The 144179-nt window shown below is 31.3% G+C and overlaps 3 protein-coding genes and 1 long non-coding RNA gene across 9 annotated transcripts; 2 read left to right on the forward strand and 2 right to left on the reverse strand.

The window, feature by feature from the left end:
• The first annotated feature begins 4313 nt into the window (after positions 1-4313).
• LOC130451330 (uncharacterized) lies at positions 4314-54171 on the forward strand. Of its 3 annotated transcripts, none has more exons than XM_056790285.1 (9): positions 4314-4512; positions 30473-31265; positions 31338-31500; positions 31826-32141; positions 33403-33549; positions 33784-34077; positions 34688-34822; positions 36705-36875; positions 48341-48508. In XM_056790285.1, the coding sequence occupies exons 6-9, from the start codon at positions 33934-33936 to the stop codon at positions 48380-48382; spliced, it is 492 nt and encodes a 163-aa protein (XP_056646263.1). In that variant the 5' UTR covers positions 4314-4512; positions 30473-31265; positions 31338-31500; positions 31826-32141; positions 33403-33549; positions 33784-33933; the 3' UTR covers positions 48383-48508. The 3 variants fall into 3 exon arrangements, with proteins under 3 accessions (XP_056646263.1, XP_056646264.1, XP_056646262.1); XM_056790286.1 differs by lacking the exons at positions 4314-4512; positions 48341-48508 and adding exons at positions 32707-32755; positions 54067-54171 and having other exon boundaries at positions 31081-31265; positions 33249-33549; XM_056790284.1 differs by lacking the exon at positions 4314-4512 and having other exon boundaries at positions 31081-31265; positions 32707-34077; positions 48351-48508.
• LOC130451329 (HEAT repeat-containing protein 1 homolog) lies at positions 53298-57694 on the reverse strand. 2 transcript variants are annotated; one of them, XM_056790283.1, is made up of 3 exons: positions 57477-57694; positions 56106-57427; positions 53298-54703 (listed from the first exon to the last, which is right to left on the reverse strand). In XM_056790283.1, exons 2-3 carry the CDS (start codon positions 57218-57220, stop codon positions 54631-54633), a joined length of 1188 nt encoding a protein of 395 aa, XP_056646261.1. In that variant the 5' UTR covers positions 57221-57427; positions 57477-57694; the 3' UTR covers positions 53298-54630. The 2 variants fall into 2 exon arrangements, with proteins under 2 accessions (XP_056646261.1, XP_056646260.1); XM_056790282.1 differs by having other exon boundaries at positions 56106-57523.
• A 3040-nt stretch (positions 57695-60734) lies between these two features.
• On the forward strand, positions 60735-87235 carry LOC130451335 (palmitoyltransferase ZDHHC15B). 3 transcript variants are annotated; one of them, XM_056790289.1, is made up of 9 exons: positions 60789-60873; positions 60930-61161; positions 61476-61597; positions 61835-62182; positions 62252-62381; positions 62472-62601; positions 77839-77919; positions 82060-82088; positions 86672-86860. In XM_056790289.1, the coding sequence occupies exons 2-8, from the start codon at positions 61029-61031 to the stop codon at positions 82085-82087; spliced, it is 972 nt and encodes a 323-aa protein (XP_056646267.1). In that variant the 5' UTR covers positions 60789-60873; positions 60930-61028; the 3' UTR covers position 82088; positions 86672-86860. The 3 variants fall into 3 exon arrangements, with proteins under 3 accessions (XP_056646269.1, XP_056646266.1, XP_056646267.1); XM_056790288.1 differs by lacking the exon at positions 82060-82088 and having other exon boundaries at positions 60760-60873; positions 86672-87235; XM_056790291.1 differs by lacking the exons at positions 77839-77919; positions 82060-82088 and having other exon boundaries at positions 60735-60873; positions 86672-87235.
• Positions 87236-109400: 22165 nt separating this feature from the next.
• On the reverse strand, positions 109401-109949 carry LOC130451661 (uncharacterized). The gene is made up of 3 exons (XR_008910774.1): positions 109883-109949; positions 109471-109542; positions 109401-109411 (listed from the first exon to the last, which is right to left on the reverse strand). It is a non-coding gene; the product is annotated as an uncharacterized LOC130451661 (long non-coding RNA).
• Positions 109950-144179: the final 34230 nt, after the last annotated feature.

Here is a 144179-nt window from a genome sequence, read left to right on the forward strand (position 1 = left end):
ATAGACAAAAAATAGTTATGTAAAAGAATAAATAACTTATGTAGATAAAATGAAATTATAATTACAAATCACAGCTCCAACAAAAAATGATTCATAAAATAGAGAAGGAATTAAAACAATGAACAGAGAGGAGTACACAGAAGAAAAACAGCAAATGAGAAAAACAAAACAATATATCAAGAAATGAAAAAATCATACTAAACAAAATAGACACAGGAAAAGTACCAAGAAGATTGGCAAGTGGGTATAATTACACCAATATATAAGAAAGGGGACACTGAAGATCATTTATAAAAAAATCGTATCACTTAGTACGGTCACCAAGAGCAAATAATGTGAGAATTACATATATATAGAGATATTGACAAAGACAAAAGAGCTAAAGAAGAAGGAGGGATACTAATTCATAAAAAATATGAAAACAACATCACAACTTGCTAATGTATCAGAAAGGTTAATATGTGTACAAAACACGCTAGATTATCTACCTGCCGAGAAATCCACTACTAGTATTAGGAGATTTCACCGTCCGCACAGGCTTACAGGTAATACCCTATGTTAAATAATGCTTCAACAAGGAAAATGTCAATGCAAGCAGAAAGTTAATAGTCAAGTATTATGCCTATAACGAACTAAAAATAAATAATACATTTTCCTAGCACCAACAAATATACATGCACAAACACGAGAGGACACAAATTTATAATCGACTGCCCTTATACTAATACAATAAGTGATCACATATTTGTATTGGCGAAAATACGAATGCAAATGTCACCGAGGAAGGAACGAGGAACATAACAATAGAAAAAATCAATATAGATTCCCTGTTGCATACATCAACAACAAATTTATATCAAAAAGACAAGTGAAAAAAATAGAAGAAAGGCCAAAAAACGTAGAGGACGACACAAACAAGAACTGGAAAAAAATCAAAAAAACATAGAAGGCGTTGCTAAGAAGGCGATAAGTGCACACATAGCGTAATCTACAGCAAAAACACTAACACAACTCTATGTTTCTTTTATTAGAAGACAGATGGATAAACTACATAAGAGAACTATTTAAAGAAGAAGATAATACTAAGAAAACCAACATACCACATATAACGAATAACGTGACAAATCAAGAAGTCGACGAAGGTCTAAAGACCTTGAAAAACAGAAATTGCCGGACAGGATTGACTCCCCAATAAACTATTGGAGTACGGTCGCCAAAATCGCACTCTAGAACTTGAAAAATCTTACCACTACAATTATACTCAAGTCGAAAAGAGGAGATAAACAAAAACTGTCAAATTACAGGGGTATAAATCTGCTGGATGCAACAGTGAAACTTGTTACAAAAATTATTTCCAACAAAATCAACGCGATCACAACTCTAAGCAGCAAGGAATCAGATCAGGAAGAGATCCTACGTAGATGAAGTATTTATCCTTTGATAACTGGTTGAGAAATACATAAAATATAACAAACCAATACTCATATACTTCATTGACCTCCAAAAGCGCTTGACAATATTAGACTGGATGATGTTATACATCCGTTGTACAATAGAAACCTATCTACCAATATAATTTAATCACAAATACAGGGTGTTTCTAAGTTCATGGAACAAAACTCATTTTAGTCACCAACTTTTAAAGGTGATACCTCGAAAAAGGGTAAGTTCAGGAAATTTTATTATGGAAAAAACCTATCTTAATCTCATAGGAGCAATCACCTGCTGAATTTTGTCGCATGAATTGAGAAACACCCTGTAGACAATAAAGTCTCAATAGTAAACAAACAAAACCCATAACATACACTTTTAGTACCATGATATTCAACATAATAATGGATGGAATCATGAAGGCAACGGTTACAGAATGGATGACAAACAAAAATCCTGTGCTTTACTAAATACTACTACTACTGAATACCTGTAAGCTCACAGGAAACCAGTATAATATGACTATCTTGGAATTGATTTAACTAGTTATTGTGACGTAGATAACGAGGCAAGAGGACAAAGAGCCAGAACAAATGAAGTCACGGGATGTTAAGAATGTAGTAAGGCTAAACAAATACCGAAGACAAGAAAGAAAGGCACGAATTGACAAAGCAACAATGAGACCTATAACGAAGCAACTCTTGGATACCACAGAAATGAAAATTCTCAGGCGGATCTCGGGAAAAATACTATAGACCAAGAAAGAAGCAAAAATATCAGATGAACATGTAACGTAGATAACATTAATGGTAAAAATAGCAAGGAAGAAATATTCAATTTAAACACAAGTAGGGATCGATCACGAAGAGATGGAGTGACAACCTGGAGCCAAAATGAGGAAATATATTGAAGAAGGAACAGATGAGAGTTTTCAGTAAAGAAACAAGAAGAGAAGAAGATAATTAAGAGACGACCTAGAAGAAAACATAGAATATTCAGAACAAGAATTTACAAGAAACAGAAAAACAGAGATGCAAACAAATTTCATAGTGAGACAACTAAAAAAGCAATGAGAGAAAACAGTTAAATACAAATGTGTTTCATAGGTCTTAAAACAGCAATTGAAAAAGTAAATAGAAATATCGTATAAAAAATCCTAGAATATTGAGAAATAGAAGAAAAACGAATTAACGGAGTAAGAGTATTATATAAACAGATAAAAAATTATGTCAGAGCTAGGTAAGAGGTATCAAATAAATTCGTAAAAACAAAAGGAATTAATCATAGATGAGTTTTATAGATCCTGAAAAAGCATTTGAAAAGTGAATAGAAATCTCATACTGAAAACTCTATAATATTGAGGAATGAAAAAGAAGCTAATTAACGGAGTAAGAGCATTATGTAAACAGACAAAAAATTATGTCAGAGAAGGCAAGAAATATCGTATAAAATCGAAAAAACTGAAGGAATTAAGTATGGATGTATAGTAAGCGGATTATTATTTACCATACTGCAAGAGAGACCGATAAAACGGTATTCTATCGGACACTGGAAAGTGAAAGGCATTGAAATATGGGAGATACTATATGCAGATTATATGGTAATAATGGCAAAAAATTAGAAAACCTTGAACTCAAATATAAAGATACAATGACACTATACAGATAATGAATATGAAGATAAACCAACATAAGCCTAATACGATGATAATAAGTCGAAAGAAGAGAACACATGGAATAAAGTCAGAAAAATCGAAAATAGAGCAAGTCAAAATCTTGAAATACATCGGCATGACACCAACACAAGAGCGAAGACTAGAATAAAAGATAAACGATGAACGAAATGAAGCAGCAGATTCGATGCAATCAAGACACAGATTCAAGCCAAAAAGAAATACCGAAACATACCAAACTCATACTGACTTACTGATCAGAGACGTGGACACTTACACAGAAACAAATAAGCAGTTTATAAGTACAGAAAGAAAAATAGACAATAAACCAATTCACGACAAAATGGAATGACATTATAAGAGAAAAGGACAATTAAAATGGCTTGCTCTTATCATGAATATGAAATGAAATCGAGAAATAAGATGGTAAAAAATAAAACAAAGTCACAGGATTTGAAAGGTTAAAACAGCTTTGATGAAGTCAGTTCACGTAATGCCTTAAGTCAAACAAACCTCACACCTGAAAAGTTAGAAAGGCATCAGAAGCAATTAAGGAAGTATAGATTTTATTAAATTGGATTGTGTGCGATATAAGCTCGATGTTGGGCAGGAGTAAGAGAAATATCAGAATTTGTAAGAGACACTAAATGTTTCCTTGTCTTGAGGGTTTATGTCGGTTAATTCAACCTATGTAGGAAATGAGGAAGCAAGTAAATCATAGACTCCTTGCTATTTGCTGGTTATATATTCTTGATAGATCTGATCAAGTGAAAGAGTTTTTAATATGTGCACAATATACGAAAATTCATTCTAAAAAATGTTTTTGAATATATTTTGATGTATATTCACAGATAGTCGCTTGCAATAATATCTAATTGCTTAATCCAGTTCAGCAGAAAAATTTGTAATTTCTCTAAATAAACCAGGATTCAGAAAATTTTTTTTGTTCATCATGTCCCCTCAGAACAAAATCAAAATTTTCAGCAGTTATCAATTATAGAGAAGATGTACATATCATTCTTTACTTGGTCGTTATATTTTCGGATACTTGATCAAAAATCACTATTTAATTATTGTAGAATAACTTGTTTGCCTAATTAATTGATTCCTAAATAAGCAAATAAGTTTCTATTTTGAAAGTACGTTTATTTGGTTATAGACCTAAAGGAAGGAGAGAAAATTAATTCCACGCTATTGTCCATCAGTTTATCTATCAAAATTTCTATGTTCATACTGATATAACCTTGGCGAGCTACAAGTGAAATAATTTAATGTGCATACGGACAGTCTCAACATCGAACGTTGCTCTAGACTGCGGTAGTGAGATACGTTGGGATTTGACTAATTAGTTCTAATATTCCGATTTGCAGTGCACAAAGATATCGCGACAGGTGCCTGGCAAAGCAAACGTATGTATTTCGCATGTTACGCACACTCAGCGATTTGCAGTTATATACGAAATAATTTATTGATTTTATGATAAAAATAATCATTGATGTAATGAGGACACTATTTAATTTTTTTTTTTTTTTTTCAAAAGCAGTCATTGAATTTGACGGTACACGTCTGTTGTACGTATCTGTGACACACTAGACAATCGATTTTTCATTTTACAAAATATGCGATAATTGTGCAGAGCAGTATATAAAACTTAACACATCAAAAACGAACGCTTCACAATTACATTAACTGATGTGGGTTTCGATAACTGAGTTATCATCTTCAGAAACTTTATTCATATTATTCCAAACGTTGTGTGTTCATATCCATCTTAAACACTTTTTTCTAAGCTTGATATCAGTTGCCTTGTCCTTTCACATTCAAATCGCGAATTGCTTCTTATATACCGATAGGCTCAACTCAATATTCACATTTTGAATTTGAGTTATTTTCATTGTGTCGCTGAAATTTCTCAACATCTAGCATTGAAGCTATAGGTATTGTTATTTCCATTTTCAAATCCCCTCTTTTTAGCATCTTATTTGCTATTCATCCTCAACAACACTATTTTTAGAATATCTTACTATCTCGATCGATGCATTATATTTCTAGCCACCATTTCACCCACACTTTTCTGCAACGTAATCTCTGTTTCTATTTCTCTTAAGATGTTTTTATACTAAAACAACAAACTCGGCAAAAGCTAAAGCCGCCGATATTTTGCTCATTCTACAAGACCAGGGATACGCGCAGCTAGTTCACTGTGCTACTATCTGCCAGCAGTTCGCTTCTGTTAGCCAACATGTTACACTGAGAAAAATTCATATGAAATAGTACGTTTGACTGCTAGTAGATATTCAACCCGTTTAATGTTTATTATTTTAATTCATTTTGCTAATTATGAGTTGAATATTCAAAATAATTTCAAATCACTCTTCTGTAGATTGTTCTACTGATGTCACGAACTGTTTTTGGCACACGTGAGTAGGTATATTACATATTATTATACTTTACACTGAAATGTGGTTATCAATTGAGCATTCAGATAATTAAGATATGATATTCTTACAATGGTTTTTGCACAATAATAATAAAAATATAATAACAATTTTAAATCTAATACGAATGTAAACTATTTCAAGAAAATGTTAAGAATAGCGTTGCTCTGTAGGCGTGCTAAAGATATGATGGAATTATATATCGAAAATGAGGTAGCTAGAAAACCGTGTGAATTTACTTCATGATACATAACACAATATTAGAGGTACTGAGAGAGAATCACAATTACAAATACTATGATAAAGCGTTTGAATTCCTACGTCAACATGTTTGTTTACACATTACAATTTCTCACGGTAATTTTGAAACTTGATAATTATGAAGTGAATTCTAAATAGTAACACTGTAATGAATCAGTTGACGTAATTAAAACATAAACAGATGGTAGCTACAGACGCTACCTCAAATATGTATTTAAATCAGCATTCATTTTAAAATCTGAGTTTTGTAGATTCATATTGAGTAATTTGAATCATCATTAAATTCAAATTCTCTCCTAAATGCCATGATAAAACAATAAGAATAATATGTAATACTTCATATTTTTTCATTTATTGAAATATTTTCTCAAAGCAATATGATATTTAAGAAAACAGAAGTATATTGAAATATACGATATGACATCTTGGACGCAATATATGTGATTGTGATTATTTGACCTTATTATGTATTACATATTGATCATCAGAAAAAACGGAGTGAATTACAGATATTTCTTGAATTTAAACCAGATTCGAAGTTTATAATTACAAATACTAAATAAATCATTTTACCAGGAACATATTTAGTTGTTCAAGTGGAAATGTTTCCTACGTATCTCACCCAGTCTATTAGTATATATTAGTCTATTTTCTTACCCCTATCAGAATATGAGTGTCGTTCTTCATTTATCAAATACACTCAAAAATATAATGTTTTCGGTGTCTATGAAAATAAAGCAGTATCGGTCGAGACATATCTTGAAGTTTTATATTATAAAAATGTTGCCTTTCACGAAATAAGACAATTTCAAAAATACTTCAAATGATTATGATGAACATTACTCATTTTGTCATGACAAGTGATTAACTCTGCTACATTCATAAATGAGTGTAATGATTAGGAAGAATCAAGAATATAGTCCTGAAGACGCAGTGTGACGAATATCACCATACTAAAGATATTAAGAAGTACCGAACTGAACGAAACTAGCTAACTAACTTCTCTCTTTTGAGTGAATTGCAGTCATCATTGTCCTATAATTATAACCGTCCCAAATACAAACTATACTATAGGGCTTTTCTACTTTTCTCACTAAGCCTTTAGTATCCTGAAGCTTGCTTTGTCAAATAAAATTCAGAATGTTTATCAATATTATTGAAGAAGTACTTATTTATTCAAAAAATCCATCAATTATAGATCAAATTCAATTTAAAAAAATAGTTTGTATTTTGAAAGTAGGAAAATTCAACAGGTTAACAGGAAGTTCAATTTCTAAATGTATGAACTGTTTTATACAATTGAAAATTAAAAAATTCAGGACTATCAACATAAATGAAAGCTAATCAACTTTCATAACCAGCTTCTTGACAGATTATGAATTACTTCTACTACTAGTTATCAGTTGTATATATTACTGTGACTTCATTCAAAAATCAACTCATTCGTTTAATTAGTTACGATAATTAATCACTTCGTTTTAATATTACCATCATATAGAAAAGTTATGCATACAACGTGTATGGCAAAAGTAACTGGATTATATGGACTTTTCCTAATTAATGAATAATTTATGAAAACTCATCCACTATCTTCTCGAAGAAATAAGATGAATAGTCTATAAAATGAGATCTTATGAACAATATTTGAAAAAATCTCTTGACACATTATGAAGATTTGGAAAAATTAACAATATTCTGCAATCGCACATTTTTCTTTAGTTCCCAATTGATCATAAGCGTATTTGTAATGTATTCATAAATAATAATCTTATATTTCAAATTCTATAGAAATTTCTATTGATAAAACTGCAAATATTGACCTAAATTAGTTTCTATTTACTTAACCGAATGGTAAATGTCAAAACATCATATACGGTTTCTATCTAATTACATATACAATTTTCTGCGAATTGCTCAGTTGAATTCCTCAACTACGACATTAAGTAGCTGCACCTCTCTTCACTCAAAACTATACATCATACCATCGTGAGAGCTATTGGAGAGAGGATATATGGAAGTTTAAAATGTTATGCAGAATTTTTAAATCCAAAAAGCATAGGTCTTGACTGCTTAAAATATATTGCAGGATATGTCGCATATAAATTTAAATATAAATATTCTCTAGGTATTAGCACAAAAACAAATGAGACATCTGAGGAACCTGACTGGCTGAGAACGGTTTTCAGAGAAAATATCCGAATGAAGAATTATGGCAGGTTCATATATTAGAATCAGAATTTTTTAAGATGCTTGGGGCCTCTTGGAGCAGAGAAAATGGATTTTTTCATGAATGTGTTTATTACTAAACACATCAGTGCCATTTGAGGTGACGGATATATATGAGGCTGAGGGATCGTAACCAAAAAATTAGTTTCAATAACTGCCAAAGAAGACTTAAGACGAGAATAACAAAATTTACAAATGCTAAAAATAAACATCCTTGGATTATTTTCTGATTCTTGCAATTTTTTTGCTAGTATTATACTTTCCTGAATCTATAAGTTTTAATATTTGATTTAATTGGATGCCCAATAATTTTTTTGGTATTTTTTTTCCAATTTATAATCTGTTATATAACTCTAGTATCTAGAATTAATTAATTAGGTGTACACCACTAGTGTACCAATCGCAATTGAGGAACCGAAAGCGGAAGCATGTCGAAGCTCTTCAAGAGTACAAGGTAAATATTGCCGTCTTGTCCGGTTTGCTTATCCATCAGCACCAGAGAACATGAGGGAATATTTGGACATTCAGTCATTCATTGATGGCCTGCGCGACCATGATATGCAGAGGACGCTGCTCTGGAATATGTAGTAGCCACGATGGCTACCATATAACAAGATCAGAACCATACACAAAGAAGGTAACGAGAGCAAACTTGACCAAATCGTCAACATGTTAAAAGGTAGTGTTACGAGGAAGCCAAAGAAGTTAAGATGCTAGAATTTTGGAGTACTAGGGCATGTACGGTGTTCGTGTACGCGTTCCAGGACTCCCGCAAATGAAGAACCACAGGCGCAGAACAACTAGAACGGGCGGCTACGAGCGGGCAGCAGCCAAGATCGTTTCAAAGACCCTCTTATATTAATAGCTTCAGCCATGAAACGATACTGGCGATACCAAGTCAATCAGCTCGCAGACTACCAAGAGCAAAGAGAGAGGAAGCTCAAAGAATAATTCGCGAGATTAAATAGGAGAAAGTAATATAACCACCTACTTGGCCATGGGTGTCTGTCTCCATTAGTGTCTGTCATGAGAAAGGATGGAACTACGAGACTCTTTGTGGACTATCGTCAGTTAAACAACGTCATGAAGAATGACAGCTATCCTCTCCCCAAATTGACGAAACACTGGATACTTTACCTGGCAGTGAGCTGTTTTCTACTTTGGACTTATGCAAAATTTCTTGAAATAGTTATCTTGGTAAACATGCTTAGCATATTTGAATCTTAGTATTATCAAAGACATGTGACGAACATCTGAGGAATTTAGGAGGCGTATTCAATCGATTTTAAGCTGCCCGCTGATGCTAAACCCAAACAAGTTCCGTTATTTCAAAACCATGGCCATATTGTTAGCATTGAAAGTGTGGTGGTGATCCAGAAAAAAAATTGCTTCCATACATTGTAATTGCCCTAACCAACAGATAAAAACGAAGTTGGGAGTTTTCTTGACTTTGCGCGTATTAACGAAGTTTCATGAGAAAATTTGGAGATATCGCCAATCCACTAACTTAACTCACAGTGACCAAGCTCTCTAGGGCCTCAGGATTACAAATCTGAGATCAGAGCCAATCAACGAGCTGACCAAACATTATTCCCTTCTACTAACTCACTCTATGAAACACATCTAAATAATTCAGGACATGACAACAATTTTATCCATGTATGTACATTTCCAAGGAGTATATCAAACATATCACATATTGAGTTATTTATTCAAATCATTCCTAAATGTATACAAACTCATGTGTTATGATAGTAACATAATATGCAGAGTGGTTAGACTTGATTCTAAAAATAAAGATAATATACCTATTGGCCAATACATCCAAATTTAAAAAACCTCACCATGCAAACTGTCGACACAATTGATATAACAAATAAATCAATTAAACTGCTATTCATGCGCGTACAAAATGTTACAGAAATTACCTGTATTTTTCATAAAATTATTACTAGAAAGAGCAAAATTGAGGATGCATATGACATTTCGAAAAAGAATCACTAACTGCTCTTGAATTACCGTTATCAACACTTTTATATAACGATACGCATAATTTGATTGAAATTGCGTCAACTTTTTTTGTTGATCGATTTATTCCAACACAGCAGCAAAAACAGCACAATATGAATAAATTCCTTTCTAAAAGATTGAACTAGTTATCGTCATTCTGTTAATTTTTTATAGCAATTATCAAATGATTTACAATTTTCAAGATACATATTTATATATTTTTTATTCACAACTTACTCTTGTTACACTCACATTTCAACCAGTAGGTCGTCTATGCGTTTAATTTATATCACGTATATGGAAACAGTATATTGTTTAACGAGCAAGAAATTATAGTCATTTCCCATGAGCATACGAGTGAAAAGTTTGCATCCCATGCGAGTTAGATACCATACTTTTTCTATGGCTTTGCCTGTTTTGGTTATAATTCTATAAATTTCTCCGGAAATGTGTTTTTATATGTAGTAGTTTTTTGATAGTAATTGTTAATACCTGCGAACTAGCGATATGGCTGTTTCTCTTAATTTTAATTATTTCCTGCTTAATTTTGAAAGAGTGGTATTGTACGATCACCATACCGGTGGCATTTATGTTTTTGGTCCCGATTCATTGAGAATCATGGGGCCCCATCTCAGTGTAGTGTGCTTGGAATTGACATTCTTAATCCATTTTGGAGATTATAAGAAGCTCTTATACAGCTTTGCTGTAACTGGTTTATGTGATTGGGCCTTTGTAGCTGTGGATTAAATTTTGGGATCGGTACCATTACCTTCAACATCAGGCATTAAACACCACTTAGAGATTGGTGAGCCCATTTTTCTATATATCCTGGACTTTATTTTCACTCACTTCAACATTTTGTACCTATTTGGAAGTAACTTTTATGTGCAGAACTATACAAATTTGGGTAACAAGAATCCTAGTGGTAGTTAGAGCAATAGTTTTGAGTCCGTGAGGAAGAATTAAATGACCCTTAGGACTGAGTGATCAACTAAGAGCCGATGGTTGATATGTTGTTCAAGTGCAGATAAAGGTTAAAAATATTTTTGTGTTTTTACACATATTATTTACCATACATTTTTGCTTGACACACAAGTTGATTTTATTTGCGTATTAAAGCAAGTTACAACTACCTACGCTGTAAACTCGTGTACACATTGGGAAATCTGGGTAGATATCACTTACTAGTTGAAATTTAATAGTTATACATTCATATATAGTTAACGTAACGGATAAAGTGTAGCTTTAAAGTATTAGTATTATGAATCAAAAGATGTTATTTAGTACAGGGAAACAGTTTGGTAAGATTCTGACTTGAAGTCATATTTAGTTTTTTTTGTAAAGTATATGCATCACTCGGATTTGAAGTAATATTTAGTTGAATATTGAGTAAAGCTTTTTTGTAAAGTATATGTATCGCCCTGATTTAAAGTCACATTTAGTTTTGGTATAAAGTGTATGTATCATTCCGATTTGAAGTTGTATTTTGTGTTTTTTATTTCTCATTCGTAAAGTATCTGGGTTCTTTGAAATTAGACAGGGGCATTGGTAGGAGTAACCAGTTTTGATTTTGAGATAGCGTGTTTGGGATGGGTACAACGTATGGGGCTGTAAATAGCCTTTGACAGTGTTCCTATCTACTTTTTTTTCTATTGCAAATCGCTATATTATCTTAACGTTTGTATCTTGTTTTTCTTAAATTGATTTATCTTCGTAACCTCATCTAGGTACCTCTTACTTCTCCAGTCAATTCTACAATATTCATTAAACTGTAATTAACTCTGATATTATCTCTTATAATGAAACTTGTATATTTTTATGTAGTTGTTTGAGCTTGAGAGATAATTACCCCAGTTTGGTAAAATATGTACATGGTGAAGGATGAAGACTCATTATTTTATTGATTAAAACTAACTTATTTGGCTCTTCAAGTTTCTGCTCATACAACTGTGTCAAGCAGTGAGAATTCTTCAGTATAAGTATTTGTGAACCTCCCTGTCTAAAAGTTAGTTACGGGGCACGACCTACACATTTTTTTGATATCAAACAGATAATTATAGTCTTTAGGAAACTGGTATTCATGATCAATTGAATTATTATTAGTGTATAATAGATTGACTTGTTTATTTGATATTTTGCGGCCATATTTTTGGCATCCAATTTGATTTCTTGATATATTTGTGTTGAATTTAGCCCGAAATATGTATATATGTAGCTCCACTATATGGTCTTTTTCTAACAGCCATTTATTTTACATCATTTCTTTCCTTTCTTCTTGTTAGGGGCTGTTTTGTGCCTTTATGTATTCACAATGAAGATTATCAGTCTATGTTCTGAAAACGAAACGTGTGCTTTACTGTTACAATAGGTTATAGGACAAGGCTCGCCAAATTCGTTAATCGACCCATCCTTGTATATTCATATCAAGGATGCTGCTACAACAGTGGGGTTGTGGAGTAAACTTAAGTCAATTTTCGATTATGAAGAGTTTTCTACAAAAAGTGGGTTGTTGCGTAATTTAATTTTGACGCGATTAGACAATTGTGATTCGATGGCTAATTACGTGAACTAAATTGTGAAAATTAAACAAAAATTGAACATTCTGGTATAGCTATAAAAACAGACTCTGTAAAGACAAAAGTATTGGACAAGCAAATTGAGTCTAATGATAGCGGTAGTGTATTTCGTGGTAACCAGGACATTTTTAGAACAAGTGTACATATGTGAAAAATAAAGCAAAAACGTCGAATGACTTTAGTGCGGTATTTAACACAGGTATAATGTATTGAAAACTGCAGCAGTGAAACTACTATCCAAGAAGTTATGGTTGCTTATCAAAAAAAGCTTTCAGTATCATGTTCTGGGTATCAACACAGATTACCTTTTAAGACTAGTAATACGCACGCTAAAGAATTATTGGAGATTATCCACAGTGGCGTGTGTGGTCCAATGGAAAATATTTCTCCTAGTGGTGCACAGTATTTTATTGCTTTTGAAGATGGTTTCAGCAAAATGGCATTTGTATATTTGTAACAAATCAGGAAATTTTTGATTGTTTCAAAAGATTTTAGAATATGGTCAAAAACCAGACAAACAATAGAATAAAAATGCTCAGATCGGATAATGGAGGTGGATATTGTTCAGAACAATTGAAAAAATTTTCATATATACCCAAGCAATAGGTCATTAGTTGCTGGTTTACATAAAACTTCATACGAAACTTGGAATGGAAGTAAACCTAATATAAGTTATCTAAGAATATTCTAAAGACCTGTAATGTTCCAAATTAGAAGAGACTTAAGTGGGACAAAAAGTCAACAAAATGAATTTAAGTTGGTTATAGTGACACTGTTAAGGGCTACAGAGTTTATGATTCTAAGAAAAATACCGTGTCCACTAGCAGATATATTGTTGTGATGGAAAATGTAAGTAATCACATAAAAGTTATAGTAAACAACAAAGTAGATACAGACGAGATCAGTAACTTAAGACCATCAGTTTCAGTAGCAGGACATGACAAGGAAACTGATTGATCTGGAAAGTCAACTAGCTCAGGTGAAGTTTATGAAATGTCTGAGAATGATGACAGTTAAGAAGCCCCTGTTACATTGCGAAGATCTGAAAGAGTTCCTGAACCAAGGACCATCGATGGTGCTGTCAGTTATCTTTGTTTTGAAGACTCCTGTTTTCCTTGCATCATGACTCCCTTTTCTTCTTGTTAGGGGTTGCCTTCATGTATTCACAATGAAGAGTCAGTCTATGTTTAGAAATCGAAATGTGTGTTTTACTGTTACAAAAATTTCATATTTAAATTTTATCCTCCTTTCTGGGCCACATAGTTCACCACTCTCTATCTCTCTTCACACCACTCTAAAATAAAAACTTGTTATTCTTCTCCTTAGCCATGTCCACTACTCGAAACTCCTTGGTCATGGCGATCTAATTGTTCTTTCTCTCTATGTCAGCCGTTGCAGCCTACTTAAACAAGTTTTCATTCCTCTCTCTCTCTCTCTCTCTCTCTCTCTCTCTCTCTCTCTCTCTCTTTATCTTCAATATCAATTTTGTGATAGGTCCGACATAAAATTTTAGAAAAATTGAATATACATAATATTAGAACTCATTTCAAGGCACATTTATACAGTCCTATCTCAGTTTGTAGTAGTGTATCGAGATTTTTTATTTATCCTCATTTGGCAGAAATCATTGTATTTTTCAGTTCAACAATGAATGATTACTCTGTCACAGTTGGGGACAAAATATAAATAAATTGTATAATAAAATATGTATGTCGTATTTTATGGAGATTTAAAAAGACGATGTTGAAATTCCATTTTAGTTTTTGAGGCTTCGAAGCGCATCATAAATTGTCTTTAAACCTACTATTCTACAGTGATAATAAATATGAATTCACAGTTAATGGAAACGTCTATCTATCTAAAAGTGAATGTGAACACATCGTAAGCACCAAAAAATTCTGTGAACAAGGACGCGACGTAATCCTCTGACAAGAAATTTTTCTAAATGTTTGTAAAATATACCTCTGCATGTTTGATAGTAATAATTTAAAATTTTCCATTTGTAAGCAGATTATTTTGCGTCTTGTTAATTTTTTTTTATTTTAAACTTTTTTTCTTTGTGTGCTGAAATTTTTGGGAATGTATTATTTTAAATTGCTACATGTATCAATAAATATCGTTTTTCTCTTATCCTTTATTATAAGTCTAGTCTGGTTTGATTCCTAGTATCTTTCTGTCTATGTATTCTTCTTATTTATTAGACCTTTTGATATGTTTGGGTTTATGAATTTTCTTCTTGATTTTAGGTCTCTTTTATTTCGAAATTAGTCTTCTTAATAATTCTAAAAAGATAGAAAAACTTGACGTTTCGACTTTTCTCTAAGTTTTGATCAAAATATTAAAATTATTTATTTATATTTATTGCAGCTTAAAAACTTGCCGCAGGGGTGAAAATCTTTTGAAGTAACAATTATTGCATTGCTGTTAATAAAAATCTTCATACCATAGGAGATGATCTTGCTTATGTAATGCAGTATTGATTGTAGTTGGTGAACAGCATGTGGTCAAGATAAAGTAGATCTCACTCTTCAATACTACATTTCAAAGTCGTATTTCATAGATGAGTAGTGACATTGTAGAAACTGTAATTTTGTCATATCATTGCTAGATAAATCGCTACGATTTAGCTGCCAAGATGCTTTCTATTGATTTATTAGATACGTTCAATACTATTGTGAAAATTGTAAATCAATGGGGGCGCTACCAATTCTAGATTGTCTTGCGATGATGTTGGCACTAAATTTATTTTTTCCATCATACAGTGGTTTGCTGGCTATCAAGGAGAAAAGTGTTGAATAGAGTTTCCGATCTTCGCGAAGAATTAAGATTATTTATGGAAAATCAAAGATCAAAAAAAGAAACACATAAAATATTCGTCCAAATGCTGGAGTGTCCTGCTGATTTTTTGTGTGATATCAATAGCCCGAATATTTCGTTACAGGAAAATATGACCAATATTCTGATATTGCAAGACAAACTAGCAAGATTTATTCTCAAATTGTAATTATACAATCGTAGAGTTGGTGACATGACCAAGTTTTCACAAGTGTGTGAGCAACTGGAAAACGATAAAGCTGACAAGATTACGTTTCAAGATTCCATGGTACAGCATTGGTCATCAGTAATAAGCTCACTGCAACAATATTTCCTGGACATGGATAACAGTTTGACAAACTCTTGGGTTTTAGACTATTTTTGACTGATGATAATATTTCTAAGGATGAAGATGTATCAGCTAAAGTAGAATTTTTTGGGCTATGTGAGGAGTTGCATTTCAAAAGTCAAATTGCAAAAGTATTACCTATATACATTTTGGAAAAAAGCAGATGCTGAATATCCTATCATAGCAGACAGAGTTTTAACAATATTGGTACCGTTTGATACTACAGGTGTGAGAGTGATTTGTCAAAAAGAGAGAGTCTATAGCTGCTTGTAAATCTCAGGAGAGAGAAAGGTCTAATATGATTAGCATATTGGCAAGGCTGAGGGATCCCACAATCTATAAATCACTTAGACTATTACTTGATTATCTCTACGACCAACCATCCAGCGTGTACTTCGAAGGGCACACGAATATCAGCATCAAATTAACGCTAGTATCAGAGGGACTCCCTAGCTACGTGGATTCCTTACGTAAGTTATATTATCGCTTCCACAACGCGTATGGTATAGGTTCAGTTGAAGCTGAAGCAGGTCTTTCAGCCTTCAGGTCTTTCTTTTCAACGGAGAAACGTCTACAGCTTCAAAATATTAGGGAAAACAATAGCAAATATTATTACAGTAGATTTCTATGTGAAAATAAAAAATTTTAGTTGAAGTGACGTGATCAGAGAAGTAAGCACCCTCTGAAAGACTGAACGATAGCATGCTTGGCCTGTTTCTTATTAATAACCAATCCCTAAAATACAAAACAGATAAACCGTATCTTTTATTAGAGGACTCTGAATCTCTGAACTATATATATATATATATATATATATATATATATATATATATATATATATATAATATATATAATATAGTTTTTTGGGAACGTGGCAAGGAAACACCAAAGTGAGTGGACTAACTTCAATATATTTTCCGAGCTTTCGAATACTTATGTATTCGGAGGTTTTGCAGCACTTCTCACACTTAGCGGTAGGTGTACTGATCTTGTAATTCGTTTTTGTTCAGCAGGTAGAAGAAGGTGCATTCTTGGTACTGGAAGGTATGTTTCATGTCACTGAATAATCTTCCGGCAAAGTAAACAAATCTTGTCTTTACTCTGTAGTGACACCATGTCTAGCTTGTCCAGTACCTCTCTTGAAACCCATAAACTTTTCGAAGGCAGAGTCCAACGCTTCTCGGATATAGTTCACTCCTCCCTCCAGGTCATATTGTCGTTCGACTGATTAAACGCCTCATTTTGTCGATTTTATTTTCCAAAAATATTATTAATCTTTTATTATTTTTGTAGAAGAGTTGTTTTTTATTTACTAATTATCATGATTAATCACTAAAAACTCAAAGCCATCCGATTTATTCTTAGTGGAAACAAGCCTATTGTTCTGGTCATCACTCGTATTAAGGATTAAGTTCAAATTAAGGGAAGGTCAATTAATAGGCATTTGAGTACTCATTTTCAGAAAACAAAAAAAAACTGATTGCTACTGATCTGATACTATATACTTTAATTTGTATATATGACTCTAGTTTTTTTTATTTAAATATCAAGAAGTAGTAGTTGACAGTAATGGTACAAAAAAGAATTTTGAGAAATTTACCACATTTGTTGAAGGCTTTTTTCGAAATGGCCCTAATTTTAAGCTAAATGTACCTATTTTACCAAAACTTGCGTGATTATCTAAGAAATCAAAAAACTAGATAAAAATATACAAGTTTTGTTATAAAATAAAAACTCGAGTGTTAATGATAATTTACTAAATATTGTATATGAATTGACTAAAAAACTGAGTGTTAAGATGGGGTTACCCAGATAAATTAATTGGAGAGAATAATGTATGGATTTTAAACTCAACTAATGGTTTGTAACATAAGTAGAAGTAGGTAGAAACGTTTTCATGGTCTATCTAGAAACCACACGCTGTGACCACTCCACTCAAGATCACAATTGGTTACCTGCAATCAACGCTCTTGTCTAATTTTCAACAACCAAGATGCTTCGCAAAGAAAATAAAGTACACTAAATATGACATTTACAGAAAAAACTAAATATGACCTTGAATCAGAGTGAAATACTGAACTATTTAGTATCAACAAAATACTTTGTAACTATACTTTATCCGTAATGTTGAGAATATGTGAGTATATATTCAATAAATGAATTTCAACTAGTAAGTAATACCTACCTAAATTCTCCGATATATATCTGTGTGTCAAGCACAAATATGTAAATTATTCAACCATAGTTAAAGTATATGCAACGGGTACTTCCTTTGCCATTACGCCTCGTGTTTCTCGGTACCTTAAATACCATATCATTGGTATTGTTATATTTTGTGTTGCTAAATATTTGACAAAAAATTAATCTAACAATGAATAGTGACCTTTGAATGATTAAAGGAACTTGAGGAGGTTAAAAGTGATAATGATGGGGATAAAATGGACAATGTCTATGAAATAAGTGAACACGATACGAATTCTGAGGTTGATGACAACAATCATGACGAAGAATAGCATTCAATGCCCAACAAAGAAATCTAAAAATTTTTGTATAGAAGAATTAAAAGAGATAATTTTCAGGCCAATGGAAATAAAAATGTTGGTAAATCTAGAATATTATTTGGTTTTACAAATGAACGCACTCTGGTTTCATACGTTCCTACAAAAAAAGTCATATATACTTTTCTTGTCCATGGATCACCCTCATTCAATGAAGAGTTTAACAAGCCTGACATAGAGAAAGAGGGAAATGCTATATTGTTAAAAAATCGTTACGATTCATAGATAAAAGCTTGTAAAAACAAACATAACATAAAAATAACTAAATAAAGATGAAAATACAATAAAATTTCAAAATGCAGAAGGAAAACACAAGAAGTGACTAAATTATAGGTAGTAGTAATAGGTACTAATTAGTAAATAAGTCCAAAGCAAAATTAAACCAGTATGCAGCATGCCCAGAATTGAATGTTATTATTAGAATAGTCTTTTACAAAGTAGAAGACACTTTCCACTAAATCTGCCCTCAAATTATTGCGGGAATGCGGTAAAAGATGATATCGATGTGATTACAATTGGCAGGTGATTGTTCATGTTTTGCATTGTAAAATATTGAACCCTTAACTAATTCTGAACGTGGAGTAGGTAGGTAAAGGTCATGCTTCGCATTCCTAAGTGGATAGCCACGCAACGACCTGTCTAAAATTGAAGAAGCGAGCTTACGAATGAGGTAAAGGGATTCAAAGATGAATAAGGAGGAAGACTCAGAATTTTCAATATTTTAAAGAAGTCCCTGATTGGGCCCTGCTGTTTAGTCCGGGAAAATATTAACAGCTCTATTCTGTAATTTGAAGATTCGCTCAAATTGAGTCGCACAACACGTACCTCAGAAGGGAGGGGCATATCGGAGATGCGACTCAATAAGGACGAAATAAACTGTTGAGGTGGTGGCTGAGTTCAGTTCTTTTGAAACTGATCTCAGCGCAAAACAGGAGGAGTTTCATTTTTTAGGTGAGGGTGCAATATATAAGTCCGATATCAAGAAATTGTCCACTACAAATTGTTGCCTTAAAAAAATCATAAAAAGTTTTGCAGTGGAGTGATGGCTGCTTAGGCTAAAAAAGACATTATTAAGTAGAGAGAATCATCAGGCATCATTTGTACATTTGTTACTCAAAAACCCAAATTGATGGGTATTGAGTATTTCAAATTTAAACAGAAATGATAAAAGCCTCTTTTTGACTAATCTTTCTATGATATTGAGTAACGTGTGAAAAAGTGCATAAGGCGATATTTCGATGCTTGATTTTTATCTCCTCCTTTATACAGAGGTATAATTTTAGCCGACTTATGAGAATTGGGAAAAGTGCAATTTTGAAATGAAACGTTAATTGAAGTGGTAAGGTGATTTATTGTGCATTCGACAGACTCGAAATCATTTTTTATGTAAGATCTATAGTTCCAGATTATTCCAGAGTATTTATTTTTGATGTCATTAATTGTACTGTGAAGCTCTGCTAAAACTATGGGCATAAAGAAGTAACTGTGTAAGTTAGGTTAGGGGAAATAATTCGAGATTAAACACTTATTTAATATAAAAGATATATGCAACTTCCATCGTTTTGTATATCGGTCATTAACTCTCAAACTAGTAGACGGATTTCCACATCGTTTTAACCAATCGAAAGATTGAAATAAAAGGAATATTTTGATTCATCATATGTTGAGGTTAGGTGGAATATTTCGAGATTTAACATGTATACAATATCAAAGATATATCGACGAATAACTCTGATGGATAACTGATGGACGGATTTCGCATGACTTAAACCAATCGTAAGATTGAATCAAAAGGCAGATTTTCATATATCATATGTTGAGATTAGGTGGGATAATTCAAGATTTAACACAAATTTAACATAAAAGATAAAGGCTACTTCTGCCGTTTTGTATATCGGTGATTAACTCGCAAACTAGTAGACTGATTCCCACACGATTTAAAACAATCGAAAGAAGATTTTTATATATCATATGTTGAGGTTAGGTAGGGGATTTCGAGATACAACACATTTTTAATATGGAAGATATATGCTACTTCTGCGATTTTGTATATAGGTGAATTACTCGCAGACTAATGGACGCAATTCCATACTATCTAAACCAATCGAAAGATTGATTTGGAAGAATGATTTTGATATATCATATGTTGAGGTTGGGTGGAATATTTCGAAATTCATTATATATACAAAATCAAAGATATATCGGCAAGTAAGTCGGGAACTAATGAACGGATTATCACACGATTTGAACCAATCGAAAGATTGACTAAGAGGAAGATTTTGATTTATCATATGTTGAAGTTAGGTGGAATATTTCGAGATTCAACAAATATTAAATATAAAAGATATATGCTACTTCTGCCATTTTATATATCGGTTATTAACTCGCAAACTAGTAGACGAATTTCCACACCGTTTGAGCCAATCGAAAAATTGAAACAGAAGGAAGATATTGATATATCATATGTTGAGGTTGGTTGGAATATTTCGAGATTCAACACATATTTGATACATAGGATACATGCTACTTCTGCCGTTTTGTATATCGGTTATTAACTCGCAAACTAGTAGACGGATCTCCACACCGTTTGAACCAATCGAAAGATTGATATAAAAGGAAGATATTGATATATCATTCAGGTTTGGTGGAATATTTCGAGATTCAACATATATACAATATCAAAGATATATCGGCGAATAACTCGGAAACTAATGGACGGATTTCGCATGATTTAAACCAATCGAAAGACTGAATCAAAAGGGAGATTTTCATATATCATATGTTGAGGTTAGGTGGAAAATTTCGAGATTCAGCACATATTTAATATATAAGATATCTGCTACTTCTGCCGTTTTGTATATAGGTGAATTACTCGCAAACTAATGGACGCAATTCCACACGATCTAAACCAATCGAAAGATTGAATTGGAAGGAAGGTATTGATATATCATATGTTGAGGTTGGGTTGAATATTTTGAGATTCATTATGTATACAAAACCAAAGATATATGGGCAAGTATATCGGGAACTAATGGACGAAGAAAGAAGGAAGATTTTGATATATCATTTGTTGAAGTTAAGTGGAATATTTCGAGAATCGACAAATATTTAATTTGAAAGATACATGCTACTTCTTCCGTTTTGTATATCGGTGATTAACTCGAAAACTAGTAGACGGATTCCCCACGTTTTAAACCAATCGAAAGGTTGAATCAGAAGAAGATTTTTATATATCATATGTTGAGGTTAGGTAGGGGATTTCGAGATACAACACATTTTTAATATGGAAGATATATGCTACTTCTGCGATTTTGTATATAGGTGAATTACTCGCAGACTAATGGACGCAATTCCATACTATCTAAACCAATCGAAAGATTGATTTGGAAGAATGATTTTGATATATCATATGTTGAGGTTGGGTGGAATATTTCGAAATTCATTATATATACAAAATCAAAGATATATCGGCAAGTAAGTCGGGAACTAATGAACGGATTATCACACGATTTGAACCAATCGAAAGATTGACTAAGAGGAAGATTTTGATTTATCATATGTTGAAGTTAGGTGGAATATTTCGAGATTCAACAAATATTAAATATAAAAGATATATGCTACTTCTGCCATTTTATATATCGGTTATTAACTCGCAAACTAGTAGACGAATTTCCACACCGTTTGAGCCAATCGAAAAATTGAAACAGAAGGAAGATATTGATATATCATATGTTGAGGTTGGTTGGAATATTTCGAGATTCAACACATATTTGATACATAGGATACATGCTACTTCTGCCGTTTTGTATATCGGTTATTAACTCGCAAACTAGTAGACGGATCTCCACACCGTTTGAACCAATCGAAAGATTGATATAAAAGGAAGATATTGATATATCATTCAGGTTTGGTGGAATATTTCGAGATTCAACATATATACAATATCAAAGATATATCGGCGAATAACTCGGAAACTAATGGACGGATTTCGCATGATTTAAACCAATCGAAAGACTGAATCAAAAGGGAGATTTTCATATATCATATGTTGAGGTTAGGTGGAAAATTTCGAGATTCAGCACATATTTAATATATAAGATATCTGCTAATTCCTGCCGTTTTGTATATAGGTGAATTACTCGCAAACTAATGGACGCAATTCCACACGATCTAAACCAATCGAAAGATTGAATTGGAAGGAAGGTATTGATATATCATATGTTGAGGTTGGGTTGAATATTTTGAGATTCATTATGTATACAAAACCAAAGATATATGGGCAAGTATATCGGGAACTAATGGACGAAGAAAGAAGGAAGATTTTGATATATCATTTGTTGAAGTTAGGTGGAATATTTCGAGAATCGACAAATATTTAATTTGAAAGATACATGCTACTTCTTCCGTTTTGTATATCGGTGATTAACTCGAAAACTAGTAGACGGATTCCCCACGTTTTAAACCAATCGAAAGGTTGAATCAGAAGAAGATTTTTATATATCATATGTTGAGGTTAGGTGAAAAATTTCGAGATTCAACACATATTTATTACAAAAGATACATGCTACTTCTTCCGTTTTGTATATCGGTGATTAACTCGCAAACTAGTAGACGGATTCCCCACGATTTAAACCAATCGAAAGGTTGAATCAAAAGAAGATTTTTATATGTATATCATATGTTGAGGTTGGGTGGAATATTTCGAGATTCAACACATATTTATAACAAAAGATATATCCTACTTCTGCCGTTTTCTATATCGGTGATTAACTCGCAAACTAGTAGACGGATTCCCCACGATTTGAACCAATCGAAAGTTTGAATCAAAAGAAGATTTTTATATATCATATGTTGAGGTTATGTGGAATATTTCGAGATTCAAAACATATATATCACAAAAGATATATGCTACTTTTGCCGTTTTGTAAATCGTCGACTAACTCGCAAACTAGTAGACGGATTCCCACACGCTTTAAAGCAATCGAAAGATTGAATCCAAGGAGGATTTTTATATATCATATGTTGAGGTTAGGTGGAAAATTTCGAGATTCATCACATATTTAATATGAAAGATATATGCTACTTCTGCCGTTTTGTATATCGGTGAATTACTCGCAAGCTAATGGACGCATTTCCACACGATCGAAACCGTACGAAAGATTGAATTGGAAGGAAGATTTTGATATATCATATGCTGAAGTTGGTTTGAATATTTCGAGATTCAACACATATTTAATATGAAAGATATATGCTACTTCTGCCGTTTTGTATATAGGTGAATTACTCGCAAACTAATGGACGCATTTCCACACGATCTAAACCAATCGAAAAATTGAAATGGAAAGATTTTGATATATCATATGCTGAGGTTGGGTGAAATATTTCGAGATTCATTATTTATACAACATCAAAGATATATCGGCAAGAAAATCGGGATTTGATGCACGGATTTTCTCACGGTTTAAACCAATCGAAGAATTGATTCAAAAAAAGATTTTTATATATCATATGTTGAGGTTAGGTGTAATATTCCGAGATTCAACACATATTTAATACAAAAGAAATATGCTACTTCTGCCGTTTTGTATATCGGTGATTGACTCGCAAACTAGTAGATGGATTCCCACACGATTTAAACCAATCGAAAGATTAAATCAAAAGAAGATTTTTATATACCATATGATTAGGTTAGGTGGAAAATTTCGAGATTCAGCACATATTTAATATATAAGATATCTGCTACTTCTGCCGTTTTGTATATAGGTGAATTACTCGCAAACTAATGGACGCAATTCCACACGATCTAAACCAATCGAAAGATTGAATTGGAAGGAAGATATTGATATATCATATGTTGAGGTTGGGTTGAATATTTTGAGATTCATTATGTATACAAAACCAAAGATATATCGGCAAGTATATCGGGAACTAATGGACGAAGGAAGAAGGAAGATTTTGATACATCATTTGTTGAAGTTAGGTGGAATATTTCGAGAATCGACAAATATTCAATTTGAAAGATACATGCTACTTCTTCCGTTTTGTATATCGGTGATTAACTCGCAAACTAGTAGACGGATTCCCCACGATTTAAACCAATCGAAAGGTTGAATCAGAAGAAGATTTTTATATATCATATGTTGAGGTTAGGAGAAAAATTTCGAGATTCAACACATATTTATTACAAAAGATATATGCTACTTTTGCCGTTTTGTATATCGTCGACTAACTCGCAAAATAGTAGACGGATTCCCCCACGATTTAAAGCAATCGAAAGGTTGAATCCAAAAAGGATTTTTATATATCATATGTTGAGGTTAGGTGGAAAATTTCTAGATTCAACACATATTTGCTATGAAAGATATATGCTACTTCTGCCGTTTTGTATATCGGTGAATTACTCGCAAACTAATGAACGCATTTCCACACGATCTAAACCAATCGAAAGATTGAATTGGAAGAAAGATATTGGTATATCATATGTTGAGGTTGGGTTAAATATTTTGATATTCAACACATATTCAATATGAAAGATATATGCTACTTCTGCCGTTTTGTATATCGGTGAATTACTCGCAAACTAATGGACACATTTCCACACGATCTAAACCAATCGAAAGATTGAATTGGAAGCAAAATTTTGATATATATATCATTCGTTGAAGTTAGGTGGAATATTTCAGTATTCGACAAATATTTAATATGAAAGATATATGCTACTTCTGCCGTTTTGTATATCGGTGAATTACTCGCAAACTAATGGACGCATTTCCACACGATCTAAACCATTCGAAATATTGAATTGGAAGGAAGATTTTGATATATCATTTGTTGAAGTTAGGTGGAATATTTCGAGATTAAACACATATTTAATATAAAAGACATATGCTACTTCTGCCGTTTTATATATCGGTGACTAACTCGCAAACTAGTAGAAAGATTCCCACCCGATTGAAAGCAATTGAAAGCTTGAATAAAAAGAGGATTTTTATATATCATATGTTGAGGTTAGGTGAAAAATTTCGAGATTTAACACATATTTAATATGAAAGATATATGCTACTTCTGCCATTTTGTATATAGATGAATTTTTTTTTATTTCATTTTAACGTGCCTCGGCAGCGCTGGTCATTGGCACATAAAACAATCATAAGTTAAATACATTTGATTTAAATAAAAATAAAATTACAGTTAAATACAGTTACACACAAAATATAAAATCTATTACAATGTATAAATTAACGTATATTTTCTTGTACAGCTTGGTGGCTTTAAGGAACTGCACGATTTTCGTTATTTCCGTCGGTCAGTTAAGTGTCTCCTTGAGGTTGGTTTTCATATCAAACTATTGTTATGCGGTAGAATATTCTCTGCAGTCGATGATGATGTGCTTAACAGTCACAGGAACTTGACAACTTCGGCAGACAGGACGACTTTCTGACGACATCAAATAGCCGTGAGTCATTTTCGTGTGGTTGATGCTAAGTCTTCTTATTGTCACAGCTTCTCTCCTATTTAAAAAGTTTAGGGAAATGTGAGAAGTAGTTGGGTGGATTTGATGGAGTGCTGTAGTACTCTTGCTCCATGTATCGTGCCAAGATTTTTTAATGAGGTGTTTGAAGTTAATCTTGAGATCATTGGCCAGCTGTACTGGGATTTCAAGATGATTTTTTGTGGCTTCTTTGGCATGGCGATCGGCACATTCGTTTCCAGCAATTCCAGTGTGCGATGGAAGCCAGATGAGAGAGACTGTTATATCAAGAGCAATGAGAGTTTGGTAGGTGTCATGAATGTTTTGGACTATTGGATGGTCGGTGAATATGGTTGTGATTGACTGTATGGATGAAAGAGAGTCAGTACATATGGCGATATGTTTATGGGGAGAAGAAATATATTTGAAAGCTTGAAGGATACTGTATAGTTCACCTGTGTAAACACTACACGCCGAGGGTAAGCGGAAAGAAATTATGAGTTCGTGGTTTGTAGTGACTGCGCAACCTACACCGGATTCAGCTTTGGAGGCATCCGTATAGAGAATTAGGTCGAAGGATTTTTTATGCAGAATTTCCAAGAATGCTTTCTCTACCAGAACGCTAGGGGATTCGTGTTTATTGTAGATGGTTAGTGAGGTATCTACTATGGGAATATTTTTTATCTAAGGGGAGAAGAAGGCAAAGAAAGTAAAGTGGAAAGGTCAACGAGAGGTTGGTATTTTGGAGTAGAGGTGTGAGCATTTGAAAATTCTATCAGTTAGGAAATTATGGATGAATGATAATATGTTACCATGTAGATTGTATTGAGTGAGTTTATTCAGTATTGCACTTCTGGATATAGAGTCAAAAGCGCCTTCAATGTCGAGAATAGTTGCAATGACGTCCTGATGGTTATTTAATGCATAAGAGATATTTGTTTGCAAGGGAACAAGGTTGTCGTATGTCGATCGATTACGTCGAAAACCCGATTGTGCGTCGGGAATAAGGTTGTATTCTTCAAGAAACCATAGAAGTCTTCCATTGATTATTTTTTCAAGGAGTTTGCAAGTAGTGCAAGTGAGATTGGACGGAAAGACTTAGGGGATGATGTGGATTTACCTGCTCTTGGAATGATTATAGAGTTGCGCCATGCATCAGGGAACTGGTGAGTATTCCAAATAATGTTATAGATGTCAAGGAGCTTGGAGAGGGACGAGTCGGATAGTTTTTTGAGAAATATATACAGGACATCATCAGGACCGGCAGCCGAATTTTTGCAGGACGATAGCGCGAATTTTATTCCATTTAAATTAATAGGAGCATTGACAGACGCAATATCGAGAGGATTTAGCTATAGTGTGGAGGAGGGCTGAATATGTGAATTATGAAAATCGGATGCCGGATTATGGATGCTAAAATTTTCTTTAAAATGTTGTGCGAGTGTGTCAGAGATTTTTTGGCTGTCGATGATAAGCAGATCGTTAGATAATAAAGAAGGAATTTTGATATTAGTTTTTTTGCCTTGGATTTGTGCAATTTTTCTCTATACTTGACTGGGGTCTGTATTGTGGGTAAGGGATGAAGTATAACTTTACCAAGTAGATTTCTTACTTTGCTTGACAATAAATTTAGCTTTAGCTTTAAGCCTTTTATGTACAATAAGGTTTTTTTGTATTTTGTGACGTCTAAACCTATTAAGAGCATATTTTGATTCACGTATGGCATTCGCACAATCCGGACTCCACCATGGAACAGCCCTACATGCCGAGGAAAAGACCGTTTTACCAATGTGAACCTCGGCAGCCGCAAGTATGCTCTTAGTGAACATATCTAGCGTATCGTTTATATTCGTAGAAATGATCAAAGATGATAAGTATGCTTCGGAGAGAGAGGTAAACTCAGGCCAGTTTGCATTTTTTATTTGCCAGAAGCTTTTGGCAACAGTTTCTTTATTATAGGGATTTGATATAATAATACGAAAGTGGTCGCTATCATGTAGGTCATAGGAGACTTGCCAAGAAAGAGAAAGTGCAGTTTTAGGGTCACAGAAGCTGAGGTCAATAGCAGAAAAAGAACCTGAGGAGATGTTAAAGTGAATTTTGGATCCAGTATTTAACAGACAGATACCAGTTGAATTTATGACTTTTTCTATAGTGTTGCCTCTAGTGCGAGTTTGGTTGGCGCCCCACATAGTGTGATGTGCATTAAAGTCTCCAACAAGAATGTATGGTTGGGGACGCTGACGAATTAGGTCTGTTAACTCTTTTTCATCAAGTGGGTGGTCCGGTGGAATGTATATACTGCAAATGATAAGTTTATTGGGGAACCAAGTAGTTATAGCTACTACTTCAAGGTTTGTTGATAATGGGAGGTGGGATGAGTATATGTCGCTGGATACAAATATTGAAGTACCGCCACTGGCTCTTATGCAGTTGGTACGGATGTAATGATATCCTTCAAAGTTTCTCAAATTGCGTTTATGATCAATTTTGAAGTTGGTTTCTTGGAGACAAAGGAAGTAAGGTTTATGGAAGGAAATGATTTTCTGAATTCTTTCTAGTCTAGGATAAAATCCATCGCAGTCCCACTGTATCAGGGAGAATGTACTTGTTTAGGAAGAAGGGAGAGAATATTTTCTGAGATAATGTCGAGGAGTCAGTGGTATTCCCATCATCAGTAATAGACATTTCTGGAGGAGTTTTTTGTTAGGGGTGAAGTTTAAAGTTAATTCTATTGATTAGACGTGTAATACGGTTTTTTAAAGATCTTTCTTTTATATTAGGATAAATTATGGACAAATCCTTTAGAAGAAGGGTTGTGTCGGAAATAAATTTGTTGGCCTCGGGGAGGGGGTCATTGATGCCATAGGTGTTTTCAAGAAACGCAATAAATTGGATGCCTGTAAGGGAAAATGATTCAGGAGAATCGTTGAATTGTTTATGTATAACGGAGCGTGATTCAAGGGTTATGAAGTGACAATAGTTTTTAGTCAGGTTAGATTTTTTGGTCTTATTTTTCGCAGGGTTTCTGGAGCTGGATGTTGAAAATTCGGGGGGAGGCATTGGATCTGGATGAAGATCAGTAGGAGATCTAGACTGTGGTGAGTCAAGGCTGCTGTCATTTGAACGGGGACATTTTTCGCTAGTTTTTGATAAGGAAATTAGAGAGGGAAAATGAGAAAGGGTGTCCTCCGAGGATACTACGGGAATAACCGAAATATTAGTAGTGACAGTAGGGTCAGCACAGGAGGTGGGGATCAGATTGACCGAATCATTTGATTTGGGAGAGGGATCTTAAGGAATGGAAGTGTTGGGGCATGAATCAGCAGTGTGCCCAGCCCAGAGAAAGCATTCAAGTTTGTCGGTAGAAATGAATATTCTGTGTGTTATATTTTCATGACTAATGACAGTCGAAGTTTGAAGAGAAAAATCATTATTGGTTGGTAATACGTAAGTTACTCGGCGGAAGCTGAGCACATGTGCGTATTCGTCATCAGGTGAGCCACATTTGACGTATGATATAGGAGAGGTGAGTGGTAACCCTAGGTCTTGCATTGCTTTCTCGATGACGGATTGGGGAATGGATGGACAAACATTGGAAATGAGTATTCTTTTGGTTGGAGATATAAGCCGACGTATAGGGATTAAATTGGAATTAACTAGGATACTTTGTTTGGTTTTTAGAAGTTCGTCGACTTGAGTCGTCGATGATAAATAAATGCATATGCGTCCGTGTGATATTCTGGATGCGATAATGACATTTTTAGGAGAGACGATGCTACCTATTGATTTAATGTAGTCAAATAGTACAGTGTTGGGGATAGAAGGCATAATGATGGCCTGATTTCGTGAGGGCACAGAAGGGGGTGGGGATTTTGCTGAGGTAGCTGCAGCATATGATAAAGGTGGAGAGTTAATATTTGGTTTTTGGTAGTGAGGGAAGGTTAGATATATTGCTGTGATCTTGGTTGCCAAAATCACAATCAATAGTTGAAAAAAAAATAAAAAAAACGGATCAAATATATAAATAAATCTCAGCTCGAGAAAAACCTAACAGTCTGTGTCTCAATGATTGGCCTATTGATATCTGGATACGTAAATAATTTTAAAGTATATTTACCAAATTCTATGATAAAAAAGCTGCTTCAACAATTTGTGGTATCACATTTTAATTATAACAAAAAGCGAAGAACTTATTTTTGTTGGGATTTAACTTAACGATCTGAACCTAACGAGGTATACAGAAAGAATGAATACATATATAGTTGATGTAACTTTGTTATAAATTATTACTGTTTTATTTAACAATTCATTGTTGAAAATGCCATCTTCACTCATTCAACATAGGAAAAAACAATCACAACAAAAATTTTGCTTTTAACCAGTTATTTCGATTTTCGACAATCTCCAAAAAAATCTTTTAGTAGTATTGAGAAATAATATTTGATTAAAAAAACTAGATAGTTTTATTTCTGGATAATAATAATTTTAGAAATTATAGATTCATGCCAAAGTACTGAAACTTCACTATCATATGTAAATATACTTAGTGTTCGACGAATTTTCATTTCTTTTTATTGAAAATCGATAAAAGCTTATTTAAATCATGTACCTAATAATTTAGTTTAGTTTATTCCAATTAAGAATTTCATATTCACTGTTTTAGACCTCTAAGTAAACAAGAGGAGGAACAAAAGGTTAAAAGTATTGTTACCAGTCACACACATAGAGAATTGATTTTAAAAGATAAGGAATACAGCTTTGAAAGAGTTTTTAAACCTAGTGTTACCCAAATTGAACTATATGTAAATGTGATAGCTCCTATGATACTTGATGTAGTTGATGGATATGTTACGTCCCAAGCACGATCTTGTACGGAGTCGAGCTTCGTACAATGAATTTGTACGAAGTCCGATCTGTACAAGCCATTTTGTACGAAGCCGAGATTGGCGGACTTCGGACAGAGATGATTGTACGAAGTCGACTCTGTACAACGCTGGTTGTACGGAGTCGCAGCATCGATATTCACTCGGTAATGAGCGCGCTATTAAGATGTTAGTAAACACAAACGTAGTTATTGTGATTGAAAGTATGTTCTCCGGCTAGTTGGCTACCATCTATTGTTAGGTTAGGTTAGGTTAGGTTGCGTGTACTACTTCGGAATAACGCGCTCATTACCGAGTGAGTATCGATGCTCCGACTACGTACAACCAGCGTTGTACAGAGTCGACTTCGTACAATCATCTCTGTCCGCAGTCCGCCAATCTCGGCTTCATACAAAATGGCTTGTACAGATCGGACTTCGTACAAATTCATTGTACGAAGCTCGACTCCGTACAATATCGGGCTTGGGACGTAACAGATATAATTGCACAGCTTTTGCTTATGGACAAACAGGAACTGGAAAAACTTTCACCATGATGGGGGAGAAATGTAATCTTGTGAGTAACTGGAAACAGGTACGTTTCTTTGATATCAACATTTTATTAACCCATTGTTCATTGATATTATTTTTATTTAAATTTATTTAGGATCCCGATGCTGGGTTGATACCAAGAGCAGCATTTCACATTTTTGATGAACTTAGTAAATTATCAAATACAGATATAAATGTTAAAGTGGCATTCATTGAATTATATCATGAGAAAATTAGAGATTTGTTAAGTGACGATGAAAATACATTACAGTAAGTCAGTAAGTATGTTCTTTTTTTAAATATATATAATTTAAAAGTCCTAAAAGTATTTTGTCCTGTTTTTTGCAACTATTGTAACTCGTCGCAATATATATATATATATATATATATATATATATATATATATATATATATATATATATATATATATAAGATAAGATATAAGATAAAGACTTAAAGAAAAGTCAAAACGTCAAAATTTATCTTTCTTTTAAAAACTATCAAAAAAAACTAATTTTGAAACAGTTAAGAACATTTAGATGCATTATATATATTTATTCAGTTATATATGTATTTATTTTTAATATTTACTCTATTTTTAAGAATATATAGGGCTCCCAAAGGCTCAGTTTCCATCCAAGGATTGACAGAAATTTCAGTACATGGTGATGAAGCTATTTGTAAGTTATTACAAAGAGGAATTATGAAAAGACAGATAGTTCCTACACTAAAGAATCATCAAAGTTCCCGGTCACACTCAGTTTTTTTTTATTGTTATCAATACCAGGGAAACTACAATATCATGTGATAATATCCTTAAAACTGGTAAAATAAATTTGGTGGACTTGGCCGGTAGTGAAAATATTGCTAGATCTGACTGTAAGGACATTAGGGCAATGGAGCTGGCAAATATTAACAAGTAAGTTATTAGTCCAACACAGCTTATATTTATTCTATTCAAATTGCAATCCAACTGGAGTAGCTAAAGGTTTGCAAAGTGGGCCCTCACTCATGGGTTTCCCTATGGACAAGTCATGCCAGTGAGATTTAAATCTTGTGTACCAAACTCTTTGTTAGAGTGTAGCCGAAACTTGTATACAACATGGCATAATTGCATATAGTAGTTACCCCACTAATTATTTACATTTGTGGGAGCTCAGCTTTGAAAATGGGAAGTTTATAATAAAATTTAAAAATATTATTACATTAAAGGCGTTTTTTCATCATTCTGTGGATTGTGTTTTTAATGTTGAATTGACATACTTAACCTGAGTACAATGTTTTCAATATAGTGTCATCAAAATGCCACATTATTGCAATTTGTTGAATTAACATTAGATGTAGACCTCAAACTTACTCTGGTTGTTTATTTGTAAATTTATGATTTTTTGTGCTGCACTTGTTGTTTTTAAGTGCTAATATGTCTCAAGCTCCTCCTCTCCTAACAACTTCTAATACTAAGTCATTGACCTTCAACTTTTTAGTTGCGACAAGCCATTCAGGTCTTTGCTGAAGGAGCATATTTTCCAAAAGGTTTGTTGTATTCAGGAAAATTGTTGTCAAAATATTAACTTGGTAACTGGCAAATATTTTTTGGCATATTGGTTAACCGAGGTCAAGTATGAGTGGATTTAAGTTAGTTTCATTTTATTTAAAAATTATTGAGTACTAAAATGTGAGAGATACTGATTATAAATCCTTCTACTTCCACCTTCATAACAACTAATAAAATATGTTTTTTGTGATTTTTCTAGTTCTACTTTTTCAAATTACTCTCAATATTATTTTACATTGTAAATTGTCTTAGATCTCTTTTGACACTTGGTAGAGTTATTCTAGCTTTAGTTGACAAATCACAAAAACATGTACCATACAGAGATTCGAAACTTGCAATGCAATAATTATTGTCTTTGTATGTCCTCCAAGATTCTTTAGGGGGATATACAAAGACAGTAATTATTGCGTCCATTTCACCTGCCAGTAATTCATATGAACTGACTGCTAGTACTTTAGAATACGCTTGTAGAGCTAGAGATATAAAGAGTACCCCTACAGTTAATGAAAAAATGACAAAACATGAAAACATTGATAGTTTAGTTGAAGAAATTGACAGATAAAGTATTTCTCACTTTTTACTCAATATATTGAACATTCAAAATATCTTATTGGGTTACAAAAAGATTTAGATGCAACTAGATCAGGTACAGGATTTTACGTTGATAAGGATAACTATCAAAAGATGTTGGATGCAATTATAGCTGTAACTGGAGAAAATATTACAGCAGAAGAATTAACTGAAAAGGAAGCAGAGAGAATTAAACAGTTAGGTATGTATTTTTTATTAAATTTGAGTTTTTCAGAAGATGATTTATTAGAATTGAATAAGGACTAAGTATTTGTTTGTCTTTTGTAAACAGATTTAAAGTAAGTGAAGGTGCTGAGTTTGGTTTTAATCACTTTGATTCAAATTTTATTACTATATCTCCTAGGTTGTTTTGTTGCAAACACTAATTTCTGGATCTTTCCTTTTCATAATTGTTAACAAATCATTTATATTTCAGAGGATCGATTGTATTGCAAAGTCAGAGAATTTGAAGAGACTGTTGTGCAATGTATGAAACAACGAGGGGAATTAGAAGCTGCAAAAGCTACCATAAAGGAACAGGATGAGTACTTAGAATAAGAGAAATTTCTTTCAAAATGGTACGAAAATGAAACCAGTGAAAAACTTGAAGAAGCAAAAAAAATTATTGGCAGCTACAAAAAAATTACATAGTGAAAAAGAAATCCTATTAGCCAAATTGGAACATCAGTTCACAATAAACGTTTCCAAAGAACAAATAACACAGAAGGCGGTAAGAAACGTTTTAAAAATGTTGGATCAATTTGGAAACGAAGAAACTGAAAAATTTATGTGCAGTGAAAACAAAATCAAAAACAAGATTAGTGAAAGGATATTTGAATTTAAGGAGAATTTTCAGAAGACTTCAGATACTTTCAAAAATATTTCAATTGAATTTGAATCAATAGTTAAAGATAAAAAAAGCATAAAAATAATATTTTATCTGAATCAAAATATTACATTAATAAAATTATTGAAAAAACAAAAATTATTGGAGACATCTTTAATCAACATGAAAAACTAATTGATGTACTGAATTTCGAGGTACCCAAAACTGTTGAATTTTATAAAAAAAATTCAGAAAGGATAAGTTCATTGTTATGAGATTGTTTCATTATCTAAAGTGTTAACAAGATGTTGTTTTGTAATAAAACATTCCCTAGTAGATCAGTAAATTAAGTTGATAAAATAATATTAATATTAATTAAAATGTTTACTTACCAATTTTTTCAAATACATCCTAAAGTAATGGTTTGGCAGTTATATATTTTCAATATAAATGTCACTTCATCAATTAATGTTCAGTTACTGTAGATGTTTTAAAAAGCCTTTTTACATTCTAGATGCAATATTGTATGCAACTTCCCATTTTATGTAAACAACAAGGAAACCAAGTGCCAGAATTGTTAACTTATTTGAAAGATTTTGATAAAAAGTTGAAAGATGTTACTTCGGATTTGGAAAACAAATATGATGAGGTTAGTTTTATCACACAATTTAGATATACGCATGAATATAATTTATATCTAGTATCCATTACAAAAAAAATTATCATATAAATCTCAATTTTTGATATTGTTTATTGATGTTGAATATAGTTCAAACAAAAATTATTTTTTCTTGAAAATATTTTACCAATAACTAATCCATATTAATTATTAATAATTAGAGATGGCATATCTTGAGGAAAATTTACCCCTATAAAATTGGCTGGCCCAAGTAAAAAAAAATATCGTAAATAAGGGGCTTTTTAGGTGCACTAATCAAATATTAGGTGCTTTTATAGTTTTTGAATAATTCAAAAAATTTAAATGAAAATAATTTTGTGCCTCTTTTTCACACAAGAATTAAGTGCTTATTAAGTGCAAGAGATTAATTTCAAAAATTTTTCATTCAACTTTTAACTATCAAAAATTCCTTGAATGACTTTTTTTCGACGACCTCACTAGAAGTGGTGTATCTTGATGAGACAGGAGCTTGTACCAATATCAATGATCGTATTTAGGTTGGTCTGCCAGCTTTTGATATTTCTTCGAGCATACTCTCATCTAATGGTCTCAGTAATAATACATTCAAACAGTGCAAGAAATTCCTGTCAAGAATTTTAAATTCAACTTGTAACCATCAACAATTTCTTGAATGATTTTTTTTTTCGATAACCTCACTAGAAGTTGTGGATCTTGATGAGACTGGTGGATGTTTCAAGGTCAAATCTTATTTAAAATCGATTTGATATTGGAACAAGCATCCCTCTCATCAAGATCCACCACTTTAGAAAACTCATGGTAACAAAAGTCATTCAAGGAATTTCTGAAGGTGAAAAGTTGAATATAAAATTGTTCTTGACAGAAATCGATTGCTGCTTGCTTAGATCTAACCTAACCTAAACAAGTTATTAGTTGAAGAACAAAATAAAAATGGAATCGATTTTAAATACGATTTGATATTGGATCAAGCACCCGTCTCAACAAGATCCACCGTTTCTGGTGAGGTCATCAAAACAAAAGTCATTCAAAGAATTTTTGATATTTGAATGTTGAATATGGAATACTTTTTGTGAAGAATCTGTTGCACTTAATTCACAAACAAATGGTACAAAATTTTTATTTAAATAGGTATCACCAAGTTTTAAAAACCTGACAGACCTGTTTTATTTTTGAATTATTCAAAAACTATAAATGCACCTAATATTTGATTTGTGTACCTAAAATGCCTCTTATTTATATTTATTATTTTTAGTCTATTTTTTTCACTTGAGCCAGCCAATTTTACGGTGGTACATTTTCCTCAAGATATTCCATGTCTAATTATGAAAAAAAATAATTCAAAGAATTTTTGATGACTCATCTTTTTTTTTAAATTTTTCAAAACCTATTAATGCACCTAATATTTACTATAAATTATGTCAAGATATCATAATTCAACCAATGGTATGGTTAATTAGCAGCCTTGACTTTAATCTAATTTGGAATGTAATTGATAGTTGCTTACAAGCTTTATTATATCACCTTCATGGTTTTCATGAGTTGTCTCTTTGAAACCCATTAAAATATGAATTGCAATTGACCAAAATGAGGTTGGAAGTTACTTAGATTTTGTTTCAAGCTCTTTTATGTTCATTTTTATTTGCTGTATTTGATATAATAATGATAAATGTTTATGGTCAAATACATTTTATTAACACAAGGAAAGAAACAGTGGTAACAATTATCACTATAGATCGATAATAGTTGTATGCAGAAACCGAATTAAACATTCAAATATATTAATATTATTCAAAACCAATTGTAAAACAGGCATGGTATCAAATGGATGGATGGATAGAATAATTATAAAACTAAAAAAAAAAAATTTTTTCAGATAACAGTACATACTCTAGAAAATTATAAGAAATGTATTTTGAACACCTGCGAGGATGTGGATAAAACGTTGGTTGAAAAAGTTAATGTATTATTAGAAAACATTGAGATCATGATGGGAAAATCAGAAACATTAGATTCGTTCAGAAATTTTATTAGTAAAGTTAAGGAGGTAATTAAAAAGAAATATTAAATTACTTTTTGGAATGTATTTTAATATAATTATATTTTTTCTTTGGATGTTCATATTAAAATATGATTTTTTAAATTCATTTTCAAATTTTGATTTCTTCATTTGTTTTATAGTAATCAAAACATTAGCTTTAAAGTATTTATGTTGAATAAACATTTTTAGATTCTTAATCAACAAGTAGTAGAAAAACAAAACGCCTTGTATAAATTCTACATCTTATCCTACCAAAATAAAAAAGGTCACGCCAAGGGAATTTTTAAAAATTTTACTTTGTCATTTTATAATTTCAAATACGCCCTCTAGTGGTGGACTTTCTGAAAATAATTCCCGTGTATCTCGGGGCTACTGTACTATTTTTTTTTTTGATGCTATAATATAATCCCTTCTTGAGATATGGCAGACGGTCGTTCTTAGTTTCCAATTCGGTGCATATGGTAAGGGAAACGTTTTATGTTTATATTATTTTCTTTCAATGCAGTTTTTACTTTTTGATTCTGAATCTGGATAGATAGATTCTTCATGAATCACTTTATTTCTTAGTGAAATCCGCATAAAAATCGGTTTAGTTGTGTTTTGTGGATTCTACTATGCAACTAAGATACTCAATAAAATTTAAGGACCAGGAATATTGCCGCATACAGACATTTGTTGTGCTTTTTGGAAAATAATTTCATTAAGTGTATATTTTGGGAGACTTATTTTTGGGAACACGTTCTACTGTGATACTGGTACTAATTTTTGAATTGAAATAACTGACAATAATTGGAATTTTGGACTGATAGAAAGCAATTAATGTAATTGATTGTATACTCAAGACAAACAATGAAAAATATATGTACATTTATTTGAAATAACTAAACTAAAAATATTTTTGTAACGATTCCCCTAAAACAGCTTCCACATCCCGTACTGCTTTCTGGCAGTTTTTCTCGATATCTTCTTCTTCATCTTCGAGTAATTCCGCTAAGAAAGGAATAGTTTCCGGTAACAACGGAAGGAAATCTTCACCGAGCTTCTTTACTATTTCCGTAAGGCAATGAAACGCTATTAATCTAATTTTAGCTGTATTATTTCTCCTTTTTAATAAAATTTGATAATTGATTGGATATTGAATCTATCTCTATTTATAAACTTCTGATTGTCGTACAAAAATACAGAGTTTGGAGTTTTTAATATGTTCTCTATTAAAATCGCGTTTTTTTCTTCATCAGTAAAGTAAAGATCTTCAGTTTTACTTAAATTACAAGCGTCTAATATTTGTGCAGAATTATTGATAAAATGACTTGCAAATAAAACAAATAAATTTTTAAGAGATTCCGCGATTCAGTTAGAAAGACTGTAGAACGTTATTAATCTCTAATCTTTAATTTCGGATCTTACAGCCCAATCATATAGTTTGTAGTATAAGGACCGGAAAGTATTTTCTGATAATTTCAATATAAGTACTGTGAAGGCATTTATAATGTGAGTTTCCAAATCTTCGATATCTTCGGCAGAACACAGATTTTCAGTACGAAATTTAAGTATCGAGAAAAAGAGGTTTGTTAGTTCATTCAAGTTACTATTTAGATCAGAAGTGGTAGTATTAGAAATAGTTTCCGCTTGTATATCCAAGAGAACAGTAATGGCCTTAAAACATTTGTTCTCCAACAAAACGTTGTAAGATGTTTGTACGGTAGGTAGCAGTATCCTAAGTGGTATTGAATGTCCTATTTTTTGTTTTACGCTGCTCAATTTCGTGGAGAATGCTTGTGACTAAAATAAAACAAAATTTTATTAAAAAATGGATCCACTTACATGTTACAAGGTGTTGGATATATATTTTTTGATATATAACATTGAAAATGTAATCAACATTGATGAATAATGTTCAGGTTATTGAAAAATTCCTTTTTTTATATATATTATTCACACTACCGGTAAAAAGTTTTTGTGAAGTGGGAATCTAGTGAATTAATTATACGTTGGTTAAGATTACAATGATATTCCTGATTCACAAAATATTCTCGAAATTCATGAATAAGAAGGACTATTTTGAAGGCATGAAATATCTGACTTTAATACTTATGGATTATTGAATAAGGATCTATGGGGCCATCCTGTGGTGGCCCTATACAAAGAAAGCGAAAACAAAAGTACGACTGCGTACGGCCCCAACTAGGGCTCTTGAAGTCCTACTGGACGTCCACCCTTGGATACAATTCGAAGCCATTTGGACAGCCTACAGGCTGAACATCCACAAAGAACTGCAGGCGGATCAACTGACAATGCAAGAATCAGGACGCAGGCCACAGGTGAATGCCCAATCGACAGCGACCAAATGACGCCTACGACCGTGGATAATAAGGGTTTGGAGGCATACACCACTGAGCGGAAGCAGTGAAATGGTGACCCCATGCCCGCTATTTTGAATAATGGAGCCGCCTGGTACACAGATGGCTCCAGGAGAAATGGCTTGGCCGCAGCAGGCTTCTGCGGAAGACATCCCAAAATAAGCGAACGCGCGATACTCAATCGACGCCGCGGGAACACATTAATCTCAATCTGCTTTGACAGTAGAGCTGGCATACAAGCTATAACGGCTGAAAAGGTGTGCTCTAGGCTAGTGCTGGAGAGTCCCACAGAATTTGGTGAGTGATGACTGCAGATTCTAGCTCGTTTGTGTGCCCGGTCACTCGAGAAACAAAGGCAACGACGAAGCGGACTCACTCTCCAGACTGGGATCGGCGAATCCACCGATGAGTCCAGAACCCATACTTGGTGTGGCATCGCGTCTCTGAACGTTCTACTCGCAAGGCGGGCTTGGCAGTGATGGATAGAGACACCATTGCATGAGACAAGCGAAGGTCAATATAGTGCGTCTCACACCAAACAAATGCTCCAATTAAACAGGCGCGAAATCTGACTAGTGCTCGGACTTCTAACCAGACACTACCATCTCTACATAATGGGCATCACGAACGACCAGAAGTGCTGTTTGTGCATGGAGGAGAATGAACACCGCAACATCATTCGAAATGACATACTAGAAAGGACAGTGACATTCTCCAAATTCTAATATTAGTTCTTGATGAGGAAGAGGTAACAAAAACTGAATTCATATCCTTCAAAGTCTCTCTGTGCTATCCTTTTTCTCAGATGATTAATGAGGTGGGATAATTTGAGACGATAACAGATATTCAATAATTTAATTAGGTTTTTAGGATTTTAATTATATGCTTACCTTGTGTTATTCATTATTAGTGCAAGTGGATATCAATTGAGTTATTTCTGTTAACAATTTCTCTAAATAGGGACTTAGAAACAACGGCATACTATCCAAAAGCTTTTCGATAGTAGTAATTAAACTTCTTATCAACATATCGCTTGTCCAGTTCAAGACTGGTTTATTTCAAAAAAACCGATTTCTCAGGAGAGCTGATTAAAGTTTATGCTTTTCTCTTCAATTGATATCCGATGGTTGCATTATGCGAATTTTTTAAATTTTGCACGAATCATTACAATAAAAGTACTCTATAGATTTACAGAGGTTTTTCCCTCTCTCTATACCATTATTATTTTTTATAAGTAATTATGAGCAAAACTCCAAGATGATCCTATCTTGCACCGAAATATTTCAGGTTTTTATAGATAACTCCAGTTATTAATCATTCAAAATCTCTTTATTTTTTATAAAACAAGTACAAAAATAAGAACAAAAGTGTAAAACATAACATATATCTGCATGAATTAAAAAATCCTTGAGACTACTGAGACATTTTTAGTGAAGAAAAGTCATGAGTCTTTATTCTCAGTGGTAACTACATCTTTCTTCGGACTTGGTAGGCAGTTTTATCACAAATTGTAGATAAAATAAGCATTTTCATTATTATAAGATAATCACAGCTTATTACAAAATATGACTTTGTACAATAAATGCATGTAAAACTTTTATATCTACATACTACAAAAAGAAAAAAAAAATATTGAGCCAATTCGTTTCCTACTGTAGGAACTCAACAATATAATTACTTGGGAAAAAAATGCATGTAAATACTTTTACACCAAGACACTTAAAAAAAGAGTGAAAAAAATACTGGGCTAATTCGTTTACTATTGTAAGAAATCAACAATACAATTACTTTGGAAATATATGAAAATATTAAGAGCAGTATAAAATAACAAACACTGTGGGAAAACCAGGGAAGCGATTAGTTTGCATCTTTTATAAATTTTTGTAAAACTCTTTGTAACACAGAGGCGTGACAGCTACACCATTGGTTTTTTCAGGAAAAGAGAAAGTAATGCTTCTTTTTTTTATTAGTGATACTAGACTTTTTCTTGTATAGGCCTTGGAGAGTGTTACAGTTGGAGTGAAACTGAAACTGCAAGAAGCAGATGAACTGCTTCGACGTTTCTTGTTCTGGTTTGCTATGTTTATAGATTTGAAATATTGCTGAGAGAATGATGTTTTATATCGAAAAAATCCAGGCCCATCTTTATGGGTCTTAATCACACAGATATCAGCGATTGGTACCTTAACACTGTCTTCATTGAACAAAGCGTCGTTTATTGTCAAGTCAGCTGTCAGCTTTTTCAAATCGATGATTTCGGAGAAATCTATTTGCTTGACAGCGTATGCTGGAGGTGTCTTCTTTGCTTGTGAGATGATAGAAATATAATTTTCTGAGATATAAATGGATGATGCTTTTCTACATTTCTTTAAAGCCCGTTCTATAACAGAGTGAACGTTGTCGCCCTCGTTTTGAGTGTGTCCAGTTACTAAGAATAGAGCCATTATCATAATAGTATAGTTTTGGACTAAAGAGTGATACGAAAAAGTTACTTACTGTTGGTTTATCACATAATAACCCACTATTGCACAATAGAACTCCACTGTCTCTATGTATGGATCAAAACTGAAATGATTCACTCTTGCACGGCCCACCCTCCACAAATCAAACATGGCCCACTTACGTGCACTCCATCTAGGGGTGATCCACTAAGTTCTTTAACAAACGGTCTTGCACAGAGTTAGAAGTGGCAACTTGAAGATAATTTATGCAAAAAACTGAAAATCGCTTTATTTTGAATTAGGCCAGTCTTGAACTGGACAAGCGATATTGTGGGTTTCGCAGTGTTTTTGTCTTTTTAAAATCTTAATGAGAGCGGGCATAAAATCCGGTAAACTGCCAATAGCAAAACCTTTTAAACTGACACATAATTCGGCCAAACAAAGTACTACCGATGCTTGGATATTACTTTGGGTTTTTTCAGACATCAATAATCCTGTTACGAAATCTAGAATTGGTTAATTGAAAACTTTAATATAATGAAAATAAATTTTATGTAAAAGATCTAATAAGAACAACAGAAGCAGTGGAAAGAATCAAATGACTAGGAGAAAGATAATTTTGAATATGAGGATTAAAAACTGAAATGACCTAAATATAGGTAATATAAGACAATATGCATTCAAGTGTATCTTACAATTTAAAAAATTGATTTAAATTTACACTATTCAAAAAAAAATTGAGATCAAACACTTATTTCCATATAAACTCATTGATCGAATCATCACTATGAAATTTTTCTAAAATTTCAACTTTCTATTTTTATCTCATCTTTTACATTTAATCTGGTTTTTGCAAATATTCTCATGCTCGTATGTTCTTCGGATGCAGTATTCGAACACTTTTAATATGTTTGATAACAGAATAATTAAACTTGACTTATGACAACATTTACTGATTTTACTGCCATGTAATTCAATAGAATATTTGATAACTGATGAATAATATAGACAAAAACTACTATATTAGTTAAAACAATTCTAGAATACCAGAATATTCTGGATAATCATTTAGACGAAGGACAAGTTATAGGGGAAAGAAGAATATATTTACTTGCTACAGTATTAACGCAAAAACTTATAATAACGTTTGCTGATTATACTACCGTTATGTATAAAGTTTACCTTCTATAATAGATGTAATAGGATGAATTAATGAATACAAATCTCCGTTTTTTCTTCATGGTAGAAAAATTCCTTATTATATTGCAATTTATTAATCAACAATTCTAATATTCTCTTCTTCACTGTCGGTAATTTATGGACTAATAACCCTTTAGTAATTAACAGAAACATTTGTGGTGTTACAAGTGCATTAACGCTATCTAAAATATCGTAATTCAAATGCAATAGTACTTTCCAATATTGCACTTGCGGTGTATTGGAAAATCAGTCACTTGTTTCACGAAACTGTGAGATCCTAGAAGATTGGCTGTAAACTTGACGATTAGGTATTTGTAGTGACGAAAATCTTTGGGAGAGAAAGAAGATAAATGGGGGGTTGTTTCGGCTAAAAAATACACAAAATCCTCATTTAATTACTATATAACGGTATTGTTAACAAACATAATGTATCAATATATTAATCATAGAGTAAAGTAAGGTCCGATATCATATGTTTCTTTGGAGTAATTTTGTTTATTTCATCATATATAAATGCAACTCTAAGTTACAAATTCATTACTTCATGAACTAAATTTACAGAAAAAAGGTTTTCTTTTAATAAACTATTGTTATGAACTCGTCTACTGACGTAGATTGTGAAGCCGGCCCTGTTTTATTATGCTAATAGAATCTTAAGTTGCGGCTTGTAGCCCCCATTTTTCATATACGACGGTTTTTATAAAAACAATTTCTAGGAAGGCCTTTTTGTTTGATTACTTTCTAGAACCTGAATTATCGAGAAATCTGATTTGTATAAATAGGCATTTATTTATCAATCAATCAATAAATAATTTGATGTTATCCCGAACAAATCTGGATAAACAAGTAAACCAAACGGTGATTCAAATAAATTATGTGTTTAGTTGTAAGTATGTGCATAGTTTAGTGAATAGTTAAATCTTAACGAGTAGTTTAGTGTTTAGTATAAGTGTGTAGATAAATTGGGTAAGTAAGAAGCACCGTGTGTATAAATTAACCCCACCATTAAAACAGTTTAAATAAATTTGAAAAACATTACAGTATGTCTTTAATGGATATACAAGATACATACTTAGTAAACTATAGGAATACCTTGCTGAATATACTTTTTACTACCACTACACCAACACAATTACAATTTCTGACACGCGCTCCTATAATCAAGTTATTGTCTTCATTGAGCAAAGATAGACTCTGAAGACTATCACTTGGTTATAGAAACGTTGTAATAGTAGCATCATGGCCAATGGTTCCATAAAATCAAAGTTAGTTACAGAAATGTTTAGATTTATCATTTTATTGGAAATTTAGAGCATAATTTGTTTGAGAACGCCTAGACAAGCTAGGAATGAAAAATACAAGTTAGATTCCAGGAAACACTGGAGCGTAGGGGAAGAAAATAGCTGACAGCTAAAGTAGGGGCAGCAAAAACTTTATAGAATCTGAAAGCTTCTGTGGTATTAGTTACAAAACAATAAACAAAGCACTGAAGAAGAGGGTAGAATCAGTTATTAGGACATTCTACAGTAATTGAGACAAGCAAAGACACCCCTGGGAAGCTATAACTAGAGAAGATCTGCTGAATGTGTCAACCTATGCAAGAGAAGATTTGGAAAGATGGTGAAGGTTAATTATCGAAGCTGACAACGCGTTGTAGTGCCAATTGGTAAAGTGGTTGTTTGTACAAAGGAATTCTTCTATGTTCTGGTACATCTAGTATCACATATTACGAATATTCTTAAAATTTTTGTTACATTATGTACTGGAATATCTAAAACAAAATAAGAGATGTGAAAAAGTGGAAATTTCATTTTAAAATCTATGTAATGAAAAAATATATCATATTTAAAAATTAACTAGTTACCCTTTCCCAAAAAAATATTATATTCTGTACAACTATATTCAGAAACTAAAAAAATTGTTTTGATATAAATTTTTTTATCTAAAAATATTCTCACATATCAATAATCTTTTGTGACAAGCAATTAAAATAATTTATTGTTTTTTGGACACTTTTAAATAAAATTCAATGGAAATTGTTTCAGTTGCATAGTCATTGTCATTTGGTTTTCCCATCTCTACAAAAACAATACCCTAATATTTTTTTTTAATAGTAAAAATTCAAAATAATCATAATTCATTCATCTATTCGAACATGAAATATGAGAATCTTTTACTACATTATATATGAGGTGTGACAAAAAAATTTGATTCATTTTATTGAAAACAGAGTAAAAAAATAACAAAATTGGAATTAATCTTCTTCACAGTACTGTTCTTATCTAGCAAATTATTTACAAACACCTATGGCTTTCATCTGCTATGTTGTTGCCTTCTCAATATCAGGAGTCAAAATAACACCAATAGTTGCACGGAATTAAATCTAGTTATTAAGATAGATATGGCGAGGTAGGAAAATTGAAAATACCCAGAAATTGGCTAATCAAAAGAGACACATTGCATTTTCATGGATAAGAAGAAAGTTGTTTGCCCATTTCTCGTTCTTTTCATATCCATTCGGAAACGTTTCAGTCTCTCCTTGGAGAGTTGTTCAACTTGACAATGACAGTCACAGGTTTTCCATTGAAAATTTTAGTTACTGAGGAATAAGTTTTAAACTTCATAGCTAAGACTATTTTCTGGAAAATTTTGAAATTATGACTTCAAAGTATTTCCCCTGTGCAGTTTATTTATAATACAAATTCTACAATACAATTATTGTTGATCACTAGAATCACATTCATCCTCATTCCTCAGAAAAACAGTCGTTTAAATCAATTACAAGTTTATCTAAAACTGGTACATATTGCAGATATTTGTTTTCAATTATTTTTACGTGATGTATGACATTTTCGATGCTAATGTTTGAACATTTTTTTATTATCAGTTTCTCAACGGTTATTAGTATTAGTTCTTATCCGTTTTTTTTTTTAGTTGGACCATAATAATCCGATTGAACTTTAAACACTTCTGCTTCTTTGTATATGAATCTCGTTCAAGGAGAAACTCCTATGTGTCTTCTTTGGAAGAATTTGTCTTGAATGATGAACGAGGTTTTATCTAACACAATTACGCTGTTTGCATGTAGTGCTGGTACCAAGAATCGAAATTTCAATATTCTGGTGGTAATCATTTTACATTTGCAACTATCATTTGTACAGGCTTTACGACCAGTTCTGTCGCTATCAAACCATGTTTCATCCAAGTAATAAATTTGTCTTTCTTCATTACAATGCTTCCGAATTTTTGTTCCAAAGAATTAATTTTTTGTGTAATATTGTTGTTTATCTATCTTTTTAATGATTCACTGATTCTGAGAATTGAATCTTGTACCTAATGAGGATCTGGACAAGTGTCTTTAGGCAAGAAATGTTATTCATCAGTAACAGTTTTTATACAACTTAAATAAATCAAATTATCGTATTACTGGCAAATAAACGGGACTTTTCATAAACCGACGGGACAATCCCATAAGCCTAAATTAACGGGACGTATGGCCCGCCTAAGCATAGCGTATCCATGTGCCCAAATTGTGTAATTTTAAAGCAACTAATATCACCAACGGTTCCAAAAATTTCTAGTTAACCATTACAACTAATGACTAAAATTACCTTTTTTCATTCAAAAGTATCCAAAATACCAACTGTGGGTACAATACCAATTCTTCTTTTCTTTTTATTTTCGTCAATCTTTGACGACTGTACATCCCTCATGCTGATTAAATGCTCTTTAATCCATTCAGCGTTTAGATCTATATGCTTGAAAATTCTACTAATAAGAAAAACTACTTCTGAATCCTGAGTGGTGATAGTTCTATTATTATTTTTAGAATTGATTTAACAACAACTTCATCTTCGAGAGAAGAAAATGTATCACTATTCAATTGGTTTAATGTAAGCGAGGAAAGAGATAATGTATCTTCACTATCTTTAATAATTGTTTTATCGCTGTTGATAAAAGTTTCCAGTAGTCTCCAAGTTTTAGAATCCATATTCAATCGACCGATAACTTGAGAATTTATTTTTGAAACTACCAATTTGATTATTCTCGCATTGAAAAAATTCAATTGAATTATTTTTTAATATGTTAAGAGCCATATCGGTTGTTTCTACTAGAGACTCAAATGTATCTATCAATGAAAATGCCCATAAGATTGTAGCCTTTAAATAAGCTGGAGTATCATTCAGACAGGATAAACTAAATAAATCGTTTCTAATAAAACTCAAATCCTTCGAATTTCTTTTACCCTTCGTGTTTGAAGGATCTAAAGTATTAAAAATTATTGATGGTATCTGTTGATTATCAATTATGATTTCCTCTTTATGTTTGATTAAACTGTTGATTAATGGATTGTATCGGTTTTCCTCTTTTGGGTAGACATCGTAGTTAACATAGTGAGAATATGTATGACTGTTTTACGAAGATTCTCCTATGAATCTGCCATCAAAGCTAATAATAAAACTATTAAATAATTGTTTATAGTGATGGTATCTTCAGTTTCTAAACTATGTTTTAATATACTTTCAATATATTTCAGAATTGTTGATTTGAAATTGGTAAATAAATGACTATTGCCACTTACGGAAACGTTGAGGAAAAATTCCATTTCTTCGTTGAAATTTTGAAAATTTGCTTTCAAAAATTTCTCTGATATTTTTCTTCATCCAATAACAAGCATGTGATGTTAATATAATAATCATTTTCATGATTGTTTATTGAAAAATCTTTCTGCTTCAAATCGATGTCTGGTTTTTTAATTTTATTTATAAATTTTTCAAGACACTAAAAATCCTTGCACAGGAAACTTTCCTGCAATTGCTTTCTCTATATATGCAATAACAGATGCCTTTTTTTCAAAATTTTCACTCGAAGAATAATAGTGTGGAGAAAATGTTTAAAACTTGACCAGCAATTTCTAAATTGGAATCTTGTGGTAAAATTTTACTAAATAATAGGATTAAAATATATTTATGAAATGGAAAATTTATTGTTTTATTTTTCTTTACGACATCTATTAGAGATTTGATAATTTCAGCATCAGTATTCTTAGATAAAGTGTTAAGCAACAATGTAACAAAACTTTCTTCTTCGTCAAATGGAAAATTTATGGTTTTATTTTTCTTTGAGAGAAAGTTGTTGTTCTTAGCTATAAAGAGAGTCTCCAATATTTTCTTTGCTCTTGACATATTTTTAGATGTTTGAGGTAATAAAAACGGAAATAAAAATATAAAAACTTCTAAATCATTTGGTTCATAGAGAGATGTTAATAAATTCACTACATTATCCGAAATAAGTCATCATCCGGATTTATCTTTTTGATATTTATTGGCTTAGTTTATTAGTGCACTTTTTATACCGTATTTATCAACAGCATCACATTTTTCCAATATTTCCAAGGTGTTTTTTACCACCATAACATCATTATCATTTAGTTTATCTACCAATGATTTATTTACTAATTGTCTGTCAGTTTCTTTCAGGTCGTCAAAATTATTGCAAGTTACGTCAATGAACATTGTTTATTAAGCTTTATTGTATAACGCCGACGAGGCACTTTGTAAAACATATAAATATTGTAAACCTGTAATAAATTCAGATTCTGCTTTGTCAATGTATTGAATAAACGTTTCTCGACGTGTAATTCGTTTTAAAAACGCCTTCTCGAAGTTCAGCAACGTAATTGGCGCAGTCAGTAGGATATTTCGGAAATTTAACGTGTCGCACGGGAAATTTTTCGATTCAACGATTAACCGAAATATTTGAATTTGTGTTCAGAAACTGTGAATTCGAGTGCATATCGAAGAACTGCAGATAGTTCGAGTGGACATCGAGCAATTCCGGCGGTTCCAGTGGACGACACCAGTGAAGAACTTCAGAAGAGCTAGAAAACGAGGACCACGATTTTCCTGGGCTAAGAACTAACATCGTTCCAACCTTTAGGACTCCTAGAATATGATAGTTTTAGTTGTAACACAACATTCTCCTACAAATCCGTCTTACAGTAATTGGCGTCCAAATAACAATTATCCAACTCAACGTCATCCATTTTTCACAAACCAAAACTACAACCCGATACAAAGACCCTCACAACCACCACAGAATTTCAATCAACCTCAAAATATTCGTCCTAATAATCCGCAATATAATCGTCCAAATAATTCACAAGCTTTCAAACCAGAACCAATGGATATCTCTTCAGGAAATACTGTACTTATCCCATTCGAGACCCAAATTCACATCTGCAGAACTTTTTAATCAATCTGAGGATATTTCTAATTCTCATGATCAATTTTATTCGGAAAATCCAAACTATCATGAAAATATCGACGGCGCTAATATAAACAATTATTATACACAGGAAACAGAACATTCTTATGTAGATAATCCGACGAATTCCAGAGATTTTTACACAGATGCTCACATTACAGAAATATCAAATAATCAGACTCAGGATTTTCATACTCTCACGAGCCCAAGCAAGGTAACTTAATACATGTGAGCGCATTGAAAACAAATCTGCCATTTATGGAAATTCCAGAAATAAATGCAAAATTTTTAGTTGACACAGGAAGATCAAAGTCACTTATAAATCCGGAACTAGCGTATAAATTTTATACGAATTACATATTTAATGAAAATTTTAATATTCAAACTGCTCATAATATTAGTTATCACGACGAGGTAGCGTATATTCCATTGTTCAATATTTTAATTTACAAGAGTCTCACAAATTCTATCTTTTCAAGTTTAGTGACAAATTTGATGGAATCATAGACATAGATTTACTTAAACAATTAAATGCTAGTGTTAACCTCAGTAGAAAGCAAATTATTGGAAGTAGAATCAGAAATAAACTTAGGTAATTCCAATGATAATAAATTGAAAGAAAATTATCATTAAAAAATATAAGATTAGATCATTGCAATAGAGAAGAAAAGGAAGCGTTAAGAAAACTTTGTTATGAATATAGAGATATTTTTTATTGCGAAGGTATTCCTTTAAGTTTTACTAACGATATCAAACATAAAATTAAGTTAACCGACGATAGTCCAATATACACTAAATCTTATCGGTTCCCGGAAATTCATTAAGAGGAAGTGAAAAAACAAATAAGAAAAATGCTGCACGAAGGTATTATAGAAGAATCTACTTCACCGTTTTCTGCACCCATTTGGATCGTACCAAAACGATCAGATGCTTCCGGCAAGAAAAAATGGAGATTGGTAATAGATTACCGCAAACTAAATGAAAAAACAATTCAAAACCGTTATCCAATCCCAAGAATAAGTGAGATTATGGATAGACTAGGAAGAGCTAACTATTTTACATCCTTGGATTTAGCTAGTGGCTTCCACCAAATCGATTTAACTCCGAAGACGTACCCAAAACTGCTTTTAGTACCCCACAAGGTCACTTTCAATTCAAGAGAATGCCTTTTGGACTCAAGAATGCCCCATCCATATTTCAAAGCGTAATGGACAATGTATTACGAGGACTTACTCACGAAACCTGTATTGTTTACCTTGACGACATCCTAATTTACAGTACTTCTCATCAAGAACACACACAAAGAGTTAAACAAGTATTTGACAGACTGAGAAAATTTAACTTAAAGATACAACTTGACAAATCCGAATTCCTTCAAAAATCAATAGTATACTTAGGTCATATAATTACCCCCGAACGTGTAAAACCTAATCCTGAGAAAATTTCTGTTATCAAAAACTTCCCGATTCCCAGAACCCAAACCGAAATCAAAAGTTTCCTTGGACTTCTTGGATATTACCGCCGTTTCATACCAAATTTTGCCAAACTGACCAAACCCATAACTAAATGCTTGAAAAAAGGAATGCGAATAATTCATGACAAGGAATTCATAGACTCTTTTCAAAATTACAAAGAAATTATAACAAACGATCCTATATTACAATATCCAGACTTCTCCAAACCAATGATTCTAACAACCGATAGTAGTAACTATTCCCTTGGAGCAGTATTATCACAAGGTACCGTTCCAAATGACAAACTTATAGCTTACGCCTCACAAACCCCTAACCTGGCTTTTCAAGTTAAAAGAACCCAACTCAAAATTAGTGAGATGGCGTTTGAAATTAGAAGAATACGACTATAAAATATTTTACAAACGCAGATCTTCAAATGTTGTGTCTGACTGTCTAAGTAGAATACAAATTAACGCTTTAGAAACTGATTCAATTATTAATAACCCCGGTGACACGAATGACAAAATTTTAGAATTCTTACGAGAGTTCGAAAACTCTTTAGAACAAGAAAACAATTCTATCAATGAACGAAATCAATCAAAAGTAAATATTATCTCAGACGTACAAATACCGCCTCCTAAAAATACCACTAATATACCTCCAAATTTACGAGACGAACTCAATACACCTGAACCTAACTGGACGAAACCTTCCACCCCTAAATCCAATTCCTCAACTATTCATTCAGCTTTTGAAACCACTAACCAAGGAATTTCCATATTAGATGAAATTATTAATAACAAAGTTCACCAAATTTTAGTATATCCAAATTTATATCAAAAACTAGACATCTCTCAAGACATATGAAAATCACAAGATTACGAAAGTTAAAATTCCAGAAAATGACAACGAACGTTTTATATTCGAATTTTTAGTAGAAAACACAGATCTTAACAACAAATTCTATCTCTATTTTAACAAAGACAACATGTATCATGATTTTAATAGAGTTTATTTGAAACATTTCTCTTCAAATCAACCAAGACTTATCAAATGCACTAAATTAGTTAATACAGTATCAGATAAAGAAGAACAGATCCTTTTACTCAGAAATTACCACGAAAGCAAAACCACACACAGAGGAATTCAAGAAACCTTCGAAAAATTAAAAATAAATTACTATTGAAAAAATATGAAAAAATCGATTACTAATTACATTAATTCTTGCGCAATTTGTCAGAAAAATAAATATGCTAGAGAAAAACCTTATGTTCCGCTAATGTTAACCGAAACTGCATCAAAGCCATTCCAAATTATACACATCGACGTTTTTTGTTTACAACGGAAAATCTTATCTAACCTTAACAGATGCATTCACAAAATTCGCACAAGCAATGCACATTCCTTCTAAAACAGCTGTTATTATAAGTAAAGCTCTAATAAAATATTTTACATCATTCGGAGTACCACAATTAATTGTTTTAGATAAAGATACAGAATTCCATAACGATACTATTAAAGAACTTTTGGCATTACACAAAATTAAAATACATTTCACCACAACTGGTCATCATGAATCCAACTCCATAGCTGAAAGAGTTCATTCAACCCTGATTGAATATCTTAGAATACTACGAGAACTTTACCCCGACGAAGATGATTTAATGGATTATGCAATAATAGGGTACAATAATTCTATACACAGTTCTACAAGTTTCACCCCTTTTGAACTTACCTTTGGTCATACAGATTCTAGAAACCCAAACGAAATTTTTATACCCCAAACTTTCTATAATGACTATGTAGACAATCATCGAACAAAGTTACAACATGTTTATAAAGATGTACAAGAAAAATTAAAAACAAATAAAGAAAAAATTTTACAAAAACGAAATACTAACGGTGATTCGAATAGTGAATTCAAAATTGGTCAAATTGTATACAAGCATAATCCCAAAAAACGAAATAAAAAAGACAAACGTTTCCTAGGTCCTTTCGAAATTACTCAAATACTTGACAGAAATCGTGTTGAAATTTCTGGAAAATTATTAAACATAAAAAACTTAAAGCACATAAAGAAATTGTTCACATAAATGAACTAAAAAAACCTCCCATTTCAGTTTCCTCTTTTGGACCGCTGAAGGAAGATTAGATGCACCCAAATTCCATAATCTAAACGATAATCCTGGCCTCCTACCCTACTTTTGGACTTTCATACATGTTTATGACATTACAAATATAACTGACCACTTTCTAAATTTAAAGGACCAATATGATAACCTATACGACTATTTTTCAAATCATTCTAGCATGTTCAACTTCACAGAGTACTTTAATAACTCCTACCACATAATTCGAATAATAGAAAATAAAATCACTTTACAAATAGAACAATTAAACCCATTATGGGGAAAACATGCGAAACGATCTCTTTTTGACGGAATTGGCTCAGCAATAAAATTTATAACAGGCAATTTAGATCAAGAAGAAGCAATCCGATATGACGAAGCTATTAAAACCTTATCTAATAATCAGAATAATATCAAAACATTACTTACACATCAAATTACATTACTAGAATCATCTATTAAATCATTCGAAAATAATTCCAGAATACTATCCCGCAATCAAGAAACATTGAGCTCACGCATTAATGATTTACAAAAAGAATTAAGGAATATGAGAACAGAAATTATAGAAACTTACCATTTCTTTTCAATTGAACAAATTATTTTCCAATTTTCGACCAGTTTTCAAATCATTTATGACATACTCGACAGAATAGAAGTGGCTATAAGCTTCGCAAAAATGAATACTTTCCACAATTCTATAGCAAATCCAAATGAAATACTTTCAGAGATAATATCAGTTAAGAAAAATAACAAGTTTCTATTTGAAACATCGTTGAATAATATTTTATTATATGAAAAAATTATCAAAGTTAAAAGTTACAATAAATATAATAGTATTACCTTTATATTAGAAGTACCGATTGTAGAGTTTCTTGAATATTACTATCACCTTTACCCCTTACCTACACCTTCAAACCAAAATTTCAAACTCATACTACCCCAATCCAAATTTCTCCTTTTAAATGAGCAAAACTATGCCTCTACGAACTCTAAATGTCAAGAAATAATTAAAGAAGAATTCATCCTTGCGAAATCCAGTTATTATAATACTCTCAATCTACCTATAGTTGCCGAGATATCCAGTCTACCATTAGTGAAGTCAAAATTCAGAAATTAGAAACCGACCATTGCATTGTGATTACCCCGTATAGCGTTATAGTCAAACAAAACTGCAACAAAGACATTACAAACTTTCTTGTGAACGGTAGTTATCTAATCGAACTTAACAACGAATGTGATATTTTAATAAACAATTTTCATCTAAAAACTTAAATCCAGAGTGCCTAAATATAAAAACAATGATTTACCCAAATTACATATTCATACAAAAAATTTTACTCCAGATAGTGCTAACCTGAAACCTGTGCATTTGGATTCAATCGATCTTAACGAAATGAACAATGTCATGAGTGCTATTCAAGAAGATAAAAAGTCAGCTGAGAAGATAAACTCGTTACCCATTCATTTTCAAAGTATAAGTTTTTATTCAATTTTATTATATCTTATAGTTACAGCCTGCGTTATATAGCTAATAATTAGAATAAGAAGAAAGAAGAACCAACCCGAAAGGGAGACAACAAGCGAAGAAGATGTTTTGAAAAATTTTCCTCTAATCCCGAACTCTGGTCCATCCCCATAGTTCTCTCTTAGGGTGGAGGAGTTACGTCAATGAACATTGTTTATTAAGCTTTATTGTATAACGCCGACGAGGCACTTTGTAAAAAATATAAATATTGTAAACCTGTAATAAATTCAGATTCTGTTTTGTCAATGTATTGAATAAACGTTTCTCGACGTGTAATTCGTTTTAAAAACGCCTTCTCGAAGTTCAGCAACGTAATTTGCATAATAATTTTATTGCTTCACCCCTTATAGCAGGATTTGGATGATACAGTTTTTCGAAAAGTTCAAATTTCTATTAACCAATTTTGAGCTTCAGGAGAAATTTGCAATTTTGTATTCACAGCATCTAAAATACACCTGGAAAATTAAATAATAAATAATCTCATGGTAATATCAGAGTTTTTTGTTAAGCAGTAATCAAAATTGTTATTTAAAGTCGGAAATAGTTATTTTCCTAACAAGTGCGGAAAGTGATACTTTCCCGCACGCGACTGCAGTTGTCCCGAACGATGCGGAGCGGAGTTCGGGCAAGCGGTCAAGTGCGGAAAGACACTTTACGCATTAGATAGGAACATTATTTTTTCTACGACCGTATATACAACGACCCATTTTTCAAAAATTATTTTATTCCAACAAACATAATAATATACAAAACTTTAACCAAAAACTACTAAGTATTATAAATATTGATATTGAAAACACAATTCGTTGCATTCTGTAGACTAGTAAGAATTGGCGGTCCAGTGGAGTTATTTGGTTTAATGTGGTTTAATTTAGAAGAAGATTGTACTTATTCGGTCACTTCCAAGATGTTTTGAACAACTTTGACGTTTTAGTAACAATTACAGGTCTGGGTTGTCACAGCAACTGATATCAAACCCGGGTTGTTTGATAGTTGTTTTGTGACACTCCTCTGAAGAATGTACAAGGTTATATAGAAAATATCTTTATTATTTCATATTTTCAAAAAATTAAAAATGCTACAAAAAGCTAGAAAAGGTTTAAATTTTAGTAACAATAGCTATAACCTCCGAAGTAAAAAACTATCTAATAAGGTCAAAATTTACTTAATTTGATAATAATGACACTTTCAAAACTAAAATGCGTGCGGGAAAGTGGGTTAAAACGCACGGTCGTAGAAAAAAATAGTTTTTTCTGAAAAAATTGAGTATTAGCAATGCAGTTCGTGTTATAAAAGAGTTAAAAGACATCCAATCCAATTTAATACATTTTCAGTTGGAGTAACCTAAAAGTCTAGTTTTATAGTACAGTAACACATCACTGAATAAGTCATGTGATACACTAAGAAAAACACATTTTTTTTGTCAAAAATCTTCTTCAAGAGTAATACAATACAACCCACCCTCGTGACTACTTGCACTGTGAAGTTACGGTATCGAACTGTGATATCTCAGTATAGAGACGAGTTAGTGAGACGAACTACGAACAACGAATTTTGTTGCTTCAAGTCAGTTTTGTCAAAAAATGCAGAAACCTATCCCTACAGATAAAACCCAGATATTATAGTTTGTAACTTATTACTGCAAATAAACCACGGGGGGGGGGAAGCAACAAATTAGCAACACAATATACCATCAGGCTTGTATCACTAGCTTCCTCTGTTACCGAGATCTTGCACTTGGTAAAGGCTGGAGCAACCAAATCAATTATTCATTCATTCTATTTTGATGGTATTCAATGATTATGAAGTATTTTTGAAAAGCATGAATATATAAATATAGAATAATTGAATACATACCTTAAAATTGTAAAAACAAATGTATTCTTCACCTTTATAAGATCTAAGCAAGCTTTCATAACATCTCTAGATAATTTTTCATCGTTATTAACACCTTCATGAGTGAAACAACTGATAAGTCTCTTCAAAAAAGGATAAATAGAATTGCCATTAGATTGTAAATTATCCAATATTTTTGGAAGTTCCTGAATAGTTAAAATATTTTTAATAGCAGTTGATGGTATATTTTTATAATGTTCCTGCGATTGATAAATAATTTTCAGAACTAAAGATGCTTCTTTTTTTAAATTGGAAACTGAAAATTCTGATATTTTTTCAACGAGTTTGTCTATAAGATGATCTGATAAAGTGGTTTTAGTTACTAGTCTGACTGTTACAACTAAACTCGCTGCATAGAAATCTGCAGTTGTGGAATTCAAACCTTTTATTATTAATGGAAGCATTTGACACAAAAGATCTTCACCTATATTATCTAAATATTCTAAAGTTCCAGTAAATACTATGCAAAAAAAATTTATTGCTACAGATAGTAATTCATGTTTGCTATGAACCTTAAGCAAATCTTTTAGGTACAAAGTCACATACTTTAAAAATCCGATATCTGAAGCAGCATGATTCAGAAGAGATTGTTTAAAAAAATAAAAACTGTCATTTTTGTCTTCAAATTTGACCAATTGTAAGACTCTAACAAACATAGTTGATTCATGATATGGTAAACATAACATGAGTAAATCATCTCTAAGATCATGTATAGAAAATATACATATTAACCATTCTAATACTTTATGAGAGCAGTTAAACAGAAAATACGGAGACATCGATAAAAGCATCCGTCTCAAAGATTTATTCAGCTTTTCATTAATTTCAGTAGTTTGTACTGATCTTTCAAAACTCTTAGACTTTTCATGGAATAAGGTATGTTTGAACTGTGAGAATACTTCATTCTTTTGGATCAATTCCTCCAATCCTTCTAAGCCAATTTGATATACTGTCTCCTTGGAAAGAGTAGCAGCTTCTTTTGGGTTAAAAAGTAGAGATGGTCGTTTATTATCTCTTAATACCGATGTCTCTAGGACATTCAAACGTTGAAGTTGGTCTGCCAAGGATGTAGCCATTTGAGCTCAAAATCCAATACTCACTCTCAATCTCACTTAATATAACTATGCTTTTAGCAAGTTTACAAAGATAACCTCATAATCAAATAAACACACGTGGTTACTGAGGGAAATGTATCATAAGTTCAATAATATCGCTACTGACAGATATCAGATCTATGAATTAATTCTATGGTTTTGTTGTTTTTATTTTATCGTAACTGGTACCTACAAAAAACATAATTGAACCCATTATATTTTATCGTATATAACACACATTTTATAGAATTAAATTGAGCACTACTGCATAAGTTTTCTTACACATCATTTTTAGTGCAAATAAAAACTTAATATAGAACATTCAACAAAAAGTAAAATTAGTTACGATCCATTGGTTATCGGAATATAGTATAAAAAGCGATAAATGTAGTATAGTAGGTAACTTTGATCTTGCTATTCCATGGGGTCGTTTTTTCTTAAAGTTAAAAAAATTATAAAAAAACTAGGTATGTTATTGTATCAATCATCACTTTCAATATTTCTATTAGCCTTAGATGATATAAATGATTGATTCAAAAGATAAATAACTAAAAAATAATAATTCCATAATAATTTATTCAACTTTACTCAAAATTAAAAATAAGAGAATTGACAACTGATTATTTTAATTTTGGTTTATTCACCTATAACCTTGTAAGATCGATGATTTAGACTACAGTGACAGTGATAATAGATTAGGAAGAAATGGGCAAATAGAATACAGTTGATAAATTTGTTTTTAAATTGTTTTTGATAATTGAAGTAAACAAGAACTATTAAACGATTAATTTTAAAATTTGTTACCAGATAATATGATGCTTCGATAAAGTATCAAGATTTCGAAACTGGTACAAAATTGTGTTTAATATACGGCCATGTTTCTTAGTGTGAAAAGTGTACTGGGTAGTGTCGTTTGAATGATTCTGGTAGAGATGCTTGTATACTTGATTTAGAAGACCAAAAAATAAAATTTTTCAGTAAAATATTCAATTCTTGTATATGTTTTACAAAGATCCTCTGTGCTGAAGTTCGATGAATATTAAACAATACTGAAAATGCCGTAAATGATAAACCAGTTTTTAATTTCATTAATGTGATTGATAAACTGGTTTTTTTATCTATTTTCGAGGCTTTACAGTCTGGAAGTAAAGTTAAGAGATATGAGAAAATTGCCAATGACACGCTCGTTAAACTGCTCATAGCTTCGTCTGCAGTAATTGAAGATAGTCCATCGAAGTTTTGACAACATTTTGTGAGATCCACATTTATTGGATCACAACTTGAGTCTCGGACATCCTTTGAAATTGGTATATTTGCTTCGCAATTCTTATCTTCTGTTTTCTTCATTGGAATATTAATCTGTACTGCTGCAGTGCTTATACTGTCATGATAGTCCTGATTGCAAAAAAAATATGTTAATTCTTCGTACGTTTCATCTACAAATGTCTCCGTTTGACAACTTATGCTTCGTTGTACAGGTTTAAAAATAACACTTTCAATACCAGCATCAATCTGATTCTGATCAACACTATTAACATGCACATTATCACCTTGCTCCATTACTGAATTAATTGAATTGATTATATTTATAGAATTTTCGATTTCATTATTCACAAAAGATTTCTTAATATTCGAAACTTTTAATAATTCACGATTTTTGACTCGCTGGAAACGTCCCAAGGATTCTATATTTTCTTTAATATTTTCACTTCCAGGAAAGATGGAAGGAATGTAAGACGGATGCAACGGATGTTCCGATTTTTCGTTGTTGATAAAATGAGAACTATAAATTTTAGTATTTTTATTTGGTTCCCAGTCTTTTGGATTTTTTCTGAAAACAAAACAAATTAAAAGGTCAAGTTTTTATTATTACATAAATATTAATAACTTAACTATCAAATTATAGTTTTTTATATGCCCGAGTTTAATCTGAACTTTTACTTTAATTTTATAATGAATTGTTGATTAATACTGAACTTACACATAATTTTTTAATGCTTTTATTCACTGTTTACGTTTTGCTTTTTTCCATGCGGCTTCAAACATGCTATCTGGGAATTTATAAAATTTCACTTTCACATCAACCCCACGTTTTTGACGTGATGTATTATTACAACCACGGATGCAACAATTCTTTCTTGAAGCTGACATAATTAAAATAATATCAATTAATTTTAATATTAATTATTAAAAAATAAATCACGTGTGAAAATTTTATAAAATGATGCCAATTACTTGAGATATTCACCACTACTTGGCGTAAAAGTCTAGATTATGGAGTGTAGAGAAGGAGGAACGTCTCTGGGTTAAAAAATGTGAGCTGATTTTTGATGGGTAAATAGGTGGCGCTGATTATAGAGGGTATTCGCTTGAATTTTACGCGCTGATTTGAAAATAACTGTATAGTAATGCTTTAAATAATGCACCGTGATAATGAAATTAGTAGTATTAAAATAATAAAACGATTAACAAAACAGAATCTCGTTAAATTAACTTTATTATTTAGCTATTTATTTGGTTTAGATAATACATATATTCTAATATGAAAAAAAAGTAGAATCATGTAACAATAATGAAATAGTATAAAAAAAAACATTTTGGTTGATTAAAATAAAATATTGAATTTTATCCGTAACTAATATAATAATTATAGCGATATAATTAGATCAATAAAAATAATAGAATAATAAAAAAAAATATTTCGGTTCATAAAAATAAAATATTGAACTTCATTAGCAACTAATATAATAGTTATAGTCATATAAAAATATCAATGAAAATAATAAAATAATTGGAAATAAAACATTTTGGTTCATAGAAATAAAATATTGAACTCTATCCGCAACAAATATAATAATTATAGTTTATGAATATAATCAAACGTCAGTCACAACTTTGATAATTTCTTATACAGTAAGTGTTTAACTTCAGATCTCAATCCCATAGTACAATCAGCGCCACGTATTATCCCTACAGAATTCAGACCATATTTTAAACGTACCGTCCATAAGAGATGTTCCTCCTTCTCTACACTCCATAGTCTAGATGCTCGATCCCTATTACTGATATATTTGATAGGTTATATCAGTGTTGCCACAATTTAAAAGCTGAATGTAAAAATTGAACTAGAAAATGTACTAGATTGTACCAACTTCAAACAAATTTAATAAAATTATAGAAAGATGTATAAACATAAGTTTAAATTAAATTTTTTTTCCAAAAATGTTATAGACTGTGTCAATTATTATTTTAAGGATGAAAAATTTATATAAAGTTTACCGATAAAATTAGCAATGCAGTACAAAAATCTCACGATCTAAATATAAATCAACTTGGCTCTGTTTTCTAATTATTGTTACAATCTAGTACAATTTCTAGTTTATTTTATTAAACGAAAATATAAAATAACTTTGCGAACGCAGGGAAAATGTATTAGAAAAAAGGAAAAATGTACTAGCCTATAAAATACACTAAAATGTACTAAAACTGTACAATTGTACTAGCTCTGGCAACACTGGGTTATATCACAAATTAGAAAGAAGAATTATTTGACAATTGACGCAGTACTAGACGTAAAAAGTAACATTAAGTAATTATAAAACAAGAAATTTATATTCAATTGTATTTTTATGAATGTTAGTATACATGTTATCTGTATCATTAAGCGATTTCTCTATTATTAATATTGCAGATAAACATTCAACCTTGTCTTAATGTATCCCGATGATAAAGTTAAGAAATGGATTTATTAAATAGTGTGGTACAGATAATATAAATAACAATACTTCTAATGGCAGTACCAGGGGGTGATAATAAAGGTCCATGTTACTGGTGTTTCAAGGCAGTTAAATGGATACCCGTTTTATTTATTGTAACAATAGTTGTCTGGTCTTACTATGCTTATGTTATTCAACTTTGCCTATGTAATTATTCCCCAATTTTTTGTATATTATGGTATTTTATAATTAAAATATATTGAATTCTAAAATGTAGGTTAATATTCTCGATTCAACCATGTCATATTACATTTATTCAGCATTTTTTCATTAATTACTAGTACATAATTTATGATTACATGAGAGTTTGAAATTTTAAAATCAACCTTCATTAATAAATATATTTTCATTTGGATTTGTAATTGAAAGTTTATGTTAATTTTTGGAAAGATATAATTTTTTTTAATGAAATATAATAAATATCGTTTAACTTAAATAAAAATTTATTATTGTTTTTTTAGTGACCATGGAAGATCTGGTTAAGCAATTGCTATACCTGGTTTTTTACCACATTTTCTTCTTCATGTTTTGTTGGGCATATTGGCAAACAATTTTCACAAATATAGCTACAGTGCCTAATAAAGTAAGAGATTTTTTGCTGAAAGTTATCTCATAATTTTCAAATTTTGTACTGTTAAAATGAAAATTTTACTAATCGGATTTTAGCGGTACATTAATATGAACATATATCAATTGATGTATCAAATAACTATTAATCTTTTCTCACTTCAGTTATAAACCTTGGAAATTGTGGAGTTATTTTAATAAAGTTTTCTATATTTATTAATGTCTAACTAGTGCTAACTTGTTTATTTTTCAGTATTCAGTTCCTGATCATGTTTTTGAAGCTTATATGAATAACGCTGATAACTTTGAAACACAAAACAGCATGTTAGAAAATTTAGCTAAACGTTTACCTATTGCCAATATTACTTTAAGTGGAGGAGTACGTTTTTGTGAGAAATGTAGAGTTCTTAAGCCTGATAGGGCACACCACTGTTCTGTTTGTGGTGTTTGCGTGTTAAAAATGGATCACCACTGTCCATGGATAAACAATTGTGTGTCCTTCACAAACTACAAATTTTTTGTATTGTTTTTGGGATATGCACTTTTATACTGTATATATGTATCCCTTACATCACTTACTTATTTCATTGCCTTCTGGAAGGTGAGATTTTAAAATGCATTCATTCAATATCAGTACATATTTTCTAAATAATTAAATACAATTTTTTAGGGTGACTTACCAGGTATGGGACGATTCCACATATTATTTCTATTTTTTGTCTCTGTAATGTTCGCTATTAGTTTACTGTCACTATTTGGTTACCATTGTTACTTAGTTGTTGAAAACCGAACTACACTGGGTAAGTGAATATAAAATTAACAGGTCAATGAAATAGATATGTATTAATCAATAGAAACCAATTAATTTTGATTACTTGGTTTGTTAATAGAAGCGTTCCGGCCACCAAATTTTAAAGATGTAGGAACAGATAAGTACGGGTTTCATATAGGCAGGTACAAAAATTTTCAAGAAGTTTTTGGAGAACATCCTAAAAAATGGTTTCTTCCAGTCAGTACCAGGTATTACATTTACTATTCACACACACCCAAATGTATATATATATATATATATATATATATATATATATATATGGAGTAATATATATCAATTAACCATATACATTTAAAAATTTAAATGATTAAATAATAAATTTTACTTTAAGTTTTTTATGTCTTGTTTATCAGAAATTGATATTTTTTATATCTTACAAAGATCATTTCTTTGATTGTTAATTTCTGCTAATTTTTATCTTCAGTTGATATTTTGCTATTTTTGAAATCAAATTCATGCTTTTCATTTTGTTCATGTAAAATATGGCGTTTTAACCTACTTCAGTATTTTTAAAAATATATTTTGATAAAGACTATTTTGTATGAAAAGAGACCTAAACATAAGTTTTTTATGTCTTGTTCATTATTAACTGATAATTTATTTTGTTTTGTGAAGATCATTTATTGTTAATTTCTGATAATTTTATCTTGAGTTAATATTTTGGTACTTTTGAAATCAAACTCATGCTTTTCATTTTGTTCATGTTTATGTAATGCGGTTGATGCATTTTTAGTATATTTATGACCATTTATCCTATTTTCCAGATATTGCATAGTCATACCTATATAATTTTTTGGACAATTTTAACATGGTAATTAAATTATTGAATTTTTTTTCGATTAATTTTTTTTTATTCGAAAATGTTTTCTGTAATTAGTTTAGTAAGTCTTTTGTAATAATATATGTAATATTTTGGATTTTCTTAAGTAATACTTAAATTAATTTTTGATTTTGATTGATAATTAATTTTTGATTCAGTTGTACTTATATAATATTATTAGATTTCTTTCTAATGTATGTACCTATTACATTAATATGTGATATATTGAAATTCAAAAATTTGGGTTGGATCCTGTATCTTTACATCTTAATAAAAATATTCGCCGATTCCTTTGGTTCATCCTTTGGTTCGCAAGATTCTTGAATGAATTAGCTATACAAAACTTTCAAATAATGGTTCTATTGATACAATTGATGCAAAACAATTACAAACACACAATGCAATACCACCAAAACTATATGGACTATCAAAATTACACAAGCCGAATATTCCAATACGTCCAATAGTATCATATATCCAGTCACCATTTCACAATCTATCTAAATATATAGCGAATATTTTAGAAAAATCAACTTGAAGATATTTTTATATAAAAGATTCATTCATACTTAAATAATTTCTTATATACATTACATATCCATAATTATTATAAAATAATATCTCTAGATATCGTCTCAATGTACACCAATATTCCAAATGATTTACTAGCACATATTTTAAAAGAAAAATGGAATTCAATTGGACAACATACATCCCTCACAATGAATTACTTGAAGGCATAATACTCATCTAAATGAATAATTATTTTCAATTCCAAGATTTCCATCAACAACTGGATGGTTGTACAATGGGATCTCCAATTTCTTCGTACTTGGCACAAATTGTAATGGAATATATAGAAGGAAAAGTGCATTAGTGTATTATGTTTCAAACGCTATGTTAATGACTGTTTAGCTGCAATTCCGAATGATAAATGTAATGATTTCCTACATGCTTTTATATATTCAACACTAAAATCCAATTCACAATAGAAATATAAAACAATAACTATATAAATTTTCCAGATGTGACACTCATTAAAACTGATGATAATAAAATAAAACTTAATTATATACAAAAGAACAAAAGAAACGTGGTCTGAATGATACCTAAATTATAAATCACACCATCAAAAAACAGTATCATGATAGGATTAACAGATAGAGCTATAAATCTAAGTTTACCCGAATATCACTCTGAAGTAATTGAGAAACTTGAAACTAGCTTATTACATAAACAATATTCACACAAATCCAAACTAAGGAGAAAAAAATAAGAAAAACTAATTTTAACACAGAAGAGACCTAAAATCGAGAACATTTAGATGTATTAATATTCATCGCCATAGTCTGGGACTGAAATTATGGTTAGATACATACAATATAAATATATATATATATATATATATATATATATATATATATATATATATATATATATATATATATATATATATATATATTGTAAAATATATTATAAAAATAAATATTGAATTTTGAATTCTGTGAGTTTAAAAATTTTTACACGCATTTATAATATCAAAAATCACCGGAAATCTTAATTATTTCCCAGATGATGAATACATAAGTATTCGAAAGTTCGGTAAATATATTAAAGTTAGTCCACTTTGGTGTTTTCTTGCCACGTTCCCAATGAAAAACCGCTCATAATATAGCTGGCAAGCATATATAAATATATATATGCTTTGCCATCTATTTGTATATATATATATATATATACAAATCAATTAAATGAAAAACTGAAATATATCCCAAAATATATAAATCGAATATCAATTACTCTATACCATGTTTAAATTTACCAAGAAATTATATAGGAGTGACTATACAATATCTGGAAAATAGGATAAATGGTCATAATTATACTAAAAATGCATCAACCGCATTACATAAACATGAACATAATGAAAAGCATGAATTTGATTTCAAAAGTACCAAATTATCAGTTAATAATGAACAAGACATAAAAAAACTTAAGTTAGGTCTTTTTTCACACAAAATAGTCTTTATCAAAATATATTTTTAAAAATACTGAAGTAGGTTAAAACGCCATATTTTTATCTGGTATTTTAAATACATTTTGTATGAAAATAGACCTAAAGTCAAGACAAATCAGCACGAAATATATAAATCTTTTGAAGTAGTTTCTTGTTGCTAATAAAAAGCGATTTATTGTAAATTACATAGATTTTGAGATTTTTCAAGGTAACACATCCCATTAAGTGACATTTGAAATACTTGTGTGGAAAAAGAATAATGGATACTATTAAATGTACATTATGTATAAATATGTTAGGTTTCACAAAAATTTTACAAATTTATTATATTATATTTCATTCAATTTCACTAGAGAAACTAAATAGAAAGTGATCCAGAACTATGTACATTAATTTCTAAAAGTGATGGTACATTCAAAATGAGGACAAGTTATCTATATGTTCTAAAACTGAATAAGAGAGATGTGACCATTTAAAAAGGTTAATTGATTAATTGTTTCTTGAGATCTCTCCCAAAGGTTTTGATTATGGAATTCATATTTTGGCAGCGACCCCATCCCATATCCCATCCCACAAATAAAAACATCTATAGAAATATTACAAGAGCATCATTGTTGTATAGAAAACCATACCAACATACTATTTCTGGATTGATTAAAGACATTACAATAATTAATTTTATATCACCATTAATCTCATCTCTTACATCTTACATTACAGTAAAATACATACTTTCTATACTGTATCCCTGAATATGTGAAGCGACTTTTAATATAAAAAAATTTAAATTTTCATTTAGTTTCAAGCCTGCCTTATTTAAATACTAATTTCTAACATAATTTTAGTTTTGAAAAATTAAGTATTTGGAAATCTAATTTTTTTGTTTATTTCACAAATCGAAAGACATATTTCTAACAATCACTGTTATAACGTCCATAACGATATTAATATGTTGCAGAGAACTGTTAAACACTACTGTTATACTTAAACTGTTCTTAAATACAATGTTCACATTAGAGACAAAAGTTTATGTGATTCAGTATTATGTTACTGGCGAAAGATAAGGTTGATAAATATTTTTATTGCTGTGTTCACTTAAAGGTATACTATGAACAAAAGTACTGCTTGGCGTTTGAACCAGAGATTTCTTACAATAGGAAGCATTCATTATAGAAAGAAATATAGAAAAGTTTGTGATGAAACTGATGCAGATACTTTAATTGCTTTTTATTCGATAGATGCAGATCCCAAAATGTTACTCAGAAATCGAAGTGCAATTACAAACATAAGTAAAACATCTTTAGAGAGAATTTATAAAGCAAACAGTATTTATTCATGCAAAGTCAAATTAGTTACACTTTAGAAGAAGGTGATGAAGCAAGACGATTACAGTTTTTGTCGATATTGAATCTCCATTAGATAAATAAAGCAAAAAAGTCAGAACTTCTTCCATTGGAATGTGAGGTGTGATGAGTTATACAAGCTAGGAATCATTGGACCTTACTTTATTGAAGGAATGTTAAAATCAGCATACTTACAAATTCTGCAAAGATTTATTTTTTTCAAGACTGTTGTCTTGCTTATCCTACACATATAATTATCTATTGGCTAAAAAAAAGTTTGGTGAAAAATGGTTTGGGGAATGCGTGTGATGTGCCTGCTAGATCTCCAGATTTTACAATATTGATTTTTCTGTATGGGATAAGGTAAAACAAATATTTTAGCAAGAAGACATTCCAATTGAAAGTGTAATGTCAAAAAATGTAAATCTCTGCACAGTTCGATCAATTACTAGAGAACAAGTTCAGACAACTTTTGGATAAGTCTGGAAAAAAAATTATATAAGAGGACTACTGGAGACATTTGATTTGAGGTTTTCTACTTTTATTAAAATATTACCAATTAGTGTTAAACCTGCAGTAATAAGCCCAATGTGAATTTTTTATCTCTTACTCGAGTCGTTTTACCTATCCAAGGCCACAGTGTAGTTTAATTGAATCAAAAACATAGATCAAATATTACAAGTTTACCTTTTTTGCATAAAGAAATCTCATTTTACACCTTTAAAGAATTGTCTCTCATACAAATAAAACGAGAAATCCAGAGTGTAAAAATGTATCTATTGGTAACTACTTGAATGGACTGAAAAGACCTATCTCAAAAAATCCAACAATCAGAAATTCAGATAGGACCTAGGCTCGAAAAAATTTTCAAAAAGCATGCAGGTTCGCAGAACATCTACAGACGACCTTCCAATCGAATGATAAAGAAGAGTCTGAAGATTGAAATGAACCAGAACCCTGGCTTTGATCTGATTACTACCGAAGTTCTAAAACAACTAACAAAAAAAGCCCAAAAACTTAGCAATATTATCAAAGCATCATTCAGATTGAAGTATGTTCCTAGGATGTGGAAAGTTGCAGATTTCATTATGATCTCCACACCAGGAAAGTCTCTTCACGAAGTTTCATCTTACAGATCGATTCCATTACAGCCTGTCATCTCGAAGCTCTATAAAAATCTACTCTATCAAGTCCATAGAATCAAGCACAGAAATCCTTGGAATAAAAAAGGTCTGTTCCACTTTCTTCTTAGATGTGGCACAGGCGTTTGATAAAGTATGGCACAAAGGATTATTCCACAAATTGAAAATGGTTCTACCAAGACAATATTCAAAACCCTAAAGTCTTATTTGTCAGACAGATATTTCAGAGTAAGCAAGACGAATTGTATTCTGATTTAAAAGAAATCAAGGCAGGAGTGCCCTAGGGTACCGTACTTGGTCCAGTGTTCTATCTGTTGTACACTAGTGACCTTCCTGAAGTTGAACACCACACAATAGCTACTTGACACGGCGGCTATGGCCATGGGAGGTACTCCCGAAGAAGCTGCTGAAAAGTTACAAACTTTCATTGACCAAATTAGAATATTAAAATGTATGAAACTAGATCCATTTACAACAATTTTATGAATAAAAAAGATAGGTACTTCTATCAAAAGTAACAATGTTAATATTTCTTATGCTAATGCAGCAAAATGACTCTCGACGTGAGTTTATGTCAAAAAGAAACGTAGATAGCTTGATATTAAACATAAAAAGCAAATATTGAGACTTATTTGGAGCTGTGGTATACAAAACTGGGGTTGGGCCAGTAAGAGTAACATCGACATTATTAAACGATTTCATAATATGATACTAAGGAACATCATCGGGATATCCAGATGGAAACTGTTAACCAAATCACAACCGAATTTACCAGAAGCCATGAACATCGGCTGCTTCAACATGTGAACGTCGAGACAATCCAGCTCCTAGATAACACAAACATGACCAGAAGACTTTAGAGGATTAAACCCTTCCAGTTAGTGCAATTACTTAGTGAGAAAGCAGAGCATAGTGCGGATAAGTGTAATACGCTAGTTTAAGTGTTATTGAAACATTATACTCTAAGGTCCACTAGTGAGTAAGACCCCAATTATAAGTTTTCCAATCCAAGTGATTTAGGGTAGAATAAAATTGCTCATTGATCTCTTTCTGATCAGATTCGAATTTCACTAAACATTTCTTTCTGGGGTTCTTTATAAATAAAAAAAAGTACCCTGAAACTAATGTAGATACATAATTCTGGTCCACCGTGTATGTCTATCAAAAATATCGGGCCCAACCAATTTGCCTGATGATGACCTGTTAAGTTTGATTTTTTTTATTTGGCCTGACTGATTTCTCATATACGAGGATGTATTGATATCTAGTTAACCTAGACCAGCTCCATGTATAAACAAAATATTGCGTTACCATAGCAACGAACAATAACTTATTAGAAGTGTCAGTGTAAAGTTTTTCGTCAAAAAAGTAAACCATAGTTACGCAATAAATTAAAAGGAAAAAGATGTTCACCGAAATTGTGAAAATCGAAAATTGGAATATCGAGCCATCATCAAGTACCTGTATTTAAAAGGTTTAAGAGGTAAGCAGATTTACGAAGATATTCTTAATACCCTTGGTAATCAATGTCCTTCGTATCCGACCGTGAAAAATTGAACTGTAAGCTTCAAAAGAGGTAAATTTTCCATTGAAGATTATGATCGATCGGGAAGGCCAGTTTCTGTGTCAGCCCAGAAAATATCGATGAAGTTATCACCGTTGAATTGGACTAAAACAGATATCTGAAGCACTGAATATTTCATACGAACGCGTTCATCATATAGTTCACGTCAATTTGTACATGAGAAAAATTGCTGCAAAATGGATCCCCAAATGTTTGAATGTTGACCAAAAGCGTGCAAGGGTTCGCGTTCGATCTGTGCTCGATTTGAAAACGATGTATTCTCAAACCGAGATGGATGAGACTTGGGTACATTTGTACGATCCAGAAACAAAGCAACAATCGATGGAATGGCGACACTCTGGTTCTCTAAGACCTATGAAGTTTCGTGTCCAAAAATGTGCTGGAAAAGTTCTTGTTTCAGTTTTTTGGGTTTGCCATGGAGTAATCATAATTGTTTTTTTGGATGAGGGTGGATCAATAACTGGAGGTTACTATTCGACATTAATGACCATTCTACGGGAAAAAATTAAAGAGAAAAGACGCGGAAATCTATACAAAGGTTTTTTGTTTTGCAGGACAACCCCCCTGCACACAAATCTCATGTTGCCATGCAAAAAATTCGTAATTTAGGGTTTGAACTACTAGTACACCCCCCTTATTAACCAGATTTGGCTCGGCCCGACAATCATCTCTTTCCTCAACTGAAAAAAGGTTTAAAAGGTCGTAAATTTTCTTCCAACGAGGAGGTAATAAAAGCTGTTGCAGGTTCGCTGTAATAAATGTATCCAATTAAGAAAAGAATATGTTGAGTAATAAAATATTTTGACATTTTGTTTGGTTCTATAGTAGGCTAAGAATTTTTCAATATATTCCCGTATTAGTTAGTTATTCATGTTTTTGCTTTCAATGATAAATACGTCTAACTTTGTGTAAAAATTCAAATATGGATTCCAGGTTAGTTTTCTGTTTAAATATTCAATTTAGTTTATGGATTGCAAATATATGAATAATTTGGTTCAGGTCAATTCAATGTTACAGTACGAATTGCTTTTGCTTATTGATTTATGTAATAATTCTATTTCCATATCTCATTCAGATTTATGTATGATACATTTTCCCCCTCCTTTTCCCAAACCTGTTACATTTTTTTACACATTTCATCATCAAAAGCACTTCTGGTGCTACATTTCTCTCTCTTGCTTCATAAAATTAAACAAAAATGAAAGTAAAAACAATGTGCGGCCAATGCAGTTTGATGGAAGAGTTACTTTCCAATGAAAAAGTTACTTAAAAAAAGATTTTTTATTTCAACATATCAAAATCTTCCTTTAACTCAACAATTTTTTCCAACCATCCACAAAATACGCGTTTGCCTTTGCCAAGACCAACTCATTTGTCTGGGATTTTTGTTTGGGAAAAGAAAGTAGTAGGGGTAACTAGTACAGATAAATATGACGAATGTGGCAATAAATCGTAACGCCGTTTGGCTAATTTTTCTGTAACAATAGGGAAGGAATGGAGAGGCGAATTATGACGGAACAAAACATTATTTTTCAACAAATGCGCTCGTTTCTTATTAAGTTCGACATCAACACCTGTCAGCAAACAGCATAATAATGGCCGTGACCTTATTGGCAGAAAAAGGGTTTTTGCTTTATTGGTAACACGTTTCTCGAGTTAAGTTATTATTTCGACTGAATTTTTATTTCTGAAGAATAATGGACTCTTTCATCTACTATGAAATAGATAGCAAAACACGTTTGAATTTTTTATGTCACAAAGCTTTAGATCAGCATTAAAGAATTGCGGCACAACCCATGCAGATAGTTTTCTCATATGTAATCTTTCATGAAAAATATACAGTATCCGATAGAGCACTTTAGGATAATACACACCAAAAAAGTCTTGGCCCCCCTTGGTAATTTTTCGCAAGTTTATTTTAATTTTAGAATTTTTGTTTGCAAATACTTGTTTATCTTATCATACAAAAAAAATTACAAAGCAGAAACTTGTATTCATGTAAAAATAAGCAGAATTTTGTAAAATAAATCCGAAAAAAAACAAAATAATTTTTTTTTTAAATATGAATACTGAAAATAATATAACTTAATAACTTGTGTTTTCACCTCTTCTTGTAATTAATTCTCCAACGCTTCTTGGCATGCCACGAATTAGCTCATCAATAACATTATTGGGCATATTGTTCCACTCTTCTTGAACAGCTGCAGTTAGGTCCCGGAGAGTTACAGGGGGGTTTGCTCTATTGGATATTGCTCTGCCAAGATAATCCCATACATGTTCGATGGGATTCATGTCTGGTGAGTTTGCTGGCCAGTTTAATCTTTGGATATTTCCCTCTTGTAGCATATTCTGTACCCTTGGTACGCGATGTAGTCTGGAATTATCATCTTGAAAAATGAAATTTGCTCCTTATTAGTTGCGCAAAGGTTGCACGATTGCTTGGATAATGTTTTGAGCGTATATGGCACCGGTCATTGTTCACTCAATAAGAATAAGTGGAGTGCGGCGACCATACATTATACCCCCCCAAAACATAACTGATCCACCTTGATAAGGAACAACGCCTCTTGCGAAAATTAGTCGCTCTCGTCTACCTGGGCCTCTCCAAATTCTTTCCCGGCGACTATCACTCTGTAGGCCAAATCGTGAAAATAAGACGTTGCGCCATTGGGGTAAAAGCCAATTCCGATGCTCTTCGGCCCATTGGCGACGTTCAGCTCTATGTCGAGATAGAAGTCTAGGTACCCTTAAAGGTCTTCTTGCCCTGAGATTTAAAGAATGTAACCTCCTTCTTATGGTACTTTTCGAAATTACTCTTCGGTAGATATGCAAAAATGACTTCGAAGGGCTGTTACCGTTATTCTTCGGTATCTTCGAGTGAAATTAGCCATATACTCATCTTCCCTCTCTGAAGTCACTCTAGGTCGACCAGACACCGGCCTTCGTGCAACGCCACCAGTTTCTTGAAAAAGGGCCACTACCCGCCTTATCGAAGTTCGCGGCATATTTAAACGCCTAGCAATCTCATGATTTGAGAAACCCTCTTGGTGTAGGGTCACAACTCTTGCTCAATCAAATTGATAAATCGGATTTCCTGGCATCTTAGACAAACTTCAACGAATACTTTCTATACACACTACAATTCAAAACTGACCTCTTACAAAATTCTGAATGTTTTCATACGAAAACAAGTTTTTGCTTCCTAATTGCTTTTATTTCTATGATAAGATAAGAAGATATTTGTAAACAAAAAATGCTGAAATTAAAATAAACATGTGACAAATAAACAAGGGGGGCCAAGACTTTTGGAGGTGTGTGTATTTATGTAACTGTTTCTTGATTTATCTAATCGGTTGTCAGCGTAAAAATGTAGAGTAAGAGTAGAACTTCTCTTTTCTCCATATTCAACAAAGGAAACATTTTTTATACGAGTATTAAAACAAATCTGTATGTCAGATTTATGTGAAATTTTGACAGATAACATTAGAAACATGACGAAAAATAACAATAAAATTATCCTAGTTTTCAACTTCTAAAAAGTTCCTGTCCTTCAAATCGCTTTTGTAAGACTTTGATATTTTCTGGTATATAGGAAAGGTTTACTCGTAATTCTCTACCAAACTTAGCTATCGGTGAAAACTGTTTAATTTTTTTCAAACTAACTAATAATTCCTCCTATATACAAATGATCCTGGATCTAATCCCATCTAATCCCATTCATTGTAAATATTACCTGTGACGGAAAATAATGAGCACTTTTGTTTTTATGAAACACTGCTGGTAAGTAAATTTATTTAAACAAATCGTACGAAATTTGAACATAAAGCATATTTTTTAGATTAATAATTTCTGTTGTTTGTCAAATTATACATTAATCAGATAAGCAAACATCATTATAGATGTGATTAATTTATAATTAAATTCTATTCATTAATGATAAATTATTTGACTAGATTATGTTTCCATTACTAGAAAAATAAAAATAAATTGCTCCCTGATAACCTTGAGAAATTTTGATTATAGTTCTTCCAATATCAGGTGCAGATTTTAAAAACTACCTCATTTTATAAATTTATTATTTTTATAAACACTTTTGAAAATATGTAAATCTTATGAGAGAAAGTATTCGTTAAAAGGCAATCGAATCATTATTAATTGGACGGCACTATAGGCCATTATTTAGACAGATGCACTTAAATATAGTATACTTGAAACTCGTTAACTTACTACAACTGAATAAAAAATTATAAAACGTAAATAGAGTTTCGTTTAAACAGGGTACCAGACGTGAACTGTGCCCTTTTTGTACCCCATTCGTATTTTTTTCTGGAAAACGAAATTTCAAAGCAAAAACCATAAAGGAAAATTAATTCTTTGCAAAAACCATAAAGGAAAATTAATTCTTTGCAAAAACCATAAAGGAAAATTAATTCTTAGCAAATTAAACAAAAGAAAAAAATAATTTCTATTCCAAAGTATTTTTCTAAATAATAATGGTAGTCAGAATCGTCTGAACTAGAGTCATCATTTGATTGAATTATGATGTGTTGTAAAGAGGGTGCTACCACATACTCATCTTCTCTTCAATAACACGTTCAACACAGTTTTCCAAAGCTTTTGGCGGTCTGTTGCTAGAACTTTATTTACGAATTCTACAACCCCTTTACTCAGTTTTGGAGACTGATTACATTTTCGTTATTCTGATTCTACGTTTGCCCATAACTAACTCTAACTGCTCTTTGCACAGCTTGTCAATATAATAAATTTTATCAAACTTTAGACCTTTAATAACAGTAATCAATTCTTTGTTGGGTCTTTTTTACGATCACTGACAGGAATAATAATATTTTTTACAGGCATACATGCTAACATTTGATCTTTGTTACTACTACTATTTGGTATCTTAAGGAGTTGCCACAAGTTATAGGATGCGTTGTCCATAACGATTACTGACTGTGGTCGAATGTTAGCTAAACGCTGTTCATTAAACCACTTTTCAAATAATTTTGCTGTCATATCTTCATGATAATCAACTGCACAGTTTTTAATTTTTTTTTTAGCAGATATTAATAATTATAATGCGTTTCTCTTTAGAACATGGCCCATTCAAACAAAAATTTTTACACTATTATCAACCCAAACAAAATTTACTATATCGTGACTGTTAAACCATGTTTCATCTAGATAAATTATGTGTCTATTAGAACTTCGATAGTTTTTAATTTGACACAAATAATCTTGTCGCCATCGAACGATCCTTGACGATTCGGTTATTGCCATCCGTTTATTCAGTTTTTTGTCTTTAAAACCACATGCTGACAAAACTTGACGCAATGTTGCTAAACTGGTATAATTGTATTCTGGATAATCTGCTACCTTTTGTTGTATTACTTCTAATGACACAACCCTGTTTTCCTTATATAAATTATAAATTGTCCTACGTATAAAATCTTGAGTAGCTTTGTCAACTGATTTTACTTTTTCTTTACATGTTTTTCGATTCTGTGAATGATGCACAGCAACCCCTTTCGAGACTACTCGATAAATGGAAAATTTATTTATTCTAGTTAATTCAGCAATTCTTTATTCTTAAATTCATACCTGTCTGTATCCTCACTACACTGTGCAATTTCGATGTTTTCATTGGTAAACAGAGTCCATGTGGACTAACGGTTTGTTACCGAATTTTATACGGGGAGTAAATATTATTTTTCATTTCTTAATTTGGTATGAGTGCCGTGCATATTTATGAAATATTGATTGATCCTCGCATAACTGTCTTCTGCAATTGATATTAGAAGAACTGTACAATATTTTATATTCGTAAACTAATTGTTGAACTTTTATTAATTACACATATGATGATTTGAAGTCGGAAGTAAAGTTGGTATCCATTTGGAAATTAGTTATATCAAATAATCAGCTTCGCATATATTTTATCTTGATTTTAGTAACCATTTCATGTTTTTGATTTATTTAGTAGAAAATATTGAAACTAATTGTTATAATGCAAATAGCTGTAAAACCATATTCAAACTTTTTAAATCTAATTAGTTGTTCTACTACCTACATGAAAGTTGAAGATAGGTACACATAATAACATAAATAGATGGTCTAATATTCAACAGTCCGTATTTATATATTTTAAAAAAAATTAATATAATGCAATTGCACAAGTTATTATTTTTTTATAAAGTTATGTTAACAGTATATATTATGATAATGTGGCATGTGATTATGACTTTACAACAAATTTTGATAATCAATATCATAAGATATAATAAAACAACATGCAAGAACATACTTCTATTTTTATAAAATGACAAACTGTAGGAAATTTCTTTCACTGATTCTGTCATCAAATGGTAAGCTAAAATACAATCTTCAAATTGTTTTCCAACATTTTTATTATATAACCACTGATGTAAGTGACCACATTTGACAGTTCAGTACATTAGTTCACGAAACCTCTGGTGGAGTTAAAAATTGTGTTGTTTTGGCCCTTTCGAGAGTGCTTTATGTAGGTTTACAAAAATAAATTTACTGGGTAATTAATAGTAACATTTGACATTACAATCAGATTCTAGTTATATGTTGCAATATATAAATTATTTGATTGTTTCATAGAACCTTATCATATTTTTTGGCTCTGAGAAAGGGTACGGTCCTGCTGGAGGCTCCCGTCGACACGTCACTGATATGTCTATTTCCTCCTCAGTCCATTTAATAGAATTTCTGGGTACTTATAAAATACATGAATTATAGTAATCAAAGTAGTCCCACTAAAGTAGAAAAGGGTGGAGAAATTTTGAATGCGCACTTGTCGAAGCTCATTCTTCCGTTTTTCATATCTATGATTGACACCTACAACAGTAGCAACCAGCCTAGTATTTTATAGAATTGATTATAAAGAAACCACTCGATTATTTACTCAAAAACATACGTAGGAACAAGTTGAAATGCTTTTATGAAAATTTACATTTTACTAATATATTTCTGAAATTAATGATAAATATTTATAAGTAGTATAAATCGATTTTTAAACATCGCATATCCTAGTAAAACTTATTTTTGTTCTGATTTTATGTAAATACCTTCATTTAGTCATTTCCTATTATTATAATATGTCATGATTACCTTTTGAATATCATAAATAGGTAATTTATGTTCAGGTGTGTACCAGGTATGTGTATGTTGCAAAGAACAACAAAATTAGGATCTAATAATAAATAAAAATTATTATATTTCTAGAAAATTGGAGTCTCTAAGAACCAAGTGAATTACGCATTCGTTCGCGTAGAAGATATCTCTAAATTAATTTAATGTAAATGATACATTTTTATAATCTTATCACAATAATCTGCCGTTTAACTTTGCTATATGTATTACTATAGAATTTATTTGAAATTAAATGAAATATTTAATATTGAGTTTGGAAAAGTATAGAAAGTATATACTATATTGTACAACTACATTGCATAGTCGTGAAGAAAGAATTCGGTTGTGGTTACAATGGTTGTTTAAAATTGTATAATAACCTAACATGCCAATTTTGATTGTGTCAAGATTTGTGCTAATTATTTGCATATGAGCTTCTCCAAATCAAAATTGCATATTCCATCAGTTGTTGGTATTTATGATTTGTATTTCCAAAAATTTGAGTATTTGCTCAATTCCAAGTTTTATTTTTCTTAATATTCAAATTTAGTGAGCCTTTTAGGCAGGGATTATACATCCTCTAATGTTGTCTGTTCCACTGTAATTCCTAATATTTAGGTTTTTATCGATTCTAATTTTTAATTTTTTATAATCGTTTGTGTTGAATACTCTCAAGATAGGTTTATTCTTACCTCAAACAATAAAAAGAAGATAACGGAAAAATTAGAAATTATTAGTAACACTTGATAGGCATACTGAATATGACATCATTCCTTGAGTTTTTTTTTTAAATTTACTGCACAGGTGTTTGAATAAAAAATTCTATCAAAAATGGGTTAAATGTCTGAGCTTTTTTATTTTCTTCGTTATAAAGTACAAACAGTTTGACAATCCTATATCTTATCCAAAAAGTTATTTTTCTTTATACGTCGCAAGAGTTCGTACTTTCGTCCATGCTACTAGGGACGGAAGTGTGTACCTTCGACCGAGATATGAAGAAAAATCATATACACTACACGGGCCGAAAGTTCATATTTCGCCCTTTGTAGTATAATATACTATTATCATATACCTGTTGTATTTTGATTTTGTCAAAGAATAAAACTCACCTGATCTTAATAGACATTGAAAATTTTGTCATTAAGATCTCTTTAGATAACGGCTTCTTAGATGTTTAAAAATCGACTAGAAGGCGTAATTTGAAAGAACCACCTTTCTTAGGACCATTGCAATTGATCTAATATCTTGTATTAATATAGGTTTACATTACGTCACTTTGCTTTGGATGGTGGTACTGCCTTGCTATTGTTATGTTATTAATCTGCAATGAATAATATAAAATTTTTATGACTTTTTGTAGTTTGGGTAACGGTTTAGAGTATCCTGTACACTCTCGACTCCAGCCAAGTACCTATCAATCAATGGACAACACCCGGAACAGGTCAGAACACGTACCTAACTAATGCTAATTAGCTAACGCAGATTATAATTTTTAATTCTATACTTTTATGTCGGCATGGCGAACTTAATAAAAGGGATTTCGTCTGAATTAATCACCTTATTCTCTCCAAAATTGTTTCATTAATGAAAACAGTTCAGTGATTATGAGCTTTTTTGGATAGAATAGTAATATGGGAAACTAAAATCTCAAAAATATGCTTAGGGCATGAAAGACTGATATTTTATGAAGGGATGTTAATTTTTGAAGATATTACAGACATATTACTATGAACAATCAATTTTCATACTAGTAGCATTTTAATATTAATTTGTGAATCTCAAATGATAATTTGGTGGAAAACTAAAAAATGTGAAGAGCATCTAATGGATTTAATTATATGCAATGCTAGAAGAATTTTGTTTAGTTCATTATATAGTGTTGTATAATATTTTGAAAAAATGATGATGACTATCTAGATTTTTTATTTGGAACATTCACCACAATATGAATATTCTTTTAAAATTAGTGTTTTCCGTTCACCATATCTCCAGCAGCTCCTCATGCTGCATATCTTTGATTTCTTATTTATTGTAAACTGATGAATGTCATCAACCCAGAAGTAATAAAATTTCTAATTTACTGGTAGTAATTTTCAAAAACATTCACATTTTTTATAGTGTCCAATCTATTTTGATTGAAATACTAGTAAGTACACTTATTTGTTAACAGTAATTTCACTTTTTTCATTTTTTTTTTTCAAAATTATCTAACTTTCCTCAGAAATCGTCGTTACCACTGCTCTATCTCAACTAACAGTTCTTTTTGTTTTAAATATTAAAAATAGTATTGAGAGTTATGCTTAAAACATAGTGACGTGTTTTTTTTTAAATTAGCCAAATTTGCTTTTAATTTATATTTTGGGTTTTACATTTTCTAAAATAGTTTGTTTTATTATTATCCGAAAACATTTGTGCAAAAATAGTACACTTTGCAGAGTCACCACATTTTGTTAGATACCTGATATCTCTCAAACAAAAGAATTAAGATGTAACGCTTTCAGGTATTTGTCTGTAATTTGAAATATATCAAATATAGTACTGTACTAAAGATACGTTTTTTATTGACATTATAATTTGGCATTCTTACATGTTAGATATACAAATTAGTGATAATGTTACCTTTCAATTTTTTTGTTATAAACTTATTCATATTGTAGGGATGAATGCAACTCAGTTTTTAATTTTCCTAATACAAAAATAGACGGTTAAATGAACTAATGTAAAATTTTTCTTTATTTTAAGTGTTGAATCTATTTTTCTGAATCTAAAGTCAATGTTCTAGCCAATTAAACTTATCATGAAAATGTGAGTACAAGTTCATGTTAATAATGTAAATGCATAACTGATATTTCCAAGCATTCGTAAAATATTAGACCTTCAAATCCCTACTTAATACAGCTATTTTTTAGAAAGTTCGCTTGGCCTATATTTTAGTCATTAACTTCACAAATTTAACTTGTTATGAAGACTGGTTGCCACTGTGGATTTTTTATTTATTGCAATAAATAATTTTAAGAAACTTCCAGTAGTACATTTCTTTTATATTTTTTTATTTTGAAGTTGTCCATGTTTGACTGCTTAGGTTGGGTATGCTTGGATGAAGATAAAAAGCTGCTAGCATTTTATATTTATTTTGGGTGAATAATCTCACTTACTTAATATCGTGTACTGAAATCTTTTTACTACACAAAATTATTGAATGTTCAGTAGTTTTAGGAGAAAGCTATTATTTGTAACTCTAAACTTTTTTTCCAAATTCTATCTTCTATGTAACCAAAATTGTGTAATCCGATAGAACATGCTTATATCCATATCTACTTAGGTGAATGTGAAACTTTTAAAGGTGTTCAGGGATAACCTTTAAAATTGCGCAAACTTACACTGAACTAGCTCAGGTAGATATATTGGTTGATGTGTTTCGTCCTCACTGTGTAACCATCAACATTTCGTTTTACTGACATCATAATATCCAAATATGTGATCTGCATAAAGCGTTCTATATAATTTGATGCATTTTCCTACAATTGTTTTAATCAGTTAAGCTTTAATATTTCTTAATGTTATTTAGATATTTTAAATTAAAGTGTATGCGGATATTTGTCAAACAAACTGGCATACATTGTTTTGTTAAAATGTACTAATTGAATTTCAATTCTCCAACAGAGTTTAAATTACATCATATTAAAACTTCTGTTTTGTGGATCTATCTATTTGAAAAATTGCTTATATACTGTATACCGTATTTAAATTCATTACTTCGACAGTTGCAGGACATATGTTTATTTGCAGTATTAATTGTGATATGTCTTCTCATTAACATATAAGGTTTTATGAGTCTCATAAGTTTTATTGGTCAAATATAATTTTAGTATTTTTATGAGTTGGCAGTAACCTTGAAAAAAATTTCTTTGATGTTATCAAATTATATCAAATCACCTACTTTTGACATTCATCTGTCAAATAGTACTAGAAGTACTGTTCAATTGCTACCTGTACTTTCTTATTCCATTTATATTCTTAAGAGTAAAGTAAAGTGGCATTTGGAACAAGTGTGAAGTGCCTGCTTTTGAGTACATTGTCAGCTAATTGTGATGTAAAAGACATCAAAGTATCCACAATGAAATGTTTCATATTGTATTCAGTAAATTGTATATGTGGAGAGGTTTTAAAATAAAAACTTGGACAATACTCGAAATCTAAAATTATACATTCTTGTATCAAAAGTACCTATATCATATAGGCAATAATTTTCTGGTATTCTCAATAATAATTTCTAGGCTGACATTTTAGAAATGCCCTAATTGATAAACCTGCTTTTTTAACGCCATAGCAATAATTTAGAGGAAGAAGTTTGGAGATACAGCAGACAAAAATTATCTTTGCTCCAAAACGTGTTTTTAAGTCATTTTCTAAAATATGCTCTGGCATGAGACACCATATTGCCAGGATCAAATTTTAGATATTCCTGTAAATTTTGAACGGATTTTTAAGTGCAACTTTGATTTAGTGTCAAACCTTTTTTATGCTAAGAGAGTTTCATTTGAATTGAGAAAAATTATACATGTAAAAAGCAGTATACAAACGAAATATAGATTGTATAAATAGAAAATTTCATTAAAAATTTTTGCCTACTTATATTGTTTCCTGTCTTAACAAGTACTTCAATTTTCTTAATACATTTTGGGTATTTCTATAATTGATACATATAACATCGATTCAAATTTTTCAATTGATATTTTTTATTTGAATTATATTGTGGATACTTCTAGTGTTGTATTTAGTTACTAATTATATTTTCAAAAATTGACAATAAAAAAGTTTTTCATAATCATAATTTCATAATACCAACTAAGTTTGTATACTTTTATTTCAAGTTTGTATATATTTGAGAAAGTTAACCTTATCTTGAGCTAATTTTGACCGACAGTTGCTATTTTGAATTTTATAATCGATCTATACTATTTTTTAAATCTATCTTAATTAGCCAAAAGAAAATTTCTATTTTTATCTATTTGTGAATATTGGATATAACATTTTTGTAGAAATTTGAGAGAAAAGAAAAAATGGAATATTGAAGAACTAACTCTTAATTGAGCAATTATTAAAATTTTACAATCACCCAGGACGAAAGCGGTTCGGTGATATGGGTGAAAAAAAAAATTAAAACATTAATATAGGAAGAGTTGAACTGGTTATTTCATTCGTTAAAACGTTACAATTTTTTGCTCTTCATAACATATTTTTTCAATTAGATCTGGAGCATCTATTTTTGAATTAAGTCGTACATCACCATGTAACATACTTCTTTAACATAACTACTAACGAATGGAATTCTGAAAAATGGGGTTTCACAACAAACAAATTAAATTTAAAATAATTAATAAAATAAGTAAGAAAACATTCTCAGTATTCTTTTTAAATATACTGGTGTTCAGTTCAGTAATGTTTATCACTGATTACTTCCTTAATCTAGCTGGCGTAGATTGTATGGAATCATGTTAATCTTGGTTGATAAATTTCAAATAATGTATGAATTAGTACAAGACAATTTGTTTTGATTATTTTTTTTTTATAATTCTAGGGACACTATTACCCTGTTACCGAAATGAGGTAGGTAGGTTCGGATTTTAAAAAATAACCATGGATTTATGTTTTTCTAACAAATCTAAATTATGCTTAAATATGAAAGCATACTAATATCACTAAAATAACTACATAAAAAATGTCGCACGATAATTGTGAATTTTAATGAAAATTCATTCTATATCACAAGAACCATAACAAAATATATAATATAAATAAATATACTCAGTTGAAATTATACAATAAAGAAATATAGAACCCCCTAAACATTAATAGAAAGAACAAGCTAAAACCAATGAGAATCGAACAAAGAAATTTAGCATTATTTACATTAATATACTAACATCTCCAAAATTCTTGGACCTCCCACGTCACTTTGAAAACAAAATATTTATCAAGGCTTTTTTTATACATTTAATCTTTAATTATTTTACCGTTGCTACCCAATTGAAAATGTTTAAAAAACAATTTCATTGTTCAATAGAGCAATAATAGTGGCTTTGCATGATTTGGATCGACTTACCGAATCATCCAATCGCGGATAGGCTGAGGATTCCGACTTGTGCGTACTAGAAAAATAACGCGCTGAATGAAGAAATTTAGAAGAACGTATGATCGATTACTTTGCAGTACCACAATATGGTGAAGATTTGCTGGAACAAATTTGTGATCTAGGAGACCATTAAGAGTATCCAGGTTAATCTCCAGGTTTTGTTTCGCTAATGATAGTCGGTGACATCACGATACACATACACGGTATGCCTATGCACAGACACGCGCGATCTCTCTCACACAATGTGACGTCACGTTAGAATCAAAATTGAAGTATAATGTATGCTATATACTTGTTATAAAGTTTTATGTCGAGTCCAAAAGTAATATTTGATGCAAATACTTGTCTATATACGTATTATTTGTATGGATATTGAATTCACCATTTTAATCTCACGTTCTTAAGGCCGCGTGCGGCTTACAAGGAGTATAATTTCCTGCCTGTTCCGTGAAATTTAAAATATGATTAGCAAAATATGAAATTCATGATGGAATTATATGTAGGTAAATAAATAAGTTTTAAACCTGAACATTTTGCATGATTAGAACTACCCTCTTCCAAATAAATGGAACAGACTCGAGCTAAAATAAATAACGCATAAATAATGGGTATAGTATCTAAATATTTCCAACCAGAGTGAAACCGTTCTTGTTTATAATTCTACAAGTGAATCAAAAAAATAAAATAAGTATAATTGTTGGATAAAATTGTGTGTGTTATTTTGTGATTTACGATATTCATTTACCATATTTTAAATAATATTTATCCTCCTCTACAGGGTCCTGTGCACTATATGAAACCAATGTATTTAATACCTGTTTTTTTTTTGGTATTTCGATTAGTGTTTTTGCATGTAGCGACGGCAACTGTGATTATTATAGCTGCTAAACACAAAAAAGATCACAAAACATACAAAAATCCAGTAAATACGTACAACTTCAACCTAATTCCAGCATGACGTCATGCGCGAGGCGTGTCAAATTTGAGCCGACAATTCAGCATATCGGTGTTTGTGTATCTATGATGACATGGTGGTGGGTTGGCCAGGGCGAAATCGTTCAAAAACAAGGAGGGGGGGACATAAGTAGCTTATTCCCATTTCAAATACTATGACAGGGGAGAGTGATTATCCTCTAAGTTTCAAATTCGTTTTATTATGCACTATTTTTTATTTGTCTTATTTCATTGTTTAGTTACAATTGAATTCATCCAATTTGAATTTGATATATGACCGAATTAAATGTACTTTTTTATACACGTATTGTCTTATAATACTCGTTTTGACCAACATATGAGCGTCCAAGAATTTTGTGTATATAAAAATTAAAAAACTATCTTTTAATAAAATGAAAATATAATGAGAAAATGAGATTTTTTCATTATCTTCTGGCATAGGCCCATCTGGGACTATTTCCACATTTTCACTATGCCACATCTGTTTAATCTCAATTGCAAGATCTGCATATTTGGCCAGTTTCTCATGGTGTTTGTTGAGAACGTTATGAGTGTTCGGTATAGCTATATAGACAAGAATTGACTCTTCCATCAACTACCACGATGTCAGGTTTGTTATTCGTCACCTGTCTATCGGTGATAATGTATAGTGTACGGATTCATAACATTTTTCCTGTAGTTATTCATATCTATAATTTGATCCTGGATAGTCATCATGAAGCCTTCGTTCTCTGGAAAGAGATTGCCGTCAGTAAACCATCTGTTTATAGCTTCTTTGTCAACATGCGGCTGGTTGAGATCGTGATGATGTCTACCGTGTAGTACCTTTCGTGACCACAGTTCCAACTTCTCATAGTCCAATACTATATTTGAGTGAGATTCTGGAGATGCGAGTTTGAGGGGATATTAATCCTTATCCGCCTTGGATATAATCCGGTGTAAAGTTGAGGTTTCTGATTTCCTATGAAAGAATTCATTACCTGTCGAGAGTGCAGGTTAAGAAAGTCGATCAAGCCTCTCCCACCCTCTTTTCTGGGTAATGTTACTCTACTAGTGGATGACGGGTGGAGATTGTTGTTATTCGTCATCATTGCTCGTGTCGACCTCTGAATACCCTTTAGCTCTGTTTTCGTCCACTTCAGGATTCCAAAAGAGTACGTTAAAACGGGCGTGACCTAGATGTTGATTGCCTGCATCTTTTGGTGTATTGATCCTGGATTCTAGCTTTTGAATGTTTGAGGTCCAGCAAGTTAGCTTGTTGAAATTCTTTATTATTATTACAGATACTTCTACAAACACAAAAAGCTCGAAATATAAAATTTGCTAAAAAGAATGCTACTATTATAAATATTTCCATGCGAATGATTTGACATGTGTAATTACTGATTTTGAACGAGTTTAGTTACAACAATACGCAGTAGAATTGACCAAGAAATAAATCAACTTAATTGTAGGATAAAATAGAGCAGTATGTTTGTAGCAGTTACAGTAAAATTTGATATATTTAGATTTGCTTACCAGAATTAACAAATTCCTTCTATATGATTTAAATTTAGTTGTACTAAGATGGCTTAATCCCTTTCAAAATATCCTTCTCGGCTATAGTAATGGGAAAAAGTATGCAAATGGTCAAATCTAGGGAACAGTGTTATTTTTACACACGATAAGCAATTATTATTGTCCAAGCCATGAATTGTTTTTCAGGTCGATTTCTCTGCTGTTTATCACGCATACCCCATTGTCAATGAATTACACTATGAGCAAAACTTTCATATTTAACAAAGCTTTCGTATTTTTTTCAAGGGCAACAAAACCGAATTGTCATTTCTTATTTCAAGTCGTGGCGTAGCGTTCTCTTCTATCTCTTCTATCCACATAGGTGAGACAAACTCCTCAGGCTAGGCAGCGGAATTTTTGAAGCTGAGTAGAGGGGAGGCAAAAACTGGTAGGCCTAATCACAGGACACTCAATTATCACAGATTCAACACGGGTAGAGCCGCCGATCCAAACTGTCAGTTCTGTGGGAAAGAGGAGGGAACTACGATACATATCCACTACAACTGTTAAGCTCTTAACATAGAAAAATCCTAGTATTTCACTTTATGGGTGAGCTTTGCTTGAAAGCCCGGAAGATTTTCCAATTCTGGAGAGCCTCCTTGCACTAGGGCGACCAAGGGAGCTGCAAAGAGATTACCCAGGCAATTGGGACCTACAAGACATCATCATTCTTAGTGATTAGCTATTCCTTTATTTCCTTATACTCTAAACTATGCATTTTCTAGAAATAAAACCATTATTTCTTCCTGTTATTATATTATATGTCATTTTGAAATCATTTAAAATGTAAATATGAACATGTTTTTAATCAATCCAATTTTGTTTAATATATTGTGTAGTCATGTGATATTTTATATATGAATAAATTTAATTTTCTACCAACGTGTTTCAGCAGGTCGCAAACAGAAAATAATACTAATTGAATTTTACGAATTGATTCTTAAAAAACAGAAACTTCAACAAGGATTTTTAGTAAACATTTCATACACTTATGTTAATCTGGCAAAAGCAAGGAAAACCTAACATCACATTTTAACCGCTTTTGAATGTAACTTACCACTTATGCTTGCGTTCTTTATATGTGATACTTTCAGGGTCTTCCAAATTAACATATATTTTTCACGATATTTGCATACATTGTGAAAATTGCGAAACGCCTTGAGACGGTCTGATCAAATGGAGCACTATAAACTATTCAGATGAAAGACTCTGCAAAAGTATAGATTGATAAAAAGTATATTGAAAATTCTAAGTGTGCTTTTTAATGATTCCTGGTTTTTTCTTTCTTGTATAAAATGTGACATTTGAAAAAATAGAGAATAAATATTTTCATACAATCATAAAGTTTTTTTAATAAAATCTGGTTAGCATTTTTAGAAACCCTTTAGACGACAATATCCATTATTTTAATGATTTGAGAGATTTGTTAAAATATATACACTTTTTTACTGTTAGCTGCTACTAAATTTATATTTTGAGTAATATTTTGCTAATTTTATAAACTCGAATGTACTTGCTTGATTTAACTGTTATGTATTTTATGCAGTTTGGGCGATGGACTAACATTTCCACAGCGACAAATAGATGAAGATCAAGAATCACTTTTACATCGGAACTATGAAGATGACGTTGAATCTGTTTGACGTCCATGAATTGAATAAAACGCTGTATTCTATCCGTAATTTAATTGAGGAGATATTTTGATATTTTTGTTATGAAATATTTATAAGGTAGATGATATATTGTTTTATTTATAAGGTTGAGTTGAGATAGGTTAATATTAAATGCTGTTCGTTGTAAATCGTTGAGGCCACGGGAAAAAAATGAAATTGGCAACATAACAAGATTTAACATGTAGTTTGAATCCTTCACTTATTCTACGGAAGTGGGGAACTGTCATCATAGAGGTCCAAATTGTTTACTGTACTGTCGTTATTATTTAACCTATCTTATGCTCTAAAACCTAGTCCACAGAGTACTTCGTTAATCTGATCAAGTCTCTATGTAGATATAAATTCTGAACATGGTATTTCTGTAATTAATTGACCCGTCAAGTGAAGAACTTAAAAACTAGTGCTGTGATGGATTTTAAATAAAACTATTAGTAGGAGTAATTGTTTTTTTTTCTATTAAATTCTATTTGATGTATCAAGGATAGGGACTAGCTATATGCCCCATTTGTGAAGAATATCGTTTCAAGAAATGTATTTTGAGATTTTGAATTGAACATAACGGGTACTCCTGGTGTCGATTTTTAAAATTCGACCCAATTACTATAAAAGTCATTATTCTGACATGCTAGGTGGAAATTCTCTTCACTAATACACAATACAGTAAAACTGATGGATATTGTATTTTTAATCATTATATCTCTGTCCTACGATATGATTATTGGGCAAATCGATCTTTCGTTACTTCCCACGAAAACATGAATTCTGGTTCAGAATACTCTAGGATTGAGAAAGTTTAGAGATAACCGACGAATTTGGGTAAATATTCTTACAATTGAAAAACCTGTGTCTACATGTCTGTGCTTGAGAGCTAGAGGGAGAGAGACCAACTTAACAGGAAACTTCAAAACTTGAAACTCTCTTTCCAGAACTCATAAAACCAACATACAAAAATGTGGACAATGGTCTTTTTTAATAGTTTCATTTCCATTGTACTAATTCATAACAATTATGAAAAATACAATTTCCTTCATAAATTGGGAAGTGCTGGACTTGTGAATTGAAATGAAAGATAGATGTTTGGACTTGATGTATTTTACATAATAACTACATTGATATTCTGTCAAAACTTTTTATAACAGAACCTTTTCTTTCAAAATCATTAAAATTAAGCTTTTAATCCTCATAAATGAAGAACATAACAGGATTTTCTATTACTCAGGAAAGTCAGTCAGTCAGTCATTTATTATACCATGCGACATTGATTGGCTCAATTTGACGAAAATTGGATTTACGTCCCTCTGCTCTGATGTATAGGCATTGAAAGTATATTTCTTCCGGTTCACCAATAAAGAATCTTTCCACCCTGGTCACTCTATTAAATTAAAATTTTTACTGTTCAGTGTTCATTCTATTATTGTTATATGGGATTTCGGTGAGGAACAATAATACTCATGAGCTCTGTTCAACATAAAATCCGATCTCTTATTTTCTAGCTAAAATCAAGAACATTTAGGTGCATTAATATATCAAAAGGTCTAAGAAATAAGAAATTAAAGAAATTGTAGTATAATAGAGCTAGAGCATAATACAGGGTCATTCACGGGAACCGGATGGTTTTACACGGGCTCTCATGGTGGGGGGGGGGCACGTGACTACCTAACGTTTCCTTTGTTCATAGCATTTACATTTCAGTCATTTAGATGGAACCGTGGACGCTAGACCAACGCTTGTACACGTATGAAAGATTTGTGCGTAATGATGAATCCGCAACTGCTGTTCAGCAAGATTTCCGCCATCAATTTAATATCCATCATAATGCAAGTGTCCCTTCTCGAAACACAATATTGCGATGGGTACACAACCTAGCCGCCGTGCACCAGTTAAAAGAACAAGATTACCAGCAGCGATTACAATTTTGTCGACAAATGCTTACCATTTTTGAAGAAAATGAAAATTTGATATTCGTAATGAGTGAAGAAGCGTGTGTACAACAATAAACGCGTATTTTGGAGGACCTAAACATCGCAATTCGTCGACACGTCACTCAGATTGCTGTAGACATGCTGCAAAGAATTATGGCCAGTTTCCATCAAAGGCTACAACAATGTATTGCCCAAAATAGACATCACTTGCCGGACATAATTTTTCGTAAGTGAGTAGGTAACAAATGCTATGATTTAACAAGTGTTTATGTACCAATAAAATTGTTTTAAAGTAAATATTCAATTTTTTATTATTATTTTAAAAACATCCAGTTCTCATGAATGACCCTGTATAACACTCTCAATAATATTTCAACACCATCTACAAACAATATATAATTTTTTATATTTATTGATGAATATTTAATATACCCATAACTTTAAGTATGATATACAATCGACAATCTTTCTCCCAATGACGATGACATCCAATTTCAAATTCTAAATACATCTCAGTCAATTAACCTTAACGTTTCAGGTCGTTTGGGATATGATATCTCAATGAAACACAATAAGAAATTATGAAGAAATTGTTTCACGAAATTATACAAAAACAATTATACTATTCAAATAGTTTATTCATTATTGAACAATTATTTCAATTGTTACCTTATAGTGAAGCGAATGGAGGTTTATACCGCGGTTTTTATTGGGTTGAATTATTCAAAAATATCGAAGGGCATAGTGACCGAAAACAGGTATTGGGGAATGTAAAGACAATTGCAATGTACAAAAAAGTGGAGTATTGATAGTTCTTTTCCCTTGTACAGATGTTATTATTTACATTGCTACCGTTGTTACTGGAGATCAAAATAGATACATATCAGTGAAGTTAGAAATGTATATCGACGATGATTTGTTGGTGATGTGATAGCTTTACGTCAAGAAGTAAATGATGATATTTACAAGAAATTTCATTAACATGTAATATATTTGGCGCCCTTGTAGCTGAATACACTCCTATACATCGAATACATTCAGGCATCGGCAAAAGGAGGAGGTTAGTTTCCGGTTGCAAGTGTTGCACATTGGACAGGCTCCTTTCCATCGTAACTCCCACGAGCTAGATTCGTGAAGCGTCTATATTGACATTCGGTTAATCAGTTGTGTTTACCTATCTTCTGACCACAAAGAACATGTTATTGCAGTACATTTAACACAACAAGAGATTTCGCGATATAAGAATCTCAAAATCACAACAGGCCATAATTCTACATCTGTCCAAATTGCTAACATGGTGATAATTCAGATGACTTCGAACTTAATGCATTTTTTTACGCTTTTTTATGTAAAAAGCAAGCACAAGAAAGTAGTATCGGTAAAACAGAGTCAGGTCGGCGACCTTTCTTCTATGCTCTAAACCGTCCATGTTTCTGGTTAACTCTAGATCGTCTATAAGTCGAATTACTTTCGTCAGTACTAAGTCGAGCATCTTCAGGGTGTACTTGAGAAACGAGTTCCAAATGTGCTAGCAATATTCCAAAGATGGACGAATCTGGGTCTGGTAGAGAATTAAAAGCTGTCGCGGAGTATATAGCTTTATAGTCTTAAAGAGGGCTCAAAGTTGTTGTGAAGCTGCCTATGCTATGCTATGCCATTGTTCCCAATCTCAACAATAGGCAAATTTGCGGATCTGGTGATATTTTATGTCCAGACAGGAACAAATCCTGAGCCGCAGTGCCAACCTTCTTTGTAAAAACAGTAGCATGGGTCTTTCCTACATTAAACTCAATCAGATCGCTTCCACCCCACTTCAGTTTTCGAGATGAGTATGGATAGTGTGGATCTGTTGCTGCCTACGGATTTGGGTGTTGGCTATCTTCGACGAAGCTAAAGATTAGGTTTGTAGTTTTGGCGAGTAGTTTTTGAACTCCACTTTTTAGAAATACTCAACATCGCAAAATAATTCCACTCCTATGAGCGGTGTATAAACAATTTAGGAAAGAAATCAGTCCATGAACGTTTCTACTAGACGAACATACAATTTCAATATAAATGCCAGAATCGAAGACGAAACAGAAAACTATGATGAGAAGAATTTTCAGGATTTTCACGAGAACCTTCAAGAAGAACAACCGCCCCCGCATAATCTTAATAATAATCAAGACTACCCTCAATTACCCTACTTTATAATGCCGAAATCAAAATTAAAAGTTTTAATCGATTCAGGTGGATCTAACACTATAATCTCTCCAGAGGCTGCAACACGTGTTAATAAATCTAATATTCATCTTAAACAATTCACATGAACTTCCATGAAGTAACTCGTAAATTCAGCTCTAACAACAATACATGACGAATTTATGGATGCTCGAATGAGTGAAAATTTTGATATTTTACTTGGCAATTATGACTTAGAATGATTTAACTTTTATAAATTTAAATTTAACAATTCCGTTAGAAACTTTATATTGTAAAATTCTTGTTAGTATAATTAATGGTAAACTATTACTTCCGGCAAACGTTGTTGATGATATAAGAATTCCAGAGTCTATTCACACGGTAAGTAATGGCTTTATAGATGACATTACCATTGTATAAAGAATAGGATAGTAGAACAGTGACAATGTTAAAACTATGGAGTGTAGACAAGGAGGAACATCTCTGGGTTAAAAAATGTGAGCTGATTTTTGATGGGAAAATAGGTGGCGCTGATTATAGAGGGTATTCGCTTGAATTTTACGCGCTGATTTGAAAATAACTGTATAGTAATGCTTTAAATAATGCACCGTGATAATGAAATTAGTAGTATTAAAATAATGAAACGATTAACAAAACAGAATCTCGTTAAATTAACTTTATTATTTAGCTATTTATTTGGTTTAGATAATACATATATTCTAATATGAAAAAAAATAGAATCATGTAACAATAATGAAATAGTATAAAAAAAAACATTTTGGTTGATTAAAATAAAATATTGAATTTTATCCGTAACTAATATAATAATTATAGCGATATAATTAGATCAATAAAAATAATAGAATAATAAAAAAAATATTTCGGTTTATAAAAATAAAATATTGAACTTCATTAGCAACTAATATAATAGTTATAGTCATATAAAAATATCAATAAGAATAATAAAATAATTGAAAATAAAACATTTTGGTTCATAGAAATAAAATATTGAACTCTATCCGCAACAAATATAATAATTATAGTTTTGTTAAAATATCATTGGTAATTAGCTTATGCAAGCAGGTAAAGAAATATATCAAGTTCTTAATAAAAAATAAAAATCTAATAAGATATTAAGGATTGCACAGCTTTTCACATGAATATAATCAAACGTCAGTCACAACTTTGATAATTTCTTATACAATAAGTGTTTAACTTCAGATCTCAATCCCATAGTACAATCAGCGCCACGTATTATCCCTACAGAATTCAGACCATATTTTAAACGTACCGTCCATAAGAGATGTTCCTCCTTCTCTACACTCCATAGTTAAAACCATTCGAGGCAATTTTGCACGCCATCTAGTTACTTTTACGCTCGTTCTTCATAAAAATGACCCGTAGCTTAGTGCCATAAAAATGACCCGTAGCTTAGTGCCATAAAAATGACCCGTAGCTTAGTGCCATCTGAAATAAACAGTACTATTTTCTACAACTACATTTTTTTGCAAAGATTCCAACTAAATGTGAGGTTTTCTTTATCTTCGAAATTCGAACCGATAGTACATTGTTGCCGATTTTACTTTTTATTACGAAAGTGACACAAATTACCTATTCGATAGGAATCTTTACAATAGATAGATTGAAATATCGTGTTTCAAATAATGTTATAGCATGTATTCATCTCGAACCGAAAATAAACTTAATCTCAGTACTAATTTTTCGTTCGTGTAGTACTAGCAAATGAAATAAATAATTTTTCATTAATCTGTTAATTACTTAAATTTGGAATAGAAAGAAGGATCCTTGCATAAAGGTATATAAAATATATATACTTTCCTTTCCTTTGGTGACTGAAATAATATGAATTTGCGATTTCAGAACCTCGGTCATGAATGTATTTTTGAAACATTCATATTTTGATGATATTTTGAAGAGGCGAAAAAATAAGTCCAGGCTATTTTGTTTGTATTTTTAACTCTCAGTTGATTTATGTGATTTATCCATTTTCTTCCTGGGAAAAATATTTTTGATTTTGTTCTGCTTTCGTACTGTATTAATATATTTGACAACAATAAAAACAATAACTTGTAAAAAGTTCTAACTATACTAATATTTTAAACGTAACGAGATGAAATATACTATATGTATCATAATACAATATCCTACTAATAATTCAATTAAAAACGTTGTAGAATTTTTCAATTGAGCAATATGTCCTTTCTTGAAGAAATCAAGAAAATATATACAAAGTAGCTCTTAATTTTGACCACAGAAATAAATAGACAAAATCCACTAAACAACCTGAACCTCCGTTAAGAAGACTGTAAAACCCCAAAAATGTAGTACAAATGTAGTACGCGATGACCTCTAGATATTCTTGGGTCAAGTTGGGTCACATTTACTATTGAAACACCTACTATAAATAAAAACGTTGATTATTATTAGTTATTCATTATTCTTCTTGTTGTTGAATATTGGAAATCAAACCACAATCCATACAAATATTTCAATATTCACCTTTTATCGAAAATATAATCTACTGTGAATGGACCTTGAAAAATGTACGACAATTTTTTGCATCACTCTTAAACCATCTTATTATAAATAATAATATATATGTAATATTATTGATGTTCTAGTTTTAGAATTTTTTCATTAATGTCAGCTAGGGACCAACAATTTTATAAAACATTATTCTTCATAATGGTAGCTGGATCAACGCTATCAAAACGTTGACATAAAAAAGATTGTGTATTGATTTACCAAAAAAAAACAGAAAGAATATACCATAAGAAACATACAAAATATATTGGTTGTTCAGTTATGCTGAATTATTGATAATTTATAAATTTTTTTAGTTTGTCTAGTTTTTAATGAACTTGAAAAAGTTTTACAATATTCAAAAATCTGAGTTGGCAATAATAAATTGAAAATGTATTGCCTATGACTACAACAGATTGCATTTGTTTCATACGACTCGGGAAGAATTTTTTCTATTTTTCCAACAATTTTCTTTTTCAAATTTAATATTATTTTATTATCTGAAATTTTCCCTATATTTTTGTCGAAGCTATTAAGTACTATCATGGTAAAATTTTTCAATAATGTTGTTGGAGTTTTCAATGCACACTTATCATTTAAATAATAATTCTTATAAAATATTCAATATAAGAAGCTCTTGACCACTGTTTATGTCATCAGAAGCTTCTAAACTGACTTTACAGTCTTTGCAATTGAAGCGATCTAAACATTTTTTAATTAAATAACCCCCAATATACTACAGAACAATTTTCTAACGTCGCAATATCATTTGAATGTATCTCGGAAGGAATTGAATTGTTGGATGAATCCGTTTGTTCGGATAATTATGGTGTAATTATACACCATAAAGAAGCATATGACACCCCACCATTCGATACAAAGTAGGCAATAGGAATTTTCCAGATTCCTCTGATCATGAAAACTAGAGCTTCACTGGAAGGGAAAGGCTTTCTTCCAAACTCGCCCAGATCTGTTTTCATGTTGTTCTCAAGATTCCTCTTAATAGACATTTCGTCGAACATCAGAATACATTTCTTCTCGTAAGGCAGCATCGTCTCCGCCTTTAAAGTAAGGTGCATAATTTTTTTTTATTTAATCCAGGTTTGCAACGGAAATTGGCAACCCATGATTTCACTGTTGATATTGCTGGCAAAATAAACCCTTTTTGTCGCAAATATCTGTATGTCTTAGGTCCTTTATAAAATAATGACAGGGCAGTTTTCTTTTCAGATAGTAACTATAGGGATTTCATCTTATGTCGTAATTGCATATTAAGAGATTTTGTAAAATTCGTGAGAGTTTCTTCTCCATACAAAACGTTCGCAAAGAGTTGCGTTTTCATAATCCTTTTTTTTGTAGCTCTCAATTGAGTATTCAGGTTATTGACTTTTTTCCTAGCATTGGTTAGTTCCTTTCTCAACCGTCCATTTTCTTCTTGCAATGACTGCTTCCTACGTCCAATTCCCATCGGGAATCGGGGCAATAAAATCACTATTTGAATATGTTTGTATTTTCCTTATCTGATTCACTTTCTGAACCTTCATCATTTTTGTAGCGGAATGGTACAGCAGTAGTAGGCAATCTTTTAGATTGACTAATATTTTCACTGAAATGTTTGCTGCAGATCAGCTTATTTCTTAGTTATTTCTGGCTTAGGTTTGCCAAAACGGCATTACCTGAAATAAGGAACATCAATGTAAACATACATATTTATTGTAATGGTTATGGTAAGTATTTTTTTATGTTCAAAAACTTGAACTTATTTCATTTCAATAATGGGCATAAATGGAATAACGACTAGTAGTACCCTTATTTGGAATTTCCCTAATTGTATCTTATATCATCGTCGGAATGACAGAATTTTCTCGAGTTCTGTTAAGATAATTCCATACCTGTGTATCATTCTCAAAAACAACTACAAATCATTGAAATTTTTTGGTATGCTCACAACAACGGTAAAAACACTCTCATACTTATCTTTAATAAGGGTTTTGAAAATCAAACAAAAAAGACCATTCAAAAGAATTGTAACAAAACCAGAAATAAAAAATATACAAATAAGTATATACGTACCAAATATATTTGAATAATCTGATTTTAATATAAATATTATATTCATTTTGCTTTGTATTGAAAGTTACTGATCAATGCGAAAATTTGGATAAGACCAATAAATAAAAAAACTCTTTCTTATAAAGAAAAAAAATTTGTCCTATTAACTACTACTAAAATACCTAATTATAATCGTTATGTCGGTTTTATCATTGTGTTAAGATATTTATACAATGGCCTCATCCTTACCGATAAGTACTAACTAACCCAGGACCGGTCTTGGTTTCACATTGGGAGAGCCAAAAGTTATAATAAACGAAAATATTATTTATTGTATTATCTATATATACTTTTTGGATTGACCACAAAATAATATAGAAATGTTAAAACTGAGCTTATTGTTGAGTTAAATATATTTATATTACTACTGGTACTAATTTAACAAAATGATTTTATTCACAAATCTGTTATAGGTAAATCAAGCATGAATCATATATTTTTGAAATTATAATATATTAAAGTGCAATACAAAAAATATATACCATTAAAAAATATATCCAAGGCGTCATATTTAACATAGTTAAAGTACAAATCAGCTAAGAAAAGGCCAGACACGTCATAACTGACAAAGTCCGCAATAATTTCCTTCTCCCTTATTTTTTAAAATAGAATTAGTGATGGCTAAAATATCGATATTTCGGCATATCGTATACCGAAAATTATGAATATTAATGTCAATATCTATATTCAGATTCCAGTGTCGACCAGATTTAGCCAGAATAGAAAAAATATTTTTTTGTACAATTGCATTTAAATTGCGATAAATAAAAATAGAATTATAATTCACTTACTATATATACTTGTTTTTTTTTGCAGGTACAAAAACTGTTGATTACCATAAAGACATGAATAATCAAAATTCATGACATGGGTTTAAAAGCAATTGTTGCCGAATCTGCCTGAAAGGTCCGTCCTCGTTATAGACAACGCAGCATACCATAATGTACCAATAAAAAAATATTACGACGGCTTCTAAGAAAGAAGAAATGTTAAACTGGCTAACAGAAAATGGATTACCAGCAGACCTCAAACTAACAAAACCGGAACTATACCGCATTTTTCAAGAAAATAAATTTCGCTTCTCCATAAAGTACAAACTAGACGAACTGTTACAACAACATGGGCACCGTGTACTACGTTTACCTCCTTATCATCCAGAACTAAACCCGATCGAAAAAATTTGAGCATTAGTAAAAAATTGGGTGACTGCGCATAATACAACATTTAAACTGTCCGATACGGAGGCACTCGCTAGGCAAAAATTTGAGGAGGTATCGGAACAAGAGTGGTATAATATTTGCTAAAATATTTGTTAAAAAATATGAGAATGACCTTATACAAAAAGAGCACATCTTAGACCACACTCTAGATCACTTAATATTTATAGTAAATACGGGTTCATCGGAAGAAAGTGAAGACAAAAGCGAGGATACTGATAGTTCATTAGAGGATGAACTAGGATATTCGTTTCTAGTTTCTGATAGCGAATAATGTTTTTTTTTAATTAACGACATAGATAAAATATTACACTCAACATCTGCAAAAACTGCGTTTATTATAAACATACCATGCACACCAAACCTCTATAATAAACAGTTGCTATTTCTATAAGATACTGTATATATATAATTAACTAAGTAATATCCTACTGTAATATATGTTTAAATCCTTAAAATATATTTTTTTTGTATTTTTTAATCTAATAAATGTTTTGTGCGAACTGCATTAATTTTTATTTAAATAAGAACCTACGCCACTGGTATACCAGTCTGAAGTGACAGAGAGGGAATATTTTAAAGTGAGGCAGACGATAACTAGTCGATGACGCCTGTGGCGTTTTTTTAGTTGATTCGTACTTTATAACGTTACAAAAAAGACACCAAAGTTACATGCGAAGAATTCTTGAAAGACATTTTATAGACAATACAATTGTATCAAATATCATAAACATGCATCAGCATTTATTTTATTTTGTATCAAATATCGTAAACATGTATCAGCATTTATTTTATTATAAATAAGATTTTTGTAAACAACTTGATGATATTTAATGTTTATAATTAGTTCGATCTTGAGATTAATTGTATTCATTCAAATATTCAAAATAAATTTCGAAAACCGAAATTTATAAGTGGCGCAGTCAGTAGGATTAGTGCGGTCGCGAGTTTTACGCAAAGTGCGATAAAAGTTCCGGCTAAGTACTTCAGTACCTCAGCACTAGACCTACGTATTCGACGAGGAACTTCAGGACTTCATATAGCTGTGAGTGCCAAGTTTCCTCATTATTTGTATTCCTTTTTATTATCCATCTTTATTAAAACTTTGAATAAGGAAGAGATAATTTAATAATTTTGAATATAATTTTATGAACGATTTTGATAAATTATTAAATACATTCAGTAATTTAAACTTAAAAGAGAATCCAGATTATATAAGAATGGCAACTTCAAGTCCAAATACCCTAAATTGGGAATTGTTCAAATTAAAATTAGAAAACATTAAACCTTAGGACGGAAATAAAAATACGTTAAATAAATTTATAAATAGATGCGAAAACTTAATAGAGATGTACTCAGTTTATAACGATCAAGACATTAATAACCATGTATTAGAATGTATACAAGAAAAATTAATTGATAAGGCTGAATTAATGGTAGGAAATAGGATAGAATTAAATACTTGGTTTAAATTAAAAGAAGCGTTGATACAGTGTTTTGCAGATAGACGTGATTTAGATTATATTTTACAAGAATTAACTAGAACCAGACCATTTAAAAATGAAAATCTCATAGCTTTTGGAAACAGACTTCAATTGTTAAAAAGTCAAACTATACAAATAATTAGCAACAATTTGAATTTAGGCGAAATTGATAAGAGATGTCAAATAAATCATTGTGAGAAAACAGCCTTGAACACCTTTATAGCGGGATGTTCAGGTGTTATACGTACTAATATGTATTTAAAAAAGCCTAACTCTTTAGAAGACGCTATGGCTTACGTTGATGAATTTGAAAATTTTGAAAAACTTTACGGCCAATTTTATGAGCCCAGAGTTAAATATAATAATAATAATAACAATGTTCAAACGATTCAAACAAGAAATAATAGAAATAATAATGACAATCCCTACTATCAACATTATAATAATAATTATAACAGAAACCAATTTGACACAAAGATATAACAGATATAATAACAATAATAATTATAATAATGAAAGATATAATAACAATAATAATAATTATAATAATAATTTTCCTAGTCAACCTATAAATGTAAATCCCATGCCACAAAGAAGGCAAAATTACCCGATGAATGCACAAGTGTTTGGTCCCAGGAAAAATATTTTCCGTCCAAACCAAATACCTGTAAACCGTTTACCTAGACCAGAACCGATGTCTACGACATCGAGAAATTTTTCTGATAAACCTAGTAGACGCGTAAATAATAATAATCATAATAACAATAATAAAAACAATAATATATATTTCCAATCACGAAATGAACCAAATTTTACATCTGAAGAATTATACAATAATAATTATAAAAATAGTGAAGAAGAAGAAATAATTGATTTTCAACATTTATTTGAGTCCGACGAAAATAATGATCGAATAGAAAATTTTTGGAAAGAGCCTCGGAAAAAGAATCAAAAATAGAAGAAATACATTTTACTCCTAATGATCCATTAACATATTTTGAAAATTTCATAAAAAATAACGAATCAAAACCCAGTAAAAAAATAATTGAAATAAATTTTACATCTAATAATTCATCACCAAAAATTCAAAAATTAATAAAAATAAAAGAATCAGAATTAAATGAACAAGTAAAACTAAATCTTAGTGAAGTATTTGATGAAGAAGAAAAAGATAAATTAAATGTAACAGAAAACAATTCAGAAGAAAATATTATAATGGTAGGAGAAATGAATAATAATACAAAAAGAGAATTAGAAGTAGAATTATTTGATAAAGTGGAATTAAACGTAAAATTACAATATACGGAATTAGATGAATTAAAAATGAATGAAAATGATAATGAAAGTGAAGTAAAAGAAAATGTAATAGAATTAAATAGAAAAATAAATCAAATGAATAATGATGAGACAATGGAAGAAAAAGATATAATAAATGATGTTATAAAAATAGATAATGATATATTAGAAAAAGAATGTTATGTCATAAAACCTGAATTAAATACAAATATATTGGAAATACAAAATAAAAAAATATGATTAATAAAAGAGATATAAATAATGAAAATGACGAAGTTGAGATTAATTATGAAATAATTAACAAAGAATTTGATAGAAATATTAATGAAATAAGTTCAAAATATTTCAATATACTAAATGAAAGTTTAATTGAAGAACTATTTTGGAAACGTAACACAAATGAAACGTTTTAGACAATTTATAGAATTTTAAATGAACCTCTTAAAGTTTATCCTGTAGAAACAAACCAATATGAAATTCACAACTTTAACTATTCAAAAGAAGATAAAAAACTAATTGACGAAAATTATAATTGGCACGAAATTTATAATTGGCGCAAATATAAAATAGATATAAGTAAATTAATCAAAACAAACCTAAGGGTTCAGAAGACGTAGAAAACTTTATTAATAATTGTGAAATATGTCAAATGAATAAATATAATATAAACCCTTCAATTAAATTTGATTTAATATATCAATGTTATTAAGATAGTAACTCTTTCATATTCAACAATAACGAGAAAATGTATCTATTTCTCGTTACGGTCAAGCGTATTCAATGTCAAGTGTGAATGGAACTTCAGTTGTTGACAATATATTAAATTACGTTACTCATCATGGTTTGCCCTATAAAATAACAGCTAATTGCGGTTCAGAGTTTAAGAATAATGACCTACAAGATTTTTGCAAATTACACAAAACTGAATTACATTATACAACATCTAAAAATAGCAATTCCAATTCACCTGTCGAACGTTTTCATTCCAGTTTAATTGAACATTTTAGATGCATAAAAGAAAATAATAAAGATTTAACTCCTGATCAATTGATAAAACATTCAATATTAGCATATAACAATTCAATTCATTCTGTAAAGCAATTCACACCATTCGAAATTATTAAAGGTCATATAAATAACCCTGATCCATTTGACTTAGATGATCACCTAATAATATCTAATTACATACAAATTCATAAAGAAACATCAAAATTATTATATGAAAAAATTAAAGATAAAAACGCTAACATTAAAGAAAAAATAATAAATAAAAGAAATGAAAATAGAAATGATCCCCTTTCCTATGAAAATCAAAACATAGCTTATATAAAAACAAAATTCCGAGACAAAAAACTACCTAGATTCAAAAAAGCTGAAATTGTAAAAGACTCTGGCATATTATTAGAAACAGACAAAGGAATTTATCATAAGAATATAATTAGAAAACCAAAAAACTAAAACAGAAAAATTGTTACAGATAATGAAGCTGACAATAGTATTAATGTTACTATTACTTTACAAGACGACCAAGACAGAAGACATAACAGTCACAAATGTAAACAACTTATTATTACCCATCAATTTAGGAACCAGTAATCTCATACATACCAAACACACTTTCATATACTATATAGATTTAGAATTTATTCACAAACAAATCAATAATTTAAAAGAATATTATTATAACTTAAGAAATAATTTATCTCAAGCGAACGCAACAAATCCTATTTCATACCATAACTTAGCTGAACAATCATTGAGTAGAACAGAAATTTTAATTAACACTTTAGATAAAAAATCAGAAAATATTTACACACATTTAAGATTGAAAAGAGGATTAATAAATGCTGTAGGCAAAATAGATAAATGGCTTTTTGGAACTTTAGATTCGGACGATGAAGAAAGATATAATAACGCTATAAATGTCCTACAACAAAATCAGAAACAAATAATTCACGAAGTTAATTTACAGATATCACTACATAAAAAATTAATTGATCATTATAACAAATCGATTACGACTCTATGGGATAATCAACGGAATAATCAAGAAGAAGTTACTTTTATTAAAGAAGAATGCCCCGAGTTAGAAGGAAAACATTATTGTAAAGAGACTTTCAAATTACAAGGTAACTGTACTATTGAACTATTAATGGACATTCTGGTAAAAATTGTGTTATTAGTGAAATTGATCTTCAAGAAACAATATTAGAACAAGTAACAAATGATGAACTTTTAGTGATTCCAAATTTAGAAACTGACGTAATTTCTAAATGTGTCTCAAACCGCTATTTTAAAATAATCTATCCATCGATTATAAAAATTCCAAAGAATTGTAGTATTCAAATAGGAAGTGAAATTTTCTCAACCAATGTACAAATTAAAAAAGAAAAATCAATAACATTACCGAAACTAAACTTTAAATTTTTAAATAATCAAATTTATAAATCTCCTAATTTAACCAATATAGATTTTAATAAATTATATGAAATTAATAACATTGCTAAGAACATAAAACCAATTCATGAAATTTATAATCCGCAAAGTCATGTATCGATAGGACTATTCACTATAATAATAATAATTTGTATAATTTTAATAATATTCTGGTGAATTCATAAATATAAATATAAGTTTGTAAGAAAACAAAAAATCGAAGAAACGAAGAATGAAGACGTCGAATTAGGAGAAAGAAGAAAACAAGGGATGAAAAATACCTCCGTCATTTTTCATTCTTAGGGATGGAGGAGTTACATGCGAATAATTCTTGAAGGACATTTTATAAACAATACAATTGTATCAAATATCATAAACATGTATCAGCATTTATTCTATTTTGTATCAAATATCGTAAACATGTATCAGCATTTATTTTATTTTGTATCAAATATCGTAAACATGTATCAGCATTTATTTTACTATAAATAAGATTTTTGTGAACAATTTGATGATATTTAATGTTTATAATTAGTTCGATCTTGAGATTAATTGTATTCATTCAAATATTCAAAATAAATTTTTTAAAAATAAATTTCGAAAACCGAAATTTATAAGTGGTGAATTTCTCTGAGCAAAATTGAATCCTATTTTACAAATTATTGTTTATTTTGGTATTTTAACATTATGCTTAGATTTTATGTTTAAGGAAACTTAACATTTAGTTGAAAGATATTTTAGAAAAGGAAAAGTAAGTCCTACCTCTGTTTTATGACCCCGGACACATGGGTCACACAAAGGACTCTTTTACTTTTCGAAGTAATGCATATATTTTAGTAAAACATCTGTAATTTTACGATACTTAAGGAGAGGCTTAGACCTCATTGTAAATATTTTATTATTAGTTTTTAGTTAGTACAAACCGACTCTTTCAAGCGTGAGGACGCTTCTCGAAAACGTAGTCTTATAAAATAAAGACTTAATATATGAAGGTTAAACACTGTGTATTTCATTTATAAATATAAAACCTAATAATCACGATTACCTATCCATAACTTTCAACAGGTTATGGGCCCAGATAACGTGAATAATTAAATCGTGAAAATAGTGAACTTAAATAATAATTTATGATCGAAATCAAACTTGTAAAAGTACTTGTTAGACATTCCACAATTAAGTGATAATTGTAGTGTGTGTATAAAAATATTTTAAATAGAAGATATATTAAGTGAATTATTTTATTGTGAGTGAATTGAGATAATTCGACACAATGACAAATTCGAACTTAAATTCGCAAAGAGGAATAACTCCTTTTAATGGACAGAATTATAGTATTTGGAAGAAGAGAGTGCGCCTACTGTTGAAAGAGCACCATATACTCAGCATTATTGACGAAGAAATTCCTGTGTCTCCAAATGATAAATGGAATAAAAAGAATGACGTTGCCCATAGTATTGTCGGTTCGCTTTTGGCGGACTCGCTGCTTCATTTTACGGATGTGACATATGCTAAGAATATTTTTGAAAAATTAGATTCTGGATATGATCGAAAAAGTCTTCCAACACAAATGATGATGAATCAAAGACTTTCAGAATTAAAATTAGCGCCTGATATGCCACTAAGAGAACACTTTTCAATTTTTAATACGTACGTAAATGATCTGCTAGCGTCTGGATCAATAATAGATGAAGCAGGTAAAGTACTTAGTTTATTAAAAACACTTCCATCATCATATGAAGCAGTATCTATTGCAATCGAAACATTACGTGAAGATCAACTAGATTTAGACTTTGTAAAATCGCGTTTATTGAATCACGAAATTAAAGTGAAAGGACAAAATCGTGATACTAGTACAAAAATATTAGTTGCCGAAAATAGTGATAAATCGAGTGAAAAGAAGTTTCCCTTCCGGAGATCAAATTATAATGGAAAATCAAAATTTAAGAATGGTCACAAGCCATCCAAGAATTTTAAAAACTCTTTTAAAAGTAAAAATAAAACAAAATGCTATCAATGTGGCCGCATAGGACATATAAGAAGAGATTGCATTTACTTTAAGAAAAACCAAGAGTACAACGAACGAAAAACAACTAAGGCTGCTCAAATTGCTCAATCAGTGGAACCGAATTCGCAAGCTATCACTTTTATGGCTGGTGGAAATAAATTAATTGAAACAAATCAAAATAAAGTTGTTTTCTTGCTAGATTCCGGAGCATCCGATCATATTATAAGCAGAGAAGACATCGCCAGAACATTTGAGCCACTTGAAACACCAATTAAAATTTTGGTTGCCAAGAGCGAGCAGTACATTTCAGCAACCAAACGAGGTTCAATTAATGTGACAACCAACAAAGACGTAAAGGTGACAATTGGAGAAGTTCTTTACAGTCCAGAAGTCCCATACAATCTACTGTCGGTTTCCAAGCTCCAAAAGTCAGGCATGGTCATCCTGTTCGATCAGCATGGAGTAAAGATAAGTAAAAATGGTACACTTATCATGCAAGGTAAGCCACTAAATTGTTTGACGCAAATAAACTTTACTATTGAAAATTACGAAATAAATTCTGTCGTCAAAATACTCGACAATAAGAAAATAAATTATGACATTTGGCATAAGAGATTAGGTCATATAAGTAAGGATAAATTTGTAAAATTAAAGATACATAATATGATAGACGATTTCGAAGAAATAAAAGAAATTAATCCGATTGATAAGATATGTGAAGCTTGTATTAATGGCAAGCAAACTCGATTACCTTTCAATAAAGTTAAAAATCGAGATCATGTAAGAAGACCATTGTTTATTGTACATTCTGATGCATGTGGTCCAATCATTCCGACGGCACTAAATGATAAAAATTATTTTGTTTTATTTCTTGATCATTATACTCATTATTGTGTAGTATATTTGCTTAAACATAAATCAGAGGTGTTTTCAGTATTTAAAGATTTTGTCGCGAAAAGTGAATCACATTTCAATCTCAAATTAAATTACTTATACATAGATAACGGTAGAGAATATTTATCAAATGATATGAAAGATTACTGTAAAAATAAAGGCATAACTTATCATCTAACAGTTCCGCGAACTCCTCAATTAAATGGCGCTGCTGAACGTATGGTTAGAACAATTACAGAAAAAGCACGGTCAATGATAGCTGGATCTTGTTTAGATAAAGTTTTCTGGGGTGATGCAGTTTTAACAGCAACTTACTTGATAAATATTATTCCGAGTAGAGCATTAAAAATAATGAAGACACCTTATGAGTTGTGGCATAGCAAAAAGCCTTTGTTTAAATATTTAAAAGTATTTGGTTCTACTGTATATGTACATGATAAACTCAATAAAACTAAATTCGATAATAAATCTTGGAAAGGTGTACTGGTTGGCTATGAACCAAATGGTTACAGAGTATGGGATGTAGAATCTCATAAACATGCCGTTGTAAGGGATGTTATTGTGGACGAGACAAATTATTTGGTGTCTCGGCCAGGTATAAAATCTGACAGAACAAATAAGGGTTCCGCAGATGAAACTGATTCATTTGAAGTTTCAGTGATGGAAAATAAATCTGGTAATGATGAACCAGATAGTTTCAATAAATCTGATATTGAGAAATCAGATAGTGTAAATAAATCTGATGATGATAAATCAGATAATGTATCTGATATTGAGAAATCAGATAGTGTATGTAAAACTGGTAATGATAAACCAGGTAATGAATCTGATAATGAGAAATCAGATGTACTCTGTGATCCCAGAAATAAATTTCCAAGATTAGAAATAGAAAATAGTGATTTTGACGCCAGTCGTCGGAGGAGTGAAAGGATCAGAGGTCTTCCTAAAATATCATATGATGAATCTGGTAGTCCAGAAGAATGTATGTTATCAGCTCAAATAATAATAAGTGCTATACCGAAGTCATTTGATGAAATTAAAAATAGGCCAGATAGAGTTCAATGGGAACAAGCTATTGAAAGTGAACTTAATTCACTTGATACAAATAATACTTGGACATTAGTACCAAGACCTACTGATAAAAATATTATAGACTGTAAATGGGTATTTACAATTAAGAATAATGAATTTGGTAGTCCTTGTAAATATAAAGCTCGTTTAGTAGCAAGAGGTTTTAGTCAGGAATATATGGTAGACTATGACGAAACTTTTGCGCCAGTTGCTAGAATATCTAGTTTTAGATTCATTGTCGCTTTTGCCAACCAGAATAATCTGTTACTATACCATATGGATGTAAAAACAGCATTTTTGAATGGCAAATTAAAAGAAGAAATTTTTATGAGAGTACCTGAGGGCGTTCAATGTAAAAAGGGTCAGTTCTGTAAATTAAACAAAGCACTTTATGGTTTGAAGCAGGCAGCCCGTTGTTGGTTTGAGGTATTTGACAAAACTTTAAAATCAATGAATTTTCAAAATTCTCCAGTAGATCGGTGCATTTATATCTTAGATTTGGGGGATATTTCCAGAAATATTTATGTCGTACTATATGTTGATGATCTTGTTATTGCCACTCTGAATAAAGATACGATGAATAGTTTAAAAGAATATTTAATGCATAAATTTCAAATGGTAGATCTTAAAGAAATAAGATTATTTCTAGGTATAAGAGTTTCCAGAACAGAGTCAGTCATAACATTAGATCAAAGTGTGTATGTAAAATTAGTTCTAGAAAAATTTAAGATGCAAGATTGTGATCCAGAAAATAGTCTTCTTGAAAACAAAATAGATTATGAAGCTTTAAATTTAGATAAAAATTGTAATAAGCCATGTCGAAGTATTATTGGTTGTTTGATGTATTTAATGATTTGTACTCGCCCAGATCTGAGTTTTTCAGTCAATATTGTTAGTAGATATATGAACAAAAATAATATTAAATTATGGCAATATTTAAAAAGAATCTTAAGATATTTAAAGGGCACAATCGATTTAAAATTAGTATATACTAGAAGTCATTATAAAAATATAATAAGTGGATATGCTGATGCTGATTGAGCGGGTGATATTAATGATAGAAAAAGTACGATGGGTTATCTTTTTAAATTATACGAAAATTGTATTATCTATTGGGCTACGAAGCGGCAGACTTCCGTGGCAGGCTCTACTCCGGAAGCTGAATATATGGCTTTGTATGAGGCTGCACGAGAAGCTCTGTGGTTGCGATCACTCAGAGAGTATAAAAATAATTATATCAGGTCCTATAATAATATATGAAGATAACAATAGATGCATAAGTATTGCAAATAATCCATCAAGTCACAAAAGATCGAAACATATCGATATAAAATATCACTATTCTCGTGATAAAGTAGAAAAGGGACTAATCAAATTAATTTATATGCCTACAGATCAGCAGATAGCCGATGTATTGACTAAATCACTGACAGGGGCAAAATTTATGGAGTTCAGAACAAAAATGGACTTGAAATAGTTTTTAAGAATTTTTTTGTAACACTATTGTAAGTTGGTCTGGTAAGGTTTTCCCATAAGACGTTGGGTTTTCCCTTAAGCCCTTAAGCAACAAATGTTGGACCAGGTAGAGTCATATAAGTTGATGGACTACGTTGAGAGAAGTGTCATTACGGTTTTTATTCAAGTAAAGATAATATTGTAAGAAATGTATGGAGTACTTAATACTTAGGATTTTAGTTGTAAAATATTATTATGTAGACTGTATTTTTACAAGTTTGTTTTTATGTAAGGGATTCATTTTTGAGGGGGCGTGTTGAATTTCTCTGAGCAAAATCCTATTTTACAAATTATTTTTTATTTTGGTATTTTAACATTATGCTTAGATTTTATGTTTAAGGAAACTTAACATTTAGTTGAAAGATATTTTAGAAAAGGAAAAGTAAGTCCTACCTCTGTTTTATGACCCCGGACACATGGGTCACATAAAGGACTCTTTTACTTTTCGAAGTAATACATATATTTTAGTAAAACATCTGTAATTTTACGATACTTAAGGAGAGGCTTAGATCTCATTGTAAATATTTTATTATTAGTTTTTAGTTAGTACAAACCGACTCTTTCAAGCGTGAGGACGCTTCTCGAAAACGTAGTCTTATAAAATAAAGACTTAATATATGAATGTTAAACACTGTGTATTTCATTTATAAATATAAAACCTAATAATCACGATTACCTATCCATAACTTTCAACAATAAGTCCAGCTACTACAGGTGAAAATATAAATTGCTCTTCTCCAGGATTTTTTATACGTAACATTTTTTGAAAATAATTAATTTGTTCTACAGTTTTAAATAGGCTGTTTCTATTATCACTGTAGGAAGTTATGGATAGGTAAATCGTGAAATAAATAACTAACATCACTATTTGTTGGGATGATAAATTCATTCATAATGTGCGACTGGAAAAATGTACTTGAGGAGCTTGTTGCTACCTTCAACTTTCAGAAATTATATTTTACAATGATACCATAAATCCTTACAAAACCATCTGTTTGTTTAATGGTATAATAAAAGCAGGCAAAAGGTCTACTTATCTGAACCAAGTATGTATGGTCATAAAAGCGGGTACTTACTAGCAAATAAAAAAATTGAAACTAAAATTCATTTTTATTGAAAGTATTCATCAATCGTAAGATGGTATATGGCATTACTATATTCTTACCCTTAATAGATACGAGGACAAAAATGTTTGCCTCGTGAAAGCACGAAATGTCGTATTGAAGATTTGTTGGTACATGTCTATAGTAAATTTGTATTCAAATAAAACTAGTATTTGATATTATTTCATTCAAACATTCTATGCTGGATAAAACAAAAGCATAATTTTCATGTATAACTTGAGAATGGAGGAAATTATAATTTTCTCCCTAATTGTTACTATTTTGTCAATCTGTAATTCCATAGAATACAGTATTATAACCATATTATAATTTGTGATAAAAAAACAGTCTATATACATTTGTACAGGTGAAATTTTTGCATCATTGACAAGATAATTTCCAAATATAAACACACTGACACACTACCTTATTATTATGTGCTTAGTTCATAAACATAAAAAACCATTGGGGGGGAATATACTGAAAATAGAAGCAGCAGAATTACGTCATACACTACCCTGTATAGATAGGTAAGATAGTGTTTTGAGAATTAATATTGTTTTGTGTGTTAATACAATGGCATAACAAAATACAATTAATTTGTAATTTTTTGTAAGCACAAGCCTTTGTTTGGTACCTGGATGTACATTTATTAAGCTGAATCAACATTTCGGGCAATGCTGGTTTCTTCAATTACCCTACGCCCATTCACTATAAGTGATGTCACTGGTGGAGTCTTCTTGTATTCCGAGATATGAAGAAATAGCTTCATGAATAACATTCTCTGCATCACTCCTTCGTTCAAGTGATTCTAATGAAACCTCCGGTTACTGCTAAAAATTAGTTCTAAGATTGCTCCAGTGCTAAGTCGGGTCCACTCTATCAAATTTACCTTTCTGCATTTGACATACAGCATTTCTCGCTTCATATCATCAATAACAGTTAATTGTAGTTTTATATCATCCTGTAAATAAAGAGTCATGTGATTTGTAAAGGAAAAGTAAGGTAACATTTGTCTGGCAGTTAAAAAATATAATACATAGTTATTATTTCTATCATCCATAACTCAATTCAACAATATATCTAAGATTTTACAAAAGTCGTTAAAATATTTAATATTCCATTTTCATTACTCATATTATTGTCATTAAATATTCAAAAAAATCCGTCGAAAAATAAGCAATTATTCTTGATTTTAGAGTTTGGTGAAAGTTATAGTGTTGTGTTTAATTTTTCATGGGTGAAACTTTATATGGTTTGTTGAGATTTAGTTGATTTCTGCTTTGATTTTATAATGTTCTCACCTGATTTTGTCTGAGTTGTTTGGAGTATGGGTGTTTGTCTTGATGGAGTTCTCCTTTTCTATAACTGAAGATATACTTCTACACTATCTGGGTTTCTAAAATGAATATTATTTTGTAATGGATCAGTTAATACTATAATAGAAGTTTCAAGTGATAAATCGTTATAATATTTAATTTGAATATTTTCTGGATTTGAAAAATTTTCTTTTGAAATGATCAAGCTGTTTGCTTCCTGTCATTGCATACTAAAATTATGCCGTGTGTGTCGAAATATTGGATATGGACACTTGTATCGTGTATCTAGATGGGCTTAAGCATTACTTTGTATAGTATAGTAGTACTAGTAATAATAGTTTAATGGATATTGATAACTAGCAACTTCTGCCAATCCTAGAATCAGATGTATGACAAGATATTTAACTGTATTTAGGTGATTCAATTGTTTACTGTTGGATTTTATAGGAGGACAATTTCTGTTCTATTTTTGAAGGTTTTATCAACAGATCTACTCTTATTTCCCATTCTTCACATTTTTACCAATTTTATATTATGTTTAGTGCAGTCTGTAGAATGTGAGATGCTCTTGTTGGGTCTACATGTGATGATAATATGGTGGTATCATCGGCATACGTTGCTACAGTCGTTAAGCGTGTAGTAGGCATACGAGATGTATATAACGCATAAAGTATAGGTCTTAACACACTTCTTCGAGGGAAGCCTGCTTGAATTAGTTTCATATTTGTACATTTATCTCCGTATTCAATTAAAAAGTGTCTTTTCTTCAAGTGAGACTTTAGTACTTCAAACATATCATATGGCAGTTGTTTTTTCATTTTAGAAGATAATAGCCCCAAATGCCTAACCTTAGAAAAGGCTTTTCATATGTCTAAGAATATCGCAGAGCAGTATTTCTTCCCCTCTGTTTATTCGATTTACTATCCTGGGAACATGTTCATTACTTACGTCTTTGTTTCTGAGTTCGAACTGATAATATGGAATCAGGTTAGGTTTCTCTATTAAAATTTTCTAGAAACTTTAGAGAGGACTAGTAATAAGCTAATAGAACAATACGACATGTCGACTAATCATGGATTCATGATTATTTTAACAATTCTCCATTCATTAGGGAAGTACAGGGTCCTTCACAACGAGCTGAATCGATATGTATATGGAAAAGTACTGCGACTACTGTTCTGAAAATTTGCTTTCATGGGTTTTCCGAAATTCTCGTTTCAGTTAAAATAATTTCAGCTTTCTGAAACTTCCGGTTATACCGGAAGTGGACCTTTTATTTTAAACGGAGTGCTATGGTTTTTATTAAATTTTTGAAATCTTCGCAAAATTTCGATATATTTTTATATAAGGCATATTATGCCTAAACTTCACCATTCTTTAATTATTTCACATTTTCGAAATTTTTGGATACATTATATTTCTAAATTTAAGCGAGTCAGGTCGAATATTTGTGAGATTTGGACAAATAACACTTACAGCTTCCAAAATCTTGTGCCGAATTTCGCTATCTAAAAACTGCGAAAACTTAATTTTTTCAAATGACAACCCCCATTTTTCCCACCATCATTGAATCTACGTTTTAAATTGAGGGGATTTCATTTGTAAATTCATATATCTCAAATTGACGGTTTTTGTAGAAACTTGAAAAAACTGAAATCTTAATTATCACCTGCCGATGGCGAACAACGAATAACAAGTTAACGTTAAAAATTAAAATACTTTAGTCAATTAAAAAATATTTAAAAACACTAAAAATTATATTAAAGTAAATTTCCGAAATGGTTGCCCCCAACTTCCAAACATGTATGGATTCTTCTTAAAAAGCAGTGCTGAGTGGCGTTTCAAATTTCTTGCGGTGAAAGAGCATTCCGAACTCTTTCCTGGCAGTCTTCTTTTGTAGTTAGTCATCTAGAGTTTTGATTAATATAAATTCACAAAAAGCAATTCTTCTTGGATCGTCGCCTGGCTTTAAATTTTGTACCAACGAGATTGAATACGGATGGAACATTTTTTTTTAAGAATCCTGTGAATACGTATCTCTGATATTCCCAAATCTCTTTCCGCATCGGTTAATAAATTTTCAGGATACGCTCTGAAATATCCCAAGACAGTAATTTCATTAGCTTCATTGTCTACGACATATTTCAATTTGTTGCACGCTCCAACAAACTGACCATGGGTTTTACAATTATGAATGAGCCGCGTAAGTGTATCCAGATATGGCAAATGGAAAGTATCGCAGGCTCGTTTAATAACCCTATCACATTAACCGTATATTACTCCCAAATTGAAATAATCTTTATTAATAAATCCTAAGCAGGGCATGATGAACACTTTTGCAACGCTTAAATGTCAAGCTGTTTTCATTATTTGTTTTTTTTATGGTATACCAGATCCAGCTGGAATAATTGCATATGTACAATTTAAGATATATTCCCACAAAAAAAAAACAATAAAAAGATAAATACTATGAAATATTAGGATTGACACAAGAAATACCTAAGTACACCGAAAGCTCTTCTTAGATTTGTTGAATTTTACCTATTTTCGAATAGAAATAGGGAACACGTGTATATGTCTTGTCTGCAGAGGATACCGTGAACATGGGCAAATATTTTGCTATCAAAAAATGAGATTCATTCTGAATTCTATCAATTTCATTTATTTCAAACATTTTATAAAATACAAAAGTATATGAATTTATAGTACAAAATCTAATGCATATATATATATATATATATATATATATATATATATATATCACCTACGCCATTGCCCTTAGGTGGACAGTATATTGTGCTGATTAAGAACTTATTTTATTGTAGAATTGCTTAGTTTGTGTTTACTTTAATTTACGATTGTAATAAAAAATATCAGTCTTGTAATTGAAGTTGTTGGTAGAATTTATGTTAGAATAAAGTTAGTTTTTAAAAACACGGTTCCAGTAAATTAAAAGTTAAGTGGCGCAGTCAGTAGGATAGTCAATCGAAAGTTAAAGCATATAACATTCGGTTCGTTTCTACGATTTGATGACTATTCGAACAAGTAAAGTTAAATTATTGGAACTCTTAGTTGGGCGAACTGAGTAACTCAACTAGAAGATCTGTGTTGTGCCAGAAACCGGAAGAATCAAGAGGATATTGCTTGCTCCTGTGCAGTCCGAGCCAATGGAAAGGATCTTCATTCTATTGCTGTAAGTGTTTTTAATGTCATATAGAGGAAATATTAATTATTTACTTGACACATCTGACGATTCTGACTCAAATTCTTATTCAAATAACTCAAATTCAGGCTCAAACTCTGTTAATACTAAAATAAAATTTAACTTAGCATCACCAAAACTTTTTTCTACGAATAATTTTAATAAAATGGCTACTCCACAATTATCTATTTTAAAAAAAGAGTATCTTGATATGATACCCGAATTTGATGGAAACAATGCATTACTCCCTAGATTTATAGAAATTTCAGAAAAATTAGTAAGTACGTTTTATAATACTGTGGATGTAGGGGATTTTCAAAACGAATATTTGATGTCCAGCATCTTAGCAAAAATAAAAGGTGAAGCAGCCATAAACATTTCTTCTTGTACGATAAGAATTTGGAAAAATCTAAAAGATGCACTTCTTAATACTTACGCTGACAAAAGAGATATTTACACTTTAAATATAGAACTTTCAGAAATTAAACAAGGTAATGAAACGCCTTTCGAATTTTATAATAGAATTCAACATTTATTAAATCTTCAAATTTCTTATCTCACGACACATTCTAATGTTAGTGAACATTTAATTTTGGGTAATTACCTTAAAAATTTGGCTCTCAGAGTATTGCTACGTGGTTTAAAAGAACCTTTAGGCACATTAATGCGTACGAAAAATCCAGAAAATTTGAATATTGCTTTAAATGTTCTTACAAATGATTTTCAAGTTTATATGACCCACAATAATCATCCGAAAAATGTTTTTTCATCCTTGAATACGCAAAATAATTCACATAAAAATAAAACCAATTTCCAAAATAATGTGGCATATAAGCAGCCACCTCCTAGACAAAATTCTATGCAGAATTATCAATATACTAATCGAAATTCCGTATCAAACCCGCAAAATCGTCCATCAACTTCCTATATCCCTTCTAATAGGAATAATACAAACTTTTCTAATAATAGTCAAAACGTCTTTAAATCCAACCAGAACCAAAGATTTCCTAATCCAACTCCAATGAGTATGTCTACAAGAAATACATCTAGACCTCAACCTCAAAATTATCAAAATAGGTTCCAACACAATCCGAATCAACCTAGAAATTTTATCTCGGAAGAACTCCATAATATAGACGACTCTGATTGCAATAATGATGAATCCGATAATTTTTTAGAGACACCAGCCTTGGAACCAAACCAAACATTATCGAATTGTTAAACTTAAATAATTCAGAAAGCGTGTTACCCTATATAATTTTTCCAGAACAAAATCTTAAGGTTTTAATTGATACTGGTAGCACAAGATCCTTTGTGACATCAGCAGTTGCTGAGAAATATTTCAAAAAATCTTTTGTCAAAAAACCCTTCCATGTAAAATCTGCCTTCGGTAACAGTCAACAAAACTTCTGCACACTCATTCCAATCCCTAAAATGTTTAATTATAGGAAACCGCTCAATTTAGAATATTGCGTTTTCAAATTTCACGATCATTTTGATTGTTTGTTAGGATTGGATAATTTAAAAATACTTAATTCAATTATCGATTTAAATAATAATTTGCTTATGACTCCTTATAGTCAAATTAAATTGAATTACTTTGACATTAAAACTGGATCCACGAATTGTATAGTAGTGCCTCCACGTTGTGAACAAGTAGTTAAATTAAATATTGAAAATGTAAAAAATGGTAATGTAATTATACCATATACACGAATTGGGAAATTAGAAATCCCTGAATGTTTAACAAAAGTTGAAAATAATATAGCTTTATGTACAATTTTAAATCCTTCAGAATCCAACTTTCGAGTAGATTTAAGCCCCTCTATTAGTGTTGAGACATTCGATGAATACGAACAAACTCTCAACCCAAATTTTAATAAAATTTATTGTGAAAATGTTAAATTTGATGTTTCGAAAGTTAGAACTGAACTAAATATTAATGAAACTAAATTACAAGAACCTCAATGTTCTAAAAAATTATTAGTTTATATGGACAAATTTAATAAAAAACTCTCATCAACTACCGATGATAATGTATCGCTAATAGTTGAAACAGATAATGAAAGTAATAATAATGAGAATGACGATGAAGATATAACTGTTCATACAAATGAGGAAAATCCTGTAATTGGTATACCAATTTCATATTCAGCGATAAATGTTGGTGAAAATCAATTAATATTTTCAGAAGTAAATTTCCGCCGTACCTACTATTATGAAACTGTATGAAAATAAACAAAGAATTGTGCAATTATCTAAAAACAATTTTGAGCAAGATGTCATTAAATTCGTGAAAGAATACATAGTACCAAAAACTAAATATTTTATTTATTTCGAAGACCCAATTTATGAAAAATTCAGTGTCGTTCTACAAAATCACTTTCAAGATTCTCAAATTGACTTTGTTAAATGTAATAAAAAATTAATAGATGTTCCTTTAAATGGAATTAAAGAAGTAATTGAAAATTACCACGAAGGTAAGACTAATCATAGAGGACTAGATGAAACTGAAAATCAATTAAAAGCTTTGTATTACTGGCCAAATCAAAGAGCATCTATACAAACTTATATAAACAAATGTGAAGTTTGCCAGTTAAGCAAATATGATAGAAAACCAATAAAACCATTTTTAAATGTTACCCGCACAGCTACTAAACCTTTCCAAATTTTGCACTTAGACACGACAACCTTAGAAAATAGTAAATTTCTTACGATAATAGATTCATTTTCCAAATATGGTCAAATGTATGAATTAAAATCTAGACAAGGAATAGAGGTAGCTCATAGTTTAATTAAATATTTTACACACCACTGTATACCAGAACAAATAATTTCGGACAATGGAACTGAGTTAAAAAATTCTGTTGTAAAAGAACTATTAGAAACGCATAAAATTAAAATTCATTTCATAAGTTCTCAACATCCAGAATCGAATGGAATTGCTGAAAGGTTCCACTCTACGATTATTGAACACGTCAGACTTTTGAATAATCAAAAAGATTTTAAAAATGAGACTATTGAAAATAAAATACTTTACGCATTATTAGCCTATAATAATAGCGTTCATTCTGCAACAAAATTGAAACCAAACGAAATAATTACTAGACACCTAAACAGTAACACACCTTTCGATATGGAAATTGATCAACAAGTAGTTAACAATTATATACAACCATTTGCAAGACAATAATAATTATGGATGCGAAGAAAACATATTGCTAGCAGGAAATTCTACATATTGTCAAAATACAAAAATTGAAATAATTAAGAATCACATTGAAATTATTCCGGAGATATATCAATTTTTAGCAATATTTCCCGAAGAAGAAAAATTAATCATAAAATGTAAGCAAGAAACTGAAGTGAGAACTCATAAAGGCATTTATTTAATAGAAAATTTAGCATTTAAAATTATATTTAGGAACCAAGAGTTAATATTTCAACAAAAAACGTTTGGACAACCTTGTGTAATAAATGAATTAAATTTGAAATTAAATCAATTACACGTTTCTCCAATGAAGATTGATTTAAAAAGATTAAAATTAAAGGATATTCCAAATCAACTGGTAACGCCAATATCCACGGATAACACTAATTTTCACATTCCCAGTATTTGGACTATTCTTCTTTATACAGCATTGATATTGGCCTTCTTGTGGATTTTGTATAAGAGGAAACATTCAGGAAGGACAACTAAGAATCACCCGCAGGCAACAGAAGATGGGATCCAGCTTCCAGGAGAAGCTTCCTTCTAAAGGGGGAGGTGTCACCTACGCCATTGCCCTTAGGTGGACAGTATATTGTGCTGATTAAGAACTTATTTTATTGTAGAATTGCTTAGTTTGTGTTTACTGAAAGATTATTTAATTCACGATTGTAATAAAAATATCAGTCTTGTAATTGAAGTTGTTGGTAGAATTTATGTTAGAATAAAGTTAGTTTTTAAAAACACGGTTCCAGTAAATTAAAAGTTAAGTTATATATACATATATATATATATATATATATATATATATATATATATATATATATGTATATATATATATATATATGTATATATATATATATATATATATATATATATATATATATATATGTATATATGTATACAGTGCTTTTCAGATAAAATTATCCACCTTTAATAACTTTTGTAATACTGGTATTTAGAAAAAATCCAAAAACACGTCAATTTATGTTGGAAGGGGCAAGCATTATGGCTTATTTAAACTTACTGGAGAAGCCACCCCTTCACCCCTAGCAGCACCCCCTTTATTTTTTTAAATTACTTTTCATATTTTTTATGTAAAATTTGGATACTCCTCTTTGAGCTGATTTCAAAAATGTATAATACTTGTAGGTTAAAGTGGTTAGTTTATGAGATAAACAATTTTTCTTTTAAGAGCACAAATTTTACTTATTATTTACTTTCACATTATTTGCCTGTACTAAAATGGGTTGTACAACGGTTCAAACTCTTTAATCTTTTTAACTGTGCTATTTATTATGAAGTTACTATAAGTGTTCAAAATGAGTACCATTTACTTCCATACAATGGTATAATCTATTTTGAAATGCCTCTCTGACATTGCTTAATACGGCTGGATTTAATTGTCGACATTCATTTTCTATCCTCTCTCGTAAATCATCCAGAGATTCTGGTTGGGTAGCATAAACTTTTGTTTTTAAATACTCCCATAAAAAGAAGTCTAGGGGTGTTAAATCCGGTGACCTAGGTGGCCACTCCATCATCTGCCCTCTTCTACCTATCCAACGAGCGGGGAATGTTTCGTTTAAAAATTGTCGGACAGGCATAGCATAGTGTGGGGGAGCTCCGTCTTGTTGAAATACTAGTAAATCTTCGGAAAGGTTATCATCATTTTCTATTATTGTTGTAATACCCCTTCCCTGAGTAACTCAAGATATGATTCACCATTTAAATTTCCGTTGATGAAGAAAGGTCCGACAATGTGGTCACCTAGGATACCACACCAAACGTTTAACTTTTGGGGATGTTGTGTATGGAATTCACGCATAATATGTGGATCACTTTCAGCCCAATATCTACAATTATGCCTACTTACTAAGCCATTTAATGACCATGAGCATTCATCAGAAAAGCAAATATTGTTTAACAATTGTGAATTGTTATTGATAATTTGCGTCATTGATTCGCAAAACTCTAGATGACGATCAAAATCATCTTCATTCAACTCGTGCACCAACTTAACTTTGTATGGGTGGTACTTGAATTTATGTAGAACTCGGAAAACTGTAGAAGATGAAACACCGATCGGTCTACGTATTGTTGACAACGATTGGGGTTGTTGAGCCTCTAAGCTGACTTGCCCTAAAATTGCCACTTGGATTGCTTCGTTATTTACGAGTTCCTCTCGCTTATGCACTTTATTGCAAACAGACCCTGTTGTGGTAAATTTCTCCATCAGTTGAATTACATACTTATGAGTTGCATGTCTTCAGTCATGTAATTCGTTAAATATTCTAGCAGCAGCTCTTGCACAATTATTATTTTGGTAGTATAAACCTACAATTTCAATTCTTTCTTGCAAAGAGTAAACCATTTCAGAGAAACAAAATAAATAATGTATCAAATTACACTATCAATAGTGACTACAAATTCTAGTTGACAATGTCAAACTTTAATAAAAAGTAGAGTTTTTTGTTGTTTGGATTTTTTAAGTAGAATAAATAGCACAGTTAAAAAGATTAAAGAGTTTGAACTGTTGTACAACCCATTTTAGTACAGGCAAATAAGGTGAAAGTAAATAATAAGTAAAATTTGTGCTCTTAAAAGAAAAATTGTTTATCTCATAAACTAACCACTTTAACCTACAAGTATTATACATTTTTGAAATCAGCTCAAAGAGGAGTATCCAAATTTTACATAAAAAATATGAAAAGTAATTTAAAAAAATAAAGGGGATGCTGCTAGGGGTGAGGGGGTGGCTTTTCCAGTAAGTTTAAATAAGCCATAATGCTTGCCCCTTCCAACATAAATTGACGTGTTTTTGGATTTTTTCTAAATACCAGTATTACAAAAGTTATTAAAGGTAGATACTTTTATCTGAAAAGCACTGTATATAAAACACACTAATTCATTCAAAATTTCAAAATATCAATTGAATTTGAATTTCCTGCGAAAGTTATTTAACAAGAAATGGAATATATTGACACACCCTCTGAACTTGGTTTGAATATAACGATGATAACAAATAAACTTTATCAAATCAGAAATTAAACCAGCCGAAAAACACTAATATTACATTACGTGTATTTCCAAATAAAAAAACCTTAAAACAACAACAAAAGCTCAAAAAAAATTTAAATCAAAATCAAACAGTACCAATACCAGAACTACTCTGAGGTTGAATCATTTCTCAGTTATAGACTCCAGACAATAGAAAACTAGTCCTTGCATTGGACAGCCGGAATATGTCATACACTCAGCATGTAAAAACCCCAGTGATATATTTCAATATAGCGGAAGGAATCGTAGCCTTTCCTTAGACAACGTTCCAAGCTCTAATAGTTTCATTTCAAACAGTTCCCATTTACTAGAATCCGATGCAGGTTACAGATATTGTAGTCGTGCAAAATGAAAATAATGTATTGGATTATTGGATAAAATAAATTCACATTTCTACAATATTTTGAAGGTTAAAACTTTTTGTTCTAAGCTTGACCTCAAAATGATTTCAACAAATAACTTAATTCTGGTGAAAGCAAAAGTGGAAATATATTATACAATATAATGTTAGTTCTACTGGAAACCAGAATGACACACTAAAAATTTTTTGCAGCATTATTAACTTTAGTAATATTTAGTATTATGATGAATTACGTAATAAATAAATCCAAACGTCGTTAGCACTCCATACTTTTTATAGAAGTGAACAAATAATAAATATTACTTAGATTTTCCGTCATTCACATTATTCTCTAATACTTGTGCGAACCTTTGAGGTTTCGCGTATATATATATATATATATATATATATATATATATATATATATATATATATATATATATATATATATATATATATATAAATAATGCATTTAAATGCTCTTGATTAAAGGTCTCTTCTGTTTCAATTTTAAAAGAAAGATAAATTTGGACGTTTCGACTTTTCTTTAAGTATTTATCAAAATATTTTTATATATATAGCACCACATAAAATGTTTTCTTATTGGAAACTCAGATGATATTCTACACGAAAATACCTAGAAAGTTTGTGACTATCTTCATTTTGCAATCTCTTTAGTTTGTTGTTAAGTGTTAACGAAAAAATTAAAATATATCAAAGGATCTTAAAACAAATTTCAACTATATAACGTGAAGCAATAATAATTATAATTGTGAAAGTAGAAAAAAAAACTTCTAACATAGTCGTAACAACTTTGATCAATACCGGAGGTACTTGGGTACACGTATGGTTCATTCATTCTCACCTTTGATCACACATGGACTATCTTAGAAATTCTGTTTCTAGAGAAATATTGACCTAGGGAAAGAGGGTAGATGACCTGAATTTGTTTACAGCTACTTAATATGCCTCAATTATAATGTTCAGTTTACATTGCTAACATTTTCTTGCCTAAAATTCGTTTTTTATAGTGACAAAGCTGCCATGAATAATGGAAAAACAAAAGTTTGAATGAGAATATCTCGCTGTCGAGGATCATGCCTCGTATTATCGAATTTTATGATTTATATAAGATGATGATACGAGGATATATTGAAAAATTCTTACCTTACTATAGAACCAAGCAAAATTTCAATGTCAATATATTAATTACAGCGAACGTTTCTAGACTTTTCAAAAAAAATGTTTCTTCTTGCTCTGCAAACCAGACCTCCACAGCTTTAATTACCTCCTCGTTGGAAGAAAATTTACAGCCTTTTAAACTCAATCATGATTACTCCATGGCAATCCCAAAAAACTGATCAAGAACTTTTCCAGCAGATTTTTGGACACGAAACTTCTCAGGTCTTGGAGAACCAGAGAGTTGCCATTCCATCGATTGTTGCTTTTTTCTTTTGATTTATTGCATAACTGGTTTACTGGTTTACTTTTTGACGTCAAACTTTATACTGACACTTCTAATAATTATTGTTCGTTGCTATGGTAACGCAATATTTTGTTTATACATGGAACTGGTCTAGGCTGACTAGATATCAATACATCCTCGTACATAGACTGAAAGGGTTATGATTCATGATGAATTGTCACAAACGACCACCAATTAATCATTAAACTCCGACACAGAATATTCTTGATATAGTTTGGGCCACACAGAACTACAGACACTATCAATTATCAAAACATTCAAAAGATTTTTAACTGTTAAAACGGTCGATTTTTGGCATGCGCATTATTATATTTTGGATTATCTTATGATTTATTTCGTTTGATGGATCAAATACACAAAATGCTCAAAAAGATAAATCATTGCTAACTTCAAATATGTGGACAATATTGATTGCTACTTTATCAGCACTCTACAGAGTGTTTGACTGTCGATGAGTAACTTCATCTATATGGAGGGCGAATTAAATTCACCAAGTATTTATCACTAAAACCTATAAAGAATTATAGTATGGTAGATATAAACAAAAAAATACATTGTAAGGTCAAATTACACCAGGAAATCAACAACTAACCGAGAAATCATTCAACATAAAACAGTACTAAAATATTGAGTCGCACAGTATTACAGAAATTTCAATGGATTGTTTTTACTACGCCGCATCCAGCAAAGTATTTGGCATATCATGAAATTTTACGATAGGAAGAACTTTGATAAAAAATCTATATTAGTTGACATGCTAGCTTCTAGTCTAGCAATAGAAAATGATTATATACTCTATTTGGAAAAAATCTGTTAAGATGTTCCCACATGCAGCAATTAGTAGCAAAAAAACACCGACAACTGCGACAATTAACTGAGGAATAATGTATGCCCTCTATTGAAGGTGATCTCAAAATATTTGACTTATGCGGAATCACACCACTCAGATCTATAGAAAACTAAAAAATTTCACAAATGGAGCAACAGCAAGTGAGATAGGCGTGTCTACTCAAGATACAGATTTCACTTGATGAAAAACTTCAATCATTTGAATTATTCATAGTTACTTTGGAATTTATAATAGAGAATTTCACATATTATCTACCTATGTGAATAATTTTCTTTTTCTTGTATTTCGCTCCGTTTCAAGAATTTTTGAAAATTGATACTTGGATGATTGAAATACCAAAGTAAACTCTATATGTATTTGTCATCATGGACTAAAATTATAGTCGAAATAAAATGTAAACATATAAACTTTGTATACATGTGAACATACATATCTTCACTAATTAAACGCGAGTTTTGAATTTATTTGGTTGCAAAAAAATCAAAATAGCAAATAAATATGTAGTTCGTTGATTTTGATTCCTATTATTTTTCGTTTTGAAATTGAGACTCAAAGGTTGGGTAAATGTAGTAGTTGTTCTGAATCAAAAAGATACGCATGGATTACACTAAGGTTATTTTTTCTAAGAAAAGTCATTTTTGTAGTTATTTTTACTTAGCATCCATAGCATGATCCTCATAGAAACCATGTTCGTCAAGCAATCATCTGTCAGGGTATAATTTGCTGTCACTTTTGTTAGAGGCAATCCGATTGGTGAGTAACCTTTTCTATTGAGCACTGTGTTTTTTACGACAATTTAAACAAATAATTCCATTTGGTTGCAATGCCACTGTTTACAAATGCTTGCTTGAATAAATGTCTAATAGCTCAATGAACATACATAAGTACGAACAGTTATTGCGAATATACGAATTGAACAACTGAAAATCTTTTTGAGAAACTTGAAAGAAACGTTGCATATTTTCAAAGTAGCGGAAAGCGAAGCTGCAAAAGAAGTATGTGGAAAAGGCAAAAAAACTACGACCAAAAAATTGACACTATGATGGAATACTCAAACAAAGAAGGAAATGATACCTGGCAAGTAAGGCAATAAAAACAAGGAAAAATATGATGAACAGACAAAAATAGAAAAAAAACAAAAAATCATTTACAGAATACTTTAATTTTCAAGAAAGGGTAAGAAACAAGACAAAATATAAATGAAGGTTGAAAATGTTAGAATTTTGACGAAAGAGACAAAAATAATGGAAAGTTAAAAATCATATTTTAAACAACTACTGGTGGGAAGAGAAGATAATAAAATTAATAACATGAGTAACAAAAAGCCTGAAATACGGCAAAAATACCAAAAGACCCCATTGTTACTACCCATTTTTAAGGTATGAGCTAACAAACAATGCAATTACTAGACAGTAATAACTTTTTTGTATACATCGATGTGTACGAAAAAAAATAAGGTAAGAAATTGTGACCAAAAGTAGAAAATTCACTAAATGAACCACAAAATGGTTTCTGCAAAGGTAGAAGTATTTACCATCAAATTATTCATGAAGTCTCAACCACCATGTCCACCAATAAACAGATGCATTGTTTTTTTTTTGACAAATTACCAAGGGCAAAGACAAAGTCTGGAAAGAAGAATGTTAGCTGTTAACGAAATGCAATCATGAGCTATATAGAGGAAATGTCAACTATGTATTTAGATAATTGGACAAGTGGTGGCTTGAGTCTATTGTTTTTTTACAAATTCATAGATGATATAATAAATATCTTGTAATTAAGTGAGGATTGGTTCTGTACATAAGGTAGGTATGCCAAATACCACAATATCAAAAGACTTTAGATCGATAAGCCTTACTTCTTTACAGAATTTAACATATCTAATTAAGTTCAAAGCAAATTATTTGAGTCAGCAATGCATGAAATAGTGAGTGTGATGGGGAAATAATTAAAAGCCAAAGAACATATTCAGAGTTCCTTTCTTGATATAGAAAAGCCGAAAAGCAAAATTATCAGTTCAGAAATGGAAATACACAACACTATAATAAAAACTACTAGAGAGACGCTACAAGGAGGAGTAATATCGCCCTTATTATGGTTAATAGTGACAAAAAACAAAAGACAACACTAAATCTCTTCACAAGAAAATACAAAATGCCTAAATTTGCCGCAACAAAATTGAATGCACAAGAACTGGCATATCAGCTAAATACTCATGATAGACAGAATTGATAAACGGAATTGATGGAAAATATGTAGCCTACAGCCTATATAATTGTTAATAAAAGGTCTAGCCTCAAAATGTACTCTGCGATTGAGAAATATTTACCTGTAAGATGGTACACTAAATTTGTCAAGTCTTTTGAGTGAGAGTGTCACTTTTTGACAAATAAATAAATCATAGCTAAAACACAATTAATTGTTGAATTATTAAATATCGGTACATAATAATTGTTTTGTACAGAAAAATCAAAATATTTCAAGAATTGTCAATTTTAGTTATAGAGAATGCTTGATAAAAAAAGGTTGGTAGTACTTTTCAATACTTACATTTATTTGAAAAAACCGAAAAAATAATATACCAGTAATTTGATTCACCCAGTGTCAGTTTCAATGGATATTAACGAAATGTTTAACCATATATTTTGGTAATAACTATATTTCATAGAACTTTTTTATTTGCTATGATTATGGGCTTAGTGACTAAAAATGTTAATATCTTGAACTAAATGGTGGGGCCCATGGCTCCTCATCTAGGCGTAATTTTTTGTGAACATATCTCATTAGGACTTGTACATCGAATCTATTTCGCGTATTTCTCTAAAAATTTTACGTTGCAATTATTCCTCATTTTCGGTTTGCCACCGTCCATAATACACTTTACGAGATAAAAGTGCCCAAAAATCTTCAATTGAACGGACCTGGGGTAAATTAGGAGGGTTATATTATTTTGGTACAAAACTTATTTTATTTAGGTATAGCCAATTCTGAGTTGCTCTTGCAAAGGTCAAGTCAGGTCAAAATATTATATCGTCTTCCAACGTACAAAACCATATACTTTATTAAGTAATAACTTTATCGGCGAATTTTGCTTTTTCTTTATATTTTACATTGTAAGGGCACTCTTCTATATTATCCGTTTAAAAAGCATTGTTTCCTTTGATGTCCGAATTGGCAAGTAAGAAGTATTTTTCATATATACTATACTCTTTGAAGTACGATATTCAAGCGATTATTTTCTCATCAGAAACCCCGACTTCTGCTCTCCTTACCAGTCTGTCTGCTTTTTCTCATGTAATAATTTTTGGCTCTTTACTTTACTACATTCGGCTATAAAACATTAAATGCTCCTGTATAAAATGTATAATTTGGTATAAATGTTTCTTTTCCATTTTCCACTAATAAGACATATTAATGTAACTAACATAAAAGAATGACTTGCATAACTAAAGTTAAGAAAATGAAAATTATCTGATTACTACGTCTTTTTTATTTTGTTTTATTACAACCCATTTTTAAACTCCTGAATTTTTCGCCAAAACTATTGAAACGTACGTTCTCAACGGTTATTTCCAAATATTCGCAAATTTATGCATATCTGCACATTTCCATTGTGGAATAATTTTTCGTTTCTTTAGGAAATGAAAATATTCAAGTTTCTTTTCCGAGTGAATGGAATCACGGTGGTTTATCTGAATTTAGACCCAGTCCCTTGAACAATAACTTTGTTATGTGGTTTGTTACGGCTAGAATGTGTTGATAGCCCATTTTCATTTTTGTTTCTATTATTACTGCTCTGTCATCTTCCAGCCTTTTCGATTTTTATTGTACCTAAATGGAAATTTTGAATGACAATCAATTTGAAGTTCACATTATTTATCACATCACTTCCATATTAGCTATTAAAGCCATAGAAAAAGTGTGGTATCTAACTCGCATGGGATGCAAACTTTTCGACGACGACCTACTGGTTGAATTGTGAGTGTAACAAGAGTAAATTGTGAATAAAAAATATATAATTGTATATCTTGAAAATTGTAAATCATTTGATAATTGCTATAGAAAATTAACAGAATGACGATAACTAGTTCAATCTTTTAGAAAGGAATTTATTCATATTGTGCTGTTTTTGCTGCTGTCTTGGAACAAACCAATCAACAAAAAAAAGGTGACGCAATTTCAATCAAATTATGCGTATCGTTGTATAAAAATGTTGAAAACGGTAATTCAAGAGCAGTTAGTGATTCTTTTTCGAAATGTCATATGCATCCTCAATTTTACTCTTTCTAGTAATAACTTTTATGAAAAATACAGGTAATTTCTGTAACATTTTGTACGTGCATGAATAGCAGTTTAATTCAGTGTAAATTGTTATATCAATTGTGTCGACAGTGTGCATGTGAGGTTCTTTTAAATTTGGATGTATTGGCCAATAGGTACATTATAACAATTTGTATACATTTAGAAGGCATTTGAATAAATAACTCAATATGTGATACGTTTGATATACTCCTTGGAAATGTACATACTTGGATAAAATTGTTGTCATGTCCTGCATTATTTAGATGTGTTTCATAGAGTGAGTTAGTAGAAGGGAATAATGTTTGCTCAGCTCGTTGATTGGCTCTGATCTCAGATTTGAAATCCTCGGGCCCTAGTGAGCTTGGTCACTAAATGATAAATTAATTCAAATTAGTTTTTATAGAATATATGATTAATAACGTAGCCCATTCTCAATACTTGATTATAATCTCCCATTTATCATGTGGTTGAAAATCATTTCTGTTGACGCATATTATGTTGACTTTATCGAAGCAAAATTTTCGATATCAACACAAAATACAGAGTATTCAGAAACTGTGAGTGACTAATAATCTCATGAAAATAGTAAATCCAGCAATGTGGTGGCTATTGAACTTGAAGTCTTGTATTCTCAATGCAGCTTTATCCATTTTACTGAGTACTACATTTTTTGAGGATAATACACACAATTTTTGATATACATCTATAATGTCATAATATTCTCAAATTCGTAAAGGTTCAGTATTTATATGATTGCCTAGAATCTGCACTTCGTTATGTAATGTTTTTCTTATTTCCTAATTTATTTAAACCGTTTTTCAATGGTGGGGTGAATTTATACACACTGTCTTTTACTTACTTAATTTATTTAAACACACTAGACTCAACTAATTTATATAATGATAATTATCCACTTTTTAATCAACTATTCACTTCTGTTGTAATTACTTTTCTACTTCGTTCCGTTCACTATGACTTTTTATTATAAACTAAACTCTAGCTGGTAGTTGTGAATTACTGATTCGTTTTCGCACAAATTTCTACCCATCTTGTGAAATAATTAATCATGAATAGGATGTATTTATCACCACTTTCTATCATTGGAAATGATCCAGAAATATCTAGAGCAATCCTTTCGAAAAAGCTTCTAACCTTATACTGTTTCATGGATGCCTTTCTCTTGTCATGTGGTCCATTACTCGTAGCACAAGTCGTACATTTCTTCCACCAGTCCTTCACATTTTCGGAGCTGTTAATCCAATAAAACATTTCACAAACTCGCTGAAGGTTTTTTTTTACTCTCAGATGACATCCCGATGGACTTTTTGTAACTTCTTTAGTACCTCGGCTTGTTCACAAGAATTCTTTTTAAAAGGCACTGAGCTCAGTATGCCTCTACTGCCGGTGAAAATCTCGACATTTCATGCCAGACAGATCGCCTATTTTTTCTCTTCCATTATTGAATCATTTTTAAGTGAGGATCTTCCTCCTGTTCTTCTTTGATCTTTGTGGGTTACCATCCTTCATTAAACACTGTAGTTCTTGGAACTACGGCTGCCATAGATTCGGCTTTGTTGCAGTGGGAGCCGTCTGCTGAGCACGGTCGTCTATATAGTCATTTCGATGGATGACACCGGCTCAATGTTGAGTGCTGCATGGTCAGTTCGGATTAGGAACTTCCTTCCATAAAGATAATGCTAAAGTGTTCGCGGACTCCTCTACCGTCAAAATTTCTCCTCTTATGACGCAGTAGTTCCGTTCTGATTTCGAGAAAACTTCACTAAAATATCCCAGCTCTATTTGTTGCCCTCCATAAGTCTGTGAAAGCACTCCTACAATCCCTATGTTGCTTTCATCCGTATCAAGGATGAAGTCCATCTCTTTCTGGTAATGGTATCTTGCTATCGGCAGCATCGTTAAATATATTTTCAAGGTCTCGAACGCCCTTTGACAGACTTCACCCCAGTGGAAAGCTCTTGCTTCTTCTGTGAGTTAGTTAGTAGATTGGCGATATCTCCAAATTTTCTTATGAAACGATAATACGCGCAGTCAAGAAAACTCCCAACTTCGTTTTTATCTGTTGGTGAGGGCAATCACAATGTATGGAAGCAATTTTTTTCTGGATCACCACCACACTTTCAATGCTAACATTATGGCATGGTTTTGAAATAACGGAACTTGTTTGGGTTTAGCATTAGCGGGCAGCTTAAAATCGATTGAATACGCCTCCTAAATTCCTCAGATGTTCGTCAGATGTCTTTCATAATACTAAGATGTCATCCAAATATACCAAGCATGTTTACCAAGATAACTATTTCAAGACGTTTTCCATAAGTCCAAAGTAGAAAACAGCTTGCTGCCAGATAAAGTATCCAGTGTATCGTCAATTTGGGGAGAGGATAGCTGTCTTTCTTCGTGACGTTGTTTAACTGACGATAGTCCACAAAGAATCTCGTAGTTCCATCCTTTCTCATGACAGACACTAAGGGAGACAAACACCCATGGCCATGTAGATGGTTATGTTACTTTCTCCTATTCCATCTCGCAAATAATTCTTTGAGCTTTCTCTCTCTTTGCTCTTGGTAGTCTGCGAGCTGATTGACTTGGCATCACCAGTATCGATTTTGTGTTCCATGGCTGATGTTCTACCAGTCTTTCCTCCTGCACCAATTCCCCATTGGATTTGTGTCTCTCTGCAGACTCTCACCTCAGAGTATATTTCTTCGCATTCCATTCTTCATCTGCGTATACACTGTCATTGTGATATCTGAGAGAAGCTATCATTATAAGAGGGTCTTTGAAACGATCTTGGATGCTGCCCGCTCGTAGCCGCCCGTTCTAGTTATTCTGCGCCTGTGGTTCTTCATTTGAGGGAGTCCTGGAACGCGTACACGAACACCGTACATGCCCTAGTACTCCAAAATTCCAGCATATTAGCTTCTTTGGCTTCCTCTCAACACTACCTTTTAACATGTTGACGATTTGATCAAGTTTGCTCTCGTTACCTTCTTCGTGTATGGTTCTGATCTTGTTATATGGTAGCCATCGTGGCTACTACATATTCCAGAGCAGCACTCAGGGAATCTACTAAAATTTTTGGATGAATTAATCGAAGCTTCCTCTGCATATCATGATCGCGCAGGCCATCAATGAATGACTGAATGCCCAAACATTCCTTCATGTTCTCTGGTGCTGATGGATAAGCAAACGGACAAGGCGGCAATATTTACCTTGTACTCTTGAAGAGTTTCGACATGCTTCCGCCTTCGGCTCCTCAACTGCGATTGATACACTAGTACATCTAAGGAGTCTCTTCGCAGTGAGATAGTTGACTGCTTTTTCTTTATCGGACCAATTATTTACTCCAGCGGCTACCTATAATAGTTTAACGTTTGTATTCATTTAGTAACAAGCCAAAGGTCAGAATATATCCTCAAACATAAGACAATAAGATGTAATTTCACAGATATATTGTAACTTCACTCCGTAAAGCTATTTAACTTTTCCCTATTACTTGTGCTGTAAAAAGAATCATGGATGCATGTTAAGAAATCAAGGTGCTGAAAATGCAGGGGTCGATCAGTGGTTGAAAAGTGAAGAAAGTGATGATATATGATTACGCATTATGTTCTTGGTTTGTTCCATTGCTCTACTGAATGTGTTCGTTGGAAAGGCGAGAATATTCAGGAAAATTGGATTGCCTAAGAAAGGAGAAGTTGACATAAAGGATTTTGGAATGATATCAAAATTTATGTATATAGTTTTATAATCTCTGATTCTCTTCAATAAATCCCCGTGTGTTGCATATTAAGTATTAGATATTCAGTAGTTATTGATATACACTATGTGTGCGCGACTTTAAATGTGGCAATTGGTCATTAAGTTCGCTGCAATTGAATCAATTTTCTGTAAAATACATTTAAATACGGTCCCTTGGGCTAGAGGTTTGGAATCAAATATGTCGTGCGGTCCATAGGATCGCTCTGGGTTGTGGGGAAAGTTGAGTTGCGGGCCTATGGACCGCACCAGGGCTCAATCTTTTAAGGTTATTCTCTCTCAATTGGAGAGCGCTTTTTGAATCTACACATTTTATTAATAATTCTATAAGCTGTAAGTTTGGGATTACTTTTAGTGCTACTTGTGTAATATTTCTCATGGCTCCAATGATTTCCAGTGCTACTGTCCTCTGCACTCTCGTGAGATTCTTTCTTTCTACATGTGTAGGAAGCTTTGATTCGTTTTTTCAATTATTCCGCTCCCACGAAAGTTTGAAGTCCATTATGTGTGTTTAGTTTCTTTGATATGCAAAGTTCTTGTACTTTCAATTTTAGTGCCCTGAACATATGTTTCTTGAATTTTCTTGTGAACACAATTAGTTCTGTCTTTTTAAGATTGATTTTCAGTTCGTTATTATCCGTCCACAAGGTAATACCTTTCAATGCCTTTCTCATGATGTCGCTAAATATTTGTGGGTCTCTACCCAAAATCAATAGAACTACATCGTCAGAATAAGCTATTGTTTTAATTCTGTTTCCTCTAGGATTTTCAGAATCTTATTAATCGTTGACAATATATGAAATACAATGAAAAATTTATATTTTTCCTTTAATTTTTTGAAATCAGGTTTTGTATAGAAAATTTTAAATATCAATATTTTTTTTAATTCGCTAATGTTTTCTTATTGTACATGACATAAGAGTTATAAGTAGTTCACAAATAAAATTTCGAATTCGTTTGTGAAGCTCTGCTTTATTATTGGCGTGAATGTTGCTAGACAGTACTAATTGGTTATGAACTTATTCAAATTTCAGATTTTATTCGTCATATATACGTACTGAATAAAAATCTGATATATTCTTTTTTAGATAGTACAAGCCAAATGACAGAGAAGCCATCAAGGTTAGTCCGGCTGAATGGATGTAATTGTAATGGCCTCGAATGTCAATGTTGTTTTAATACTGAGATTTCAAATAGCCCAGATCATAAAGGTTAGTGTTAAGTGGTCATTTTTGAGTAGGATTAACTCGATACAAATACGCAAACTATATTTTTATTTTTTGAATCAAATTCTAAATGAGATTCTGAGCTATATTCTATATATTTAGAAACATATACTAACCTAGCAAATATAAAACTGCGTAATCAGTGCCTGCTGACAATAATGAGCTATTGGCTGCAACAATGTAACAATTTATTGAATTCGTGTTTAATAATTACAAGGTAACTAGCAGCAGAACTAATTCCTGCAATTCGAAAAGTAAGCTTATCGAAACATATAATTTCGACCTAAATTAAATCTTTAGCTAAAGTTAAGTTATTGTAATTTTAGGTCACATAAACACCAAAGAACAATTTTTTTTGTAGAAGTATAAATGTTATAGTTCATAATAAAAAATAATGCTTTCAGATTATATTGTGGGGCTCAACCATAATGTTCATCTATATTTCACAGAACTGACAATCTCTAAAAATCATTATCACTTACCCCATTGTATTTTTTCTGATAAATATTTTTCGAATAAACACAAGAAAAATTGTGTTGGCCTTTAAGAGTGGATATAGGCTGAATGTTTCTTGTTCATAAGTTTCACATATTGTACCCGGTTAAAGGTCTTCTCAAAATTCCAATGCACATGAAGATATCCTTCCTCTTGTCACGACACCTTTGTAATGGAGCATTAAGCACAGAGCTCATCCAGTATTGAGAGTATTTTTTTTAAACCTAACGGTTCTCTTCAAGATCTTCGCGTTTGAGCCTGAATATATTGTGCAGTAATCTGATAAAAAAATTTGTAGTAGGATTCACAAGGTTTATTAATCTATATTCTGAACATTTTTTGCCTTGGAGTTTTTTGGAATAGCGATAATTGGAAACTTAAGATATCCTTAATCAATCTTCCCAGTTTCGTAAAAATTTCATTAGTACTTTGACGTTATCTATGGGTTTTAGTTATTTTGCTCGTATTTTTAACTTGTTATGTATATAAAGATATCATGTGCTGTCGTAATATCTCCCAATTCTTCACATTTTTTCTCATCTATCTCCTTTTGATCATATTCAATTTTTTTCTGAAATTTTCGGTATTCTTCTTTTTTCGATTTTAACTGTTCTTTGAATATTGTGATCCTTAACCTTAAGAGAAAAATATGAAAATTAAGTTCATAATTTCAGAAAAGAAATTATTGGAACAAGAAACCATGAAAGATAGATCCATCATTTAAGTATAGAACAAGCAGAAGAATGTTCATAATGATAAATGAGAAAGAAGGTCTTTCCAGCTTTGCTTCAAATCAGTGTAAACCGTAATTAAAGTAAGAGTAACTACAGTCTTTTGCAGAATCCGAATCCAGAACTTGGGAAATAATGCAAAGATTCTTTTTCTGAAACTACAACCAGTAAAGATTCAAATTATTGAACATGACTTTACTTATTAGTATAACTTATTCTTATAGGTTTATAACTAAATATGTTCAATTTTTATTATTAAACATCTAAGTAGAACAGCCCCAAAATCATTGATAGTGGAGTCCACAACCAATTACAATCAATCCACCAAAAATTTGAAATCTTCAAGTCTTCACATAGCAAACAAGACTTTATCAATGTGCTTGGTAGTATCCTCAAAGCAATTTTAGGAAATACTTTGATCAATCAGATACCGATGCTCACTTTTCAATCCAACCTGGTCTCCAATTTGTAGACTATGTAAACCAATGTCTTAGAATTTATGAAGTATCAATTCAACATATGCCATGTCCACTCCATATTACATTGGCATCTTCCATTGGCAAGCAAAATATCAACTCGCTGTTTGACCAAAACACATGAAGCAATTATATTAGAAAAAATTCGTCTGTGTTAGATGGACTTCAGATTTTACATCTTTCTGAGGATGGAAAGAAAGAAAAAAGAAGAAAAAAAGACATGTCACACTTCTCTTCAACCCCAATTCTATGGAGGGTAGAGGTAAGGTCAACCATCTCTGTGCAACAGAAAGTGTCCATCAAATTCTTTACGTTAGGGAGGCGCTACTATTGCATGAGTGTAAATTTGAAATAAAGCGCTAGAAATTCAAGAATAAGGACAGAGAAAGAAAGAAGTGATAATTGACACTTTCTAGAAATTCACACTAATTAATTAACATTCAGCATTATCTCAAAGTAGCTTTTCTAGGATATATTTACAAAATTATTTTGTACTACGTGAATAGTTTAGATTTTGTATACCAATATTTAATTAACGACTTTAGTCATTTAAAATTTAAATTTAAAAACACTGCATACTTCACTCTATCTAAAATAGCGATGAGCGACAAATCGCAACAAGTCCGGTAGAAAATATTTGAGAGAGGTCATTCAAATAAGACGGGCGGAAGACTGGACTGAACGATCATTTGATATCTCGTCCGACAGGAGCACCATTCTGGTCAAATTTTGAATTATAATTTACCGTCTACAAGCGGACAGTTTTTAAGCTAAGCCCCTATATGAGATGGTCCTCCTTACCTCTACCCTCCATACCCTATTCATTGTTATCACCATTGCTATTGGAAGAGAGAGAAATAGCATTGGTCGTAACGTTAATTGTTTTGAAAAGAAAATTCCTAATCACGTTACAATATTTTATGCATTATTTACTTGGTTAATAATCGTAAATTAACAATGAAATGTGTTAATAATAATAATCTCATATTTCATCAATATATTAGATGTTGTTAACTTTCCCACACACCATGTAAGCGCTGTCTCTAATATTTCTCGAAAATAATAAAATCTCTCTCAATAAATTATTATGAATGTATGTTACAATTTGTGTTTATAATAATAATTTTTATAATAACGTCAAATTTGTCTTCTTCTAACTTTAATGCCTTGGTTACCATATATCGCCAACTATTTGGCCTCTTATCCGCTGATATTGAATTGTTTCGTTTTTTCTATTTTTATTGTCTGAGGAGGTATTCAGCGATGTCTGTGAGGAACAGGTGAATAGGAACAATTGGTGAATTAAAATAGTCTATTTTCATTGTTAAAGGAGTTATTCAATATTTTATTTCTAATTCTAAACCCGAAGGCTGGCCCCTATTTAAGCCTAAGGCGTTGGCGTTACATTACATTTATGGATATCCTTATTTGCACGTTTTGATTGCGTTTCAGGAGGTAGCGATACATACTGTCTTGGCTAATAGAAGTGTTCGAGAAATATTTGCTTTCTGTCTTGGTTATAATTCTATAAATTTCTTCGGAAATGTGTTTTTATATGTAGTAGTTTTTTTGAATATCTGCGAACTAGCGATGTGGCTTTTTTTCTTAATTTTAAATATTTCCTGCTTTTGACGACATTCATTTTGAAAGAGTGGTATTGTACGATCACCATACCGGTGGCATTTATGTTTTTGGTCCTGATTCATTAAGAATCATGGGGCCCCATCTCAGTGTAGTGCGCTTGGGATTGACATTCTTCATCCATTTTGGAGATTATAAGAAGCTCCTATACAGCTTTGCCAGTAACTGGTCTGGGCCTTTGTAACTGTGGATTAAATTTAAAATAATTTGTGTTTGTACACATATTATTTACCATACATTTTTGCTTGACACACAAGTTGATGTTATTTGCGTATTAGAGCGATTAATAAGGTGAGTTACAACTACCTACGTTGTAAACTCGTATACACATCATATATAGTTAACGTAACGGATAAAATGTAGCTTTAAAGTATTTAGTATTTTGAATCAAAAGGTGTTATTTAGTATCAGGGAAATAGTTTGGTGTGATTCTGACTTGAAGTCATATTTAGTTTTTTTTGTAAAGTATATGCATCACTCGGATTTGAAGTAATATTTAGTTGAATATTTAGTAAAGTTTTTTTGTAAAGTATATGTATCGCCCTGATTTAAAGTCACATTTAGTTTTTGTGTAAAGTGTATATGTATGATTCCGATTTGAAGTTGTATTTTGTGTCTTTTATTTCTCATTCGTAAAGTATCGGGGTTCTTTGGAATTAGACAGGAGCATTGGTAGGAGTAACCAGTTGTGATCTTGAGATAGCTTGTTTGGGATGGGCACAACGTGTGGGGATGTGACTAGCCTTCGACAGCGTTCCTATCTACTTTTTTTTTCTATTGCAAATCGCTATATTATCTTAACGTTTGTATCTTGTTTTTCTTCAATTGATTTGTCTTGGTAACCTCTTCTAGGTAATCCTTACTTCTCCAGTCAATTCTACAATATTCATTAAACTGTAATTAACTCTTATATTATCTCTTATAATGCAACTTGTATATTTTTATCTAGTTGTTTGAGCTTGAGAGATAATTACCCCAGTTTGGTAAAATATGTACAAGGTGATTGGATATAAGCTCATTATTCTATTGATTAAAACTAACTTATTTGGCTCTTCAAGATTCTGCTCAAACAACTGTGTCAAGCAGTGAGAATTTCTATGACGCGGTATAAATTCTTCGGTATAAGTATTTGTAAACCTCCCCTTCGCCACTGTCTAAAAGCTAGTGACGGGCTACGACCTACACATTTTTTTGGTACCAAACAGATTATTATAGTCTTTTGGAAACTGGTGTTTATGATTAATTGAATTATTATTAGTGTATAATAGATTGACTTGTTTATTCGATATTTTGCGCCATATTTTTGGCATCCAATTTGATTTATTGATTTCATATATTTGTGTTGAATTTAGCCCGAAATATGTAGATATGTAGCTCCAACAGCCATCTATTTTACATCATTTCTTTCCTTTCTTCTTCTTCTTCTGATCATCAGTCTATGTTCTGAAAATGAAACGTGTGCTTTACTGTTACAATAGGTTATAGGACAAGGCTCGCCAAATTCGTTAATTGACCCATCCTTGTATATTCATATCAAGGATGCTGCTATAACAGTGGAGTTGTGGAGTAAATTTAAGTCAATGTTCGATGATAATCAGTTTTCTACAAAAATCGAGTTGTTGCGTAATTTAATTTTGACGCGATTAGGCAATTGTGATTCGATGGCTAATTACGTGAACTAAATTGTGAAAATTAGTCAAAAATTGAATATTCTGTTATAGCTATAAAAACAGACTCTGCAAAGACAAAGCTATTGGACACGCAAATCGAGCCTAATGATAACGGTAGTGTATTTCGTAGTAACCAGGACATTTTTAGAACAAGTGTACATATGTGAAAAATAAAGCAAAAACGTCGAATGACTTCAGTGCGGTATTTTACACAAGTATAATGGATTGAAAACTGCAGCAGGGAAACTACTATCCAAGAAGTTATGGTTGCTTATCAGAAAAAGCTTCCAGTATCATGTTCTGGGAATCAATACAGATTACCTTTTAAGTAATACTCACACTAAAAAATTATTGGATATTATCCACAGTAACGTGTGTGGTCCAATGGAAAATATGTCTCCTGGTGGTACACAGTATTTTGTTACTTTTGAAGACGGTTTCAGCAAAATATCATTTGTATATTTGTCACAAATCAGGAAATTTTTGATTGCTTCAAAAGATTTTAGAATATGGTCAAAAACCAGACAAACAATAGAATAAAAATGCTCAGTTCGGATGATGGAGGTGAATATTATTCAGAACTTGGAATGTAAGTAAACCTAATGTAAGTTATCTAAGAATATTTCAAAGACCTGTAATAGTTTATATTCCAAATTAGAAGAGACTTAAGTGGGACACAAAAGTCAACAAAATGAATTTAAGTTGGTTATGGTGACACTGTTAAGGGCTACAGAGTTTATGATTCTAAGAAAAATACCGTGTCCACTAGCAGATATATTGTTGTGATGAAAAATGTAATCAATCACATAAAAGTTATAGTAAACAACAAAGTAGATACAGACGAGATCAGTAACTTGAGACGATCAGTTTCAGTAGCAGGACATGACAACTGATTGATCCGGACAGTCAACTAGCTCAGGTGAAGTTTATGAAATGTCTGAGAATTATAACAGTTAAGAAGCCCCTGTGACATTGCGAAGATCTGAAAGAGTTCCTGAACCAAGGACCATCGATGGTGGTATCAGTTATCTTTGTGTTGAAAACTCCTGCCTGCCTTGCATCATGACTTCCTTTTCTTCTTGTTAGGGGTTGCCTTCATGTATTCACAATGAAGAGTCAGTCTATATTTAGAAATCGAAATGTGTGTTTTATTGTTACAATAATTTCATATTTATATTTTATCCTTCTTTCTGGGCCACATGGTTCACCACTCTCTATCTCTCTACACACCACTCTAAAATAAAAACTTGTTATTCTTCTCCTTAGCCATGTCCACTACTCGAAACTCCTCGGTCATGGCGATCTAATCAGAAAACAGTAGAGAGAAATTATGAGTGGTATACCGATGTTCTTTCTCTCTAAGTCAGCCGTTGCAGCCTACTTAAACAAGTTCTCATTCCCCGCTCTCTCTCTATCTTCAATATCAACTCTGTGATAGGTCCGACATAAAATTTTAGAAAAATTGAATATACATAATATTAGAACTCATTTCAAAGCACATTTATACAGTCCTATCTCAGTTTGTAGTAATGTATCGAGATTTTTGATTTATCCTCATATGGCAGAAATCATTGTATTTTTCAGTTCAACAATGAATGATTACTATGTCACAGTTGGGGACAAAATATAAATAAATTGTATAATAAAATATGTATTTTATGGAGATTTAAAAAGACGATGTTGAAATTCCATGCTACTCATTAAGGCTTCGAAACGCATCATAAATTGTCTTTAAGCCTACTATCCTACTGTGACAATAAATATGAATTCACAGTTAATGGAAACGTCTATCTATCAAAAAGTGAATGTGAACACATCGTAAGCACCAAAAAATTCTATGAATAAGGACGCGACGTAGTCCTCTGACAAGAAAGTTTTCTAAATGTTTGTAAAATATACCTCTGCATGTTTGATAGTAATAATTTCAATTTTTCAATTTGTAAGCAGATTATTTTGCGTCTTGTCAATTTTCCTTGATTTTAAACTATTTGCCTTTTTGTGTCTTGTTTGATATTATTGTGAATGTATTATTTTAAATTGTTACGTGTATCAATAAATATCGTTTTTCTCTTATCCTTTATTATAAGGTCTGGTCTGGTTTGATTCCTAGTAATTTTCTGTCTATGTGTCCTATAATATTATTACTTCTTTTGTGTTTACTAGGTCGAGGTGATGCTGGTACCACTTTGGGTCTACTTCAATGTTTATTCTTTACATATATCCTTTCATTAAATGTTGAAGATGTTGTGAATTGCTTCAATGCTCACTTCCTCACATTGCCAGGAATTTTCTGGTTTGGGAATCTACTTTTCTCATATCTGGTGGGGCTCATTTTATTATGTCGATGCTATATTGGATTACCGGTATTCCTAGCGTTTTTATAACAGTCAGGTTATTTTTTGCATTTAGTTTTATTTCTAATATCTTTCATCAGTTTTTGTGAGGGACTTTATTGTGCTTTTCTAAGCTCAGGTTCTTATACAATTCAATTTGGGACAGCCTTGTTTTCAACAACTCTGTGTACTTTGTCTGCTACTTCCTCTGTGGTATCTTGGATTGTTTCTTCGTTGTCTCTATCTTAGTTGGTTATTCTCGTTTCTGTCTCCTAAGGTTAATCTATTTCTTATTTACTGTATTCTCTATGTTTTTTTACTTGTGTCATTTTTTCCTCTAGTGTATTTGGGTTCAGCTTATTATATTATACCTAATTATATACCTAATAGAGGACGAAATAGTGAAACTGTTTTTCGCACGAACGCGAGCGTACTGCATAGCATACAGGAGAAATTTCTGTCGAAATTGAATTTTTTTGAATTGTAAATCTATTTAGTAAATAATTTGGAAAAAATTAAAAATCGAATGTTTACAAGTAGGAAGTCTTAGGAAGTGTCCATATATAATTTTCTCGTTTTCAAATGTTGAGTCTATGATTGAAATAATAAGTTTGGGAATTTAGAGAATTTTTGATTATTAATCATCAATATTACTATATGTGCTGATACGAATTTTTCACTTCCAAGGTGAAAACTGACTTAGATCAAGGTTGTTTGGGTAGAAATTTAATTATACAGGGAGGTGAAATTTTTGTACTCAAAAGAAGATTTCAGAAATTCGACTCGGCCAGACAAACCTAACTTTGTACATTTTGGCAGCAGTTGCCTCTCTACTAGAAAAGGAAGTTGTTCGATTGCTAAACAGGGTCAAATCACATCAATTATTACACTGGTGACAAATTATTATAGTGGTGAGAGAGATAACAAAGAAATTTTTCGCAAAAATCACAAAATATTACATTGTTATTCAGTATGATTATGCTCTGTGTTGCCGAGGTATAGGCATTCAGTTTATTAGTAAGGTTCTTGTTACTCTTTTTCCATAGCTACCCGAAAAAATTGTAGCAATGGTACTGGCTAAAAATGAGTAAGCTCACTTTAAATGTGTGTATGTGGATGTATCCAAGATGGCAACAGTCGAATACTTGGGAAGAGTGCAGTGGTAGAAAAATTAATAAATAACTATCTAGATACACGTCAATCGTATTTCTGCAAATGCATTGATTACTTAGTGGAGAGAGATAGAGAGAGAGAAAATTATAATATACAAGATTTTCTTTAACTATTCAGCTTGCTTCATTCCTGTTGTATTGACACTGCTTTGCTTGACAATAATGTGTTTTTATAAATTAATTGACCGCAAATCTGTCCTGCTGCCATTGAAAACCGAATTTTGTAGTCTAGAAATTATTCAGAGTCTAAAAGTGATATTAGATAGCAGTCGGCAACTAATATCGAGAGTTTCCCTTGACATTTTATTTTGAATTTATACCTACTAAGCGTTAGACTAAGGCACAAAGGCTCAGTTTTATTCAAGATTAATCCAGGTTCATCATATCTACGTTGAATTTCACTGCTCTCTGCTTGTGCCTGAAATAAATGTCATTTTGTAGTTGTTTGTATCATTCTATCCATGACAAGGGTAATTAGAAGATGACTAAGACTACCTCCTTGTTCTACTCTCATCTCCATCTCTATTTTCTTTATACTATCCCATACCATTTTTCTTATCAATTGAGTTTAATGCAGCTTTCAAATCGCTTCTTCTATGTCCTCCTGCGTGATTTCCTCTCTCGCCCTTCTATCGTTGTATAATTTTCCTTCATCCTCGAATTCTTCTTCTTTTATACCTCTGCGGCTGAATTTTTTTCCAAAAAATTCCTACTATTTCTTTCCTGTCTCAACTTTCCATATTGTTTTTTATCAATTATTTTTCTTATTTCCTATCTTTTTTATTCCCTCCCATAGCTCTGATTTTGTTTTAAAAGCTTCTGTTATTGTCTAATAGTTATTTGCTAATTCCAAATTATTCCCATGTTTTCTTTTATTTCTTTTTCATTGTTTTGTATGCCTTCTCATTTTATATGTATAATGTTGCTCAACCATTTTCTTTATTTTTTCTAAACACCATCTGGTTTTGTGGTCCTTTCTTGTTATCGCTAAATTTAAATTGTCAAAATAAATGGTAGTTGAGTGTACCAGTCATTTCAGTTGATAAATCTTCATTTGAATTCAATGTAATGTTTTACTTATTCATTTAAAAAGTTTTCAATCATGGTGAAGTGAATTTATACACATGGTGTATCTTACTTACGTCATCTACACACTATTTACTAGCACTTACATGCTAACTATTTACACTTAATTAAATTTATATAAATTCACCTTATGCTTCATTTTTCACAATCCCGATGCTATTACTATGTCATCAAATTATTTACTAACTCTCCTGCTGCTATTTTATAATCTGTAATTTTCTGGAAAATTCTAATTTGTCGTAAACAAAAAAACCCTTTTATTAATTCATAAAAACAATGTAAATAGGCCAAAAAAAGACCTTTCAAGAAATAGAAGAAATACTCGGCACATCCGTAAAACTTTAGCTTTCATTATTTTTTAATCTAATTACTTAAGAATACATCAACCTGAAAACCACTGAACAGACTTTCATTTTGTTCACCCCACTGGGTAGAGTTATCCTTGAGAAAAGTTGTTGGAAATATCGGACAACGTCCAGCCGCCTTATATATCATCAAAAACGCTGTCCAATCTCTTTGAAATTTAACAAAATAATTCCTCTTTTATTTTTCTTGTCCATAATGATATTGTGACGGTTATTGCACCAGAAAATCGTTAAAAACTAATAAAGTGAATTGTAAGCCACGATTAATCAAAAATGTGTAATTTGAGTCAATTAAAAGATACGTTCCGTTGGAAACACGACGGTAATAAATAACAAACTTTGTAACTAAAGCTTTCGATTAAGTGACATTTTTTATCATTGCTAAGCATACGTGTACTACGGTCACCGACATGTTGACGGAGGTCAATTCTCGTGTTAAAGACTTTTAGTCGTTATGAAATGTTTAAGTTGAAAATATACCAATAATTTTGAAGATATAGTTTTACTACGATCCCACGGAGTGGAGATCCCTCACCTTCAAACAACACAGTATGAATCTTTTAAGGGAAGGTCACCATCCCATTCGATGTTCTAAAAAATGGTTAGAAAATGCGGTATTTAATATAAATTAAGTAGACATAGTTTTAATATTTATCAACTCAAAAGTATTAACTACTTCAAGTATTTTATTTATCACCATACTTAGCCCTATACAACTTAAATGAGTATCTCAGAAACTAGAACATAAGCTTAACGCATACGAAAATAAATTCAAGTGCAATATGTAGGTATAATGTGTTTAGTTTCACCAGCCTAAACGGGTCGCTAATATTAATATTCGTTTATTTTCAGTGTGTGCCAGATTTTCACTCATACCAAATGAAGTTACTCTCCGAGCAACCATTACAGTAGACGGTACTAACATCCTTACCAGACAATTAGGTATTATGAGTAAATTCTGAATTTTTTTTGGGTTTAATGACGTTTGAACCCAAATAGCTATCAGCGCCTGCTATTTCACAATATTATATTATAAACTTTATATTTCTCGTTACAACTATTTTAAATAAGAATTCAGTATTTACATCATGGCGTTGTAAAACGGACACATCAAAAAGACGATAAATGCTTCCAAAACAGTTCACATAAAAGTTGGTTTGGTAAATTATGTGAGAGTGCATATGGAATGTATCTACTTCTCCAATCACCATTATTTCTCTGATGTTTTTACTTTTAAGTATTTTGATATTGATTTGTTTCAGTCTACTTGTGAGTTAGTAATAATTTCCTGTAATATTGTTCAGGGGTGTCTTGTTTCTAATATCCGTATATGGAGATGTAGCAATTTCAGCTACTTCATCTTTCTTCATTAAGTGCGATAATCACATGTGATGCCATCTACACAAATATATATTTTTTTTGGCATTTTTAGCATCAGTAGAAACTCAATATCCTTCTTTCAAAACCATTGAAAGAGATTTCAAGGAGTCAGTTATAATCTAAAGTTTGTTATAAGTGAATTGAGGAAAATAGGTCACAGAACAGTTCAGAAAATAATATTTAAGCAAAAGTGACCTTGATAATTTCGTTAAACTTTCGCATGCTCTGGTTGATTGCTTTTAACAATTGTATTGAAAATCGATAAAATATAAAGTACTCTAATAGATGTTGAAAATAGAACTTGCTTTTTTATAATTCATGAGGAAAAGCTTATTTTTTGAATGTGAGAACAAGAAAAATTTTTTAACTGTATTATAATCTTTTTTAGATCCAAGCATCGCTAGAATTTGTTCACCGCCAATAATAGGTATGTGTTTGGCAGTAAATCACATTAATTTGCAACAAAGACAAGTTTGTACTAAGTTATATGCGATTTTTCTTACTCTCGTAAAATTCCCCTGTGTTGGTATCGAAAATGGGAAATTAGTAGTGAAAGCTAACAATTATACTTGAATAAAATTGTTTTATGATAAATTACAGTGCTTTATTGGTTTATACGCAGTGGCTATGGAATGAGAGAAATCTATTTTAAAGACGAGCAATTTTTTGGTAAATCCGTATAAAAATATTGTAAAACTAAATTCCGACTTCAATAGTAGTTTATAAGGTTTCTCGATTTCGTAGATACTGATGTAGACAATGAAGACATAGTCCTCTATTTTCAATTAATTTTAAAATTGCATGATGTGTAGCAAGCTGTTACCTAATAAGACTTGTGGCATCGAGACAAAGCCCAAAAAAGTGGTTGAACAGAGCGTGTCTGGAATAGCAAGCACAATGGAATATTTGTTACTGAATAATCACACGAATAAAAGGAAGCATGAAAAACTGAAGAAGTGCCGACTAGAGAGTAAAAATACGAATTGAATCTTCTGCAAAATTAGAATTGAGAATAAGGGATATGGAAGATATGCTAGAAGAGTAAAATTCTGTTTTAATAATTACCCTGCATGAAAAGGAAGATGAGATATATTGCGTAAGTGTAGAGGTAGGTATTGGACTATAAGATATGAGAATAGAAATGAGATCAAACAATATTTTTGAGAAAATACGAAAAGGATTCCGATTTTGTCCTGTTACTAAAATGATTGTGACTGTAAGTTTCTTGATCACCAAGTTCAAGGTTGGATTCTTCCATATTATAGAAAATGTACAGAAAATATCAACTCATGAAAAAATATAGGTCGCCACTGCCAAAGTCCTTTCTCACCCAATTAAAAAATGAACATTCATATGAACGCGAAACTTTCTTGAAACTTATAACTCAAAAAACCTAAAGTTATACAAATCGAAGTGATATATTTATATGAAATTGAACGCTGTATGTGTAAAGTATTTTCATATTTTTAATGGCAATTCTAA

This window comes from Diorhabda sublineata, chromosome X (genome assembly GCF_026230105.1).
Source record: "Diorhabda sublineata isolate icDioSubl1.1 chromosome X, icDioSubl1.1, whole genome shotgun sequence".
Lineage (NCBI taxonomy): Eukaryota > Metazoa > Arthropoda > Insecta > Coleoptera > Chrysomelidae > Diorhabda > Diorhabda sublineata.

Excerpts from the sequence above, each read along its gene's own strand:
- LOC130451330 (XM_056790284.1), top strand. The coding sequence starts at position 33,934 with ATGAAACCAGTGAAAAACTTGAAGAAGCAAAAAAAATTATTGGCAGCT. Across the intron at positions 34,078-34,687 it reads AACAAATAACACAGAAGGCG|ATGCAATATTGTATGCAACT; the intron begins GTAAGAAACGTT and ends TTTACATTCTAG. Across the intron at positions 34,823-36,704 it reads TGGAAAACAAATATGATGAG|ATAACAGTACATACTCTAGA; the intron begins GTTAGTTTTATC and ends AAATTTTTTCAG.
- LOC130451329 (XM_056790283.1), bottom strand. The coding sequence starts at position 57,220 with ATGGCTACATCCTTGGCAGACCAACTTCAACGTTTGAATGTCCTAGAG. Across the intron at positions 54,704-56,105 it reads TTTGTTTTTACAATTTTAAG|GTGTATTTTAGATGCTGTGA; the intron begins GTATGTATTCAA and ends TTAATTTTCCAG.
- LOC130451335 (XM_056790288.1), top strand. The coding sequence starts at position 61,029 with ATGGCAGTACCAGGGGGTGATAATAAAGGTCCATGTTACTGGTGTTTC. Across the intron at positions 61,162-61,475 it reads TGTTATTCAACTTTGCCTAT|TGACCATGGAAGATCTGGTT; the intron begins GTAATTATTCCC and ends TTGTTTTTTTAG. Across the intron at positions 62,382-62,471 it reads TGAAAACCGAACTACACTGG|AAGCGTTCCGGCCACCAAAT; the intron begins GTAAGTGAATAT and ends GTTTGTTAATAG.